The following is a 143,228-nucleotide window of genomic DNA, read 5'->3' on the forward strand; positions in this document are numbered from 1 at the left end:
CCACTTTGGAAAATAGTTTGGCAATTTCTGAAAACACAGAATTATCATATGACCTAGCAATTCCAGTTTAGGTATACACCCAGAAATGAAAGAGAAATCAAAATGTGTGTCCATAGAAAAACTTGTACACAAATGTTCATAGCAACTTTATAGCCCCAAACTGGAAACAACCCACATTTCCATCAACTGATGAATGGATAAATGAAATGTGGCATATCCATACAGTGGAATATTATTTGGTCATAAAAAGGAATGAAGTACTGATAAATTTTACAACATGGGTGAACCTTGAAAACATTGTGCTGGGACTTCCCTGTTGGAGTGGTTAAGAACCTGCCTTCCAATGCAGGGGACACGGGTTCGATCCCTGGTCGGGGAACTAGGATCCCACATGCCATGGGGCAGCTGAGCCCACGCACCACAACTAGAGAGAACCCCACGCACCGCAACTAGAGAAGGCTGTGTGCTGCAATGAGGATCCCGCGTGCCGCAGCAAAGATCCCACGTGCTGCAACTAAGACCCAACACAGCCAAATAAATAAATATTAAAAAACAAAACAAAACGAAACGTTATGCTTAGTGACAGAAGCCAGGCACAAAAAGCCACATATTATGTGACTCTGTTTATATGGAATTTGTCCAGAGACAGAATCTGTAGTGGTTGCCAGGTGCTGGGGGGAAGAAGGTGTGACTGCTAAAGGGTATGAGGTTTCTTTCAGAGTGATGAAAATGTTCTAAACTTATTGTGGTGCTGATTGCACAACTCCGTGAATAAACTAAAACCTTTTTTTTTTTTTTAAACTAGCTTCATTCACTTTATTTTTCTTATAGAAAACTATGTGGTGGCTACAGCTGGAGCCTGGGTCCTCTGCACGGAAACTCTGGTGTGGGTCTTTACAAGATGGTCAGTGAATTCCTGATACGGAGACTTGGTGAACACTGTCTCTTTCCAGAGATAAGGAGTGAGATAACTGTAGGTCTTGGAAATGGCATCAAAAGTGGCCTTGGCGAAGTTGCCCAGTGTGCCAGTGCAGCCCCTGGCAGAGGTGTAGCAGTCGTCAATTCCAGCCATCATCAGTAGCTTCTTGGGCACAGGGGCTGAGACAATGCCAGTGCCCCTGGGGGCAGGGATGAGGCGCACCAGCACAGAGCCACAGCGGCCAGTCACCTTGCAAGGGACAGTCTGGGGCTTGCCGATCTTGTTCCCCCAGTAGCCTCGTCGCACGGGGACGATGGAGAGCTTGGCCAGAATGATGGCCCCACGGATGGCAGTGGCTACCTCCTTAGAGCACTTCACACCCAAACCAACATGTCCGTTGTAATCCCCGATGGCGACAAACGCCTTGAACCTGGTGCGCTGGCCAGCACGGGTCTGCTTTTGCACAGGCATGATCTTCAAAACCTCGTCCTTGAGACATGCCCCCAAGAAAAAGTCAATGATCTCAGATTCCTTGATGGGCAAAGAAAAGAGATAGATCTCCTCCAGGGACTTGATCTTCATGTCCTTGACCAAGCGGCCCAGCTTGGTGACGGGGAGCCACTCCTTGTCCTCGGCCTTGCCTCCACGAGCTCCGCGGCCTCGGCCCCGGCCCGGACCGCGACCCCGGCGCCGGCGCCGGCCCCGGACGCCGCTGCCGAAGCCTCCGCGGAAGCCACCACGGCCTCCCATGCCAGGGCCCCCCCGCAGCATCGACGTCATCCGCCATTTGGTGTTTTTACGGAGAAAAAGAAGCAAACTAAAACCTTTGAACTGTACACTTCAAATGGGTGAATTGTATAGTAATTGAATTATGAAAAATTTTAAAGAGATTTTAAAATATATATTTTAGGTTGCACAACAATGTGAATGTACTTAATGTTACTGATTTGTACATTTTTAAACGATTAAAATGGTAAACTTTGTTATGTACATTTTACCACAATTTAAAAAATATGTGTAAAAATTAAACAAAAATTGTGTATCAGAACACACACACACTACAATATGGAGGAAAATATATCCAAGTGATATGTAAATACTATTTAAAAAAATTTTTTTAATTGAAATATAGTTGATTTACAATGTTCTGTTAGTTTCAGGTGATGTAAATACGTTTGTTTTCTTTCTTTTTTTTTTTTTGGCTGCGAGGCATGCGGGATCTTAGTTCCCTGACCAGCGATGAACCTGCGCCCCCTGCAGTGGAAGCGCCAAGGCTTAACCACTAGACCGCCAGGGAAGTCCCCAAGGTGATGTAAATACATTTTAATGGCATGTCACAACTCCTAAATAGAGAACCTAATAATCTGAAAAATACATTTGTTAACAATGGTTGCCTCTGGGTTTTTAGCTTATAAGTAACAATGCCTTAATTAATCTTTTTCTTTTTTGAATTTTTAATTGTATATAATGAATATATATTACATTTACTTTGAAAAATCAAATATATAAATTAACAATAAAAACATACCTTTCGGTTAAAGTTGAAAAAAGAATGCGTGTAGATAGAGAAGTCCAATCTTAAGAGGTCAGGGAAATGAGGGGAACTAGCAAAGGAGTCTGAGAAGGAATGGCTCAGGAAGTAGGAGGATAATTAGGCAAAGTGGTGTCTTGAAAGTAAAATGAAGAAAATGTTTCAAGGAGAGAGTGATCAACTGTCTCAACTGCTGCTGATAGGCGAATCAGATGAGAACTAGGCTTTACTTCTGGATGGAGCAACCTGGAGGTCATTGATCAACTTAACAAGGAAAGTTTTGTGGATTGGTGGGAGTGAAAGATGATTAGAGTGGGTTTGAGAACAGAGTTATTTGTCATAATTTTAAATGACTGTTTAACTAAAACTTACTTTGAGGGACTTCCTTGGCGGCCCACTGGTGAAGGCTCTGTGCTTCCACTGCAGGGGGTGCAGGTTTGATCCCTGGTTGGGGAACTAAGATGCTGCATGCCGTGAGGCATGGCCTAAAACAAACAAACAAACAAACAAAAAGAGTTACTTTGAAAATTGGTAATTAAAGGAAAATAAACAAGCATTTGTCTTGCCTTTCCAGTAGGAACTGTATTTTAGGATAATCAAATAGATTCAGTTGATAAAGAAGAACTTTCCTGAATAATCTAGAATTTCAACATCATCATTTTGCAAACCCTATGAAATTACTGATTCTGTCAAAGATTATTAATTGGTTTAAAACCATCAGGAGAAGGAGCAGATAGGGAATTGGATATCATGTAGCGCCAAAGTTGCAACACACAGATTACTTTCTAGTTACACAGGGGAAATACAATTTATGATAAAGGGATTAGGCTGTCCTCACCCTGAACCAGTGCCTAAGACTGCTGTCATAATTGGTGTCATCAGATATTGTGTTTTATGATGAGATACAATGTGAAGTATACATCATTTATCATATATTTACTCAAAGTCACTTACCTTGAAACCATTAAGCCTTTAGATCTAACTTTCAGTTTCTAAGAAATTCAGATGATAGAGGAACAGACTAAACAATACCATGAGGGAGCAACCAGACAAATCCAGATGGAAGGACATCTGAGCTAGTGCCTTCAATAAGTTAGGGTTTTGAGAAAGGGGATTGTGACCAGATCCAATGTATGGCCATAGGTTGAATAAGATATGAACATATCAGTTATAAAGGACATTTTGGGGATAATTGTGAAAATTTGATTATGGTTTAGGTATTAGATGAGATGAAAAATCTCCATTTTGGAAAGGCAGAGATGATTAATTGATAAAAAGAAATTACAAAATGCTATGTACAATGTGATCTCATGTTGATTAAAAGAAACCCATACATTGACCCATGAACTGTTGGTGGGAATGTAAATTGATGCAGCCACTGTGGAAAACAGTATGGAGATTCCTCTAAAAATTAAGCATACAACTACCATATGATCCAGAAATTCCACTTCTTGGTATTTATCCAAAGAATATGAAAACACTAATTCGAAAGGATAGATGCACCCCTATGTTTATCACAGCATTATTTACAATTGCCAAGATGTGGAAACAACCTAGGTGCCCATCAACAGATGAATGAATAAAGAAGATGTGTTTTATATATATATAACGGAATACTACCAGCCACAAAAAAAGATGAAATCTTGCCATTTGTGACAACATGGATGGACCTTGAGGGTATTATGCTAAGTGAAATAAATCAGATGGAGAAAGACAAATGCTGCATAATATCACTCATATGTGGAATATAAAAAGCAAACAAACAAAATAAATGAACAAACCAAACCAAACCAAATGAAAGTGAACACACAGATACAGAGAACAGAGTAGTGGTTACCAGAGGGGAAGGAGCAGGGGGGAGGGTGAAATGGGTAAAGGGGATCAACGGTATGGTGATGGATAGAAATTAAATTTTTGGTAGTGAGCATGCTGTAGTACAAACAGAAATACAAATATAATGTTGTACACAGGAAACATATAATATTATAAACCAATGTTACCTCAATAAAAAGTAAGTTTAAAAAACCCATACATTAAAAAAATACGTAAAAGATCCAGTTATTACTGGAGTACTAAGTTATTAACATTTGTACTCTCAACATGGTGAGAATATAATGTTTTCATTTTATTATTTTTGCTTATCTACATTTTCTAATTTTGTACAATGCTTGTGTATTTCTTCTAAAATGATAGGTTATTTTAAAACATAATAGAAAAAACTGAAAATGAGAAAAAATAAGAGAATGGGAGGAGAGGACTAAATATCATTCTTTTGAGGAATTTTGCTGTAAAGGAAAACAGAAATCAGGCTGTAGCTAGAGGAGGAAGTGGGATCAAGTGAATTTTTTTTAATCTTACTCTTTTTTTTTTTTGCCACACGGCACGTGGGAGCTTAGTTCCCCGACCAGGGATCGAACCCACATCCCTTGCACTGGAAGTGCGGAGTCTTAACCACTGGACCGCCAGACAAGTCCTGTGAGTTTTTTTTAAATAGAAAAAATAGTAACATAATTTTATGCTGATTGGAACAAACCAACAAAGATGGAAAAACTGATGATAAAAGAGAGAAAAGTGAGGACTTCTGAAGCAATGCTCTTAAGTAGCCAAAAGGAGCTGGCCTTGGATTACTGATGTCAGGCACAATATCCTTTAAAGCAAAATGCACTACTACAGAAAAGAGGATCATATGTACATTAATAAAGGGTTCAATTCATGAAGAGAACGTAATAATTCTAAAGTGTATGCATCTAGGGCTTCCCTGGTGGTGCAGTGGTTAAGAGTCCGCCTGCCAATGCAGGGGACACGGGTTCGAGCCCTGGTCCTCCGGGAAGATCCCACATGCCGTGGAGCACCTAAACCCGTGCGCCACAACTACTGAGACTGTGCTCTAGAGCTCGCGAGCCACAACTACTTAGCCCACGCGCCACAACTACTGAAGCCCGCGTGCCTAGAGCCTGTGCTCCTTAACAAGAGAAGCCACCACAGTGAGAAGCCTGCACAACACTTCTCAACAACAAAGAGTAGCTCCCACTTGCCGCAACCAGAGAAAGCCCACACACAGCAACGAAGACCCAACACAGCCAAAAATAAATAAATAAATAAAAAAAAAAAAGTGTATGCATCTAATAACATGCATATAAAGTGAACATTGACATAATTATTAGGGGAAATTCAGAAATTCAGCATCATGTTGGGAGATAGTGCATCTGTCAGTAATTGACAGATCTACAGACCAATAATGAACCAGGATATAGAAGATTTGAATGACACAATTAACTCCCTTCATTAAGTGAACTTATATAGAACTCTGCACTCAGCAATTAAAGAGTACACATTCTTTTCAAGCACACATGGAACACTTATTGACCACTTACTAAATAACAAAACAAGCTTCAATAAATACCAAAGAATCAATGTCACACAGACCACATTCTCTGACCACAATGTAATTAAATGAGAAATCAAAACATTACAAAACATGCATTTAGACATAAAGAAACCTTTCAAATGTGACTGTTGGAGTCCATATCAAGAATTGAAGGGCAGACCTTTCTGTCTCACCTTCTGAGATGGCCCACACTGTGGAGTGTGTTTCTCTCTAAAAAAATCCACTTCTTACCTATCACTTTGTCTCTCACTGAATTCTTTCTGAGATGAGACATCAAGAACCTGAGTTTCAGGCTTCCCTGGTGGCGCAGTGGTTAAGAATCCGCCTGCCAATGCAGGGGACACAGGTTCAAGCCCTGATCCGGGAAGATCCCACATGCTGCAGAGCAACTAAGCCCATGTGCCACAACTACTGAGCCTGTGCTTTACAGCCCACGAGCCACAACTACTGAAGCCCATGCACCTAGAGCCCGTGCTCAGCAACAAGAGAAGCCACCGCAATGAGAAGCCTGCACACCGCAACGAAGAGCAGCCCCCGCTCACCACAACTAGAGAAAGCCCGCACGCAGCAACGAAGACAAAACACAGCCAAAAATAAAAATAAAATAAATTTATTAAAAAAAAAAAAAGAACCTGAGCTTCATAAAAAAAAAAAAAAAAAGAATTGAAGGGCAGTAACTAGAGAAGAGGAAGTGAAGATCCCCATTAGCCAGGCAGATACCTTGAAAAGTCTCCACTACATTCTAAACCCCATCCCCCCACCACCTTTCTCCCAGTACAGCCTAAGATGAGCCCTCTAAGCATGACCCAACCACTTCAAGAATAACCACTACTCACCTTCTTCCCAAAGCTAAAATCGTCTGTGTCCAGCTAGTAGCCAGAGGCACCATAATGAGGCAGCTATTCCCCAAGTGTATTACCTCCCACTGATGTCTATCTAATCTTCTAGTTCAGGTTCGATCTTACCTTGGTGTGGCTCCACATCGTCCTGTTATTTATGGACTAAACAATAGATAGAGCCCCACCTTGTGCACACTTGAGCTTCCTTCCACGCAGCAGAGGTCTCAGATGGTGCAAGGATCAGGACAGATTCATGGACACTTGGTTCATTTATGCAGGTGCAGCGCCAAGACCTTTTTGAGCAGTAGGCTGATTGCATTCCATTTTGTCCATAACTTAGACCTTCAGTTTAAGGATCTCAGTCATTATCTTTGCACAAAATCCTTCCACTTTCCAGCCCAATGCCTCCCCCTCTCTTACGATTAAAAAAAGAAAAAGTCAAATGGTACAATTTATTTTTTAAATCAGTTTTGCATTTCCCAGCATTTTGCTGACCAAGACACGTTCATCTAAATTTACCGAATTTTTTCTAACACAAAGTATTCCTAGACATCCATGCTCACATTAGCATCAACGATAAGGTACATTTCCCTGCATATTACTGACCATACAAAATCCCAATTTTAATTCTGATTAGTAGTACCTACCAGTAACCACTACTCATATGCAATAGTGGGAAAGGAAAAAAAAAAAGGACAATCACATTAGTTATTCTTAAGAAAAGGGTTTAGTGGGAAGCCTCTATGAAAGCACCATACTTGGCCACTGGTCCAGGGGCTGTGCTGTATCTTGCTGGACAAGTCTGTATAGGTAAATGATGCAACAGCAAATCTCATGGGCTACATTGTATAACTCACTTCTCGAGCAGTGGAGTGACTTCCTTGGTCCCTATGATCTACCTGCTTGGAGGACTTCCTTTATATTGAGATAACCAACATCCTTCAGGACTGCTTCAAAGAGGACCAGTGGGTAGGGTCTCCTCTAGGGAGCCATCTACTTCCTACTATTGCTGGTATCCTTTTTATGAGGTTTGGGACCGAGTCTTCCTGTAACATTGGTTTAAGAAAATCTCAGGCCTCTGTTTGCCAGCATTACTTTTTTTTTTTTTTTTTTCTGGTACTACAATTCCCATAAAATTTTGGTGACCTGAGCATTTCCTTTGGGAGTTCTCTGCTAAAAACTCCAAACTAAGAATCTTGTCTTTCTTTGATAATATCCAGGCCGGGTGAAGATTCAGAGCTGGGCCTGCCTAGGGGGTTCTGCCCAGCTATACCAATTCTCCAATTCATGCTTTAGCTTCAGGGTATGGATGGTGAATAATGAGGGTGGAGGTGTCTGACTTGCTCCTCTAATCTGCCTTCGAAGGTCAGTCATCCCTGCAACCTCGCGTTCCACAACCATGAGGAAGGTCTTTTAAGATGGGAGGCAATTTCACATTTGTCCAGCAGAGGGGGCTCAATGAAAGATGGTTTGGAGAGATCTGAGGTTTGGTGGTGGATTTTTTTTTTTCAACAAAGCTGTTTTCTCTTACACCCTACATTCGATCCCAGGAAACTATGCTGGTTCTGCTTTCAAAATTCGTCCAGGAGCTGACCACTTAATCACACCTCCAATGGTACCGCTCTAGCCTGAACCGCCTTCATTCTCTCATCTGGGTTACTGCAGAGACCCCCTAACACTTGCCCTGCTTTTACTTGCTTCCTTATCATCTATCCTCATCCGACCCAGCAGCCAGAGAGATCCTTTAAGATATAAGTATACTGTGTCACTCCTCTGCTCAAAATCCTGCAATGGCTTTCTCATTTCTCTCAGAATAAAAGCCCAAACTCCATCCCACTTGGTCCCCCACTACCTGTCTGACCTGTCCTACAAGTCCCCCCACCCCATACCCCGCTCCAGCCCCCTTAGCCTTTTGGCTGTTGCTTGAGCCCCCAGGCTATTCTTGCTCTTCCCCTTTTATGTCCAGGTAACTCACTCCCTAGTTTCTTTCATGTCTTCGCTCGAATCTTGCCTTTTCAATGAGGCTTGCCCTGACCTCCCTATTTAAAATTGCAACCACCATTTCCCTATTCTCTCTACAAATTTCTTAGCCTGCTCTATTATTTCCTCCACAGTACTCAGCACCTTCTGACATACTGTTCTGTACTGACTGTTACAAACAAATGTAATTGTTATGTTTATTATTTATCATCTTTCTGCCTCTTACATGAGCTCGTTGAGGGCAGGGATGTTCATTCACTGTGCTTAGAATAGTACCTGGCCCAGAGTAGGTGCTCAACAAATATCTGTTAACTGAATGAATCGATCAATACCTTCATTCCAACAGCTAAGATCTTACAGTTTCTCTAATCAATGCTCTAACTTCATTCCTGGGTGTGGGGAGGTATAGAGAATCAGAAAATCTGACACAGCAATTCAGCAGGATTCAAGGCTAATTTGTTTGTTTGTTGTGTTTTGTTTTTAATTTTCTGTATTTATTTTCTTTAATTTATTTTTTTTGGCTGTGTTGGGTCTTCTCTTTGCTGCGCGCGGGCTTTCTCTAGTTGCGGCGAGCGGGGGTGGCTGCTCTTCATTGCAGTGTGCGGGCTTCTCATTGTGGTGGCTTCTCTTGTTGCAGAGCACGGACTCTAGACGTGCGGGCTTCAGTAGTTGCGGCGCACGGGCTCAGTAGTTGTGGCTCGCAGGCTCTAGAGCGCAGCCTCAGTAGTTGTGGCACACGGGCTTAGTTGCTCCTCGGCATGTGGGATCTTCCTGGACCAGGGCTCGAACCCGTGTCGCCTGCATTGGCAGGCGGATTCTTAACCATTGTGCCACCAGGGAAGCCCAAGGTTAATTTCTTAAAAAATTTTTATTGAAGTATAGTTGATTTACAAAGTTGTGTTAATTTCTTCTGTATAGCAAAGTGACTCAGTTATACATATATATATTCTTTTTCATATTCTTTTCCATTATGGTTTGTCACAGAATATTGAATATAGTTCCCTGTGTTATAGAGTATGACCTTGTTGTTTATCCATTCTATATATAATAGTTTGCCTCTGCTAATCCCAAACTCCCATTCCAAGGCTAATTCTTTTTTTTTTTTTTTTTTGGCCGTGCCATGGAGCTTGTGGGATCTTAGTTCCCTGACCAGGGATCAAACCAGGGCCCTCAGCAGTGAAAGCACAGAGTCCTAACTACTGTGCTGCCAGGGAATTCCCCCAAGGCTAATTCATTTTTTGGTTTTTTTTTAACATCTTGATTGGAGTGTAATTGCTTTACAATGTTGTGTTAGTTTCTGCTGTATAACAAAGTGAATCAGCTGTATGCATACATACATCCCCATATCCCCTCCCTCTTGCATCTCCCTCCCCGCCTCCCTATCCCACCCGTCTAGGTGGACACAAAGCACCTAGCTGATCTCCCTGTGCTAAGCGGCTGCTTCCCACTAGCTATCTATTTTATATTCCCCAAGGTTAATTCTTGATCATGACTGCAACAACATCAGGTCGCCTGGGGTTTTACCATCTTTGGTCAGCTGGGCCATTGCTGGATAACAGCTTGTCTCTGGCTGCACCTTACTGAAGTCCACAAACAATGGCCAACACACTCTGTTTTGCTGTAAGGTCATCTGAAGCCTTGGTCTTAGTGGACACATGGACTGAGCACCAAAAGACACCAGGGAAGGGGTGGGGGAGATAAATTAGGAGTTTGGGATTAACATATACACAGTACTATATATAAAATAGGTAACCAACAAGGACCTACTGTATAGCACAGGGAACTACTCAATATCTTGTAATAACCTATAATGGAAAAGAATCTGAAAAAGAATATATATATATATGTATTGAGATATATATATATCTAAATCACTTTGCTGTACACTTGAAATTAACACAGCATTGTAAATTAACTATACTTCAATAAAAAAAAGAGAAACTACCAAAAAAAAAAAAAAAAAAAAGACACCAGGGAAGAGCTTAACCAACCACTTCACTACCACATAGCAAGGGCTGCCAGCTTCCCTTTCTGTGGTCACATATTCTTTCTCGCACCCCTCTGCCCAACTCAGCCAAGTCCACAGTATCTCTCAAGGCTTGTGACATGAACCCTACTCTGGATGCTCCTTTCTATGTCACCTAGGACTCTTTGGTTGCAAGTTAGTTTGTTTTTAAAATAAGAGGACTTATTATAAAGATACAGAGGTGTTTCACAGGGGGTAAAAGCTTAAATTTCATAAAACCCCAAACTTTGCTCCTTATACAATGTGTAGCCCAGATGTAGTCAGATTACTTCCATTCTTTCCCAAGAGTTTTACTTGCTAGAGCGCCTCTGTTGGTTTGATTGCCTGATTAATAACCATGTCTTCCTCTTCTTCCTTCTGAAGGGCAGTTTGTGCTGGTGTTTTTTCTCCACGGTGTTATATGTGTCAGTGGAAGGGGACCCTATCCTAACTCCAGTGGCAGAACCTGAAGTGAATCATGGCAATTCCATTGCCCTTGTCGTTGACTGGTTTAGCAATGGTTGAGTGTCTTCTGTTGGGTTCACTAGGGCACAGCCTAAGACAGGGATGCTTGACTGTTAGATGGACTGCCCTCGGGAGAAGGGAAATGAGGGAATCTGGGAAGCAAGGACATGGTCTCATTTGGAGATTAGCTTCAATCTGAGTCCATGGGGAGTTCTAGAGTGTAAATTGCACCACAGAGTTCCTCCCATCTTGGAACCAGGGGCCAACATTTTGTACCCCCCGTCAGTTAATCACTGGCTACAGGCTCCCCTGAGGAGGGGCTGGGGTGGTGATGGTGTAACCTCCATAGCAAGGTGGCTCTGGTTCAGCTGAAGGCAATTCTTTGGAGTTGGAGACAATCTGTGGGTCATTAGTAGTCAACCCTCAGAGGAATTCCCAGCCCAGCAAAGGGAATTTGAGCGGGACACCAAAGGCATGTATTATAGCATGGAGCTAGGGTGATCAACTGTCCCAGTTTGCATGGGACTGTCTTGGTTTTTTTTCTTTTCCTTTTTTTTAATGTGGTTGACATACAATATTATGTTAGTTTCCAGGTGTAGTACATAGTGATTTGACATTATGGAACAATCACCATGGTTAGTCTAGTAACCATCTGTCCCCATACAAAGTTTTTGGAATATTATTGACTATATTCCTTATACTGCATATTACATTCCTGTGGCTTATTTATTTCATAACTGGGGGTTTGTACCTCTTAATCCCCTGCACCTATTTCACTCAACCCCCACCCCCTCCCCTCTGGCAACCACCCACTTGTTCTTTGTATCTATGAGTCTGTTTTCATTTTGTTTTTTAGATTGCACATATAAGTGAGATCGTACATTGTTTATCTTTCTCTGTCTGATTTATTTCACTTAGCATAATAGTCTCTAGATCCATCCATGTTGTCACAAATGGCAAGATTTCATTTTTTATGGCTGAATAATATTCCATTACATATATGTATATATGTATGTATATGTGTGTATATATATATATATATATATATATATATATATATATATTACATCTTCTTTATCCATTCATTTATCAATGGACACTTAGGTTGAACACAGGGGTGCATATATCTTTTCAAATTAGAGGTTTTGTTTTCTTCAGGTAAATGCCTGGAAGTGAAATTTCTGGATCATATGGCAATTCTATTTTTAATTTTTTGGAGAATCACCATATTGTTTTCCATAGTGATTGCACCAATTTACATTCTCATCAACAGTGCATGAGGGTTCCCTTTTCTCCCCGTCCTCACCAACTCTTTTTTGTTGTTTGTTTGGTTTTTTTTGAATTTTTGAATTTTATTTTATTTATTTTTTTATACAGCAGGTTCTTATTAGTCATCCATTTTATACACATCAGTGTATACATGTCAATCCCCATCTCCCAATTCATCACAACACCACCCCCTGCCGCTTTCCCCCCTTGGTATCCATACGTTTGTTCTCTACCTCACCAACTCTAGTTATTTGATGTCTTTTGAATGATGGCCATTCTGACAGGTGTGAGGTGATCTCTCATTGTGGTTTTAATTTGCATTTCCCTGATGATTAGCAATGTTGAACATCTTTTCATGTGTCTGTTGGTCATCTGTATGTCTTTTTTTGAAAAATATCTATTCAGGTCCTCTGCCCATTTTTTAATCATTTTTTTGTTTGTTTGTTTGTTTTTGTCTTTATGTTGAGGGCACTGTCTTGGTTTTAGCATGAAATACCCACATCCCAGAAAACCCTCAGTCCCAGGCAAACCAGGATGGTTGGTTCCTTTACATCAAACCCAAGTTTGGCCAATGATATATGAGGGGAAGTCTGCCAGGGGATTTCTAAGAAAGAGATACAAGAAGGATAAATAATCGTTTTTCTTACTCGGGACGTTGTCGTCTGGATTTATGCCTGGAACTGCTGTACTTGCCTGGCGGCCGTGACAGAAGAGTCTTTAGGCAAAGCGGACACCGTCAGGGGGTGACTAGCAGTTACTCCACCTAGAAATCTGGGCTAGCTCAACAGAAGACCCCTGTGAAGTGATGTCCTGTCTTCCCTTCATGAAACACACACCAGGCAACAATGACTAAAGGAGCTGAAAAGACCAGTAGAGTATGGGGAAAAAAAGCGGTAACTTTATGTTACATGTTCCCTCGTACCATAAAAGGGAAGGGTCTTCCCATCCTAGGCCTTAGAAAGGAGGGTGTTTAATGTGGACGGTCCCTCTCACTCAGCTTCCTCTGTCCCCTCAGTTCTCCCCCCTTTCCCCTCTTACAGGACGCACAGTACAGTTCATCCCAGCCCCTTCTCGAGAAGCTTCACCCCCGGCCAAAAGAAAAGCATGTTCCGTTTCTTTCAGTCCTGTGGCAGACAGCGTCAGTGTCCCTCCCATATCCCTTCCACGCCCGCTCTCCCCTCATGTACCTTCCCTTCCACACACATGGTTCTCGACATCACGCACCTGCAACTTCCCACTTGAGGCACACTCTGCTGTTGAAGTGAGGTGGCCTCCTTGGGGCAGGCCAGAAACGGGGCAGCTGGTGGGAGTTAACAGCTCTGGGGGTGGCCCTCACCCAGTGGTGGGTAGGAGTTGGTGGATAAATACCCCAGCTTTCTCACTCGTGGTTGGGACAGCTCTGAGGTGGGTTCTGTAAGGACTGAGCCCCAGCTGCCCATAGCAGTCATCTGCTGCGGAACACATCTTGTGTTGCATTCCTCCCCTCACTCCCCCACACCGCCCTCTGCCCATGCTTCCTGGGATCATCACCCAATAACACTATTTGTCCTCAAAAACAGACTCAGGGTCTGCTTCCGGGGGAACCCAAGTTAAGTCCTTTGTTCTGTTTTAAAAACCCAAACATCTCAGGATTTGGTCAGATAATTGCCAGTAATATTCCCCTGTGTGCAGTCTTTGCTGACATCAGAGGTATAGAAGGTGGTTTGACCAAATGAGAACAGAAGTGGGTTCCCCAGTTCCCTTCACGCTCTATTAGCTTTTACCGCTGGTAAGGGGTCTCCTGTTCTTAATTTTTCATTTATTTTTTTAAAAGTGAAAAACATGTTTTTAAAGTCAACATAATATATTTACACCATTTAAAAGCAAATGATACTAAAAGACTTATAATGGAAAATATCAATTCCCTGCCTGACCCTGCCCTACTTCCCAGTCCTACTCCTCAGAGGCCATTATTTTCATCTAACATTTCTAGCTGTTTCCTCTGGTATTACCACCATATTTCTAAGTAATACGCTTATACCGTTAACTCCTAATTTCTCAACGTTAGACATTACCCATTTTACTTATTATTATGGTAGATGAGCATAGAGCCCCCTTCAATTCCTGATTTCTCCTCTTTACACCTCCACACTTCACATACCATAATTTTTGGTTAATTCAACATTTAACATTTACATTTTATGACTAAGTAACTATGACTCCCAGCTAAACCAAATATTATACTATAATTACATTTCCTTTCTTATGCAGTTTTTTGGTTTGCCTGGAAATAATTGTCTCATTCTTTCATTTGTTTAGTTTTCTTTGTAGCTACTACTAATTCTTCCCTCCCCCTTCCTTAATCCCATTTGTGACTGGGAATATTTCTTTTATACGAAAGGTAGTCTTCTATAAATATACAGGTTTCCCTTGCTATCTAAAAGTAGAGTGTTCCTATGAAATCTTTCATAAAATAAAATGGCGTAAAGTGAAGAAACAATTACCTTCGGACACATCTTGCTAATGGGATGCACAGAATAAACTGAGATAAATCACAGATGCTCACAGGCACGTTTCAAAGCTACAGTGGCTTGATGCTGAGATGCTGAGTGTAGTTCCCAGGGAAGGAGCCTGGTGGCGCTGCTCCCGCTGCCCAGCTAGCTGCAAAGCTGAGCGCTTTTCTTTCTTTCTTTTTTTCTGGCCGCTCCAGGCGGCTTGAGGGATTTTATTTCCCTGACCAGGGATGAATCCAGACCCTTGGCAGTGAAAGCACTAACCACTGGATCGCCAGGGAATTCCCTTTCACCTTTTTTTTTTTTTTTTAAATATTTAGTTTTTAATTTATTTGGCTGCTTCGGGTCTTAGTTGCAGCATGTGGGATCTTCGTCACGGTGGGTGGGCTTCTCTCTAGTTGCAGCTCACGGGCTTAATTGCCCTGCGGCATGTGGGATCTTAGTTCCCAGACCAGGAATCGAACCCCCGTCCCCTGCATTGGAAGGTGGATTCTTAACCACTGGACCACTAGGGAAGTCCCCCCTTTCACCTTTTTTCTTAAAGCAAAAATCCTCTTCAGACTTCTTTTGGTTAGCAAAAACAGGTACTAATGTAGGTCTTCTGTAAAAGCAAAGTGGCGTAAAGTGAACTTTTGAGAAGCAGGGGATATCTGCAAACTCTTTTGTATCTTGCTTTTTCCACTTAATGATACATCCTGACCATGATTCTATATAAGTTCAAAGCAAACTTTCTTGTTCCTTTTTTATAGCTGCATAGTACTCCACTGCAGGGATGTACTAGAATTTCTTTAGCCAATCTCCTATGTTTGGGCATTTGTTTCTCATACTTTGCTATTACAAATAATGCTGAAAAACCTGTGTGTATTTTTTTTTTAAAATAGTGTTGGAGGGTTATATTCAGGGTAAATTCTAGACGTGGGATTGCCAGGTCAAAGGGTCAATGCCTATTTTGTTAGATATTGCCAGATCCTCCTCCATAGGGGTTGTACCATTTTGCACTCCCACCAGCTAAAGGAAAACTGTTTCCTCTAAACACCAACAATACTTCTGACACCAAATGTGTGGCTTTTTTTCCTACACCAACCAATTCTCCAATTCTCTGCAGACACCAACTGGGTGTCCTACAATTCAATTCACACACTAACTACCCAGAGTTAGAGCAGACCCCACAGGTTAAGAGCTCAGGCCCACAAAGCTGCTCCTCACTTCAGACACCAGTCGAAAGTCCAGGCCTCATATACTTCTGACCGACCAGCTGTAAATCAGGGCTTCCCACAACTTTGTCCTCAGGTTCAATAATGTCCTAGAATGGCTCGCAGAACTCAGGGAAACACTTTGCATACTCTTACTGGTGTATCATGAAGGACGTAACTCAGGAACAGCCAGATGGAAGAGGTTCACAGGGCAAGGTATGTGGGGAAGGGGTGCGAAGCTCCCCCACCCTCTCCAGGTGCACCACCCACACAGCACCTCTATGTGCAGCTCCCTGAACCCATTCATTTAGGATTTTAATGGAGGTTCCATTACACAGGCTTGATTAATTTAATCACTGGCCATTGGTGATTAATTTGATCCTCAGACCGTCTCCTCTCCCCAGAGGTGTGGGTGGGATGGAGCTGAAAGTTCCAACCCTCTGATCTTGTGGTTGATTCCTCTGGCAACCGGCCCCTATCCTCCAAGAGTCACCTCACTAGCATAAATTCAGGTAAAGTTGAAAGCGGCTTATCACCCCTACACTCAGGAAATTCCTAGGGTTTTAGGGGCTCAGTGTCAGGCAACAGTGGCAGAGACCAAATATATTTTTCTTATGTCACAGCAGCAAAATATGAAAGTGTGTGTTTCCCATACAGCCTCGCCAACAGAGTATGTGGTCAAGCCTTTGAATTTCTGTCAATCTGATAAATGAGAAATAGGGTTACGGTGTACTTTTAATTTGCATTTCTCTTCTTCATGAGTAAAATTGAGCATATTTTCATCTATTTAAAGGCCATTTTTAGATGTTTTTTTCTGATGTATGTGAGTAAACTATCTCTTTGTGCCTCTTGCCCACTATTCTAACAGGGAAGGATTACTTTAGAAAAAGATACTGCATTCATTAAAGGTACACACTAAACTGCTGTAACAAAGAGGCCCCTAATACAGTGGCTTACGTAAGACAGAAGATCAATTCTTTCTCATGTAGCAGTAAGAGGTGAGCAGCCTGGGGCTTTTGGAGTGCCTCTGCCATCTTCAACATGTGCTTCCATCTCTGTGTCTAAGCCGCTTCTCATCAGCAGGAAGGGGAGACGTGAAGGGCAAGCACCTTTTCTCCTTCTAAGGACGGGATCCAGAAGTTGGGCACACCTCAGTACTGCTTGCCTCCTATTGGCCAGAACTCGGTCACATGGCCACACCAGGCTGCAAGGAGGGTGATGAAATCTGGTCTCTGGCTGGACTACCACTTATCCTTGAAGGTGGGGTTTCCATTACCAACCAGAAGAAAGGGAGACTAGGTAGTGGAGAGTAGTACTTCAGGGGGTAATTAGGCCTCTCTGACCCAAGGCCTGCATGAATCATAATAGAGAATGTTTATTGAGTGTCTCCTATGTGGACACTCTATTTCAAACACAGGACATGTGTGAAACTTGTAATCTGCACAAAAATGTATGAAATGGGCACTAGTATAGAAAGGAAACTGAGGCAGAGAGCAGTCAATTAATTAATTTCCCCAGAATCTCATAGGTAATAAGTGATGCAGCCAGGCAGCCTGGTGCCAGGACCAATACTCTTAGTCACTATTTTATTCTGCTTCTGGACCATGTTTAGGTATTTTGAGATATTTTTTTGTTTTGCTCCCTGGGGCCAGGACTTTCTTTCCTCTAACACACGAATCTATTGTTCAGCTTTCAGACATATCGCTCTCATACACTTTTGTAGGAATGTGTCGTGCTTGCCAGTAAAGGACTGTCTCCCTCACAGCTGCACTGCCGCTTTCGGGATTGCTCAGTCGCCTTCCAGTCACTGCACAGCCTGGTTGTTTGGCGGCTGAGACTCCTGTCCTCCTGCCTTCCTCGTGTGGCCTCGTAATAAACCCCCATTATGTAAAGAAATTTCTTCTTGAAAGAGCCCCAAACTCACGCCCTTATATGTGAGGCTGGGAGTCTGGCCTTTGCCCTGTGCCTGTTGATGTGCCAATGGAGAGGTTTAAGCAGGCAGAAGTCAGGAGTAACCTGACTGTGATTTACAAGCATCCTTAGGTAGTGATGTGAGGGGCAGGGGAGAAACAAGGAGGCCAATGCAAGACCTTAACCAAACCCATGGGAATGGAGAGACATTCCTCCCTCTTGCTGGGCACAGGGTCCCGGCCAGAGTTGCACGTCCCTGTTTTTCAAACGGGAGCTGCGTCACCATCTGGCGCCACCTGCCTCTCTAGGCGGGTCTTGCACTGTTCCGTGCTATGCACACTCCAGCTGCACGGCACCTCTCACTGCCCCCCAACAAGCTCACACTTCTACAGTGCATTGCCTTTGCTCATGCGGTTCCCTCTGCCCAGAATGTCTTTCCTCTCTAGCGCTGCCTGGAAAATGCTTACTTATTCTTCGAAGTCCAAGTAAAATGTCACCTCCCCTGTGGTGACACTTCCCCTACTGTCCCAGACTTATTCACAATCCCCCTGTGCTCCCATGGAACTTGGTCCACACATATATTACAGCAGTCATTGCACTGAATTGTAATTGTGTGTTTGTGTTTGTAGTCACTGCTACAAAATGGTGACCTCCCAGATGACAGGGATGAACTTTATTCCTGTCTATTACCCTTTGTTCCCAAAGTGCGTACAGGACGCCTGGTATAGGTAGGCGCTCAATAAATGTCAGTGAGTGAATGGTGGGGTTGATCTCAGCCTGATGGCAGAGGGGGCTGCCCACCTGCACCTTCCTGGAGCAACCTCTAGAGGGCAGTCTCACACCACATGCGGCTTTTCTACCCTCTGTCCAGTTGCCTTTATTACTTTAGGCAGCCTACATGGATGATGATGGATAGATAGATAGGTAGGTAGATAGATGCTACATATATGATAGATAGGTGGGTGGATAGATATGGTCGGGTGGTCCAGATGGGCTCAGGAACTGACAAGCACTGGGATTTGGGATTCTAACCAGGCACGGCCAGCCCATACCTTAGACACAGGCTTAGGGCCTGGGGACTATGGTTGAAAGATGGAAAAAAGTTTTTGGTTTCAAAATGAACAAAGAAAATTCATATTTAAATAAATGGCTATAAGACAAAAACGTCAACCAATTTACCGCAGCTCCACTTGTACATAGTTTATGTATAAATGACATTTCATGTGGCATGTGAGTGCATCTTAGTTTTTGTCATTATGTGGGCAGTCCTAAAGCATCGAGTGCCCTTGGTGCCCTTGAAAAGGCCCTGGGAGGGAGGAAGCGGAATGGAATGTTACTTGGAAGCCCAGACTCCCCACCAGAGGGCTCAGGGCCCTGCTGTTTAGCTTAGCTACCCAATGAGTCTGAGGCTAAAGGCCTGCACACCCACATCTGCCTCCCCCCTTCCTGCTGGGGGCTCTGGAGCCGTGCCTACCCAGGCCTGGTCAGTAACAAAGGCTGACCTCAGCCACCATCTTTCTTGGTCTCAAGGTAAGATGGCAGAGGGGTGGTTTAAGCTTCTCCACTGGGAAGATATTGAATAGGAAGGGGTTCTGTCCCTTGGGGCTTCTGGCTCAGAGGGTAGAATGGGCAGGAGACAAGAACGGGACCAAGTGACTCTGAATTCAAGTCAGAACCAGTCAGGGGCTCTAAAGCACTAGGTAGGGACCCAGGAAGGCTTCTGGGAAGAGGCAGTATTTTGAGTTGGCTTTGACAGGTGAGTGAGTGTCACACAGGCAGTAGTTGGAACATCCTAAAAGAGCAGGAGAGAGTGGAGGGGAAACTAGATGACATGTCCTTCAGGCTTCACAGAATTCATAGGGCAGTGGTGTCTCCAAGTCACACATGAAGGGGCTGAAGTTCAGAGAGTTAATAATAATAGTAACAAGGGCCAATTATTGAGTGCTTACTTCCATCCAGACCCTGTGCTAAGCCCCTTACATATATTGTCTCATTTAATCCTCTCAACAATCCTAATGAGAGGTAGATGTTATTAGGTTCATTTTACAAATAGGGAAACCGAGGTTCAGAGAGGTTAAATAAGTTGTTGAAAGTTAGGATTCAAGGGCAAGGTTATCTGACTTCAAACCAAGTGCTCTTAATCACTACATCATGCCCTCTTTCAAAGTGGCCTGCCCAATTTTACAGGGCTATGAATTACATGGAAGAGTGGAACATTTATTGAGTGCTTCCAGTCAATGTGTCAGACCCTGTTCTAGATGCTTTGCACGTTTTAACTCATTTAGCTGAAGTAGAGGATGTAGTCATCATTGCCATTCATAAATGGGGAAACCAAGGCCAAGAGAGCCTAAGTAACTTGCTGAAGGTGGCTGCCAGGCTGTCTGGTTCCAGAGTCTGGGCTCTTTACCACAAGCCTGCCTACTCTATGGGGTCACAAGGTATGGGGCTGGGGCAGTGACAGGCCCAGTGGGGTAGAGAATAAGAGGGAGGGATGTAGTGGTCTATGTGATGTGTGAGGGAGAACCCAGCCGCAGGAGCTGATCACAGTGTTTCTCTCTGCTGTTTCCTCAGTTGGAATTCAATGCTGAGTTCCTACCAAAACTACTGAGAACATAATGCCTCCCCAGGTATCTTTTCCTTATGGCATTTTGTTGAAGTAATTTTTTTTTTTTTTTTTTTTAGATTTGTCTAATGATTGAGACCTCCAGAGCTGCACTGGGTTTTTTTTGTTGTTTTTTTTAAAATTTATTTATTTTTATGGCTGTGTTGGGTCTTCGTTTCTGTGCGAGGGCTTTCTCTAGTTGTGGCAAGGGGGGGCCCCTCTTCATCGCGGTGCGCAGGCCTCTCACTGTCGCGGCCTCTCTTGTTGCGGAGCACAGGCTCCAGACGCGCAAGCTCAGTAATTGTGGCTCACGGGCCCAGTTGCTCCGCGGCATGTGGGATCTTCCCAGACCCGGGCTCGAACCCGTGTCCCCTGCATTGGCAGGCAGATTCTCAACCACTGCGCCACCAGGGAAGCTCTGAAGTAATTTTTAATTAGCAAATACTTTGCAAAGAGGGGTTCATTTTCCCCTGGTGACCAGGGCTACTGGTCTGTCGGAGCTTTCCTGAAGGGCTCACACAGTCCTCCAGTTAGGCGCAGGAACCACTTTGTTGAGAAGGATATTAACAAGATGGGGCCATACAGGGGAAAGGCTGGTGTGGAGGTGGTCAGAGATTGAATTAGGAGATGGAATGGAAAGCTTCCATGGCCCTGGTCCCTAATATGACTCTATTCAGGGCCTTTGGGACCAGTTCTAGGTTGCCTGCCTCAAGGGGAAATATTGTGGTCAGGTATATGCAGGTGGAACGATCCCATTTGGGGAAAGGAAAATTGTAGGGAGACACAGAGCATTAATAATTAATTAAGCACATGGGCCCTGAAGTTGGGACTATCTGAATTCAAATCCCTACTCTGTTATTGTACGATGTTGGGTAATTTACTCAACCTAAGTCTTGGTGCCCCATCAGTAAAATGGGTATATTAATGATACCTTTACTCATTAACTGTTTATACAGTAATGATTAATGGCTTTTTGTGGGAATTAAAATGACCAAGTACAAAGTGCTTAATACAATGCTTGTCATACAAACATTCAATGCCTATTATTTTATTCAAATTAAATGGGGGACAACAACAAAAACAATTCTATTGTTCAGAATATATTAACAGGGACTGAAGTTGGCTATAGAAAGAATTTCCTAACAACAAAGGGTGTGAAGCCTAAGAAACTTGTAAAAGCTCCTCCTCAGTTTCTTTCCAAGAGTGGATTTCAACTCAGGGGTGGTCATTTCTGGAGGCAGGGCCTGGGGATGCCCTGGTGATGGGCAGGTCTGTCTTCCTGAATCCACGACAACTGATAAACAGACACTCTGTATGGCACTGCCTGGAGATGGAGATGGAGCGCCTGCATTGCCAAGATGCCCTTTATAGCTGTTTCCTGAACCTGAGTAAATTTCTGTTCAAAAAGTACCTCCTGGGCCCCTACCTAAGTCTCCTTACTGCTTAACATTAGCAGTTGCTTCCCTTTGGCTGAGTGAGAGCTGAGCTGCAAAAACTCCCTGAAGGAAGAAAGGAAGGAAGGGATAGTGGGTTGGGTGGGGTGGCAGGGATGGGTCCTCCATAATGGGGGATGGGCCTGAATCCGGGCCTGGATGTCACTAGGGCCTCTTTAAGAGAATTTGTCCTGACTTGAAGGTAGCTGGAAAGCCTGACTACTGGCAAAGGAAGAGTTACTAAGCGTCAGCTGAAGGGATGGCAAGTGGTGAGTGGGGCCCCGGCCAAGCAGTTTTTATCTTCAGGGAAGTTTCAGAGTCATTGTCACTTGCAGGGGATTTCCTGAACTATGAACTTTATTGCAGAGAGGGCAGAATGGGTGGGTGACAGAAAGTTGGCCTCAGGCGCCACACCCACTCCACCCATTCCCTCACAGCACGATTCTGTGTTACAAACCTAAACCCTGGTCCAGCTTGGCCTCCTGCAGCTGTGCCACCCTCGTCAAGTCCTCATCCTCACTAAGCCCTGGCTCCCTCCTCTATAAAAGGGGATAACAAGAGCACTTAACTGGTAGTAAACACTCAATGTATCTTGGATTTAAATAATATAATACGTGATGACTCCTGAGGTCAGAGATTTGCACTGAGGGGAAGGAACAGAGAAGAGAGTCTGTCCCTTTTCTTGGGAGCTGATTAGAGGAACAAGCCAGGCATAAATCAAAAGAAATGCAATTGGAAAATGCCTTTTCCAGCCAGTGGGGGGGAGCAAAACACAAATATTGGAAAGAATTTCTAGTTACTCTCTGCAGTATATTTTGTCGCACTTTTGCATTGGTTTTCTCATCCCTGTCTATTTTGAGATGCTGTTCAAATAAAAGTGTGTCCTCCGGGCTCCCACAGACTGAGAGCAGGAAGCAGCAGTCAGGAAGCACATGGTGGCAAGCTGGACATTTGGTCAGAATGTGTTCTGGGCCCCCTGGCAGATTCTGGGGAATTGACTTGGGGAATCGACCATTTCACTACAAAAGCATGGAGGGGATGGAAGGGACTAGATTGTGCTGGCTGAAGACTAGGCAGGGGTCACCAAATTCAACAGGAGGCAACAAGCATCTACCAGGCACCTGTGTGTTCAGTAATCAGAGAAGGCTTCCAGATGGAGGGGCCTTCTTCTAGTAATCGGCAGATTATTGGCTCAGGCAAAGGGTACAGGATTCAAAAAGGAGAGGAGGATCAACACCAAGAAGCAGTAAGGTGGAGAAAGCACCTCTGCCTCGGGGGCTTGTAGAGAGACCAGGTGGTATCAGAGGTAGCGGGGCAGAGAACAACATCCCAGGGAGCAGATGTTGAGGAAGGATTAGCCTCTGACAACGGATGTGAAATACTGACCCAGAGAAAAGTGCCTGGTGTTTGTCCAGGCCAAACCAGTGCAGCAGCTTCTGCGGGAGGAGGTGCAGGAAGATGGCCCAGGTTGGGAGGCTGAGGCTCCTGCAGCTCGCCCTGGGGGAGCCTCACCAAGGTCCAGAACTCAGTCTCCCTACCTGGAGACAGATCCTCCAGGAGGATTTAGAGAAGGATCCTCATGTTTGAAATCAAGGCAGGTGGCTATGCACACACATGAGCACACATGTATAAATAATAAAACGTTTTTTTTTTTTTAAGGTCACCTGTGCATAGGAAGAACTGGATCAAAATATTAATAGTGATTGCTTGATGGAACTATATTTATTTTATTTCTATTTCATGCATTTCAAATGTTCTTTAATGAGCAAATACTGGTTTTTAAAAAGAGAGAAAAGAAGCGCATCTGCCTGTCAACGTTTAGTTCCTGAAATCAAAGGTTTCTTTCCAGCGCTATTGATATAGCTAAAACTGACTAAATTAGTTAGGCCTCCATCACCTTATACTTCACTTGCACGTCTTCTTTCCATATGTTTTTCTTTTCCTTTGTTAATGATTCCTTTGCACCTAATTTACCTGCTAGTATTTGACACTATTGAACTCATTTTCTGAAGCTGTTTTACCGCTTGGCTTTCAGGTGGCAGCTTTCTTTTGCTTCTTGGATGGCTGCCTAGCCCCTAAAGTTGATGTTATTCAGGGCCTGTCCTCAACTGACCCTCGGGTTAGCACACTCATTCCCATGGCCGCAGCTACACCGCCCTGTGTCAGTAACAACTTGCAGCTCCAACCCATCTTCTTATTTATTTATTTGGCTGCATCAGGTCTTTTTTAAATTTTTTTTTAAATTTTATTTTTTTGGCTGTGTTGGGTCTTCGTTTCTGCGCGAGGACTTTCTCTAGTTGCGGCAAGCGAGGGCCACTGTTCATCGAGGTGCGCGGGCCTCTCACTATCGTGGCCTCTCTTGTTGCGGAGCACAGGCTCCAGACGCGCAGGCTCAGTTGTGGCTCACGGGCCCAGTTGCTCCGCGGCATGTGGGATCTTCCCAGACCAGGACTCGAACCCGTGTCCCCTGCATTGGCAGGCGGATTCTCAACCGCTGCACCACCAGGGAAGCCCCTGCATCAGGTCTTAATTGTGGCACACGGGCTTCTCTCCAGTTGTGGTGCACGGGCTTAGTTGCCCCGTGGCATGTGGGATCTTAGTTCCTCCACCAGGGATCGAACCCATGTCCCCTGCATTGGAAGGCGGATTCTTAACCACTGGACCACCAGGGAAGTCCCCCAACCCATCTTCTTGCAGAAACATTTCTCCAATCACCTACTGTCTATCCCTACAAGTCCCTCAGATTCAATATGCTTAAAACTTAAACTCTCTGCCTGAGAGCAACTCTTCCTTCTGTATCATCTGTCTTGGTGGTCTGGGTCAGAATCCTAGTTATCATCTATTCTTCCCTACCTCTCTGTAGCAGGTTGAAAAGAGATGTCCACGTCTTATAATTACTACCTTATATGGATAAAGTACACTGCCTCATAAGAAGAAAGATGTGATTAAGGATCCTGAGAGGAGCTTATCTTGGATTATCTAGGTGGGTACTAAATCCAATGAGGAGTGCCCTTAAGAGACACATGGAGGAGAAGGCACACTGAGAAGAGGAGGCATTGTGACCACGGAGGCAGAGACTGGCATGACGCTGCAAGCCAAGGGATGCCAACAGCCACTCAAAGAACAGACTGTCCCCTACAGCCTCGGGAGGGAGTGTGGTCCTGCCAACACCTTGAACTTCTAAGAGCCTCCAGAATCTGCCACTGTGAAAGAATAACTTTCTGTTGCTTTAAGGCACCCAGTTAGTGTTGTTATGGAAATTAATATAACCTCATTCTTTGGCACCTAATTGATCACCTGTTGACTTCAACTCCTAAATAGCTCTGGTTTTCCCTCCCTTCTGCATCACCACTGTCTGGTCCGGGCCCTCCTGCGCTCTCTTGAACCACTGTAGTGGTCTCCTAACTGGTCTCCCTTCCTCCAGGCTTTCCCTGATTATTATCCCTACACCCAATCCATTCTCCACAGTGCTTCCACAACCTAGAACCACAGGGATCATTCTAGAATATAAGTTTGACTACATCACTCCCCTATTAAGAGACCTCAAAAGCTCTCTACTGCCTTTAATAGGACCAAGTCCAGATTATTCCTCAGGATGGTATACAAGGCCTTTCCCAGGCTGGATTTAACCTTCTTTCCAGCCTCCTCTCTCACTCTGCCCCAATAGGAACGCTGTGCTCTCATCACACGGATCGTTGCAATTTCCTTGTCATGACCTGCTTTTTGAAGCTCCTGCTCTTTTTTAGAAAATAAACCTTTAATTTTGTGGTAATTGTAGATTCATGTACAATTGTAAGAAATTAAATAGAGAGATCACGTGCACCTTTTAATGCAGCTTCCCTCAGTGGTAACATCTTGCAAAACCTTAGTACCATATCACAACCAGGATATCAACATTGATGCAATTCACCTACCTTATTCAATTTCCCATTTTTCTGGTTCTCATTACATAGTTGGTTCAATGCATTTTTATCACATGTAGGTTTGTGGATCCACCACCAGAGTCAAGATACAGCACAAGGACCCCTTCCTCACATAGCCATCACACCCCCACCTCCCTTCTACCTAACCCCTAGCATCAGTAGCCTAGTCTCCATTTCTATAATTTTGAAATTTCAAGAGTGTTAAATGAACAGAATATATAGTATGTAATTTAAAATGCTTTCAAATTTAGCTTAATTCTGTGGAGATTTCAGTCAAGTTATTGCATGTGCCAGGTTTGTTCCTTTTTATTGATGGGTAGTATTCCATCCTTTGCCTTTTTAAAAAAAAAATATATATATTTATTTGGCTGTGCTGGGTCTTAGCTGTGGCACGCGGGATCTTCGTTGCCACGTGCGGGACCTTCGTTGTGGCATGCGGGATCTTTAGCTGTGGCATGCGGGCTCTTTTAGTTGCAGCATGCAGGATCTAGTTCCCTGACCAGGGATCGAACCTGGGCCCCCTGCATTGGGAGTGCAGAGTCTTAACCACTGGACCACCAGGGAAGTCCCCATCCTGTGCTTTATTATGGCATCCTCCCCGGTTTTCTCCACCTAAAGGCCACTCATCTTTTAATCAGATTCGAATCCCATCCTCCCACCCGCAGCATTTGTTATAAGTTATTGCAATTATCTGTTGTATGCTCAGCTCACACCATCTTCTCTGGTATCTTCCTCTCCCCATGCACCCCCCATCCCATCCTTGCAGTGACTCAGAGCAGCCAGGTTGGTGCAGGGTGACCGCACATTCTGGCCACAGTTGATTGAACAAGGAGTGAGTGCATTGGTTCACCCTAGCAGGGCCGAACAAGTCCCTCCCTCAGGGAATCTAGAGTTGGACTGAGATTCCCATCCTTTCCTTTCAAAACTTTTTTTTTTTTTTTTTTTTTTTAAAGCAGAGTAGCCTAAAAACTCAGATAAGCAGCAACCATTTTACATCAAGCAGTCTGGGAGGCAGAGAATCAGGATAACAAAAGGCAAGGGATGATGTCTGCGTGTCACCTAGCACTCTGGCCCTGAGGGCTGGGAATCTTAAGCCTGGGGCTCTGAGACACTCCTATATCCTTAAAACTGACACCCTTCCGCCACCCTCCCTCCTGTCCCTTTTGAACTCAAATGAGCTTGTTAGATGTGATTCAACTAGACTGTAGTGTCCTTCAGGACAGAAACTTGTTTCTTTTTATATGCTAGTACTTTTGCTTAAAAGTTCTTTGCATTCTGGAGCTGCTTCTCTCTCCGCCTTTGTAGAGACCCTCAGGATACCCTCCCCATTTTGGTCTGCCATTTTTGTCCCTCAACCTCTTCCAAAGCACACTCTTATAAGACATCATTAACTTGGGCTTTGCTCACATCTTAATTAACATTCAGGTCCCATAGCCCTCATGACTTCAGTTTGCGAGATGATGTCCCTTATCTTTGTGTCCTTAAATTGGACAGTTAATCTCATTTCCCCAACAGATTAGGAGACCCCTGAAACCTGAGAATCTCTCCCCCAGCAGTTCGAGGGCTCCCAGAGGGCAGACAGAATGTCTTCATTAATCTTGCAGATCCCTCGAGGGAAGAACTTTTCTATTAAAAAAAAAAATCCTGGCCCTGCATTAGCTCTGCACACTGTGGGTGCTCACTAAGTGCTGACTGACTGGGTAAAGGACAGACTTAGTTCCCCGGAGTGTCATATTCTTTCTTTCCACAGGGAGAAAGTAATAACACCAGGCAGAGCAGGCTGGATCCCTTAATATGATTACCTGGGATTTGTGGGCTGGTGACTCTTTCCCCCAACTTTATTGGGTCCATTCATCTCCACAAAACAGATATTCCCAGAGACCACTAATGCTGCTGGCCAGATGGTAGGCTACCATTAATTGGCCTGACCCTACTAATCACAACTGAAGCGCTGCCTCCAGCCCAAGATAGGGGGAGAACCCAACACTGCTGAGGCAGGGGTTGTACTGACAAGTGTGATTTAACCAAGGTCAACAGTGCTGAACCTGCTCTGTATCTGTATTTAAGACATCCTAGGGACTTCCCTGGCGGTCCGGTGGTGAAGACTGCACGCTCCCCATGCAGGGGGCACAGGTTTGATCCCTGGTTGGGGAATTAAGATCCCGCATGCCACATGGCATGGCCAAAAAAAAAGACATCCTTTTAACCTTTTAAAAACATACCAACTTGAGATATAACTCACATAGCATACAATTCACCTGTTAAGTGTATAATTCAGTGGTATTTAGTATATTCACAGTTGTGCAACCATCTCTATAATAAATTTTAGAACATTTTCTTTACCCTAGAATCTCCATACCCATTAGCAGTCATTCTCCATTTCCCCCGACACCCAGCCCTACGAAAACACTAATCTATTTTATTTCCATAGAATATTTTCTTATTTTGGACATTTCATATAAATGGAAACATACAATATGTGATCTTTTGTGACTAGCTTCTTTCACAGCCTGTTTTCAAGGTTCGTCCATGTTGTGACATCTCAGTACTTCGTTCCTTTTTATTGCCAAATAATATCCTGTTGTATGGCTATACCATATTTACCCAGTCATCAATTGATGGACATTTGGGTTGTTTTCACTTTTAGCAGGTTATTTCTCCACGTTTCATCTTATTCATCTATAAAAATGGGAGTTAATAGCTGTCTGTTTCAGGGACTTCCCTGGTGGCGCAGTGGTTAAGAATTTGCCCGCCAATGCAGGGGATACGGGTTTGATTCCTGGTCTGGGAAGATCCCACATGTTGTGGAGCAACTAAGCCTGCGAGCCACAGCTACTGAGCCCGCGTGCCACAACTACTGAAGCCCACGTGCCTAGAGCCCGTGCTCCACAACGAGAGAAGCCACCGCAATGAGAAGCCCGCGCATCGCAACGAAGAGCAGCCCCCGCTCACCACAACTGAAGCCTGCCCGCGTAGCAAAGAAGACCCAATGCAGCCAAAAATAAATAAATTTAAAAAAAAAATAGCTCTCAGTTTCAAAGGATTACTGAAAGTATACATGGATTATATGAAATGCATTTTAAACTATAAAGCACTACATGCTTATAAAGCCATTATTTTAATATTTATATGAGATCAATTAAGGAGATCTCTGTAATTTCCCCGAGCTTGTGGCCTATTGTTGGTTAACTCAGGGGAATTAGGTGCTATCTCTTCCGATTTGATCTCTGTGTTATGCTGAGTCCATTTTGCTGTTTTCCCTAGGTAATGGATGGCATCTTTTAGCCACAGCCTACCATCTCATTAGCATTTGTTGCTAGGAGACCAGGTTAGAGAGTGCTTAGCTCAGTGCAATCCACAGCCACTGTAGAAAATCACTCGAATCACAGGATCATATTTAAGCATCAAGGCAGTTCCATTTCATCCCAATTTTTAGCAAGACAAGGCAAAAGGGCTAAAGCTACAGGTGTTCTTAGGGGCCTAAGTTTACCAAATATCTTGCCAACTCTCCCTTCTCTGATTTTAGGTTAGCTTTCCTTCACCACTCACACTCACGGGTGACTTTTTTTCCCACTGCTTAGTAAGTGTGCTAAGGTAATGCAAAAACATTTTAATATTAGAAAAAAGAAAATGAACTAGGAAGGAAAACTTGTTGCCATAATGAGTACAAAGATCCTAAAATCCAATTTAGATGTAGATACCATTTTGCTCCCGCAAGCTGTTACTTCTTGCAGGAATTTTACAGCTTTAAAATCTGTGGGTGTAAGAGGTATAGAGGGGAAAGGCTGGGGTGATGACTGGATTATATAAGAATGACTGTTTCCTTTACCACTAGTAGATGCCTGGAGCATAATTCCCCCTTCAAAGCCTTGGTAAGAGCAGCTGGGGATAATGAACAGTGGTTAAAGATGCTTTGTTTTACATCCAGCAAAAAGGATCATTAACAAACACCTCAACTGTTTTTTTTTTTACCAAGCCTGTGGAAGGGCTCCTGCTGCTGTTGATAATCACGGTAACCCTCGGGGTAGCAGGGGCAAAGGGGTGGGTAATTCACCAGAAAATGGTATTCACTGATTTGGGTTATGTGCACCACTGCTCCTCTCCATTCATGTGCTTAATTAAGAGCTGACTAGTATAAAATAAATGAAACTGCAGTTCTTCACTGGAATCATCTCGGGAGCAACAGAAATTTTGCAGGAAGGATATCTGCCAGAAAAACTGTTACTGTCTCCCCATTATATTTCTATTCATTCATTCATTTATTTTTTGGCTGCGCTGGGTCTTCGTTGCTGCGCGTGGGCTTTCTCTAGTTGCGGTGAGCGGGGGCTACTCTTCGTTGCGGTGCACGGGCTTCTCATTGCCGTGGCTTCTCTTGTTGCAAAGCACGGGCTCTAGGCACGCAGGCTTCAGTAGTTGCGGCATGTGGGCTCAGTAGTTGTGGCACACGGGCTTAGTTGCTCCGGGGCATGTGGGAACTCCCCGGACCAGGGATCCAACCCTTGTCCCCTGGCAGGCGGATTCTTAACCACTGCGCCACCAGGGAAGTCCTATATTTCTATTCTAGACTTTGTCTTAATGTCACATCTGATTCTTATGGGGCAAAGGCTTATGAGTCCAAGAGACATCATATCGAAATGGTGATATGGGAGAAGGAGGGGGAGTATAGTTTCATCTTCATTTTATCAAAGGAGAAATAAAGGTGAGGAGCTGTGACCAGGACAATACAGTTAGTCGAAGGCCTAACTTCAGTCACGTCAGGGAAAACCCCAGAAGGAACGCAGAGCTATAGTTGGCTCAACCTGATGCACAACATCATGTTTCACATCATTCAAAAGTTTCTGTAAAAGTCTCTACAGTGACCAGCTGGCTGACTGCCTGGAGCCATTTCCATTTGTTCAGTCCCTGGGGTGGAGAAAACGGAATTGCTGTCTTATAGTTCAGTTAGGCAGATCTGGATGGAGGGAACTGAAGTTAGTTCACAAAAGGTGCCCAAATCCACACCCTTTCAAAAATGCACAGAAAGTTAGAACAAGAAAGTCAGGGCTCCAGATTTCTCAAACTAATGCTTCGTCACCTCCCTCTCCACCTCAAGATAATGGCCAGGACACTCTTTTGTTGACTAGTTAAGACAGGTGAAGAGAAATCCTTGATGGGGTCTATAATTCCGACAATCCTTTTGATTATACTTTCCCCACAAGCTTAAAAATAAAAAAACATGAACTCAAGGTTTATTTTAAATTACCAAAGTCCCTGAAGTAGAGGACTAGTTTATTTTTAGTATTAAAGCGATTAACAATAGTTCTCATTCTAACTTATCCATATTCAAACTCACCTGCTCAGAAAGTTGCAAACCCATACAGTTTCTAACAAGTCCCACTAACCATTAAGAAAGGACTTACAACAATAATAGTTATGTGCACGGGAAAAAACCAGAGTAGAAAATGCCAGTCAGAGGTATCCAGAGAGAAAGACTTTCTGTGAGTGAAATAATATTTCATGTCCATAGTTCAAGGAATGCTTCTGTTGGGAGCTGGGAAATCAAGATGAGAAACCTTTGGTATCCAAACTGGATGTCTGGGTTCTCTGCCATGCCATTTTTGACTATTCTAAATCAGTTGGAGAAGGAGGCCTGAGGAGGAGGAAGAAATTCTCAACCTCTGATCAGTCGCCAGTCCCAGGGTTAGGACTGAGGACTGAGTACAAACACACTCAAGGCCTGACCTTGAATGGCAGTGGGACAACCTGGAAAACTACTCACTTAGTACTCGAGTCAGGCCTGCTGTGAATAGCCAGGTCAGCTCCATCCCAGGGCCTTTATGCTGGAGACCCTCAGAAGAATGGGCGTTTTAGTTGAGAGGCTAACACAGCTGGAGTTATGTGACTTAAAAGGTACTAACCCACAAGGATGGAAGTAACAGCCCTTAACACTATGCTTCAGATAATCGACATGACTCCACCTATAGGGCAGCAGGACTAAGTAAATCCCTAATAATTCAGGTTAGGCAGGATCTTGGGTCATAACTCATAGTAGAAGCTATAGGTTCTACTCTATAAAATCCACGTACAGTATAGATCCAAGAGGCTGGGACACTTAGAGAGTGTGGCAGAACACATGGTCTTCAAAGATCTGCTTCTCTTTTGCTGGGAAGGCCTTGTCACAAATTGGACAATTCAAACTAAGGGTCTGCATGTGCTGCTCCAAGGTGTGATCAAACAAGTCATCAGGAAAGTCTGATTTGCAGGTGGGGCATTTCTTGATGGAGAGCTGGGAGGAAGAGCAAAGAGGTCAGTCCGAATCTAAGCTATATGTGGCAGAGACTGTGTCTCACTTTCTACTATATCCTCAGCACCTAGCATAATGCTTGGCAGATGGTAGGTGATCAAGAAATAGAGGATGAATGAACAAATTCACATTTGGAGATACTCACTGGGGCATTTCTCTAACCCTAGGATTGAAAGGATGTAATATTGCCTGGAAGGGGCACTGGACATACCTTGTTTGGCTACCTGCCTGGTCCATATCTCCTCCCCAGTCCTGCTACCAAACTCAATTCACAGGTGAAAGTCTTCAGCGGAACACTGATGGATGAACTGTGTTTTCTTCTCCCCGCCCTAAGAGGCTCTCTCAGCTTTCGGCACTGACCAAATTGACCCTGCTGACTTCTGGAGTTATCACAGTGAACCCGTCTCCCTGTGGTTCTCCCATGAACTGGATGGAGTGGGAAGGGAAATTTTCTCAACGGTCTGATGTGGGCAATCTCATGAATCCAATACTTACCAGGCTGGGGGCAGAACTTTCTTGGATACCTGAAGGTAATAAAAAAGATTTCATTCAATGAAATGCATCCCTAGAATGCATTCTCCAGCTGTGTTCTAGCTGCTGTTTTTTGTAGCCCTCATTGTTCCCCTTCTGATTCTTTAGCTCTCATATATACCATCTACTTTGATAGAGGGGATCTAGGTCAAGGATAGCGGGAAAAGAGGAAAAAATAATGAAGTGGCATTTTCAGTAGCCATTATATAATCAGAAAAAACAATAAACCTATTTCCAGTGTGGAGAAAATGAGATTTTAATGAAAACAGTAACAATTTAACACAGAAATAGTCTGAGAATAGATTTTAAGACCAAATCCACACAGTCATTTTTTAAATGAAATGTTTAAAAATATTTTTAAGGAAAAATAAACTTGTACCCCTGCCTGTTGCAAAGATCAGATTGTGACTGTTAAGAGAACAGGACTGCTTTAAACTGCATAAAAGCAAATGAGGTCTCATGTCGCTTTTGGAGACAAAAAAGGAGGAAAGTTCCGTGTTTGGCAAAGACATCTGAGCCCGGGTCCTTCAATGACAAGACGGGTTGTCACCCCATTTCCACTCAGGAGTCTCTGCTGAGCACGTCCCTGCTACCCTTGGTCAGGCCACGGGGGTGGCTGCCTAACAGCCTGTCCTGGCGGCACGGTCCGCCTCTCGTGCTTCCAGTTCCAAATCTTAATTAGCTTCCTCAGCTTTAGATGTATGTATCTTCTACACAGAGACATTTCTCTGATTTATGTATTTGGAATATAGCCACGGGACTCAATTTGTGTCTGCTGCCTCTAGGCGAATGATCTGATTTGTGTCTTCTAGATTCAGATTTATTTCTCAATTAACACTTCTTGCCTGGCAGTCTTTCTGTTGGGTACTCAGCTTCTGCCCAACAAGTCTTAACAATGAGGCTGGTCTTAATTAGCATTTCAGATAAAAAAATTTATTGGAGGAAAGGGATGCAAGCAGGGGCCTCCAGCTCGAATGGCAAAGTTGCCTTACCAGAATATGGGTTTCCATAGACAAGTCCTGGGTTTTGTCTTGCAGCTCCTTGATTCGAAGTAGGCGCTTGATAAGGCAAAGAGTCATAATTCAGACCCATGTAACTCAGCAGTGTGCTGTTCTCCATCTTCAAAAGCTAAGGATAGAGTATTTACAGAGACATGTTAAAAGACAACAACAGATGGCCACAAGGAACTGGCCAGGGATGCCCATTACAGGTAGTTCTCAATTAACAATGTGGCACTGGAGAAGCCCAAGAAATGATAAACCATCATTCTTCAAAAGGGGAAGCAGCAGCCTCAGTATTCCAAAGATCTGAGTTCTTAATATCTGAATTTAAATATGTATTGAATTTTGTTTAGAATGAATGCAAAAAGGAATTTAAAATCTTTAAATACACACCAACTGAAGGGGGTACAGAAGTTGTATGGATATGTGAGGGTGGTGGGAGCTATATTAAGATTGAAACTGTTACACATTATTGAGAGCAGAATGGTTCTTTCAGTCTCCTCCCTAGAACAATTTTCTTACATAGTGTGAATATTCATCTGATATAATTTTCCCTCTTCATGTTTTATCCCATCAAATGGATATGCCAACAGAGAGTGAGAGGGAGGAAAAAAGAGAGGGAGGGAATGCGAGAGAGAAAGAATGTAAGAGATCAAGCCACAAGGGGGATAGGCAACATTTAAAGTTCTTAGAAAAAAGAAAATCAGTAAATTTCCTCTTAACATCTTAAGAGGGTTTTACTCTAGTTCTTAACAAAGCTTCCAAATATCAGATCTTTTTCTTCTTGCTGCAAGTTGTGTGCATTCTTCCTTCCCCATCTTCTGCACACCCTTCCCCCACCCCCAGCCCACACCATCGACTATTTCAAAGTCAAGGTACAGCTAACTAAATCAAGAGGATGAGAATGACAGGACCAGAAACAGACCCCAAAGTCTTTCTGCAAAATTGAAACACATTGGCATAAACGATATAATCAAAGGTAGAAATGATCACTTGAAGGCACAGCCCAGAAGGGTTATGGAGAGGGTAGAGATGGAGAATGGCTGGAGGTGTAGATCGGAGGAGCAGCCAGAATGCATGGACACCTGCTCTTTGATGCCAGCAAGAATGTGAGAATGACTTCAAGCTCAACCTTTTTATTTGCTGCCATCATCCTCAATCAATCAATAATAATGTGTTTAGCATACAGCAGAAAATAAATACTGGTTGGATGAAAGAATGAACTGATGAATGAATGAATGCATAGTATTTATTTGGGGCCTACCATGGGTCCAGCACTGGTACAGACCACCACTTCTGCTCCTGGTTTGGCAGCAGAGAAAAAGAAAAAAGTTGTGCTGAAGGAAAAGGGTCCCTCAGCTAGCATAAAAATGATGTAGGATATTACTCCCCAAAGACAATACTTACAATAGCTGTGGAGTTAAAAGCAAAAATAATAAGTTAGATCTTCATCAAGGCTGTTCCTTTCAAGGTCGCTACTGCCACGCCAAACAAGCTTCAGTTACAGAACAAAGAATGGGTTTTGCAGTAGATTAGGAAACCAGATGAAATGTACTCTTTGTTTGGGAGCAACTGTCCCATCCAATGTCCCAGAGAGGGCTCTTTTGTTTAACTTTTTATGTTATCACCACATCTCTGGGTCACCCTTTAAAACTCTCCTTCCTTCCCTTTAAAACTCTTTTACACACTTACATCATTTTCTTCTTCCATTCTCTCTTTCTCTTTCTGCAGAACATTATACATAATCTTGTTCTCACTCAGTCTTTTTGACAAGTCAAAGTTCTGGTCCTGTCAAAAAAAAAAAAAAATTAGGATTAGGACCACCTATTGCAGTCTGGATCCAAGGTGGGGTAAAACAAGGAGATCATAGAGCATCTGGCTTTCCAAAGTGGTGGGACTGAGGTGGTGGAGAAGGAAATGGGGGTAGGGAGGAGTGGTACCATGGAGGTGATGCTGACTTACAGAAAAATGACTTAACAAAATGCCTGAAGGCTTGGGCTGGCATCAAGATGCCAGTTTCTTTTGGTTTAGCTGGGAGTAAGTGACCAAAGAGAGAAAGAGTTAGCTTGGGGGAAACCTCAAGACTGGCTTAACAGAATTAGGGATAAATTGAGCTTTTTTTAACCCCACGCAACCATGGAAACAATCATCTTCTTTGTCTTGAATAAACATCTCACTCAACCCAGCGTGAAGCACTGAGTTAGGCTGGTGTGACTCCCTCCCAGTGTGAAGACAGGCATGTGGACTCAAGTTACACTGAGGAAGAAGGAACCCTGGAAGGCATTTATCCAAGGCTACAAGGAATCCAGACTGGGGTCCTGGGCTTCCCAGTATGATGGGTTCACCTGACTAGTTTCATGGAGCCAAAACTCATAGGCATGGCTTCAGCGCTTCCCGACACCTGCCTATATATATACACATGCGAATACCTCACAAAAACACTTTAAGCTAATCCTACTAGTTGTGGGGTTTTTTTCAAGATTTTTTATTTGAATGCTGGTGCCCAAACTGCTGTGCGCTTCTAGCTGACCCTGAGATAGTAACGCGAAAGGGGCTACCCGACGACAGTGCTGACTGCAGGCTCCTGGCTCCCCATCCCCACTGGCTCCTGCTGGCTCTTCTGGTCCTGCTTCACTTCCTCAAAAGGCAGAAGTAAGAGAGCACTATCTGAGTCTGTACAGAAACTGTCAGTCTGTCTGCTCAGTGGTTATAAAAACCTTCCCTGAGACCCACGGCTGAGCTGGGGCCTCTATTTCTGGGGATCTCCAGGCTGGTTTCTGGCCCCATACTTCATCCCTCTTTTTAGCAGAGGGTGTATTCTCCTTAACGAGGGTGCACAATCCTCTGGGCTTGGTCCAGGAACCACAAACCTTCACACCCTTTGCTTCCTGGGCCCCTCATCTCTGTCGCCTACCCATGCGGCAGCCCTGAGTTGCCTGATCTGTTTGTGGAGCCGTTGACACTCTGTACTTCTCTAAGAAACAGGCTTTCCCGGCCTCTACCTTTGCCTTTAGGCGTTCCACCTCTTGTACTAACTGCTCCTCCACTGCTGTTTTCTTGTTCCTAGGCTCCTGAAGCCTAAGATACATAGTCCTCAGTTAGGGGCCTTTTGGATGCATGAGGAATAAAGAATTGCTATCAGACAGCTGGGGAGCCCCTGGATCTTGAAAAGTATTCCATGAAAACCAAGGAGGTTCAAACCTTTGAATGGCTATAGATTATTTAAAGCAGATTTCTTTGTTACATCAGAGGTCACAAACTGAAAAGTGCCAACAGGGGCCTGGCAAGTAATGGAACTGAATGAAGGAGTGGGATGCAACGAAACAATGAGGACTGCAGCCACATGGGGAACGCGTGACCCATCTAAAGGGTCAGCAGCTACTCAGCTCCAGATACCGCTACTGGGCGGGAGTGTCGGCTCATATGTTGCCAGAGCCTCTGATTTTTCAAAAAGCTGGAAATACAAATTTCTTTTAACGGGAAATGTTCCCATTTTTAAGTGTTGGTCACCAAATCAGTTTTTTAAAAAACACCATCTAGAACAAATAAAACATTCCTGTGGGCTATACTTAACCTGTGAGTTGATGATTTTCAAACTTTGTTGCATCTATTCTTTATTATATCAAGCTAAAATACACAGTATCTTATATACAGTAGGTACTCAATAATCGATCGGATAAAGATTGAATAAATGAATGATGCATAGAGGATATGAGTTACATTCCCAGTAACTGGATATTCTCCACACATCAGGATTTCTCATGTCCTTACAACAGTTCAGAAAATGGAGCTACTAGGCACTTGTTATCACCATGAGGCCTCGTTTCCAACAATATATTATAGGAAATTATTAATTAGGTTTTCATTACTATATTACATAGCTCAGAATAATTTATAATGATGATAATTGCTAACATTATATTAATTATAACAAAATTTGTTTGACTACTATAATATCTTCTAATTGTAGAGCTCATTTTACAATCATTAATTTGTCTGCCCCGACAAAAACTCTTTAAGAAGGGGGTAGGGGTTATTCTGTGTGATTCCTAGCCCAAGGCTCTATTTACTACAACCTCTCATGAAGTTTAACTTCCAATATTCCTGTTCACTCGTCACATATTAGAAATGCCCACTTCTCCTAAACAGTCTGTAAATGGCAGATTCTGTCCCTTTGGGTAGAGAGAAGAAAGTCCAGAGGTAAATGCTGTTCTAATCTGTGTCATTTATCCTGTCCATCCCTTGAAAATAGGCCCTATCCCTTCTTTAGGCTCCCTCCCACATAGCCATCCAAAGACAGACATGCCGTTAACTCCTGTTGTTTCTTCGCTGCAGTAGTTTCTTTCTGCTTCATCTCCTCCACTGTCCATTCGAGCTCCTTCTGATGTTCCCTCTGCACAAAAACAGATTTCAGTACCACTGCTGGGAAAACACACACACACGCACACGCACAAGCACATGTGCGCACACACTGGGGAAAGGCCTGCTGAGCTAATGAGCGAGCAGGGTGCAGAGAGAAAAGCAAGTCTTCTCTTATTAGTTTCTAAGAAAAGCTGTTAGATATCTCATTTCAGATGGCTTCCCCTGAGACCTTTCCCGCAGCCAGTGACACCCAGGTATATGATAGAGCCAAGAAAGAACAATGTATGTATTTTTTCACAAATGCCTAAAAATATTTTGTTCCATGACTCTACCTGTTCAGTTAAACTGAGAAAGAGCTGGCCATTTTCCTTTTTCAGGTGCTCCAACTGCTCTGTTTTACCTTGAACTCCCTGAACAAGCTTCTCCATTTCTTTCTCTTGAGTTGACAGCTGGGCCTAAAGCAAAAATGGTGAATATAACCAAAATAAAAAAGAAGGAAAACTAAACAGGCACAATGCTTTTAAATGTACAGTAACATAAAGAGATGTGTGTTCCCCAGCAACTCCCAACTGCCAAATATCCCTAAGAACTTCTTCACTCTTCTGCTCTACCTTACACCTAAGAATCTAAGACTCAACTGAGTAAAATTTGACAAACCACCCTTTAAAGCCCCTCTTTAAGGCACAGCTTCCTAAAAAAGAGAGCAGTTCTGCTGCTACCTGCTTTACATTCCAGGCTCTTTAGTAAGATTTTGCTTGAAAGGATTTTGTAGCTAAAAGAAAAGTTAAAAAGGGTGTGGAGGGCCAAGAACGGAAAACACACACCCTGAAACTGTAGTGTGATGCTCTGAGAGGTCCACCACTAGGCACTCAGTACGATGAGCTGCATCTTCCTGGGCCACCACAGTGGAGTGGTGGCAAGGCTAAGAAAATATACTTTGGCAAAGGTTTGGCATTACCTACCTGAAGCTGATCCACTCTGACTCCCATCTTCTCATTTTCTGAGGACATCTTCTGGTTTTGTTCTTTCAGCCTGTGGAAGTGGAGATGACTAAGTGAAAAAAAATACTGATTCTAGGTCAGCTCCCCCAGACCTTAAACGATTTAAGGCTGCCTTGGCCCTAAGCCTGCAGAGTTATTTTTAAATCCACTAGTCTCTTCTTCAGTCCTATTTTGGCTTCCTGACCTCAAACTGCAAGTGTTCAATACTTAACGTTAATACTTGAATTCAGGTCATTTGTCCTTAAATTCTGATACTAATTCTCTAACCTAGAATCAAAGAGCTCCTGAATCAAAGAGGGAGAATCATACCTATCACTGTCATAACAGGAAGACTGTTCTAAAATCTAATCGGACCCTGCCTAAGGGTGTCTATGATACAGCAGCTCCTCCCATTCAAGAGTCGCACTCACTGAAGAAGCTCTGTCTCCCAACAGTCCTTCTGCTCTTTCATCGTCTGTTCCAATTTCTTATTGATGCTCTTTAGGGTTTCTAGCTCCTCCTGTAGATTGAAACATCAAAGGGACTTAACATTTCTCTAAGACAGTGTTTAGTATCTCAGGCAGCCAACAAATATTTATTGAGCACTTATTATACTTCAGGCATATAGCATGACACAGCAGTGAATGAAATATCCAAGTAAAAGGATTTCTATATTAAAATGTTCTTAATATGTTCTTTCCATATTAAAAATACATCTACCTTAGGAGTTTGGGATTAACATATACACACTATTATATATAAAATAAATAGCCAACATGAACCTACTGTATAGCACAGGGAACTATACTCAATATTTTGTAATAACCTATAAGGGAAAAGTATCTAATATATATATATATCTATAACTGAATCACTTTGCTGTACACCTGAAACTAACACAACATTGTAAATCAACTACAACTCAATTTAAAAAAGGAAGAAAAAATACATCTACCGAATTTCTCTTCTAGTAGAGCTTATATTTGTCCATTAATTCATTAAACAAATATTTAATGAGTGCCTATTACACACCAGACACTGTTCTGGCACTGCAGACACAGCAGTGGGCAAATAAAGGTGCTTTTCTCCTAGAAACGTGCTGTCCAATTAATTCATGAAAGCCACATACATAATTTAAAAATTTTAGTAGCAACATTAAAAAAAGTAAAAAGAAATAGATGAAATTATTTTACTAATAGTATATAATCCATTAAATGAAAATATCATTTCAATATGTAAACAATAAAAAGGAAATATCTAATATACTAAAATCTGTGCCAGGTATTAGTATCAGGGCGTGAGATCACAAGAAAAACAGAAAATGATTCTGATCTCCATCCTCCCAGTTCACCTTTAACCAGCAGCCGTACCTGCTTCCTTTGGAGCTCGGCCTGCGTGTCTGAGTTCTGCTTCTGGAGGCCGACACAGCTGTCCTTCAGCTGCTTGTTTTCTTTGCAGAGCTCCTTGTTGTGCTGCTCAATCTCTTCCACCTCGCCCTACGAAAGAACGTTCCATAAACTCAGATTTGGCCCTTTATAGCTCAATGGATATTCAAGTCCCTCTTAACAGAAAATTCCCATAGGCTGGGATGGTTAGGGTCTAGCTGATTCCCACTCACTGTATTGACATCTGTGTACCCCAAGTGGAAGCAGCCCCTCAGTATGTACGGAAGGGGGTAAGAGAGGTGTGCCTGTATAATTGCAGCACTGAGGCTGCCATTACCAAGAAAGAAAGATAAACAAAATTAAGGCCACAAAAAGTTAAAAGGGGAAATGACAAAAGAACATAGTTTTTTCTTGCAAACACTTAATATTGTTTGTCTCTCCTCTCAGACTTAGCTCCTTGAGACTGGGACAGGGTTTTAATTGATTCTTCACTACATCCCTAGTGCCTACCAGAATGTTGGATGGAAGTAGGTGTCCTGTTAAATAACTGAGTAAGCAAAGAATCTGAGAGATACAAAGAAGACTATTTGGTGTGTCTCTCCTCAAAGGAGCTTATAAAATTTACTATGGTGATAAGATGTGCAGATGACAAAAATTAAGTAACTGGGAAAGTTAAATAACTGAATGTCAACTGAGTTACAGAAGTTTTAGAGAAAGGAGAAATCACTTATTGTTATGATTCTTGTTAACATTCCTAAGTCATTCCCTTAGGAATGGTGGGTTTGAATGGGTACTGTATAACATTTTCCCAACAGTTATCTGTTAGCCATTCAATAAAGGCTTACTGACTGAAGTTCTACCCTATCCTGGAATTGCTCCTCTTAATGGCAGGAAGGGATTGCGATGAGACGCTTACAGACCTGAGTGGTAACAACCAGGATGTCCTCCTCATTTTCTGGACGGAACTGGAAAGGGATACTTGCCCCCCGGACCACACCATCCTGATCCACATAGCAGAACTGGTAATACTCATCATCCTTGGGCAGGTAATAAGCTGAAAACAGAACATGATTTTTAATCCAAAATAAGGTCTATTCAGAAAACTAAAAATCTGGAAGTCTTTTATCTACCCCAGAAAGCTCAAGCTCAAGGGAATTAATTAGTCTTGGCTGCTAGCTGTCTTCTACCTTTGATCCAGTATTTTTCTCACCTTTGAACTGGACCTCCTGCTGTTTGGCAGGTTTGCTGTTTAGGTCAACGGGCAAAGTAACCCACATGAAGGTGTAGTACTCACGGGTTGTCTTCCATCCCACCTGCAATGACAAGAGGCTCTTGTTCAGCATCTGAAAGTGCTCAGATTTGGGCCATGTCTTCTTAAAATGCACTTTTTGTTATGTGGATTTTACAATAGAGTAAGTTCATTATGATAAGATCTACCCACAATGGATCAAATCTTGTTTTTTGACTTATGATAACTATATATACAATTAAAAACTGGTATGCACACACACAGTCTAAATTACTTGTCTTAGAAGGAAACAAAAACTGGCCATTCAACACCCAGGACAAGAGTTCCAAATATTGTATCTCCAAGTCAGACATAGAACTGAGAGTGATTGGGAAAAAAGTTGTGGGATTGTGAACCTTGATACTGCTATTTTCCTACAACAGTGTTCTTGGAATTTCTTAATCAGAAAGCACTTTTGATCTGCCCTCTCCACTGGTTCGTCCTCTCCTGTGTCCAATTCAGTCTTGTCACCTATACCAACCCGGTTATATCACTGCGTTTAAAAGTGCATTTTAGGGCTTCCCTGGTGGCGCAGTGGTTGGGAGTCTGCCTGCTAATGCAGGGGACACGGGTTCAAGCCCTGGTCTGGGAAGATCCCACATGCCGCAGAGCAGCTGGACCCCTTGAGCCACAATTACTGAGCCTGCGCGTCTGGAGCCTGTGCTCCGCAACAAGAGAGGCCACGATAGTGAGAGGCCCGCGCACCGCGATGAAGAGTGGCCCCCGCTTGCCACAACTAGAGAAAGCCCTTGCACAGAAACGAAGACCCAACACAGCCATAAATAAATAAATAAATAAATAAATTAAAAAAAAAAAAAAAGTGCATTTTAAAAATAATGTGTGTGAGGACTTCCCTGGTGGCACAGTGGTTAAGAATCCGCCTGCCAATGCAGGGGACATGGGTTCGAGCCCTGGTCTGGGAAGACCCCACATGCCGCGGAGCAACTAAGCCCGTGCGCCACAACTACTGAGCCTGCGCTCTAGAGCCCGCGAGCCACAACTACTGAGCCTGCGCGCCTAGAGCCCGTGCTCCGCAACAAGAGAAGTCACCGCAATGCGAAGCCCGCGCACCACGACGAAGAGTAGCCCCTGCTCGCCCCAACTAGAGAAAGCCCACGTGCAGCAACAAAGACCCAACGCAGCCAAAAATGAATAAATAAATAAATAAATTTATTTTTAAAAAATAAATAAATAAAATAAAAATAAAAATAATGTGTGTGTTGGGGTTGGATGGACAAGAGAGTTCTTAGACTATGAGGTACCAGATAACTCAGTCCAACCTGTAGAGTTTTCTTTCTTCAGTGTTTTTCTTAATGCATGTTTAATGAAGGCTTTTTGGTGATAAAGATAACAACAATCTGGTAGTCATAAAGGCCCCTTCTAGGTATGGAATGCAGTAAGTCATAAGATATAAAGATACTGTAAAATATGCCTCAGAGCAGAAAGCTGGCTAAGTGGAAAATATTCTCACTAAATGTGAAGAGGGGTAAAAGACGGCTCAAATCCTATCTGGAAGATAAGAGTATACCGGAGAATAGAAAAGGAGCCATTGTGTCTTTAAGGGGAGAATACTTAGCAAATAAGCAAAATTACATTTATTGCCGTATTGTGACCCTGCCTGAGCCCAGTGGGAAGAAAAAGAACTAAAAATAAATTCCATGTTCATATACTAAGGAATCAGAGCAGGGTTGAAAAGGCTGTAAGTGCATCACACATACTAGGGCATGTTTTAGTGTCTCATTAACACCCACCCCGTTGCTGTAAGCACCTCTGAGCCACTGACACCTGCGGAGGTACAGGAAGCAGGAATTTTATGGAGTCTTCATTCACATCCTGGAGTTTCTTAATGCACTGTGACCAAAATATCATCTAGGAAGGCCTAAGAATTACTGCTGCCTTGGAACAAGGAAGCAACTTCTAGTCACCTGCAATTTCTGTCCTTGGCTCCTCCATCTGAGCAGTCCTAGTCCCAGCCTGCCTCTTGTGGTATGACATTTCCCCTCCCTGAAACCTTGGAACATCGCATAAATGCCCGGGTAAAGGAGAGTATGGAGCACAGGGCTCTACACTGAAGGAAGAAAAGCTAACTCCCATCCACTTTCGGCTTTATCACTGGTGGTAGCTTTCACTCTATGGAGAAGATGTAGCATATTGCACGTGCAGAAACATTTGTGAATGCCTACTTGCTGCTGGGAACCAGTGGTGTTAGGGCAGATGAGGGGTTGAGGGGTATGAGTAAGACTACACTGCAAGAACACCAGGAGCACTTTAGAAGTGAGCTAGGAAGCACACAACTTTACAGTCAGCCCTTAATTCTCTAACTGACCATCTGTTGTTCAAAGGAATTCAGCAGAAAAGAGGAAGAAAAGCAGAGGTTTGGGAATCAAACAAACTTGCTTCACCGCTAGGAGACCTTGGGAAGGTCACCATCTTAAGTACATTCACTTTATTCATCTGTGCACAAGCAATACTACTACTTACCTCAGGGGGCTGCTGTGCTGTAAGGATTAAATTAGAAAACACACACACACACACACACACACACACACACCCTCATCAAAGACCTAGCACATCATATGTTCTCAAAAAGTTTGTGTTCTCTCTTTATTAGTCTTAAACTTTTCTTGCACACTTTAGGGTAGGTGTTCAAATCAATAGCTTTGTGGACAATGAACCTCTGGGTTAACCACAATTTCCTTATTGTGGTATGCAATACCTCTGAAATGAATGAAGTATAGATGCATTTAAAAACAATGCTTTTAAACATTTGTTTTTAAAAAGAATAAGACTTTCGGGACTTCCCTGGTGGGGCAGTGGTTAAGAATACACCTGCCAATGCAGGGGACAGGGGTTCGAGCCCTGGTCCGGGAAGGTCCCACATGCCGCGGGGCAACTAAGCCTGTGCACCACAACTACTGAGCCTGCGCTCTAGAGCCGAGGAGCCACAACTACTGAGTCTGCGTGCCACAACTACTGAAGCCCGCGTGCCTAGAGCCCGTGCTCCGCAACAAGAGAAGCCACTGCAATGAGAAGCCCACACACCGCAACAAAAAGTAGCACCCGCTCGCCGCAACTAGAGAAAAACCTCGCGCAGCAACGAAGACCCAACGCAGCCAAATAAATAAATAAAAATTTATAAAAACAAAATAAATAAATAAAAAGCATAAGACTCTCATTTGGTTTAGAGTGAAGTCCTCACTGGAAGTTGTTCCGGCTGTCCCTCCGGTTGTCCACTACCCCCACCTCTAAACACCAGCCTTGTTACCTCCAGCTTCCATCGTTCTATCACTTAGCTTGGAATTCCAAACAATTAAGGAAAAGGAATTCGATGAGGAAATGTGAATTAGCATCAGCTCCTACACAGTGCACTCAAGAACGATGTCTGATTTTAGGATGAACAGCATTGGTAAACAAGCACATGACATACTGAGGTGTCAAAACAAAGGTCACTTATGTTGGGACTCAGCAGTGTAAGTTACTTACGTTTGACCTTTATCTCTGTCTCTGTAAATAGGACGATTTGTCATTATGGTGTGTGAGTGAGTGAACGAGAGTGTGCATGTATGTGTGTGTTTGTGTGTGAGGGGATGTCAGAGACAGAGGTACAGAGGAGGAAAGAAGAGGAGCTAGAGAGTAAGTTGACTATAATAAAAAGTACCATTTCTGTACGTGAACTGACAGGGTGATTAGACACTGGAAGAGGAAACCGAGGGAGCTCATAAACTTTCCGTTCTTGGAAATCTTCACAAAGAAGCAAGACACGCTTATTCAGGAACAAACTTCTTGGGTGCAAGATATAGGACAAGGTAAATTTTCAACATCCTTTCCAGATTTGTAATACTTATATTAAAACAAATTAAACACTGTACTAAGTAAGCAAGTGACGTTTAAATTCACAGAAATTATGTAAGGGGCCACCTACCACAGTCAAGTCACAGGTGAATATTTCAAAATAGGATAATTTAAAAAACATTTACATTTGGTTTTTGAAAGTATAATAAAACTTGTGGATTGTATGATTTGCTATCTTATTTTAGCTTAAGACTGAAATTAAAATTTGAGTCCTACAGCACATGCTGGTGTGTGTAGGGAGAAGTGCTAGGGAGCTTAGTTTAGGATTTTAACATTGGCCACACATATATGCAAAATGCTTATAATACAGAGACAGACACACACTCAGGTAACTAAGATTCACCTCTAGTTCCCAGTCACTTGGTACTAAATTAACCACTTACTCTAAAGATGCCAATCCAATCCTTTCGACGGGGAATGAAATGCTGGGTGAGGGTGTAATAGCATGTGATGTCCCCTCCAGGGACGTAGAACTTCTCCACACTGTTAAAGATGACCTGAGAGAAATGACAATGGTCCAGCAAGACAGCTGATGTGGGGGGATCTTCTATTGTCTCTTCCATGGTAGGGGTCCTGTTATGAGATATGGGATAGAATAAGGCTCAAAAAGGGTTGTCAAATGCTGGAAATTTCTGGGCTCTCACCCAGGGAACATTCAGTTCGGGGCAAGTCAGGAAAAGCAAAAGCCTGACAAGTATTGAGATCACACAACTTGCTTTCGGTTTCACTATGAGCCACTTTGCATTCATAACTTCCTGTGCTGTAAGAATTTTCTGAGTCTCTGTGACCTCTTCACCACAGGCACCATCACCCTCACATACCCTTGTTCTCTGCTCACAGCTAGTTTGCTCCCCTTCTTCTAAATGCCTTAGTAAGACAGCCTAGAGGTTCCTGAGCTGGGAACTGTTAAGACTTAGATTCTAGATTTTTCATTCCAACAAGCCCTGTGACTTTTGGAATGTCAATTTCTCTAGATTTCAGCTTCTCTACTCAATTTCATTTATCCTGGAATTATCGGGTCCTTCTATATATTAAGGCACTCTGCTAGGAGCTGGGGATGGGGGCAGAAAGAAAGATAGGGATGAGAGAAGATTATTTGACATGCAGTGGTGACGAGCGTGGGTTCAGAAATCAAACTGTTGGAGTTCAAATTCCAGCTTCATCACCTATTAAACGCATGCCCTTGGGTAATTTACTTAACTGGACTCTGCGCATGGTTCCTCATCTGTAAAATGGGGCCAATAACATCTACCTCATTCTTTTTTTTGTGAGCATTAATTGAAACACAGGCATACCTCGGAGACATTGCAAGTTCAGTTCCAGACCATCTCAATAAAGCACATACCTCAATAAAGCGAGTCACACAATTTTTTTGGTTTCCCAGTGCATATGAAAGTTATGTTTACACTATACTGTAGTCTATTAAGTGTGCAGTAGCATTATGTCTAAAAAAAATGTACATACGTTAATTAAAAAATACTTTATTGCTAAAAAATGCCAAAAATTTCCAAAAGTAACATCAAAGACCACTGATCACAGAGCACCATAACAAATATAATAATAATGAAAAAGTCTGAAATATTGTGAGAACTATCAAAATGTGACACAGAGACATGAAGTGAGCAAATGCAGTTAGAAAAATGGCGCCAACAGACTTGCTCAAGGTAGGGTTGCCACAAACTTTCAATTTTGTAAAAAAAAAAATAGTATCTGTGAAGCAGATAGGTATGCCTGCAATGTACAGTGTCTAGTCCTTAAATCAGTACCTGCCATAGAGTAGGCAATTCACACAAAGTAAAGGCTGAGTGACAGAATAAAGCACTTGCACAAAGTCTGGATAAAGAGAGGGTTTAACAGATGTTAGTGACTATTACGTTTGTGGTTTTTTTCTTTTCTGTCAGTCTTTGCTCTCAAAAGAGTCCCAATCCGATATGGAGGTTAGATGAGAATTTAAGTGACTGCCAAATAAGAGTAAGTGCAAAATGCTCTTGGGTTCAAAAGAGAGAGAGATGAAACTGGTTAGGAAAATGAAAAAAAGCTTCGAGGAGTGAGTAGAATCCTAGATAAGCCCTCAAGGAAGATTAGAATTCTGACAAATGTGTTTGGGGGGTGAGGAAATTCCAGATGAATGAAGCAGCATGCATAAAAGCAAAGAAACGGAAAAATGCAGCCCATGTTTGGAGGACAGCAAGCAAGTTTGGATCCCTATCTATAAAATGGGGATATTAAGCTGTATTTCACCTTTCTAGGTCATAGTACAGATAAAATGTGATCAAGGATGGGAACTACTGGGGAGATAAAAACAATACACAAAAGAAACAAAGTCTTTTGAATTGTCGGGACCTGATACTTCCTGCCCCTCAAAAGCCACATGCCCTGTCTTCTAAATGCATTTAGTGAGTCTATGTTTCTCAATCCAGAGTTCTACTGGGAAATGAAAACAATACTGCAGCTCTACACAGCAGATGAAGAAACAGCTGTACATTTGCAAATACTACTACCTGGTATCTTACAAATTCAGCTGTTAGAACATGTTGGAAGACTGTACACACATACACCCCTTAAAAAAATAGTAAGTACAATAACCAAAAAAACACAGTAGCTCTTCTAGCTCTGCCCCACCCCACTAATTTCCTGGTTTTATTTTGAACTCTAAGCAAACAGGCCTCCTCTTCCAGCTACCCCAGAAGTCAATTTTTTCACAGAGAAGGTAAGAGTACTTTGAGGCACTGAACTGCCTGTTCTCGAGACTGAGCTAAGGAACTAAGAAAGGTACTAGCTTTCTGGTTTGTGACACAGTTTGGCCACATCCTCAACCTCAAACCTCAGATCAGTTTTTCTAAGGAAGAAAGAGGTCACATTCCAGTCTAGGCCAGTACTTGTTCCTCATGATAAGCCGTTGACTACTGATCTGTTGGATGCTGTGGGAGGTTGGGCAGGGAGGTTTCTCAGCTCGCAGACCCCTGTCTTTCCTAGTGGTCTTCAGTCACACTGAGGCCAGCATAGCCCCTCTGTCCTAAGCCTGGAGCACCTTTTATCTGAGCATGTGACTTAATCTGTCCTTTACTGTGGATCATGAGAACACTCAGGTAAGAGTGAATTCAGGGCCTGTCTCTCAATTAACCTAAATACCATCATACTCCCTGTTCTCTTCCTTCATAACACTATCACCACTATATACACAACAAAACAACTAGCCCATAGCAATCACTTATTGCTATGTACTCATAGTACTTACTCATTGAATAAATGAATGAATAAGATATGTATGCAATTCATCAAAAAGTGAAAGGAAGGGGCTTTGTAGGTAAACAATGGTGTGAATGATGGTGGGGCTAATTCTTATCTTTAACCCTGCTCTTAATTTGTTGGGTACCTTTGGAGAAGCTGCTGTTTCTCAGCTTTCTCTTTTCTAAAATAGGATGAGGAGGGAGTTCCCTGGTGGCCCAGTGGTTAGGATTCTGGGCTTTCACTGCTGTGGTTCGGGTTCAACCTCTGGTTGGGGAACTGAGATCCTGAAAGAATCTCACTGAAGAAAGGACAGCATACATACACAAAATGACATGAAAGAGCTCATATTCTGAGGCTTGAGTGTACAGCCAATGGAAACTTTATCTCTTGTCATTCATCTGAAAACCTAACATCTGTATGGAAAAGTCAACAGCCTTGGTTCCTTGCTTATCAAAAATGTAACAGACTCCATGAAGTTTCCCATTTCAGAGATCTCATCACACTCCCAGAAGGACTCAGGGGGCACCCAATGGCACTCTGGGTGTTCGGAACTCAATCATTCTTGAAATAAAAAACTCTTCTGCCAAGACTGCAGAAGGGTTTGAGGAGGTAGAGCGAAGAACAATAGTGGCTTTTCTGCTTCTTACCAAAGCCAACGACTTTTAGAAAAGGCCATGGGTAAACCTAGAGCATAACCATGTCAATCTGAACTGGGTCAGTGAGGAGGTATCTCATTCAACTTTTCCTGGAAGGAAGCTATCTACTGATTTTTAAGGTCAGTGACCCTTAAAGCTTATACTTCCTCCCAGCGATAAAATTCCCTGGGAGAAATGGGCTCCAACAACGGCTTGGGAAATTGCCTTTCTGACAAAGCAGTCTAGAAATGACTGTTCATGGCGGGGGCGGGCAGGAAGGATGCGGAAGGAAAATAAGAATGATTTAAGCATCAGCTCCCCTCCTTTAACCACTCTTCCCACTATAGAACCTGTCCACCATCCACTTCTAATTCTGGCAATATCCACAGAGACAAGGAAGAGAGAAGAAATACAAAAAGAGCAAATGTTAAATTTAGAAACCTAGAGTCATTAAAAGGCAGTGGGATGAATTAGGCTCCCTAGAAGTCATGGAATGGTATCCCACTTAATTCCTTACTCCTACCCTCAAATCAAAGACTGGCCATATAAAGAGTGACCAGGGAAAACAAATAGAAAATTTTAAAAACAAACCATCAAACATGGGAAAATAATGCAGAGATTCCACAAACTGTCAGAGGCACTTTACTTGGACTCTGACACAGTTGTTACTTTTTCTTTTTTTTTTCAGCTCAGTTTCCAAAATGATTAGGGTCCTCAGAGGAGGAAGGCAATAACAGGCAATATATTTTAAAATGAGTCTCCTGAACTGGCTCCTGGCTTCTAAGAAAACCTGACACATTTTCATCTAATGAGCTTCTCAAGTCTAATACAGTACTCCCAGGACTGTTCCATGAGGGCACAGATTCTCTTATATTCTCCTGAAGGAACAAACAGCCAGTCCTACTCCTGCTCTTTCTGAATGAATCTGTAAACTACGCTGATATGCTTTTTAGCAGAAAAATTGAAAAATGTTAAGCTTTTTTTTTTTTTTTAAGCTTTCTGGTTTAGGTTCTAACAGTGCAAATATTCAACCAAATCAACTCACCAATTTTCCTAAAGATTTTTCCTCATGTATGCTGAACCACAAAGAATAACCTTATAAAACGACAGCAACAGAAACTAAAATTCTAGCACAAAGAATGCCCAACATTTTTGCATTAGCCTTTTATACCAGTGGGCACATTTTTCAAGAGAAGTGAAGACTATAGATAAGTTTCTCTGGATCAATTCACAGAAGGAAACCAAATGAATCCACAGCCAAGAGAGAAATGCCAATCAGTTCTTCATTTGGGAATAGTAAAAACAAAAATAAGTAAAAACTAAACACACATTCAACCTAATTCCTTCATCCTTCTGCTTACTTAAGTTTCTAAACTACTAGCAATTAGCAAAATGAATGAATTGATTTGAGTTCCACTCCCCCTGGCCCTGGAATAGATGCTTCCACAAAACTACCCTTTAGAGAACACTGACAATAGATATTATGGATGTGTAGATGGCCCTGAGATGCGGAGCAAAAGCAAAGACACATAGTCACTGGTCCTCAAATTATGAGAGCCACTTGCTCTAATCCAAATTTTCCAAGTTCATTCCAGTTCCTTACCTAAAATCTTTCTAGTGCCTTAAGTAAATTTTGTACCCCCAGGAGACTTTTAATACCTAATTCATTAACAACTGTTTGGATTAGTTGCCCGGCTTATTCTAAGCAGCCTTCATCCCACATACCACAACACCACAGTGCCAAAAGTACTAGGGAAGAACAGAAAAACTGTTCTGGGCAACCAGGAGAAACTGCGAAAAGCTCAAAGCTGTGGATTAAATCTCCATTTTATTCCATTTTACTTTACTGAGATTTTATACTTTTTCTGTGAAAAGCGTGATTCTGCTAACCCTTGAAGTGACATGGGTAGTGACAGTGTTTGAAGTGTAGTAGAAAGGGGACTAAGCTAGGAGCCAAGGGACCTGGGTTCCTGTCTTAGTTCTGCCACTAACTAGCTCTGAGATCTTGGCCAAGTCACACTACCTCTTTTTAGGCCTCAGTTTCCTCATCCGTAAAACACATGGATCAGGCAAGAAAATCTCTAAGAAACTTTCCAGCTATAATGATGATCCCAGGTGAAGGAAAAAGGAGATGAAAGAGTTTAACTGTCTTTTCATCTAAGAAAATGAGGAAGCATGGTATTATATTAATAAGCACAGTCAAAAATTTTAAAGAGCCCTATTTGTACTATCTGACTCCAAAGACCACATGACTTGTTAGTGTTACGTAACTCTTACTACCTTTCTTAGGGTCCTTTCCACTCCACAGTTGTCATTTCTGCAAAAGGGTAGAGTTTCAAATAGAGGTCCTCTGAAAGTATCTGCGAAAGTGAGTCACCTGGATATTCCTTAATCATGCGCTCTACATAATCTACAAAGACCTATTGTATTGAAAGTCTTTTGCTTTTAACAGTTTTTGTAATAGTGGAGATGTTATAATACATAGCTTTTGTATTATTCTACTCAGCTCCAACCATGGCCACTTGTTGGCTTACATCAGAAGCAAAGAATCCAAGTGATAGAAAAAAGTTTAAATGTCCAGGAGGGGTTGAAATCATAATAAATTAGAGTGGGAACATTAGCCCCAAACTAAATTGGGGTGGGGGAGATGGGGAGGGATGGTGGGGAGGGAGGGGCTACCGGAGATCAACGGTAAAGAAGCAGGTCACCACACCCCAAGTGCTCTTTCTTCTCGGTCTTCTAGAACATCTCCTCCAATTACAAACGGCCTCAACTGAAGGAAGGGGGCTTGAGGGATCAAGACTGGGAAATTGAGGCCCAAAGAGAAAGTAACTTGCCTAGGGTGACTGGGCAAGGTCCGCCCTCGGCCACAGCCACCAATGACGTCAAGCACGGGGATTAAGGAACCAGCACGACCTCGGCCGGCGAGGGGGGGGCGGGGCATGACGCCATGACTTAAAGACCCTCACTCGGGTCAGAGGGTTCCTTCTGCCCCAGGAGCCGCCCACCCGGCTCCGGGCACTGAAGCCCTGCCCTCCTCGGGGAAAAAACTGCCCTCAACCCTCCAAGGCCGCGGAGGGGCTCCAGGGGCCCCATGACGCCACTTTCACTTACGGTCACCCTAGAAAGAATGGAAGGAGGTGAAAACCGAAACCAGCCGCCCCACTGCCCGCCCATGGCCCTTTCTCAGGACTGGATGTGTGAAGTCGGGGAACCCGAGGGCCCAACTGTCCCTAATTGCCTACCTTCACTCCAGGGACTCACCAGGGGCTGCAGCCAGCGGCGGCGCCACAGCAACAGGGCGGGGAAAGGGACAGGGGCGGGGCTGAAAACCCAGGGCAGAGCTGTCCCGTCTGACCCCGCCCACTACGTCATAACGGTCAGCAAGCCCCGCCCTCACCGCGGTGCTTTTGGGGACTTGTAGTGTTTAGGTGACTGGGCCCCAGGGTTGCTCCGCAGCCCTGTATGGTTTTCCCCTGTCCGGAGCAAAGATCACATCCCAAGGAGCCTACTTCTTCCCCTAGAAAGAGCCATTTACCTTACTTTAAAAAAAAAATTTTTTTTTTCTTTTAGTCCTGAGTGAAAGCTCCATACATTTGAAGGGCCATTGAGAGGTCATCTTCATTTTTCTCCTGCCTCCACGTAATACTTCACTAAGAGTCTTATAGATGAGAATCCCTTTGGCATTTAATCATGCGTCCCACTTGCCCCTAAAGGAGACCCAGCAACCTCCCTGGGTAGCCCAGTTTGTGTTTCATCATTACCCCTCTAGAAAGAAATTATTCTTTAGTGTTAACTCTGTTAAGGTAGTGCTCTTCCTAATCGGAGTAAGAATAAACTCAGCAAGAATCCTGCTAAGTCAGTTTAGAGAAAAATTCCCCACCCTTGATATCTGATCAAACCCTGGCCTGCCTTCAGCAAGAATCCTGTAAGTAGGTTTAGCAACAGTTCCCCCACCCTTGACGTCTCCTCTTAGTAATTTTCTATCCACTTGTCCTCATTGTATTTGGAGTTGAGTGCAATCTCTCTCCCCTATTGTAATGTCCCTATTGCAGTAGTCCTGGTTAAAGTCTCTGTTACTGTTTTATCAAGTGTCAGGATAATTATTTCTTTTTTAAAAAATTTATTTATTTTATTTATTTTTATTTTTGGCTGCATTGGGTCTTCTTTGCTGCGCATGGACTTTCTCTAGTTGCAGCGAGTGGGGGCTACTCTTTGTTGCGGTGCGCCGGCTTCTCATTGTGGTGGCTTCCCTTGTTGTGGAGCACAGGCTCTAGGCGCAGGATTCAGTAGTTGTGGCTCGCGGGCTCAGTAGTTGTGGCTCGCGGGATCTAGAGCGCAGGCTCAGTAGTTGTGGTGCATGGGCTTAGTTGTTCCGTGGCATGTGGGATCTTCCCGGACCAGGGCTCGAAGCCGTGTCCTCTGCATTGGCAGGCGTATTCTTTTTTCTTTTTTTATAAATTTATTTTACTTATTTATTTATTGGCTGTGTCAGGTCTTCGTTGCTGTGCGCGGGCTTCATCACGGTGTGAAGGCTTCTCATTGCGGTGGCCTCTCCCATTGCGGAGCATGGGCTCTAGGCGCGCAGGCTTTAGTAGTTGTGGTGCACGGGCTCAGTAGTTGTGGCACGCGGGCTCTAGAGCGCAGGCTTAGTAGCTGTGGCACACGGGCTTAGCTGCTCTGAGGCATGTGGGATATTCCCAGACCAGGGCCTGAACCCATGTCCCCCGCATTGGCAGGCGTATTCTTAACCACTGCGCCACCAGGGAAGCCCAGGATAATTATTTCTTAACACTGAACACGCTGTCTGTGGAAGGTTAAATTCAGAAGTGCCCCTTCTCCAAGGAGTAGCATCTGTCTAAATCTGGAAAGAAAGTTTTCCATGTCAGCTAACCAGGGATTTATGCCCCTGAAGCCACTTGAGGTTTCAGGCAGGAGAATGAGCATTCTTAATCCTGCCTTCTCACAAGACTGGTGGCACTCAACTGAGGTGAAAGGATGGTGGGAAATGATGAGTAAACCTGGGAGTGGGGTTTCTACTGAAAGTTCAGATCACCTTCTTTTTTTTTTTTTTAATTAATAGCTACTTTATTTATTTATTTTATTTCTTTTTTGGCTGTGTTGGGTCGTTGTTTCATGCGAAGGCTCTCTCTAGTTGCGGCAAGCGGGGGCCACTCTTCATCGTGGTGCGCGGGCCTCTCACTATCGCGGCCTCTCTTGTTGCGGAGCACAGGCTCCAGACGCGCAGGCTCAGTAGTTGTGGCTCACGGGCCTAGTTGCTCCGTGGCATGTGGGATCTTCCCAGACCAGGGCTCGAACCCGTGTCCCCTGCATTAGCAGGCAGATTCCAAACCACTGCGCCACCAGGGAAGCCCCAGATCACCTTCTGAGTTACCAAAATAATACTCTTCCATTTAAAACTCTATCTACAGGGGTGACTTTAGAATCTTGGATATATTTCCATTAATTTTACTTATTAGCTTTCTTAAAGGCACTGAGAACTGACTCCTCCTACACACACACAGCTTACTGTCTATGTTAATATGACAACTATTAACACTCTTGCCTGGAAGTTAAAAATGCAAATAAATCCATTGTTCATTTTAAGAACTTCCTAAAAGAACCATCAGCTTTTCAATAGGAAGTATCACTTGACAATTCTGTACACTCCAAGACTCTTAGAACCGCTGGCCTCAAAATCCTTGCTGTGTCCTCCAATCCTAAACTATTTTATCATGACCCTTGCCCAATTCTAATCAACTCATGCGCCCCCGCACCTGCATTGAAAGATTCCCGCCCCCCCGCCCCGCCTCCAACCAATCTTCAAATTCTCAATAAATACTACTACTTTGTCCTGCCTCCTGTTGGCCACTACTACAACTCTGTCAAGATACTAGTCTTCCTTACTGCAGTAAGAATAAACACACTTTTGTCTTATCAATAGGTTGTTTTGTTGATAGCTTGGGGAGCTAAATTTGACAGCACAGAATGAAAAAAAAAAAAAAGGTTAATTAGTCTGATTTATTTATTTCCAGTAGAAGTGTCAAGGGAAGCCTGCAAGTACAACCCTTTATAACTGAATATTGAAGAAATGGGAATTTATATTCAGACCTACAGAGAAAATCTTCCACTTTTATCTTCAACTTCCAGGTATGGAGTTGAATGAAGACTGGGGATTAGGGTAATTACTCTGTGCCTGACACAGTGTGTTATCTCATTTAATTCTTACAAGAGAAGCACTTTTATTATCCCCATTTTACAGATGATAAAATTGAGGCTTAGAGAAATAAAGTCACTTGCCCAAGCTCACACAGCTAGTAAGTGCCATTAGAAGACTTTGAACCCAGCATTCTGACTCAAGTGTACTCTTAATCACTATACTCTTCATGAGAGTTCAGTAATCCATAAGGGAAGACAAACACATAAATGAGTTTAATACCACGATATTGGCTTTAGAAGAGGAATTGACGTGGTGCTAAGATAGAAGAGAATTAATTTTTCCTAGGGGCAAGAAGGAAGGTTTCATAGAAGAGGTGTTAAAGAAAAAATTATTCTGAAGCCTGTTAAATGGTAAGGAAGACTTTATTCAGAACTGTTGCAATAGGAACATTAAAACAGGGGAGAGAAATTGTGCTCAGCTCCAAATACAATAAGGACAAGTAGGAATTTATAGCCATTAAGCAGAGTGAGGGGGTCAGTAGATGAAAAATTACCAAGAGGACACACCAAGGGTAGTGGGGATTCTTGCTAAACTGACTAAATAGGATTTTTGCTGAGGGCAAGCTAGGGATGGATCAGATATCAGGGGTGGAGGATTCCCTCTAAATTGACTTAAGATTTTTGCTAAAACTGGACTTGGCAAGGATTAGACACAGAAGCCGAAGGTTGAGACCTAGTTGAGAAAAGTGCTCAGAGGCGCCTAACTGGAGTTTGGTCAAAGAGAGAGTCTTTGTCAGACGCTTGATTTATTTGAATAACAAACGTGACAGGCAGAAAAAGTGATGGGAGAGAAATCTGAGATGGAGGGAGGGAGTGGTCATCTGCAGTGGTGCTGTCCTGTAGAATTCTCTGCAATGATGGAAATGTTCGCTACTTGCACTATCTGATCCAGTAGCCACTCGCCACATGTGGGTACTGAACACTTGAAATATGGCTATTACAACTGGAAACTGGATTTTTTTTTAATGTAAATTTAACTAGGTCTATGTGGTCATTGTCCTGGCTAGTGCAGATCTGCAGCATCTGGGTGGCTGGGGTGTGGACTTTGGGAAGGAGAAGCAGGGGCAACCTTGGAGAAGGTGCCCAAGTAGCTGCTGCTACTTTGACCTTTGCCCTCAGCTCCAGCCCTGCCCAGTCCTTTACAGTAGCAATGGCTCCTCTGGCCTTTGGACTCTCGACTCCATGGAAAAGGAAGGTGAGAGGAATTTTTATCCCTGAAGATTGCTGTCTCTGTAACCATTTAGAGACTCTGCAATTTGATGACTTACAAAGCAGAGATAGCTTGTATGCCCAGGTTTGAGAAAGAGAAGGAATGAGTAATCAATGGGAAGAAGGAGACTATTAATTAGGTCAAGTATGGTATTTTATAAACCTCAGGAGAAAGAGGAACCAGGGACTTCCCTGGTGGTGCAGTGGATAAGACTCCGTGCTCCCAATGCAGGGGGCCTGGGTTTGATCCCTGGTCAGGGAACTAGATCCCACACTCATGCTGCAACTAAGAGTTTGCATGCCACAACTAAGGAGCCCACATGCCGCAACTAAGACCCAGCGCAAACAGATAAACAAATAAAATTTAAAAAAAAGAGAGAGAAGCAGGAACCAGGTATGCCTTAAATTAACTATCTGTTTCTAAAATGTTCTGGCAAATCAAATCACCTACTAAGCACTTCAGGGGGTGTTAATATTTAAAGGTGCTTTGGAATGTCCTGTTAAAAATTTGGCAGTAAAGATGTTAAAAAAAAAATTGGGGAGGGATATATTTGTTTTTTTAAATTACATTAAATAAACTAAAAAAAAATTTCCATAATCCCACCCATGTTTTTAAGACTGCCATCTGTAGAGAAAAATGTGTGTGTTGCACACCCTTCCTTTAATTAGCTGATTCAAATTGATTTTACGGGAATTATTTCACAATTCTGTAAATTTTAAGTAATTTGTGGACAAGTAATTTCTGACTTGTCTGACAGAGGCTTGATTGTTTTCCCTCCTTTCCTTGTGGAAAAAAATCAGTTTTACCTCTGCTTGCAATTCCTTGCAATATATATTTTTTAAAGTATTTACTTATTTATTTGGCTGCATTGGGTCTTAGTTGCGGCGCATGGGCTCTTCGTTGCGGCGTGTGGGCTTCTCTCTAGTTGTGGCATGCAGGCTTAGTTGCCCAGCGCGTGTGGGATCTTAGTTCCCCGACCAGGGATCGAACCTGCATCCCCTGCGGTGGAAGGCGGATTCTTAACCACTGGACCACCAGGGAAGTCACTCCTTTCAATATTCTAATGGAAGAAATTTTCACATATTGTGGTATGGGGAAATCATTCTGGCTTGTAGATGATTGAACTTGAATTTTATGCTAACTAAAACAGCCTGTTTGTGACCTATTGAACATATATTATACATCTGTTTTACTCATCAAAGAAAAGGTTATATTGACCAGAAGTAAAAAATATCCATGTTAAAAATAAAAATTAAACGCCTCCCTTCCTGGGACACCAATGCTGGTACTCCTTTGATGATAAGACTCCCTTCCCAGGTGTCAAGGCCATACTGCTTGCTGTGTACATGCTGATCTGGTTTTTTTTTTTTTAAAACCTTGAAGGAATGTATCCCTGACTTGTTTGATGTTCTTTGTTCTGACAAGATATAAAACTGTGCTGAAAACCATGCTTCTCCAGAGCAGTTCCTCAGAGATATCTGAGGGGCTGTGTCCTATGCTATAGTCCTCCGTTTGGCTGAACTACAACTCCTTTCTATTCCTATTATAGTTTGGTTATTAATTATTTACATCGACAATGCTTGGAGTCGTTGGCAGGATATCAGATAAACTGGCCTGAGGTCACGTGGATGCTACTTTGTGCTGGTGCTTGGTACCAAGCTCCCTGAGGAGACTCCCACCCTCCACCCCTGCTTCACAGCACTCTTCAGATGCTTTGGTGAGTTTTTCCTGATATCTGGATATCCTTTTACTAAGTAATGGTCTGCGACTTTTATTTGAGCTGTTATCTTAAGATTTGTAGTCTTAAGGGGGTAACAGTTCATTTTCTAGGTGAAAGTAACCTAGGGAGAATTCCTAGACAAAAGGACCTAGGGGGAAATTCCTAGGCAGGTACCTAGGGAGAATTTCTAAGCAAGGGACCTAGAAGGAACTTTGGAGTGAACTAGGTCGGCTGACCTTTTTTTAAAAATGTAGCTTAAAATTGGAAAGATGTGTACTTTATAGTAAAACTAAACTTTAAAAAAAAAAAAGTGGGAAACTATGCTTCTAAAACCTATCAGCTCCCAGACAGACAGCAACCCACTGGAACTGTTGGCTTCATGTACAGTTACGGAGCCAATACTTGCAAGTACTTATCTAACCCTAAAATGGCCAGGATGGAGCTCTTTTGACATTCCAGGACTGGTTTTTGCATGTGCAGTTAAAGAAATTTGGCTTGATAAAACATCTTTTCAAAATTCTTACCCTGAGAGAACAAAAGTACTTCTAGGAGAAAACTTGAAGTTATAACTCTTGTCATGTCCTTGAAATGCAAACACAGCCCACATTGCCTGAGACTACAGCCTTGGCTCAATTACTGGAAACTAAAATGGAAAACAAAAGGGCAGGTGGGGGGAAAGGGAGGGGAGAGGCCTTTTAAACTCAAGCAAGAAAACTATGAGATCTCTGTGTGTGTCTATGTGGATATACGTGTGTCTTGTGTGTGTGTTATAAATATGATGTTTCTACCTCCAGATGATATTATCAAAATTAATTTGTAAAAGAGCTCTATTTAATTGACTTAAAAGTAAGCACTTACAAATCAAATATTTCTACATGTAGCAAAAAACTAACCCCAATTTTTAAGGGATCACATGATCTAAGATTAATCTTTAATGAATGAAAACGAGTTTAAGTTGTTGGTTTTATTAATACAGGCATGTCTTTGGAGTCATCAACATTAAATATAATACTTTTAATGTGCCTGGGTTTACTGAAAGTCAATAAACTTATGTTATCTCTGTTATAAAACTTGTCAACAAGAAAATTAACTTGGTATGATGATATTTTCGTAAGTAATAAAATAGAGACAAATAGGATAAGAGTTTTTAGGTGATTAAGAATAATTAAATTTTCTTTTTTTAATGAATTAATTCATTTTTAATTTTTATTTATTTATTTTTGGCTGCGTTGGCTCTTTGTTGCTGCTCGTGGGGTTTCTCTAGTTGTGCCGAGCGGGGGCTACTCTTTGTTCCAGTGGACGGGCTTCTCATTGCAGTGGCTTCTCTTGTTGCAGAGATCAGGCTCTAGGCACACAGGCTTCAGTAGTTGTGGCAAAAGGGCTTAGTTGCTCCATGGCATGTGGGGCCTTCCTGGATCAGGGCTCAAACCCGTGTCCCTTGCATTGGCAAGCGGATTCTTTTTTTTTTTAATTAATTAATTAATTTATTTATTTATTTATTTTTGGCTGTGTTGGGTCTCCGTTTCTGTGCAAGGGCTTTCTCTAGTTGCGGCAAGCGGGGGCCACTCTTCATCGCAGTGCGCGGGCCTCTTACTATCACGGCCTCTCTTGTTGCGGAGCACAGGCTCCAGACGTGCAGGCTCAGCAATTGTGGCTCACGGGCCCAGTTGCTCCGCGGCATGTGGGATCCTCCCAGACCAGGGCTCGAACCCGTGTCCCCTGCATTGGCAGGCAGATTCTCAACCACTGCGCCACCAGGGAAGCTCCTGGCAAGCGGATTCTTAACCACTGTGCCACCAGGGAAGTCCCGAGAATAATTACATTTTATGGTATGTCTTTTTTTTTTTTTTTTTTTTTTTGGCCACACCATGCTGTTTGTAGGATCTCAGTTCCCTGATCAGGTCACAGCAGTGAAAGCCCAGAATCCTAACCACTAGACCACCAGGGATCTCCCTGGTATGTCTACTTAAAAATAGGTTCTCCAGATTTTTGGGTTTTGCTAAATTAATTTAAATAATGGAACTCATTGAATATCCAGATCATTTCCAATTAAGATAAAATACTAAAACATTAATTGCTAAGCAAGTCTAAGTTTACCTACTTTGTCTTCTTAGATGTTTGGGTTTATTGGAAGAGAAAATGTATGTTTCTAGAAGTTTGGGAATATATTCATAAGTTTGCCAATCAGGAAATGTTGGTATGACAAACAGTTTACAGTTGCTTGCTTCTTGGTTTCTTAATCTAGCAACTAAGGTTTTTTAAGGGCTAAAAATTATAATACATATGTAATTAAAGCTACTAGAAATAATATGGGAAACATTTCAGTATACAAGGAAAATAGGTGTGTGTTTTTAGTAAAAGAAGGTATGAGGAGAGACTTCCCTGCTTGCACAGTGGTTAAGAATCCAGCTGCAAATGCAGGGGACATGGGTTCGATCCCCGGTCTGGGAAGATCCCGCATGCCACGGAGCCACCAAGCCCGTGTGCCACAATTACTGAGACCACGTGCTGCAGCTACTGATGCCCGCATGCGTAGAGCCCATGCTCTGCAACAAGAGAAGCCACCACAATGAGAAGCCCACGCACTGCAATGAAGAGTAGCCCCTGCTCGCCGCAACTAGAGAAAGCCTGCGTGCAGCAACGAAGACCCAATGCAGCCAAAAAAAAATGGTATGAGGAATGGAAATGAATTTTGTTAAGGGAAAAGAAAGTAATTTTGTCCTAAAGTGTCTCAAAGAGAGTCATTAAACTAATTGGGTTTATTTGGTATGTTAAATTACATGGGAAGCATTGTCAAATAAAAGGTAACATTAAGCCTTCTTTATGTTATGCCTATATAAATATATATTATAAACATTCCAGAAATTATGTGAAATTCCTGGAAGTCTTTTTTTTTTTTTTTTTTTTTTGGCTGCTTCAGGTCTTAGTTGTGGCATGTGGGGTCTTCGTTGTGGTGCGGGGGCTTCTCTCTAGTTGTGGTGTGTGGGTTTTCTCTCTCTAGTTGTGGCATGCGGGCTCCAGGGAGCGTTGGCTTTGTAGTTTGCAGCACACGGGCTCTCTTGTTGAGGCGCACAAGCTCAGTAGTTGTGGCTGGCGGGCTTAGTTGCCCTGTGGCATGTGGGATCTTTGTACTCTGACCAGGGATCGAACCTGTGTCCCCTGCATTGGAAGGTGGATTCTTTACCACTGGACCACCAGGGAAGTCCCTCCTGGAAGTCTTATATGTCCTCATATAAAAATGTCATTTGTCATCAAAATTGAGGCTCACACTAAAGGGACTGAACCGGAGTATTAGGGAAATGCTCTAGCTGACTTTCATACAAAGGCAAGAACAACAGAATCTGTAAAGGTTATGGCACGTGTAGATAAAGTCCATTCTGCTTTTACAAAAATGAACCCCTTGCTGTCAGACTTTTGCCATCTTGATGTCTTTGTAACATGACAACAGTCTGCTCCCAAATCAGAGGAATTAAGATGGGTAAACAATAGCTGTAAATTAAACAGTTGGGGCTACGGGAAACCCAATACAGCTGCGTGGCTCTTCCTGGCTCCCTGGCAACCCCCTTTTTGTTTGATGGGTTAAAGCCTTCCCTTGCTGCAAAGCTGACATCCTCCCAAGGACAAAGAAACTGTTAGAAAATGTATTTCCCATGTGGGGTATGCTTTCCACAATCTCCAGTGATCAAGGCACCCACTTCCCTGGGCAAATCATAGGAGTCTTCTTTTAATCTTTTATTTTTAAAAATAAAAATTTTTTTGTTTTTTATTTTTTAATTGTTTGACCGTGCTGCACAGCATGCGGGATCTTAGTTCCCTGACTGGGCATCGAACCCGTGCCCCCTGCAGTGGAAGCACAGAGCCCTAACCACTGGACCTCGAGGGAATTCCCAATCATAGGAATCTTAAAAAAAACCTTACAAACTTCTTAAAATTATTACTGTCACTATCATCCTCAATCACCAGGCATGGTCAACAAAACTAAAGGAAAAACTAAACTCAAGCAGAACAGAAATCAGCTACATGGGATTTGACTAATTGGTAAATATGATTATGATTTTTGTGACTTTTTATCTGGAATACTACTGGCTTTTAATCTTTGTTTTCCAGATATAAGGGAACTTTTCCCCTTAAGCTAAGTATGGCTTGTAGCAGTTTGGTAAATTATACCTTTATAAGCAGAATTGAAGCATTTATCTTTTCTTTCTACCTGATCCCTCCAGAATTTGGAAACTCTTAGGTTCTCAGCAGCCTTTCCAAGTGAATAAGGAAGGCCACTTCCTGGCAGATGCAAGAACGTCAAGATATTTTGGACCCTGAGAAGGGAGGAATCCACTTAAACCTGTAGGTATTGCAGGTGGAATCTGATGGCCAAGTGCTTGGCATGGATTTCCTGGCCTTGAGATGCCTTTAAAAAGTTCCAGCAAAGACAAGTTTAAAAGAGGCTATATGATCAATTACACTTATGTAAATAATCATGCCAAGTTTATTGAAACCAGACTTATTTTGCAAACAAATTAATCTTAACTTGACTACATTTGGTATAAATGAGGATAATTTAGAAAGAAAAATTATGTTTCAATAATATACCTTTGTGGATATTGAGGTTTTGTATATACTTCCTACATCTTAGATAACCTCTTTGTTGCTATGTTACATTATTGTAAAGTTTAATTAAATTATTAAAAGGATATTCTAAGATTGTTTCTTTTTATTTTTTGTAAATTTATTTATTTATTTATTTATTTATTTATTTATTTATGGCTGCATCGGGTCTTAGTTGCAGTATGTGGGATCTTTCATTGCGGCGTGAGGGGCTTCTCTCTAGTTGTGGCATAGGCTCCATAGTGTTGGGGCTCAGTAGTTGCAGCGCATGGGCTCTCTAGTTGTGGCATTTGGGCTCCAGAGCATGCAGGCTCAGTAGTTGCAGTGCGCAGGCTCTCTAGTTGTGGCATTCGGACTCCAGAGTGCATGGGCTCAGTTGTTGTGGTGCACAGGCTCTCTGGTTGCGGTGCGTGGGGTCCAGAGTGCGTGGGCTCAGTAGTTGCAGCATGAGGGCTTATTTGGCCCACAGCATGTGGGATCTTAGTTCCCTGACCATGGATCGAACCCGTGTCCCCTGCATTGGAAGGCGGATTCTTAACACTGGACCACCAGGGAAGCCCCTAAGATTGTTTCTGAAGCTGATCATAGTAAACTTTTTTTGGATGAAGACCAGATGCTCCATGTCCTGCAACCAGGGGATTATGCATACTGGAAAAGACATCATTTAAAGGTCTCCCTCCAACTTATTTGGAAGGACCCTTATCAGGTATACTTAAGTAGTTCACACGCAGTGAAAGTGAAGGGAATTTACTCTTAAATTCATATTTCCCACTTAAGAAGGGCTTCTGTACTGGAATGGTCTATAAAAAGGATTGCTGACCTCAAACAACACCCACACCAGGACAAGAAGACAACATCGGTGGTAGACTGCTGACACAAGAATCCGAACCAGGCTTGTGAGACTCATCCTACTAATTCAATTGTACTGTTTACTAAATGTTTGTCTCCCTATCAAAATTGAAAATTATTGTTTTACTTCTAGCTATACTTTTGCCCCAATATTCAGGATGGAAAGAAAATTCTTTAGTAAAGTTGTCACAGAGTATAGCTACTGGGGTAATCTAACCAATTGTTGGATCTGTCATCAAATTCCCCAGTCAATACAAGATCAATATAGGTCCCTCATAATTCCTGTCACCAACTTTTAATATGTTCCTAACATTACCATTTACCTAGACCTACCTCCCTCTGGCCTAACCTCTCAGGTTCAAATTCTTCAACATATTAACGTGTCCATCCCTTGTCTGATACTGTCCTCAATCCTTAGAGACTGGACACAACTTGCCCTAGGATCCCTTCACTCCATCCCTTACTTAATAAACAAATGTCTTAAAGAGAAAAAAATAAGTAAATTATGCCCATAACTCCCTTATGTCAAATACCATATTGATGGCTTTTGGAAAGCCTGCAAGAGAAATGACCCATGGTTTAATACCCTGTTAACAAAAACTTCCAGTTAATGAGGTTATCAATGAGAGCACTCTGGGAGGGATCACTTGTGCCCCTCCAGGTTTTGTCTCATATGTGGTATTGGAAATGACCCACCTTCCCAAGGATGGGCACATAAATGTCTTAATAGCTGGCAGATAGGAGGTTTTTGCTTACTGGGATATTATGTTACCCCATTGTCTATACACAAGGAAACAGATGAACTTCCTTTCTCTTCCCATTACAGAGTCAAGAGATCCACGTTAGCAGGATACCAAGATACCACGTGGCAAAATCTTTTGGGAATCTTAATTCCTAGTGCAGGACTATATGTAATCAGAAATCTATCAGCCACCATTGATCAAATAGCCAGAGACTGCAAAAAGCACTGCTGCACAAAAGACATCCCTAATCTCCTTAGCCCACGTAGCATTAGATAACAGAGTTGCCTTAGATTTTCTACTGGCTGACCAAGGAGGTATTTGTGTTATTGCTCATACCACTTGTTGCACTTATACTGATACCTCTGGAGAAGTAGAGACATACCTAGAAAAGATTTCCCAAAAGGCAAAATGGTTATAAGATGTAAGAAAAACTGACCTTTTAAATGATCTATCTAGTTGGTTCCCCTTAGGAACAGATAATTTTTCCACTTTGCTTTATAGACAATTATCTGAATCATTGTCATAGTATGTATTATTATTCTTTTCCTAGCTATCAAGCTATTCATGACATGTATCACTGCTTTCTTTAAGCCTACTGCTAAAAGCACATGAACAATGTCTGTATGACAATTTGATATAATTGATAAAATGGATAGCCTATAAAATGTTTCCCCATCAGCATTTACCTCTATTCTGTTCACTATGTCTGTTTAGTTTCTCCCCAATGTAGATAACTAGGGAAATCTCTATACATATATAAACAAACAAACAAAAAAGGAGGCCTAGCACCGAGGGACACGATGGACCCAGGGCAGGCAGCAACCGCCCCGGAATTGAGGGACAAATATTTTGATCATCAGTGCTTTCTATCAAAAGATTTACAATCAAAAGGGGGAAATAATGGAAGAAATTTTCACATATAGAGGTATGGGGAAGTCATTCTGGCTTATAGATGATTTAAGTTGAATTTTATGCTAACTAATACAGACTGTTTGTGGCCTATCAAACATACATTATGCATCTGCTTTACTCATTAAAGAAAAGGGGACATTGACCAGAAATAAAGTATATCCATGTTAAAAATAAAGTTCCTGGGACACCAATGCTGGTACTCTTCTGATGATAAGACTCCCTTCCCAGGTGCCAAGGCCATACTGACTTGCTGTGTACATGTTGATCTGTTTTTTTTTTCCCTGGAAACCTTGAAGGAATGTATCCCTGACTTGTTTGATGTTCTTTGTTCTGACAAGATATAAAACTGTGCTGAAAACCATGCTTCTCCAGAGCAGTTCCTCAGAGTTATCTGAGAGGTTGTCTCCTGGTTGGCTCAAATACAACTCTTTTATATTCCTATTATAGTTTGGTTATTGATTATTTGTGTTGGCAATTCTTTTTATCAAATTGTGCTGCTTTTTTTGAACCAGCTGGACGATCTGACTATCTGACTATCTTCAGTGAATAAGTTAAATAACATCTTTAATATGCATTCACTTTTATACCAGTATAAGTCATGCTTTTACCATTTTTGTTTGTTTGTTTGTTTTTTAATTAATTTATTTCATTTTGTTTATTTTGGGCTGCATTGGATCTTTGTTGCTATGCGCGGTCTTTCTCTAGTTGCGGTGAGCGGGGGCTGCTCTTCGTTGCAGTGTGCAGGCTTCTCATTGCGGTGGCTTCTCTTGTTGCAGAGCACTGGCTCTAGGCGCCCGGGCTTCAGGAGTTGCGGCTCGCGGGCTCTAGAGCGCAGGCTCAGTAGTTGTGGCACACGGGCTTAGTTGCTCCGTGGCATGTGGGATCTTCCCGGACCAGGGCTCGAACCTGTGTCCCCTGCATTGGCAGGCGGATTCTTAACCACTGTGCCACCAGGGAAGCCCCGGTTTTACTGTTTTTGGTGAACATTCTCTTAGTATTTCAAAATTTTAATGCATACAAATACATGTTTGACATAATTATAGTCATAGCCTTTATAAAATTACTTTTCACTTACTACTATTAGGTTAAAAACTCTTTTATACTGCTGTAAAACTTCATAATGATTGGTTTTTGTTTTTGTTTTTGTTTTTGGTTGTTGTTACATAAGTGGTTCTACCACAGTTTACTTCCCCATTCTCTAACCATTGAATATTTAGGTTATGCATTAAACAACTTTGATTTATTTATTTATATTCTTTTTTGGCTGTGCTGTGCAGCATGCGGAATCTTAGTTCCCTGACCAGGGGTTGAACCCATGCCCCTGCAAGTGGAAGCACAGAGTCCTAGCCACTGGAATGCCAGGGAATTCCCTAAACAGTTTTTAAAAAGCAAAGATTCTGCATCTATTTAACTGCTTTGTAATTCTTGAATTTGACTATCATTACTATTTTTACCCTATAAAATGATACCAATGTGTAAGTGAGAGGACTCCATACTATATACCTATGTCACACACACAAATATTGTTTGGCCCACCAAAAAGAAGTGTTGGTGGGAAATGAGTGTTCCAAGCACTCTGAAGAAAAATAAAAAGGCAACTTTGCAGAGGATCCTTTGCTACATGCAGTGAACTTATAAGTGCATGTGTCTGGGTGTCTCCCATGGCACCCAGCAAACTGCCTTGCACATAGAAATTGTTCAAGTAATGTGCCTGTTATTTCAGCTGCAGTCAGGGCACTTTCTATGGAACTTATTTCTAAGAGCATCTATGCCAAGAAAAGGGTGCCCTAAAAACAACCATGAATAGCTCCTTTCAAGGAAAGCTGTTTTCCCCAGAAGGCAGAGGGAAGATGAAGAAGGACAAGATAAAAACAGAAGCCTGGAGAGCTTCCCTGGTGGTGCAGTGGTTAAGAATCCGCCTGCCAATGCAGGGGACATGGTTCAAGCCCTGGTCCAGGAAGATCCCACATGCTGCGGAGCAAGCCGGAGCACCACAACTACTGAGCCTGCGCTCTAGAGCCCACGAGCCACGACTACTGAAGCCCACACAACTAGAGCCCGTGCTCTGCAACAGGAGAAGCCAGCACGATGAGAAGCCTGCACACCGCAACAAAGAGCAGCTCCTGCTCGCGGCAACTAGAGAAAGCCCGTGCAGCAACAAAGGCCCAATACAGCCAAAAATAAATAAAATAAATAAATTTAAAAACAAAACAAAAAAACCAAAGAAAACCCAGAAGCCTGGAAGCTCCATTGCCCTCGTCAAGTAGCCCCATTCCCAGGGGCTCTCTCAGTTCCACCAGATACATACCAAAATGGGAGACGTTAAAAGAGGTGCTGGACAGCAATTTCTGTTTCTATTTCACCAATAACAGTACTAAGAATGTGTGAAGGAAGGAGCAGTTCTCTATGAAACCCTGCAAGGCCTTGGCCAAGCCACCATATTTTTCTGGGCCTCACTTTCCTCATCTGAAAACAAGAGAAATACCAGGGTGTTTAAGATCTCTTCTGATTTAACAAGACTTCTGATTCTGTGACTGGACACAGCTCTATAACATTCCCTAATACACTGCAGCATTTCAACTCCCTACTTCATCCCTGGTACATATACCAAGACTTTCTTTTGACTGGCACAGGAAGAGAGGGCTCCTAGGCGGGACCTTGGTTCAGGGGAGTAAAGGCAGGACTCTCTCTTTTTTCATTAATTACTTAAAGGAAGCATCTCAAACTGAGAAACAGAGTGTGTGTCAACTGTAGAGTAAACAACCTTCTGAGGGTTTTGTTATTGTCTTACTATTTATTTAGTCAGGTGGGTGCCTTAGGAACAAAAAGTGAAAACAGAAGTTTCAGACCTGTATTTTTTCACACACTCTTTCCTCTGAGTAGGAGCTAAGAGGAGGGGACATAGTTCACATTTTGCAACGACTGGAAGGACCCTCCAATACACTGCTTCAACCTTCACACCCAGGCTCAGAAAACCCCTCAGTATTTGTCATGCGGATTTTTCTGTTTCTGGTTTGTCTGCTACAAATCGTTGATGCGCTCTGATTTCCTGGCTGTCACTCTCTGGCCCTGGAGAGGTTGCCCAATGGGGTCGAAGCCTGCTTTGTTCTACAGTGGGGGCAGCTCTACTATTCACCCTGTGTTTGTTCTTGTCATCACCCCTGAAAGGACAGCAGTGCCAGGCTCTGGCCTATTAGCTCCCACTGCAGCCAACCCTCTCATAAATAACCCGTTGTCAGGGATTTTAATGGAAGCCCTCTGGAAGCTGTAAATCTTTGCAGCTCCCTCCTGCATCCTCTCCCTCATTTCCATCACAATATCACTCCAGAGGAACCAGAGACCAAAGTGTGAGCTTGCCAGAGCAGATTGGTAGGACACTGGGGAAAGAAAGAGGCAGGATGGGGGAGGGGAACCAAGCTGGGACAGTTGGTCTTAGGGAAGCATCTGCTGAGTGACCAGTCGATGACGGTCACCTGGGTACCCAAGGCCCTGGAGAGGGGGAAGGGCAAGATGGCCTAGGGCCACCTGGAGGGAAGAGGGAAAAGGGAAGAGGGAAGAGGACAGGATGGCAGAGAGTTTTCTGGAAGAGCAGCAGATGGGCTGCTGCTTCCACCTCGGGCCCTCCAGTGTGAATTTAAGTACCACGTAGCAGGATTTCAGTGTCTGCTTCGGGTTAAGCTATGCCTTTGCCTCTATCCTCCTGCCTGGTCAGATCAGCAGGTAAAGGGGCGGTGTCCTGTGTTGGCAGGAAATCTTTTCTCTACCAATTTAGGTCTGAAAGGTAACAGTTTATATGCATACGAGAGCAGTCAAGAGTGAGTAACTCCCCCAATAGCTAGGAATTAAGGTTTGTACATCAGTTTAATAAGGGGGGGGGGTGTTTAAGGCTTCAAAGGATGGAAGGCTCTGATGAGACTTATTTAGACAGTTTTTTTGGAATATCCGTGTATCCCAGGATGGTGCCTCCCTGACTGGAGGTCTCCCTGGAGGGGTGGGGGTGTTGCTGGGTTGTAACTGCTGGCTCTTGTAAACCTCTGCATTTTTCAGATAAGCGAAGTTCAGATAAGATTTCTTTCTGCATCTGCTGTAGCTCAAATGTTTCCACCTTAAAGTAAAAACCATCCTGAAGGGTTTTTTTAGTCCCTTCACCTGCTGTTTCTCCAATATCCTATCACAGCGTAGCATGAAGTCCTGGGCATAGTCACTGACCAGAATGTTCCCAATGAATCTGCTAAAAGCTTACATGCTCTAAGAAACACTCCTGGACTAACTCCAACATGCTTCACGTCAGAGATGTGGATTTTGCCTCTTTCCTTAGTTGTTTCGACTACAGGTTTTCTGAGATGGCCTTGTTTCTCCTTTTTACATGTCTCCCCTCAACTGCTGGAAAAGAGCTCTACCCTCAGTAGAGAGTAATGATCAAATCTTACATAAATCTTACTCCTTGGGACTAAATGATCTTTTTTTACAGGAGCAGTTACATTTCAGTGGCATAAAGTTAAGCATCTGGAAAAATTTCAAGAATGAAGAGGGGGCTTCCCTGGTGGCGCAGTGGTTGAGAATCTGCCTGCCAGTGCAGGGGACACGGGTTCAAGCCCTGGTCTGGGAAGATTCCACATGCCGCGGAGCGACTAGGCCCGTGAGCCACAACTACTGAGCCTGTGCGTCTGGAGCCTGTGCTCCGCAACAAGAGAGGCCACGATAGTGAGAGGCCCGCGCACCGCGATGAAGAGTGGCGCCTGCTTGCCGCAACTGGAGAAAGCCCTCGCACAGAAACGAAGACCCAACACAGCCAAAAATAAATAAATAATTAATTGATTGATTAAAAATGAATATCTGCTTAAAAAAAATTAACTTTAAAAAAAAAAAAAAAAGAATGAAGAGGGATGGACACAGGCAACAAGACTCCTCGGCTCAATCCATAAGGGAGTTTCTCCAAATCACTATGGTTCAAGACCTTAAAATCTATCCTTTGTTCAATCTTTCACCAATCCTGAATCAACCCAGGCAGAAACAGCCCTACTGGCTGCCAATCCTTTGCAGGCAGGACTCTGAGTTTAGACAGGTGGAAACGTTAGGAAACCACAATTATTTGAATCCAGTCACTACTCTGATTCTCCACCTGAGGACAGTCAAGGTGTTACTTCGAGAAGCCAAGACCCCTGAGCCCTCGGCGGCTCTCTCTTACTGGGCAGTTCAGTGCAAGGGCCAAGACCCCCCACACTCTGAGGAGAAGTCATGATTCAATAAGACTGAGCTGTTCATCACAGGCTTGTGATACCCATTTTACTGCTAAAGAAGCGAGGCCTCAGGTCACGTCAGCTGCCTGAGGTTACACAAGCAATCTGACATCTTGACTTAGGTCTCAATCCAGTGCTCTCCGCACGGCGCCTCCTGCTCCCGGTTTTGGCTTTTTATCCTCCGCAGAGGCCCGAAGGGCAAGGCGCCCCTAGCTCGGCGCCACCCGCGCCGCCGGAGCTCCGGAGCTAGACTTGCTGATGTGCGTCAGCCCGGACGTTCCAGCCGCGCCTGCGCACGACGCCCCGACGGCGCGGGCCCAGACGGACGCGGACGCGGGGGCGGGAGAGACCGGGGAGGGCGGGGACCTGAGTTGGGTGAGCGGTAGTCGAGCTTCGCGCGCCGGGAGCGCGGCCCGGTGTCCCCGCGTCCTTGGCGTCTCCCGGGACGACCTCGGGCGCTTCCTTCTCCGAGCGGTTAACTGGGGAACGGGAGGAGGGGCATGTCAGCCTACCGCAGGGGCCGGTCGAAGGCCTGGAAAGCCCTATATGCAAATAGGAGGGCTGGGCGGACCCCAAGTTAGGAGGGGCGCGGGTTGGGGTTACGGGTTGTCTGGCAGCCAATGGGAGCGTGTCTCCTTAATCCTTCGAGCAGGGGACCCACCAGTGTGGTTGCGAGCGGTACGGGCGGCAGAGCGGGGGCGAGACGGGAGAGTAAAAGTCGCGGGTAAGAGCGCCCCAAAGCTCGGTGCTGTCCCCAGGCCGCGGCTTCCTAGTGCCTCCCCACTGAAAACCAGGTTCTACATGTCCCCCTTGTCCCCCACGGTGCCCAGTTCCCCAGGGCTACCCCCTCTGCCCTCCGTGGTGGCGTTCTACCAGGTGGCAAAAGCCACCCGCACCGCACCCGCTTCCTCTCGGCTCCATAGCCCACCGCTTCTCAGCAGGTCTAGGTATCGCTCACCCTCTTCCACGCCCCATACTGAGTTCACTGCTAAAATATTCTCACACCCTTTTCTCATCCTCAAGACCCCCCATGCCAGGACCTTTCTCACACTGACCCTTCTTTTCCCAGCTCCTTACTCCCCTCCTGTCCTAGCTTTTCTCCCGAACCCGGGTCGCCCTTTGTGTGCACCCTCACTTCCTGACCTCCCTCGATTTCCCAAACCCGGTGCCCCCAGGGAACTGTCCCTTAGATACAAGAGATCCCTGGGAATCGCACAACTCTCTCCACCTCCCCCTTCCCCATCTTTGGATCCTTCTCTTGATAACCTTTCTTCCTTTGTCTGGAGAATCCTTACAGAAAGACACTGCTGTTTTTCTTGGCAGCACAGCCCTCTGCAAATAACCTACCCCCTTTCCAGCCTCTTTTTCTTTCATTTCCAGATGTTAGTTCTCACCCTCCTGAAGGAAAACTCTTCTAGGCTTGAGAAAAGTTCTTTGGGATATGAGCCCTAGGGAAAAATGTAACTTCCATTTGGGGATGACGCGGGAAGGGAGCTAACAGTTTACTAAGCACTGGTATGTGCCAGGCACTTAAATAAGTTATTTATTGTATACACCAATGCCACCATTATATTTTCATTTTACAATATAGCCCTTATTTTGAACCAAACACTACTTTAAGAACTTTAGAAATATTAACTCATTTAATCTTTAAAGCAACCCCATGAGATGAATATTATTATCTTCACTTTACTTATGAGGGAACTGAGGTACAAAGAAACTCAGTTAATCACCCACAGTCGCCCTTCTAGTAAGTGATAGAGGTGGGATTTAGATCCAGAACCATCGGCCTTTGTTAGTTATGCACTGCGTTTTGTGGAGAAAAAGGCTGGGCATGAGCCTGCCCTGAAAATTGCATCTTCCAGTCTTGCAGAATTCCTCAGTTTCTAGCAGAATAAAAGGTGGCATCTGAGTCAGCAAGATTCTTATTGTTCCCAGGGAATGTGGCCAGTCATTCTCAGCACTTACTGGCAAAGCCCTTGAGTACTTGAGTGCCTCCTCCCCTCCCTTGTTAGTCCATGTTTTGCTAAGGATCCCTTCAGGCCCTGTGCTGAAATTCAAAGGGTGGCTAGAATGAAAAGCCAAAGACCATAGAAGGCATCTTATTTTATCCTGCCTGCTTCAAAGCTCAACGCACTTTTCTGGATATGAAGCTTTTGTCTTCCTGGTGATTCTGTAATGATGGAGAAGACAGGGAATGAGGGAGGAGATAAGTACTGGCTTCTTATGACATACTATGTCAAAGAGGCAAAGCTGAAAGCAAGATCCAGAGGTCCTACCTCCACATCTTTTTTTTCCCCCTATCTACTTCGACCTTTTCCAAGGGCTAGCCACTGAAAGCCTTCAGAGGATGCTTCTAGGAGGGGAATGAGGACCAAAAGATAAAAAGGGGAGGGGAGTGCAGGAAAGCCTATTATTTGGGAGAAGAGAAGGAAAGTCACAGGCAGACACAGTAGGAAAACTCTTCAGTGCCGTATGCATTCCTACAGACTGAAAGAAAAGTCTAGGCTGTGAAGGTCAGGGTAAAAAAACTTGGCTAAAACTTGAAACACAACTACCAAATGATTCTTTCCTCCCATTTACAGGACACCCATATTCATTCAGCCTTGCAAAGGAAAGCACTAAACGTTTCCCACCCTTCTGCAATACCTTTAGAGCCAAGAAGAGTAGTCAACATGAATAGTCCTTCAGAAGTGGAAACGAGTCCCTCCAAGTAACCTGCAAAGTGTTTGTTTGCATGAAGCCATCCCAGTGCTCATCCCCTCCCCCTGGTGGCCAATGAAGGTCATTTTCATGCTGCCTAACCCGGCTTTGGTTGGCAGCCTATGCCTTGGAAGATCCCAAGATCAAATCCCGTACCAAAGTGGAAGGAAAATCAGAGTTTTTTCACTGTCTTAACTCTCCTACTTGGGAAGGTGAATTGAATGTGTCTCGTGTCATGAAGAAAAATTGAAGATGGTATTTTCTATGTTTGCTACATATATTTGTACAACATAGTGTTCTTTTTTTAACTCCCCAAATCCCTTGGTCCACATTGCCTGCCCACCTACCTGGCATAATGGAAAGCTATGTAGAAGGGCAGGAAGCTGGGGCTTTGATCCTGGCTCTGCAGACTTCTCTCCGGCTTTGTGCATGTCCCCTCCAGTAGCTGGGAGGGGAGATTTCAAAACCTCTAAAAAGCAAACAGATTGAACTAGACACTCTCCAAGGTCCCTCCCAGCCATAATATTCAGGACTTCCACTAGAAAATGTTCTAATTACACTCCAGCTGTCCACAGCATGGACACAGGTGAAAAGAAAGGAAAGAAACAGAGTGAAAATAAATACGAAGTAGGAACAATAGGGCTGGTCCCAGATTATGTCAAACCTGAGGCGACCTAGGCCCCTTGTTGGAAGTGGGAATTTAGAAGCACTTGGCTTTAAGGAAAACAATGTGGGACCAGCTGATTCTTAAGGGACTAAAGTCACCAAGACTGCTTCTGGGAGCTAAGAAGTCAGTTGCTTCTCTTTATGGTCACAATCATTTATAGGTGATCAACAGAGAGGAAAAGGCAGTGCGTGGAGTATAGAGGAGAGACAGGTGGTGGGGTCAGACAGACATGGCTTCTAATCCCAGCTCTGCCTCTTAACCTCTCCATGTTTCAGCCTTCTCATCTGTAATAGAGGGGAGAGAGTATCTGTGATATGATATTATGAGGATGAGATGAGACAGTATGTATATAAAGTGCTTTAGTATAGTTAATACCTGTTACTTGGTAAGTAGGTTGTAAATTGTATTTACTATTATAAGTGAATGAAACTAAGTGTTTTTTTTTTTGCAACGTGTTTTTTTACTTTTTGTTTGTTTGCTTATTTATTTATGGCTGTGTTGGGTCTTCGTTTCTGTGCGAGGGCTTTCTCTAGTTGCGGCAAGCGGGGGCCACTCTTCATCGCGGTGCGCGGGCCTCTCATTATCGCGGCCTCTCTCGTTGCGGAGCACAGGCTCCAGACGCGCAGGCTCAGCAATTGTGGCTCACGGGCCCAGCTGCTCCGCGGCACGTGGGATCTTCCCAGACCAGGGCTCGAACCCGTGTCCCCTGCATTGGCAGGCAGATTCTCAACCACTGCGCCACCAGGGAAGCCTGAAACTAAGTGTTTTAAGTGCCTGCTATATGAAAGGATGCAAGGTCGATGCTTTAAAAAGTGTTTTTAAATTTTTTTTTTTTTAATGCTCACAGCAACATTTCTATTATATAAATGGGGACAAAGAACCTTAGTCAGGTGAAACTAGTTCATGCATTTATTCATCCTTCCAGCCCATTCATTCAAGAAGCATAGAAACCTCTGCTATGCGCCAGACACTGTGGTAGGAGCTGAGAATTTAGACATAGCCTCTTCCATCAGGGAGTTCACAGTCCAGGGCCACACAGCTGAGAATGATAGGTAGCAATTAGTGAGCACCTACTATGTGCCAGGGACTGTTCTAAGCACATTGTATTAACTCAAATGAATTACCTCATTTAATTCCCATGGCTGGGGCAGGCCATTTTACAGATGAGGAAACTCAGGCAGAGTGCTGTTATGATAAGTAAATTGCCTGAGGTCACACAACTAGGAAGTGGCAGAGCAGGGATTTAAGTCCAGGCAGATAGATTCCAGAATCTTGAGTTCTTAGCCACTTCACTACAGCTGCCTCTTAGCAAGTGATTTAAAGCCACATCCCTGACTGCAGAGGCCCTTAAACTGGGATATAGATATAGTATCTCAGGATGCCAGCAGCAGCCCCCTTCCCTCTTTTGTATTCTCCTTAGCCTTGTCCTTTGAATCTGTGGCCCCACCTCTTTTGATTCCTCAAGGCTGCAAGACTGCTTTTGAACAAATTTTAAGGCAGGAGAGGAACCCCCCAGGTTAGCAGGGAGTAGTTGCTGGGACTGGGAAAGAGAGGTAGAGATGCGCAGGTGGAGGATGGGTAAATTCAGATGTCTGGGGTCAGGCGTGTAGCCTAAATGAGAGAGAAGTGATCTGAGACATATGAAAATGTTCCCTCTCTCTTAATGCTACTATATGGAAGATAATAGCACAGGGGCAGCTGTCACTTGGCTCCTGAATCAGGGAGACAATAGGGAAAGATAGGGTATGGGACAGGCTGGAAAATGGCTAAAGAGGGAGCCATTGCTCGGCTCTAGTTGATAGCTGGCGTGAAGGAATGGGGACCTGCTTTTCCAAAAAGGAATGGAGATCTAGATTTTTATGAGAAATATACATTTCCTAGTTATTGGCAGCTGTTTTTATGAGAAATCTACATTTCCTAGTTATTGGCAGCTGTTTTATGAGAAATCTATATTTCCTAGTTATTGGCAGCTGTTTTTATGAGAAATCTACATTTCCTAGTTATTGGCAGCTACTTCTATTTTACAGCTATAACAACTACCACCACCACCACCGTGGCCCAGTAAACATTTCTGTAGGCTAGATTCAGGACGCAAGCCCTGGTAGGCAACTTCTGAGTGAGCTGTTCTCTTTCAGGGGTTGGAGAGAAGCCAGAAGGATTTAGCCTTGGGGATGAAACAGGAAGGAAAGGGCTGGGAGAAGAGAAAGCCCCCAAAGAGAAAGCAAAAATAGTTACACGTGGCACTGACTGTTGTCTGCTGTCTTGCACCTGTCTTGGGTGCCCAAGAGGCTCTCGTATCATAGCTAGCCTAGTTTACAGGGGAAGGTGGGCAAGACTGCCATAATGAACCAGCTCCTGCAGAAGTATCAATACATGGGCTCCATCCCTTCCTTGCTTATGTGCCTGAGGCCCTCTCGTGCGAGAGTAAACGGAATTTGACTGTTTCTTTGTTCTTCTCTTTGAGGCAGACAAATATAAGCAGCCACGACTTGTTTTTACCACTTGGGCAAGGATTCGAAAAAGGGCAAAGACAACTCACAACTCCAGAGGCCGAATTCAGGGTCAGTTTTCTCTCCTCAAGTTAACATTAACCTTTAGGTAAACGGAGCCACTCCTCCTCGAGGGCTTGGTAAACAGGAGCTGTTGTGGAGGCCACCGGAGGGGAGCTGGCCGTTTACCTGGCAGGAAGGGAGCAGCCCAAGGTCAAGATTTCATGTACTGTAGTCCTCTTGAACTTTGCCAAGAATGTGCCTGTTCACTAAGAAAAACTGACTCACAAGGCCCAGGTTTCATCGTTAATTGTGCTGAGCACAACCCTTTCTCCCCCTGTTCCGGTGTCACCACAGAGGGCTTGGGTGTTAAGGGACAGCCCTCTTCAGCAAGAGAGAGAAACAAGTGGCAATCCCTGGCCATTTAATAACTCTGCTCTCCCTCTGAGAAGGGGCTACAAGCACTCAGTGAGATGGTATATGTGACAAGTCTTTGGAAAGCCTAAAGAATGATGCCCATGTAAGGGCTTATTATGAAATTATTCATAGGTAGCCTCTGAGTTAGAGCCCCCGCCCCCATTTTGGTTTGAGAAAGAAGCAGAGAGAGGTGGCAGGGTGTATTAATGTTAAAAAAAACCTGGCTGTAAGGTATAAAAGTTGTCTGGAATTAGCATGGTTGGGTACAGAGGGGAGGTGATTCCCAAGAGGTCGTGTGACTCTGGTGAGCCTGCTATAATTGCACGTGCTGGTGGTAGTCGAAATTGTTGGAATCCCTCTGGGAAATAACATGGTGATATAAATAAATAAATAAAAATATCAGAGGTTACATAATTTTCATATTCATTAACTTAGTAATTCTAGTTCTGGATAAATATCTTAAGAATATAATGCTAAAGAAATACAAGCTCTTCTGTACATGAAAGTGTGCATTTTAGAGCTATTTATATAATAGCAAGGTTGAAAGCAACTTACATTGCCAATAATAGGGCAATGGTTGGTTAAATTCAGACACATTCCTTCAATGGGATATTATTACACAACCATTAAAAATTAAAACTATGTAAACTTTGCCACAACCAAAAGGATGGTTATGTTATGATAGTAAGTGGGCAAAAAGCAGATACAAAATTGTTTATCTATTATGGTTACAATTATATAAGAATAATTATGCTTAGAAATTTAGAATAAAAAAGAATACACAAAAGGGCCAAAGTTGCTATGTTAGCTATGGGTGATTTCCCACACTGCCCTTTTTTGAACTTCCTTTAATGTTACAGTATTTCAATGATAATACATTAGAATAAATTATAATAAAGATATTATTAATATCTTTTTTAAAAGCCGAAGAGTTTGTGAGGAAAGAACAGGGTAAGTAGCAAGAGGAGAGAGGGACTGAAATAGTGAGGTGGTTGGCGGGCTTTGGGGAGGTGAGGAGAGGAGGGGAAAGCACCAGAAATTTGGCTTTATGGTCATAGAAGCCTCAGATGTGAAGAGGATATGAATCAGTTAATTGGGCCTGGGCAGTTCTGGGTACCCAAAGGCAGACTAAGCACATTCCTAAGGATTAGTGAAGCAGGGGCATTAAAAACCATGTCAAAAAATTTGATATTTGAAATTTCAAGCAAACATCACAGAAGTCATCATGGGGGCGGCAGGGGTGGGGGTGGAATGGGACCTTTGCCGGACTTCCTTGTAGGCATTTTACAATTTGGTCTTGCTTTTATTTTGAATTGGATGGTGAGGGAGACACTGTAGCCTCTTCTGTGGTTGAGGTCTCCGAAGGGCTGCATCTGGCCCCGGGCTTGAATCTTGTTCAACCAGCTACGAGTCAGTCCTGCACTCATGAGCGCCAGTTGTGTTCACTCTCAGGCCAGCGGATTGTGGGAGGGAGGTTTGGTGTGGAGCCCAAATAGTTAACAGACCTCCTCAGAGCACCTCATCTGCACCCACGGGGACTAACTCCCTCAGCTAGGGAGACTTAGGGCTTGGTTCTGAGGCTGTCTCCAGACACTCCCTCACTTTAATAATAAGATTGTTTATGGTGTGGTGCCATGCATAGCATCTCAGCTTACTTCTGAAAACCCCAGGAGGGAAAAACCAAGGCCAGTGTTGGCTGAATGAGTCCCCAAGGTCATAGTCATGGCAAAAGGTGGAATCAGCTCCCTGCTGGAGCACCAACTGTGGAGGTGCGGTGGCATTTTATAAACTGCCACCTGTTGTCTGGTCTCTGAGCGCTGGTCCACCGCCCACAAGAGCAAGGGAGGGGGTCCCCCTGCAGGTGGATCCGAGTAACTGCCACTCCATTTGCCCTCTCTCCAGGGGAGGACCAGTGTTTCCCCAGAGCTTCCTCCAGGCAGGGGAGATGCTCCAGTGCCTGCTTTTGGAAGGAGAGGAAGGGACAGACTCAGAAGAGAGAGAGGACAGTTCCATAGAAGATTCAAAAGAAATCGTCACCCTGGCTTTTGTGAGAGAGAACACTGGGACTCAAAATGGGCTTCAGAATGCCCAGCATCAAGGCAAGAAGAAGAGGAAGAAAAAGAGGTTAGGACTGAAAGATGAGGAATGGGGATCCATGTTGGTAAGAGCAGGAGGGACCTGGAGGGGGGCGGGCCTCGGCTGCTAAGGAGTGGGTAAAGGAGAAACTGTGCGGAGTAAAAATCACACCACTTTTGGTTCATATAAAAAGAACCCACTTTTGATAATCTGTTTTATAGAATCAAATAATGGTGTGTAATATAAAACCACTCCTGTCCTAATCTTCATTCTATTTGTGTTTAGAATCCCTTTAAAAAATTGTGTGGGGAGAGACGATTGATTTCCTTGTTTTAAGAAAGTACTTATTGTCCTGGGGATTTAGTACACTTTAAATGTAACAGAATCAAGCTGACTTCTTAGGATCTGACTGCAGCTTCCGCATTCTAGTTCTTATTTAATATTTTGCCATACCTTGCTCCATTCTGTAGGGGAATGAATTACTCCTCAGACTGATTAATGTCTGAAAGTTTGTCTGCTTTCTAACTCACAGCTTCCCTTAATGGGGGGGCAAGAGGAGGGAGACCATGAAGTATTTTGGCCAAAAAGATGTTCACTTCCTGTTCCCGATGGGCCACTGGAGTAAAAGGATTGAGGAAGCGATGATGTTAATATGAAGCTTCAAGCAAAATCAGCTATAATCACAATACAGGATTTCTAGCTCGTGGGCAGAGTAACAGTACTCTGAACCCATGTTTTCTGTCACTCTGCAACCCTCGGGATTTGTGTCCTCAGTAACAGGGATGGTCAAACCGGGCTTAGTGTGGCCACTTAGGTATCAGGCAGCTCCATGTGGGACACGATGTTTCTACGTGCAGTCACTTGTTCTGGCATGTGTGCCTGTCTCTGTCTTGGTGCTTTCCCCTTTCTCTTTTCCAGATGATTGGTGATCAATCTATCCAGCTGCCGATATGAGAGTGGTGAGCATCTGCATTCAAGGCACCCACCATGGGGACCCACTGGATTCCCCCAAAGAGTTGGGAAGGCTCACTCATATATTCTTTTTTTTTTTTTAGAAGTGTGATTTTTTTAAAAAAATTATTTATTTTATTTTTATTATTTAATTTTTGACTGCGTTGGGTCTTTGTTGCTGCCCAGGCTTTCTCTAGTTGCGGCGAGCGGGGGCTACTCTTTGTTGCAGTGCGCGGGCTTCTTACTGCGGTGGCTTCTCTTGTTGTAGAGCACGGCCTCTACGCTCATGGGTTCTAGAGCGCAGGCTCAGTAGTTGTGGTGCACGGGCTTAGTTGCTCCGCAGCATGTGGGATCTTCCCGGACCAGGGCTTGAACCCATGTCCCCTGCATTGGTAGGCTGATTCTTAACCACTGCACCACCAGGGAATTCCACTATTTTCATTTCGAATTTGGGTGCTTTAGTTTGGTCCTGACTCTCCTGGTCACTGCAGGCACTTCTTCCTTTCCAGGCTCTTGAAGGCATTTGAGTTTGTGTTGGAGTCAGCTCCCAGTTATTAAAATTAATAGGGACCGGGGAAGAAGGACGTGATAGCATATATATGGTTTTGAAATACACTGCATAGTTTTTTCTGTCAATTTACCTTGCTAATTAAGCTTGGCTCTGGCCGACATTAAGGATCAGTTTATATCCCCTGAACATTCAGTGCTAGTGCTTGGAGGAAAGCCAGAGGCCTACTTCCTGGCAAGGGTGGGTGAAACATTCAACCCAGAAAACCTTCTGTGGAGATCACTGGGCACAAGCTGTGTTCTCCAGGAGCTTTCCACTCTCCGTGTTCCTTTCTCGGCAACGGTGTGTCCAGATGGGGCAAGATGGCTTCCAGTCCCAAGGAGCCCAGTTGTCTGGCTTCAGTGTACGGTCTGGGAGCACCTAGAAACATAACCTCCCCACCACGTGCTCCTCCCCCACTTCCTGGCTGACGGGCCTTTCTTTCTCCACCTGCCATGGCAGTGCGTAGGGCTGCCCAACAGTATGGCCTTCGAGAGGGAGGGGAAAACGACGACTGGACTCTCTACTGGACTGACTACTCGGTGTCACTGGAGCGGGTGATGGAAATCAAAAGTTACCAGGTATCTGGGTCAGAGCTGGTCCTCTGTGTAAGCGTGGCATCTACCCCGTGGTGCCCCAGTCTTATGACTGTCCCCAAGGGGAGCTCATGGGTACTCCCATGGGCCCCCTTGTTCACGACTTCCGGCTTCCTTTGCAGAAAATCAATCACTTCCCAGGGATGACTGAAATCTGCCGCAAGGACTTGCTGGCCAGGAATATGAGCCGCATGTTAAAGATATTCCCAAAAGATTTCCACTTTTTCCCTAGGACCTGGTGTCTTCCTGCTGAGTGAGTGCCCACCTGCGCCCCTTTCTCCACTCCCCACCCCCAGTTTACATTTTCCTCTTGCCCCCGATTCCCTGGTTGCTACTTTCCCTTCGCATAGGGTCTCCCATCTCTCTCTCCTCTTCAGGAAGAGAAGGAATAAAGGGTGTGTCCAAGGTTGAGAAAACACAAGGCTCTGCCTATAAAATTAGATGACATTTAGGGGCTGGGTGCCTTGGAGCCTGTGCCTGCAGTTGGGATGAGAATTTGTTCTGACCTTGAAAGCTGTTGATTTTGAACTTGTTCCAGCCTTTTCACTGTGCAGTTTCTGAATTTTTAAGGCCCTCGAGCATTTCTGGAGGGAGTGAGGTAATGGTTAGCACCCAGGTTAGGAGCAGGGAGGGACGCCTGACCTCTGACCCATGGCAGTGCCGTGGATGGCAGTCAGCTTTTTCCCATCTCTGGTCTCACTATATCCATCTGGAAAATGGACATCCATTCCTGGTACATAAAATACTCTGGACCACACCACGAGAAGCAGGAGGAATGTGAGATGACATGAGCATGACCTGGGTACAGTCTGGTGTTTGGGATGAGGTGGGGGAGTAGAGAAGCATTACCATCAGAATTATATTTACTCACAAAGGCCCCCCAGGAATCTCACTCTCCCATCTCCGCCCCCCCCTCCCCGGTGCTTTCCCAAACCAAGAGCCCCAGGGTTCCCAGCCTTTCCTAGCTTGTCTAGAACAATTTGCAGAGCTCAGCAGCAACTTCAAAGAAAATGTGTTTGCCATCGGGTTGACCGGCGCCTCCAGATTTCATGGCCACTAAGGGACATTGCAGTCATGTGACTTCTCCAGTGGTAACAATGCTCCTTTGAGTTAAAATGCAAAACAAGAAGTATAGCAAGACGGAGATTTATGATCCTTTAAGTTGGTTTCTTTCTTCTGAATATACTTTCTTCAAACTACGTTCAAGATAGTATTTGCCCTCTCACACTCTAGCTGGAGTGGAGGTGTTACAGAGGAAAAGTTGAAGCCCAGAGCAGGGGAAGAGACTGATGGATCCAAGGTCACATCATTTGTCAGGGCCTGAGTCAGATTCAGAGCTTCACACCTCTTATCTGCAAACTCAGAAAGCGAACCGCTTGGATCACGGTTACCTTTGTCGGGTGTGCGGCATGGACCAGCCCCTTGCCTGCATCATGTCATGTGTGAGATAGCTGTCATTGTCCTCATTGTGTAGATGACGGAATTGAGGCTTAGAGAGGTCAAGTCCTGGTAAAGGGCTACACCGCTGGTGAGTGCTGTTGCCGGGGTTTAAATCCAGGTGTGAATTCCCTCCAGAGCCCATCCTCCCTCTGCTGTGTGTGCTCGACTGTCTCTCCTGTAACCAGATCTCTGGGCATCTGTCTGTCAACTCCAGGGCTTTTGTCACTTTTTTCTTTTTTTCAAATAAAGAGCTAGCCTTCATTTTCACTGATCCCCCTGCTAAAGGTGTATCTCATTCTCTTCCTGCTCTGGTAGCTGGGGAGATTTGCAGAACTACAGCAGGTCAAGAAAAAATAAGACGTACATCTGTAAGCCGGATTCGGGCTGCCAGGGGAGAGGTATATTCATCACCCGGAGAGTGAAAGAAATCAAACCAGGGGAGGATATGATCTGTCAACTCTATATCTCAAAGGTACTTCCTCATCGTGATTATTTATGTATCATCCATGGCAACCTCAGGCTGTAGCTCCACTGAACCGGTTGTGAAAAGAGGGAAGGGAGGGTGGGGTGGGGGTGGAGCCAAGTCCTGCCTTGGACTTGGTGGGACCAAGCCTTTTGACCAGAGACGTGACATGTGCCTGGGCCAGAGCGCCCTTGCCCTTGCACTCTTGTCGATTGGTCTGGCGCTGCCAGGCTGGCCCCTTGCCTCTAACAGACGGCAGCTGGGAGAGCCCCTTGGGTCTGTGGAGGCCCCACCTCCTTTGGGAGAGGGGAGTAGCCCTGGAGAGATCATGGTAACCAGCTGTCCATGACTGGAGGTATAGCCCTTTACAGGGAGGGAGCTTTCTAGAAGGTACATAGGAGACCTAGCTGGCATTGCAGTCAATACTGCAACTGCAGGGAGAACTCTGGCAGAAGTGCGACAGTAGCAAGCCCTGAGTGGTGACAACATGTCCGTCATCACAGGACTTTTTCATGTTATTTTGTCTTGTTGCCAGGAAAGCTCTTGGAGGTGGTTACTCATGCCATTTGACAGATGAGGAAACTGAGGCCTGGTGTGGTTAGTGACTTCCACAAGGTCACATGGCCTAAATCCCCTTGTCCCCCTCCCCAGCCCTAGCCCAGCCTGGCCTCTGTAACGCAGGTTACACTGGAGCTGAAGCCACGAAAACAAGACAGGGTGCTAATGGGCTTCAAGTCTGGGTTCCCCCTCTGACGCCGTGTGGCTTCTGTTCTCTCCTCCCAGCCCTTTATCATCGACGGGTTCAAGTTTGACCTGCGGATTTACGTGCTCATGACATCCTGTGACCCTCTCAGGATTTTTGTGTACAATGAAGGACTGGCACGCTTTGCCACCACCTCCTACTCCCACCCCTGCCCAGACAACCTGGTGAGTTCGGGGACACGCTGCCTCCCCCTCCTCTCTTAGCTGGTAAAAAATCCTAGTTACACCTACCTTCTCAAGGCATGGTGGACGTGGCTGTCACTTGCTGAACTGTGGTTTACTATGTGCCAGGCTGTATCTCTGCTTTCGTTTAACCCTCCCAAGAGCCCTCAGAGATAGGGATTATCATCTCCAGTTTACAGATAAGGAAATTAAAATCCAGTTATAAGGGACTTGTCCAAGGTCACAGAACTAGGAAGAGGTGAGGTGGGGACTCGTGGCCTGACTGCAAAGCCACAGTTCCGTGGTGCTCAAGGAAAGAAGGATGTGGGCAAGCCCCCAGCCCTCCCCCAACATCCCCAGGCCCTCAGGGCTCCTGAAGTCCCCCCTCAGCAGAGCGCCACCCAACCTCAGGAGGAGCCGGAGTTTATTATGCTCCAGGCTGTAGGATACCCCTTCTTACTTCCTCTGTTTTGCCAGTGTAAGTAAGCCCTAAGACGCCCCCTTTCTCTTCCATCTCTTTAAGCCCCAGGGGCCATGGAAGGGCACAGAGAAGAAGTGGAAGGCTGCCCTTCCTCCTGACCCCACAGACTTGTGTCTCTTTCCCCAGGACGATATCTGCATGCACCTGACTAATTATTCCATTAATAAGCACAGTTCCAATTTCCTTCGAGATGCTCACTCTGGCAGCAAGAGGTAAGGAAGCGGCTTCCCTTCTCTTTTCTTTCCCTACTGGGCTCTGAGCTGCTCTCTGAGATTCTATCCAAACCCTGTCAGTCGCCATCAGTGTTTCCATCTTGGGTCACATGGTGTCAGAAGAGACTCCTTAGTCTCTGCCCTCTGGCTGTTAATCATTAAAAGAAGGCCACACCATAAACCCTAGGAGGTTGGGAGGAGGAGAGATAAACACGAACTGTTTCCTCAGCAGGATACACACACACACACCAAAACATACTCTTATTACAGTTGGCCCTTCTGACATTTCTAGACCAACAGATATTTCTCGACTGCTGGTCTGACACCGGAGAAGGACCTGCCAGGCCTGTGGTTCCTGGGGTGTTGCTCCAACAGAGGTTCTCAAGTGATGTGTCACGACGCCCCTGCTCTTTCTCTTGCATCAGACTTAAAGGACTGATAAACAGGCAGTCTGTTTGGCTTCAGAGCATCAGAGAAGCACAGGAAATGTCATGACTCCCTTGGTAGCAGAGTTCCAAAAAGCAAATGGAAAATCACTAGGTTAAGCCTGCTGGAAGGGGACGTGTTGGGCTGGCAGGAGGCGATCTCCCCCTTGTCGGAGGGCGCTGGCCACCCGACTTTGCCCACGGCTCCCCCACTTCCTCTTTGCCCACCTGGTCTGTGGGCACCCTCTGGCCTCCTGCACGGTTGCGTGTTGAACATCGGGGCTCGGTGAGGCCCGGCTTCCAGCCCCGCTCTGACCCTCGCCAGCTGAGTCTGCTGGAGCAAGTCCCTTCACCTCTCTGAGCTTCCATTTCTTGGTCTGTAGGATAGGGCAATGAGACGCCCTGCCCTGCCCACCTCGTAGGGTCACTCTGAGACTCAAGTGACCCGTGACAGAGCACGGATATTGCTCGTAGTTACTGTGATTTCGCCTTCGTCTAAAGGCATGTCATCAAAGGGCCCTCAGCAGTCCAAGCTTCCCCCTCTCTCACTTCTAACCCGCAGGACTGGAGAGTTTGGTGTCATCTTAGATGTTTCCTTTTCCAGCACGTCATTGAATTCTGAAGTTTCCTCCTTCAAAGGTCCCTCCGTCCCTTCCTTCCCACCAGACTTAGCTTCAGCCTCATCCTCGACAGCTGCGTGGCCTCCTCACTCTTCTTAGCTCCAGCCACCTCTGCTTAACCTTTCTGTACCTCCGATTTCTCCTCTCTAAAATGACGCAATGAGGAATTCCCAGGCAGTCCAGTGGTTAGGACTCTGCACTTCCACTGCAGGGGGCCCGGGTTTGATCCCTGGTCGGGGAACTAAGATCCCGCAAGCCGCACGGCGCAGCCCAAAAATAAATAAATAAATAAAATGACGCAATAAACGTGAATCCCGGCTGGCCAGCCTCACAAATACGCCGTAAGGACCTATTGAGATGATGTGTATGAATAGGCCTCAAAAACAATACCCCCTATGCAAGTGGGTGCTGTTATTATTACACATTCCGTATACTCATTACTTCTGCTCTCAGGTAACCAGTGTGGCTCCCAGGTGCCTAGAGCAATCCAATTCAAACTCCTCTGCTTGCTGTATGCTTTGACCAGACCCCATTTCCAACTATTATTATTACTACATTAATAGTTGCCATTTTATTTGTTGAGCACTTCCTGTCTGCCAGGCACTGCTCTAAGACATTTACATTCCTCAACCTATTTAATCCTCACAACAACACTATAAAGTTGGCGTGATTATTATCACCCCGATTTTGCATATTGAGGAACAGGTGTAAAAAGGTTAAGAAACTTGCCCAAGTTCGCACAGCTGGGAAGTGACAGAGCTGGAATTAACTCTGGAGTCTGTGCCCTTAACCACTAGCAGTACTGCCAGTGCCATCCTCTCCACGGTGTTCTCCCAGGATACTCTTTTGCTCATTTTTGATACACAGGCCTTGCTCATTCCCACCTCTCTGCCTTTGCTCAGCTCCAACTGAAAACATGGGAGAACATCCTTGAAGGCCCTTTGGTCAAACTAAGCTTCCATGTTGCCTTCTCTGACCTGGTTCTAGGTGCTGGTTCAGCCATATAACCACTGCAGTGTGGGTGAAACCCATCTTCTCTGTGGGCCTCTGATTCCTCACCTGTCAGATGAGAGGACTGGCTTCCATCTCTAAGGATAAGCCTATGGAATCCGTGTCTAACCACCCCCAGTAACCTCTCTATCTCTGGACTCCCACCACCCTCACAGTCAGCATCAGCTGTAGCCCGTAACTTCTCTGTGCTTGGGGCACATGTTTTCCTTGTGTCCCCAATGGTACTTAAGTTCCTTGATGGTTAGAATGGTGCCCTGGCCTTCTAGGTGCCTCCCATGTTGCGGGGCAGAGTCCTTTCCTTTTCTCCCTCCTGTTTGCTTTCGCCTTTCCTCATCTTCCTCTTCCCCACCTTTTGAGACAATCTGCTTCTCCTACGAGTCCCTCCCTACCCCAAATTCCCCCCTCCCTAGCCTGAGACCAGCTGTACCGGCAGTAAATCCCTGCCAGGCTGCAAACTCAGTAGGAGCAATGAAGAAGAAGAAAAACTGGAAACCTGGCAGGTCTCTGGGGCAGATACCGGGTCTTCTTCGTCTTTCAGGGTGCCTGGCACATAGCTGGTGTGTTAAATTGAATGGACTAGCCACTGGACGTTATGAAATTGCACAATTATGTGTATTCATTGTGATGTGCCTGAGTCATCAAGAAGAGGGTTATGTTATGATTCATAACATCTGTTATAAGAAGGTAGAGGAGTGTATAATCTACTTTGGGAAAATTTATTTCCCAGTTAGGCAAATTAAACAGTTTTGTTTTTTTTTTTGCACTTGAAAGGGGTGGTTTCAAGCGATCTGGAAAATTCATGTACGTGCAACACTCCATCCTTCACAATGGCAGGTAGAAAATGTGTGCCTCTATATTGAGTGGCCTCTGTTTATCTGTCGTGATATAAATGCATCTTTGGTTGTCTCGTGTGTGCTGACTCCTCAAGTGGTCCTTAGGCTTCCCACAAGAGAGGTGCTGGTTTCTTGGGATCCCCTCATTGCATGAGTTTTGCACACCCAGCAGGCCCTTAGCAAACGTGCATTGGCTCCATTGACGGGAGTCCATCTAGCTCTTTGGATGGCCTGGGTGAGCCGTGTTTCCTGTCTTCTCATTCTTCTCTTTGTTCTTCATTCCCCAGCATCGCCCGTATTTCCTCCTCCAATATTTCCACTTGCCACTTTGGCTCTCTGTGCACACATGCATGCATGTGAGGGGGTGAGTGTCTGTCCCCACCATTGCCTTTTGGATCTGTCAGATTCACCCTGTCTCTGTACTGCCCAGCTCGGAGCTGACTGGAGCATTTCCTCAGATGTTTCCTCACAAACCTCTCCGCATGGGGTAGATATCCTCTGATTTCTGTGATAGGGTGACCAGCCATCTAGGTTTGCCTGTGACTGAGGGGTTTCCTGGGATGTGGGACTTTCAGCTCTAAAATCAGACTGTCTGGTTTGCCCTGGGACAGTTGGTAACCCTATCTGTGGAGATGCCCTGGGGTTTCCTTTTCCCTCTGGTCAGCCCTTTAGGGGGTTAACAATGAACAAAATTAACAAAATTTCTGTCTTTAGTGTCCCCAGAATATCCCCTCAGATAGCTGAGGAACCCAGGTATGGGTGGCCTTTAAAGGCTCCTTAAGTGCTTCTAATGAACACCACAGGCTGAGAAACCATTACCACCAAAGCAAAACCATGATGTAGGGTGTTTTTTTAAAAAATTTTTTATTCATCCATTCCCCCTTTCCACCTGGGATACTGAATCCCTGCCCCAGCCCACAGGTGCTTTCTATGTTACAGTGAAAGTGCCCAGGCCAGGGCTTACATGTCAGTATACCTTTGCCCACTCCAGGACTGTGGAGGCTTGAGGAGTATGGCCCTGTGGCTCCTGCAAGGTCCTCCTGAGCCGACACAGCCCTGGTATCACCCTGGCTCCTGGGTGTCCCTCCCCACTGGCTCTGGGGCCTTATCTTCTCCAGACGTTTCTGGTTTCCAGCGTGCCATGGCCTTAGATGACCAGAGGTGGGCTGCCCTGCCTCATGGCCCGTGGTTCCCTTCCAGGAAGCTCTCCACCTTCAACGTGTACATGGAGAGCCACGGCTACAACGTGGGGCAGATCTGGAGAGATATCGAGGACATCATCATCAAGACGCTCATCTCGGCTCACCCCATCATCAAGCATAACTACCACACCTGCTTCCCCAATCACACACTCAACAGCGCCTGCTTTGAAATCCTGGGCTTCGACATTTTGCTGGATCACAAACTCAAGCCCTGGCTGCTGGAGGTGCGGGCTTGGGGCGAGGGGTGAAACTGGCGCCTGTTACCAGGGTCAACCAGCCGGACCCATCCTTCCGCCCTCCTGCTCAGCCAGGAGGTTGTAATCCACTTCCCAAGCCACTGTCCCCCGAGGCGCTTGCTGCCTGGGGCTTCTCCCTTTGCTGAAAAGTGGCCACCAGAGGGAGGTAGACGGCCGGGAATTAGAGAATTCCCTGTGCCTCCTTGAGGTCCACCCAGCCTTAGAAGCTCTGATCTCAGGCCCAGAGTGATTCTAAAGACAGCTCTACCTTTCATAACAGAGTCATCTCCCAGAAAGGGGTGGTTCTTCGCCAAAGCTGGGTGGAGGATGTTGAAGATCAGATGGGAGCCGCCAGGCTTGGTTCTCAGGGGCCTGGACCACTCAGTTCCAAGCACCAACGGAGAGCGGCCCGGTGTCTCTGTGGGCATGGGAATGGGTGGGGAGCCACTCAGTGAGTTTCTTGCCTCCCCCAGACCCATGGGGTGGTGGGAAGAGGAGGAAGAGAAGCTCCTGGGTGGCCTCCTCTCTTCCCGATTGGACCTGTGCAAGCAGCCCTCTCCCGTGGCCATTCAGGGCACACGCCGGGAGTGGGGCTGCGGTACAAGTCAGAGGTGATGGTGACAGCCGCCAGTGACACAGATTCAGCCCTCAGAGCGCAAGACCCAGATTTACAGATCAGATTCCTGGGGCCTTGCCTTTCCTCCATTCCCAGCCCTTATTCCCAAGTGTGGATGGGAAGGAGAATATGGCTGTTTGGAGCTCTCACCCAAAGAGCAGAATAAGCCACCAGGAGCAGGCCTTCAGAAACTGCTGGAAACCTTCAAATGTCACACAGTGCCTCTGAACAACATAGACTCTTCTGTGGGCAGAAATGAGTCCTCTCCGTCCTCCCACCAGTCTCCCCGTCAACCCCGGTCAGGATCCCGAATGCATCACTCCTTTCCCCTCCCCACCTCCCAGCCTGGCCCTTTGGACTGTCCCCTTCCATCTGCTCTCTGGGATGCACAGTGCACGGGACGGGGCACACGCACACCCGGTGGAGGGGAAACCAAAGGCAGGCCCCCCGCCACCTGCCATGCTTCTCAGGAAGACAGGACTAAAATGAAAGCTAGTTAAACTGGAGGGGGTTCTGCTTTCTCCTTTCTTCACTGTGACTCCAGTCTAGACCCTCTCTCCCTCTCCTTTCCACTCATCTTGGTAGCCAGGGCCCCGACCCAGGTGGGCTCGGGTGGTTCCCTGGAGGGGCCGTTTCGCCTCACGCCCTGCTTGCACCCTGCCCAGCCCCCCCAGCTGCTGTCTTGCCCTCACAGGTCAACCACTCTCCGAGCTTCTCCACTGACTCCTGGTTGGATAAAGAGGTAAAGGACAGTCTGCTGTATGACACTTTGGTCCTGATCAACCTGAGAAGCTGTGACAAAAAGAAAGTCTTGGAGGAGGAGAGACAACGGGCGCGGTTCCTGCAGCAGTGTCGTTCTCGGGAGACCAGGTACAGTAATGGGTCAATTCTAACAAATGATAATCCTATTTGGAAAATTAATATATATTGGCAGGATGTGGCAGTTTGAACAGTTTTACTGTGGCTATTCCTTTGTTCCTAAAAATAGGAGATTAAGTTATAGACATAAATACATGTGATGGATATGAGTTTATTAATATCATATGAACATCCAGGGATTACCAATTCAAAAGTAAAACCATTTATCTATACAAAAAGGAATATTTGTCCATCCTCCCCTTGCCACTGTGTTGGCGGGAGCCTGTGTCGCCCTGCTCCCTGCTGGGTAACATTTGCCTTTTAACAGAGGCCTTCCTCTGTAGAGCGAGAAGGAAGACCCGGAGCCTGGTCAAGGAGACGGCTTTGTTGCTTTTCAGATCCCTCGGTGGCCCGCTGTCCTCCTCATGAGCGGAGCCAGCCTGATCCTTTGGGACTGAGCTTCTGGAACCGGGGCATGGCATCTCTGTTTGGATGGCACTATGTTTCTCAGAGCGTGTTCATGTGCACTGTCTTCCCTGGAAGGGGGATGGGTAGGTGGTAGCGTGGGGTGTTGTATGGTCCTGTTTTTGGAGCTAAGAAGACCAAGACTCTGGAAGGGGAACTGCCTTGTACAGGTCACCTCGCTGGTAAGTGGCAGGTCTGGACACAGAGCCTGGTGGGTGGGCTGACTGGCATTCCGGGCTGCCTTCCATTAAACTCCTGGAGAAGGAGGCCGCGTCGGCTAAGGGGCGGCCAGGGCCCTCCTCTGGATCAGTCTCCTCGTCATGACTTGGCCCTGGGTGGCTCAGGGGCTCCTGGTTTCCCTGCTGTAAAAGGGGCTTATCGTTCCTCATTCCCTGACCTCCACCTCCCCGGGGGGCTGTGAGGAAGAATGAGATCATCACAGCTCATAAAAGCTCATCAAGCTCATCCATGAAGCCCTCAAATTTAGCAAAACACAAGCTGCCAGTTCGCCAGAGTAGGGTAGCAGGGGCTGTGATTGGGAAGATGGCGACAGTCTGCCTCGTCAGAACAAAGCCAAGAGGGAAATAGGCTCTACTTGTAATGGGAGAGAATTTGGTGAGCTGTCAGGAAGACCATTCCAACCAGCTCTCAGTGCATTATGACACTTGCTGTCCCGGGAGGGCTAGAATCTCCTTTCAGGGAAACGTTCATGCGTTCATTTATTTAGGAAATGCTGACTGACCACTGTTGGCATGCGAGGCCTCCGTCTGGCCCTAGATGACATCCATGTCCTTGGAAAGGCCATGTCCTCTCCGAGCTTGGTCCCAGGAAACCCCAACTGCAGCCCTGTGTTCTGCTTCCCAACAGGAAGGAGGAAGTCAAGGGCTTTCAGGCCATGCTTCTAGAGAAAACTGAGAAGTATGAAAAGGAAAACTGTGGAGGCTTCCGCCTGATTTATCCCAGTGTGAATTCAGAGAAGTATGAGAAGTTTTTCCAGGACAACAACTCCCTCTTCCAGAATACAGTTGCCTCCAGGGCTCGGGAGGTGTATGCCCGGTAGGAAGGCTCCTGGGCCTAGGGGAGCAGGGTGTTGGGGGAAGAGGGGTTTGCTTGACCTGCGGGGTAACCTTGGAGCAGCCTTGAAGTTGCTTTGGTCTCGCAAGGACCAAGAATCGTAATATTCTTTGGTGTGGGATGTTGTTAAGTGGATATGAGGCTGTTTCTAGAAACTCACCCATGAGACAGGCACCCCCACCCCACTCCAGAATGCCCAGCCCCTCAGGGCTGCCTCCTGGATTCATGCAGGTGTCAAATCTAAGAACCGGAAGGGGCTCAGCCCATCCGGTCCATTCCCCGCCCTCCACCTCATTTCATGGAGCAGAAAAAGGATCGTACAGCAGATAACCACAGAAGAGGCTCTAGAACCCCTGTCTCCTGAGTCATGTGACTGAGTTATTTCCGTCACATCATTGGCCAGAGAGGCCCAGCATATGAAGGGGTCCAAAGTTAGGAGCCCCTAACTTTAGCCTCCTACCCACACCTTCTTCCCAGCACCTGCCAGTTGTGGGATCTGGCCTACTGGGAAGTGAGGAGAGAGGTGGGGTGTGGTGAGTGGGGTGCAGCCCGCCACTCCACCCTATGAGGTGGGCAGGGCAGGGTGTCCCATTGCCCTCAAGGAGAGTGTCCACATTCCCAGCCCATCCCTAACCTACATGACTGTTCCTCACTGGGCAGGCAGCTGATCCAGGAGCTGAGACTGAAACAGGAGAAAATATCCTTCCAAACTAAAGACAAGAGGGTAGAAATGCAGGGGGAATCAGCAGGCGAGCGAGCGAGAGGCAAGAGCATGCAGAGCTGGCGACAGAAACAAAGGCAGAAGTGCAAGACCGCCACCAACCCGGCCTCCAAACAAGTAAACCTGGACGGGAGGGGAGCGCGCATGCCCAGCACCCTTCCCTGGCTGGGGCCAGTCCGGGGGGGATGCTGAGGAGACCACTCCTGAGAGCTCAGGCACACTGAAGGAATGGGGCCGCGTGGAGGGCTGGGCCCCGGCAGGGGAGCCCGGAAGTCACAAGGAGCCCGGAGGCCTTCAGAGGATCCCTCCATCCAGGCAGAGAGGACTCTCGCTGGTCTGCCCTTCTTCCTTCAGTTGGAGTAAAAGCAGCTGGGAGGCTGACCACCATCCCCACGTAGGGAGTAGGCTCTAAGACTACCTGTGGCCATGGTCCCCAACTCTAGTCTGGGTTGGAATGCTCCCCTCCAGCAGGCCAGGGGCACAGCTGAGAGAGGAGGCCCCAGGGCAGAGCTTCTGGGAGGCAGGACCTCAGAACACTACACGGGGTGACTGAACACAGCTGGTGCTTCCAGCCTGCTCTCTGCTCAAAGCGTGGACCAGCCTCTAGGCTGCGGCCAGCTATCCAGTTGTCATATCATCTGAATCTCTGGATCCCCCCCTTCTCTGCCTAGCTCTCTCTTCTGGCTCACTGGAAAGATGCAGTTGACTTTTCAGTCTATCTCCTTCTCAAAGACTTACCTGAAGGGACAGGTTTAGAGCAGGTTTTTATTTTTATTTTTTATTTTTTAAAAAAATAACTTTGTTAGGGTCATAGACCCTTCGAGAATCTGATAAAAGCTATGGAATCTCTTGCCATAACATATACAAAGATACAATTTTAAAACTGCAGTTTTAAGTGGCTCAAAGGCCCCGTGAAACCATCCATGAGCCCTTTAGGGGTCCTTGAACCCCAGGTTAAGAGCCCCCGATTAGAGAGACTTTGATTCTGATTGCTTTCCTCTCCTCCTCATCTCCTTTGCACCTACCCTTGGGTGCAGATGATCCGGAAGTGGACAGAGCTGGGTTCCCATGGACTGTATGTTTGGTTTCCTCCTTCCCAGTACCTCCAGCCATTGACATTAGTGTCCTGCACACCCGACTTGCTGTCGAGCATCAGAGACACAAAGAAAAATGAGACAGACAGCAGCCTTGAGCAGGAGGCCCCCAGGGAGGAGGCTGGCCCTGCTCCCCATAAGCCTACATCTGTGAGGCCTTACAGCTCTATTACTGACTTGAGGAATTCAAGCCTTCTTAGCTGCTCCAGGCCAGAGCTCAGTAAACCCATCTCCAGAATCAGGGAAGCCAAGTCCACCTCTGCAGTGAACACAGTCACCAGCAGTGTGGTAAGTAGAGCAGTCTGCCTTCCCTGAGGGCCGAACTGGTGGGGGGGTGGGTTGGGGGGGTGAGATAGGAGTCTGGCTTTCTGGTCCCTTCTCTGCACCTGACTTACTATGGCCCTTTGAGTAAGCCACTTACCCTCTCTGGGCCTCGATTTCCCCACTTGTGAAGCCCAAGTTGTGGAATGGCATACTGTTAGGAGTCTAGACCTATACCTTTAGGGCTTTTAGAAAGGCCGTCTTATGCATCCCCTCTTTTGGGCAGGTTACCACCTGTTGTGTTAGTTTCTGTAGGGCTGCTGTAACAAATTACCATAAACTTGGTGGCTTGAAACACGAATCTATCCTCTCACAGTTCTGGAGGCTAGAGATCTGAAAACAAGGTGTTGCCATGCTCCATGTGAGGGCTCTCTAGGGAGGATCCTTCCTTGCTTCTTGCTAGATTCTAGTGGTTGCTGGCAATCCTTGGCATTCCTTGGCTTGTGGCAGCATAACTCCAATCTCTGCCCCTGTCATCACATGGACTTCTTCCGGTGCTTCTCCTCTGTGTTTCTTCACATGGCTTTACAAGGACACCAGTCATTGGATTTAGGGCTCACCCTAATCCAATATGAGCTTATTTTAACTTGAGATCTGCAAAGATCCTATTTCCAAATAAGGTCACGTTCTGAGGCTGTGGGTGTACATGAATTTTGGGGAGGATATTGTTTTTTTTTTTTTAAAGAGCATATTCTTTTTATTTTATTTTATTGTATTTATTTATTTATTTATGGCTGTGTTGGGTCTTCGTTTCTATGCGACGGCTTTCTCTAGTTGCGGCAAGCGGGGGCCACTCTTCATCGCAATGCGCGGGCCTCTCACTATCGCGGCCTCTCTTGTTGCGGAGCACAGGCTCCAGATGCGCAGGCTCAGCAATTGTGGCTCACGGGCCTAGTCGCTCCGTGGCATGTGGGGTCTTCCCAGACCAGGGCTCGAACCCGTGTCCCCTGCATTGGCAGGCAGATTCTCAACCACTGCGCCACCAGGGAAGCCCTGGGGGGGATATTGTTGAACCCAGTCCACGACCTAAACAGTGTTTTTCAAACTCCATTGTTGTACGGACACCTTTTGAAAGAAAGAAAGCTCTTTTAGATTCCAATTGTAAACTTAAATTATTTGTATAAATATATACAAGCATAAAACCAGATATAAAGTCTTTACACCGATATAGCTCTTATGCAACTGCAAAACAAAACAAGTAGCACCAATAAAATTTGCATAAAATATTAATTTACTATGACAGTTGATTTTCTATTTTTCTAGAAACTAAGTTGCCACATGAATGTAGTACCAGCAATGCTAACACAGGTTCTTTTGTGTTCATCATACTTAGGCCCACCAAGAGCTATGTGATGACTCTACTATAACTACTGGAAAATCTTCCGCGTTGTTGGGTCTTTGCTTGGTCCGAGTGCAGTGTAGAGTAGTGCAATGTTTTTCAAATTTCTAACCATAGCCCATAGTAGAAATTCATTTTATTTCATAGTCCGTCACATACACACACATACAACTGGAGAAAAGTTTCTAAAACAGTGCTTAGCCACACTGCATATAGTGACTCATTCTATTCTTTTAAAAATACCCATTACAGTCCACTAAATTAATTTCCTGACCTACTGGTAGGTTTGCAACCACGGTTTGATAAACACCTTTACGAGAGTATGCTTTGGAGCTTCATCACGTTGGATTTGGCAATGATTTCTTGGATATGACACCAACCCCACAGGCAAGAGAAGCAAAAGTAGATAAGTGGGACTACATCAGACTTAAACAGTCAACAAAATGAAAAAGCAACCTGTGGAATGGGAGAAAACATTTGCCAACCATATATCTGATAAGGGGTTAATATCCAGAATATATAAAGAACTCTTACAACTCACAATGACAACAACAACAAAACAACCCGATTAAAAAATGGGTAGAGGCTTAAATAGACATTTCTCCAAAGTGAAATCAGCCAGTCACGAAAAGACAAATACTGCATGATTCCACCTATATGAGGTATCTAGAGTAGTCAAACTCTTAGAAACAAAAGGTAGAAGGGTGGTTGCCAGGGGCTGTGGAGAGGCAGAAACAAAAGGATGTTTAATGGGTATAAGTTTCAGTTTTGCAAGTTAAAAAGGTTCTAGAGATGTGTTGCACAACAGTGTGCACATAGTTAACACTACTATACTGTACGCTTAAAAATGGTTATGATGGTAAGTTTTACATTATGTGGGTTTATGTGAGCCACAAGTACTGAAGCCTGCATGCCTAGAGCCTGTGCTCCGCAGCAAGAGAAGCCACTGCAAGGAGAAGCCCACACACCTCAACAAAGAGTAGCCCCCGCTTGCCACAACTAGGGAAAGCCCGCGTGCAGCACCGAAGACCCAACGCAGCCAAAAATAAATAAAATTTTAAAATAATAATAATGAGTAAAGAGTATACTTTGGGGAATCTGGCTGCCAATGTTTAGATCCTGGGGTCTCCTTTTATTATATATTATGACTCCCATCTAGTCACTCTAATCTCCCTAAGCCTCAATTTCCCCATCTAAAAAATGGTGTTTTCATAATAGTACCTACCAGCGGATCATTGTGAGGATTAAATGAAAGGATCCACGAAAGTGGATCCACGAGTGGTGTTTATCACACAGGAGTCAGTACGCATTAGCTATTATTTTAATATAACAACTTCTTAAGACTGCCCTTGTTCTTTTTGCGTTAACCTAAGGCTTAAAGCAGTACTACTTAACACTAAAGAGATTAAAAAAATAGGGCAGCTAACAACAATTCATTATTTTTTTTTCTTTTTTGGATTTCATGTTGATTTAATCAAAATCATTGGTTCGGGATGTTGTATCATACTTGGTTCATTCAAAGCCTTTGACTGTTTTGTTTATTTACTTGTCCCTTTATCCCTGTGCTCACCTCTTATTCATCTATCCACCATCTTTTGTTAGTTTGTTTCCTTGTAAAGAAGGGATTTCTAAATTTTTTTGTAATTTTTATTTAAAAAAAATTTTTGGTCACGCTGTGTGGCATGCAGGATCTTAGTTCCCCGAGCAGGGATCTAACCCGCGCCCCCTGCAGTGGAAACACGGGAGTCTTAACCACTGGACTGCCAGGGAAGTCCCAAGAAGGGATTTTTTTAAATACATGCATTTAAAATCTGTTTGAATGTGATTGGGTTATTTATCTCATTCTATGTCCTATTTTTTGTCTTACTGAGCCCCACTTTTTCTTTTTTTAAGATTAAAGTTACATGCATTCAAATGCTAAAATCTTAACTGTACAATTCTGACAAATAAATGCACCAGTGTAATCCATATCCCTATCACAATATAGAGCTTTCTGATATTTCCCCAAAGTTCCCTCCTGCCCATTCCTAGGCAATTACCCTCCTGCTCCCTGCCTCCCTCCCCAAGGCATCCACTATCCTGACTCTGACTTTTTCCATCTTAGAGCAGTTTTGCCTATTCTAGAATTTTGTGCAAATGGAATATTATAGTATATACTCTTTTGAGTTTGACTTCTTTAGTTCAGTATTGTATCTGTGAGATTCATTCATGTTGTTGGGTATATCAGTTGTTTGTTCTTCTTTATTGCTGAATTGTGTTCCATTGTACAAATACACTGCAAGGTTTTTTTATCATTCTCCTGTTGATGGATATTTGGGTTGTTCCCAGTTTTTATTTTTTATTGCTATTGTGATTAAAGCTCTTATGAACATTCCTGTACAAGTCTTTTTGCAGACATAGTTTTCATTTCTCTTGGATAATTACCTAGAAGGATTACTAGGTCAAAGGGTAGATCTATGTATAACTTTATAAGAAACTCCAAAGTCTTTATTTAAAGTGATTGTATCTTTTGTACATTTCAGCCAACAATGAATGAAAGTACCAATTGCTCCACGTTTGTCAACATTTGGTGCTATCTGTCTTTTAAATTTTAGCCACTCTAATGACTATGTTGTGATTTCTTATTGCGGTTTTAATTTGCATTTCTCTGATGATTAAGCATGTCAAGCACTTTGTCAAATGCTTATTGGTCATTCTTGTATGTTTCTTTATGGAGAGTCTGTTCAAGTTTTTGCCTTCCTCCCTTTTAAGAAATGGGATTATTTATGTTTTTACTATTGTGTTGTAGGAATGCTTTATATAGTCTGGAAACTTGCCTATTCTTTTTCTTGATAGTGTTTTTTGATTAGTGAAAAAACTTAATTTTGATGAAGCTTATCAATTTTTCTTTTATGGTTTTTGCTTTCTGTGTTCTATATAAGAAATTTTCATGCACTCTCAGGTCACAAAGATATTCTCCTAGGTTTTTTCTAAAAGCTTTATAGCTTTAGCTTTGTGTATAGTTCCATGATCTGTTTCAGATTAACTTTTGACTGTGCTAGGTGATGGGCACTAGGTTTTTTTCCCCATATGCACATCTAGTTACTACACTATTTATTGAAAGACTTTCCTTTCTCATTGAATTGCTTGGGTGCCTTATAAATTCTAGTAAGGATTTTTGTTGTTGATTCTGTAGGATTTTCATCAAACAAGTATGTCATCTTCAAATAAAGATGGTTTTTACTTCCTTCTTTCCAATCTTTATGCCTTTTATTTCTTTTTCTTACCTTATGGCCTGGCTAGGATTTCTAGTACAGTGTTGAACAGGAGTGGAGAGAATAGATATCCTTGCCCTGTTTCCAGTCTTAAAGGGGAAACATTCCAGTCTTTTATCATTAAGTATGGTGTTAGCTGTAGGGTTTTTGTAGATATTCTTTACTAGGTTGAAGATGTTCACTTCTATTCCTAGTTTGCTGAGAGTTGTTTTTAATCATGAATGGATGTTGAACTTTGTCAAGTGCTTTTTTGGTATCAGTTGATAGTATCATATAGTTTTTCCACTTTAGACTGTTAATATGGTGGATTACATTGATTATTTTTCTTTTTCTTTTTCTTTTTTGGCCACACCTCACGACGTGCAGGATCTTAGTTCCTGGACCGGGGATCAAACCCATGCCCCCTGCAGTGAAAGTGCAGAGGACTGCCAGGGAAGTCCCAACATTGATTAATTTTTTATCTTGAGCCAGTCTTACATTCCTGGAATAAGCCCCACTTAGCCATGATGCATTGTTCTTTTTATGCATTGCTGGATTCAACTTGCTAATGTTTTGTTGAGGATTTTTATGTCTGTGTTCATAAGAGATGTTAGTTTATAGGGTTTTTTTTTCTTCTTTTACTTTTTTTTTTTTTTTTGGTCTGTTAGCTCCATAAAATAAATTGGGAAGTGTTCCCTCCTCTTCTGTTTTCTGGAAGAGATTGTGTAGAATTGTCATTATTTCTTAATTAAATATTCAGTTAGAGTTCTCCAGTAAAATTATCTTGGCCTGGAGATTTCTTTTCTGGAATATTTTAAACTACAGTTCAATTTCTTCAATGTTATGTATTTTATTTTGAGTGCGTTTTGGTGGTTTGTGGTTTTTGAGGTATCGGTCCATTTTATCTAAGTTGTTGGATTTATATGTGAAGAGTCGTTTATAGTAGCTCCCTATTATCCTTGTAATGTCTGCAGAGTTTGTAGTGATACCCTCTCTTTCATTCCTGATATGGGTAATTTGTTTGTTCTTTCACTCTCTTTTTTTTCTTGGTAAGTGTTGCTAGGAGTTTATCAGTTAATTCTTTTTGAAGAACTGGGTTTTTGTTTCATTTTTTTTCTATTATTTTCCAATTTTTTATTTCACTGATTTCTGCCCTTATTAATACTTATGTTCTGCTTGCTTTGGATTATTTTTCTTTTCTTTTTTCTAATTTCTTACGGTGGAAGCTTAGAATGTTGATTAAGACCTTCTTCCCTAATATAAACATTTAATGCTATAAATTTCTAAGAACAACTTTAGCTAGATACCACAAATTTTGATATGTTTTCATTTTCATTTAGTCCAAAATATTTTATAATTTCACTTGAGATTTTCTTTATGACCCATGGGTTATTTAGAAATGTAGGGTTTTTTTTAATTTAAAAAACTTTATTTTTATTTAAGTATAGTTGCTGTACAATGTTATATAAATTACAGGTATACAATATAGTGATTCACAGTTTTTAAAGGTTATACTCCATTTATTGGTATTGTAAAATATTGGCTATATTCCCCATGTTGTGCAATATATCCTTGTAGCTTATTTTGTAACTAATAGTTTGTACTTCTTAATCCCCTACCCCTATATTGCCCCTCACCCCTCCCTCTCCCCACTGGTAACCACTAGTTTATTCTCTATATCTGTGAATCTGCTTCTTTTTTTTTTTTTTTAATATCCACTAGTTTGTTGTATTTTTTAGAGTCTACATATAAGTGATATCGTACAGTATTTGTCTTTCCCTGTCTGACTTATTTCACTTAGCCGAGTGTCCTCTAAGTCCATCCATGTTACTGCAAATGGCAAAATTTCATTTTTTTTATAGCTAAGTAATATTCCATTTTAAATATAGACCGCATCTTCTTTATCCATTCGTCTGTTGATGGATACTTAGGTTGCTTCCATATCTTGGCAATTGAGTAATGTGTTGTTTAATTTTCAGTTGTTGGGAGATTTTCCTGGTGTTTTTCTGTTACTGATTTCTACTTTAATTCCATATCGTCAGAGAACATACTTTATATGATTTCAGTTCTTTTAAATTCGTTAAAGTTTATGTTATGACTCATAATATGGTCTCTTTTGGAGAATGTTTCACGTGCACTTCAAAAGAATGTCTATTTTGCTGCTGTTGGGTAGTGAGTCAGTTAGATCTATTTGGTTGCTGATGTTGTTCAGTTCTTCTATATTCTTATTAATTTTCTGTACACTAGTTCTGTTAATCACTGAGTTCTATTAATTACCAAAACCCACCTCAGGATTTCATCATGGACATGGGGGTACAGAGAGCGGAGAAAAGAAAAGAAGAAGAAAAGGTCTTTGAGCCACAGCTATAGGGCTTCTCGTAGAGCTTTCTCTTTCTACTCCCCAGTAGCCATTTTTGAGTTTTGAATTGCCTTGAGTTCAGGTCAGGGGATACTGGAGGAAAAACAGTAGACTCACTGCTCACTTGCTGGTACTTTGAATTCTCATCTTCCTCAATCTGCCTGCTACTGTTTACTTTTCAGAATTGTCGGATAGCTACTCTGTGCATGCATTCTGTGCAGGTTTTATAGGAACAGTCAGTGGGAGAGACAGATGCAGTATGCTTAATCCATCTCAGCTAGAACCAAGACTACTGTCCCTTCTCATTGTTTTAAATTTCCTTATCCCTTTGATGTCTGCATGATCCGTAGTGATATCCCCTCTTTCATGGATGATAAAAGCAATTTCTATTTCCTCTTTTTTTTATCTTGATCTTACTATGGGCTTATCCATTTTATTAACTAAAGAACCAGCTTTAGGCTTTGTTAATTTTCCCTATGGTTTATTTTCTATTTCATTGCTTTCCAGTATTAACTTTATTATTTCCTTTTTTTCTACTAGCTTTTAGTTTAATTCGATCACCATTTTCCAGCCTTTTAAAGTAGAAAGTTGGATTATTTATTGTAAGCCTTTCTTTCTTTCTAATATGTGTTTAGCACTATAAATTTCCCTGTAAACACTAGTTTATCTGCATACCACAAATTTTGATATGCTGCATTTTTATTATCATTGTTTGAAATATTTCCTAATTTCCTTGTGATTTCATTTTTGTTCCGTGGGTGATCTAGAAGTATATTGTTTAATTTTTTAATATTTAGGGATTTTCTATATATCTTATGGTTATTAATTTCTAATTTAATTCCTTTGCGATTAGTAGAAATGCTTTGTTAAAATTTATCAAGACTTCTTTTACGGCCCAGCAAATGATTTATCTTGATGAATGTTTCATGTGCACTTGGAAAGAATGTGTGTTCTGCAGTTGCTGAGTATAGTGTTCTATGAATCAATTAGATCACTTTGGTTGACAACGTCACTCCGATTTTCCATATCTAGACTGATTTGGTTTCTACTTTTTATATCAGTTGCTGAGAGATGGATGTTAAAATCTCAACCCCAATTGTGGATTTGTTTATTTCTACCTTTTGTTCTGTCAGTTTTTGTTTCATGTGTTTTGAAGCTCTTTTATTAGGTACACATTTATAATTATTTTGTCTTTTTGATGTAGTGACCCTTTTATCATCATGAAATGATAAAATCTTCTTTATCCCAGGTAATACTCCTTGTCCTAGAATTTATTTTGTTTGATATTAATATAACCACTCCAGCTGGTTATGGTTAGTGTTTGCATGGTATATCTTTTTTAAAAAATTCTTTTAATTTCAACTCACTTTTCTCATTATATTTAAAGGATTTCTCAAAAAAAAAAAAAAAAAAGGATTTCTCTTATACACAGACATAAGTGGGTCTTGCTTTCTTATCCAGTGTGACAACATCTGCCTTATAATTGGAGTGTTTACTCCATTTTCATTTAATGTAGTTATTAATACGATTTAGGGCTGAAATTCTGTTTGTTTTCTATACATCTTTTCTATTTCTGCTTTTTCCCCGTGTTCCTCCTTTTCTGCCTTCTTTTGGATTAATCAAAAAGTGAATATTTGTTAGTTTTAATTTCTCCGTCATCTTTTTACTTATAACTTTTTGCCTTTTTTGGGAAGTGTTACTCTATGGATTGCAATATTCATCTTCAGCTTGTCAGAATCTACTTAGAGGTAACGTTGTACTTAATTTTAAATATGGGAAACTTATTCTCTCTTTTGTACTAACATACATTACTAGTATTTATTGTAGTGCACATCTGTATATTGGTGATGAATTTTCTGTTTTTGTTTATCTGAAAATGTCTTTATTTAAAAGCCTTCATTTTGAAGGAGATTTTTGTTGGACCTAGAATTCTGGGTTAACATTATTCTTGAAGCACTTTAAAAATGCTGTTCCAGTTCTTCTGATATTCTTCTTCTTTTTCTTTTTTAATGAGAAATTAACTGTATTCATATCATTGTCCCATGTATGTAATGTGTCATTTTTCTCTGGCTGCTCTCTTTATCTCTGAATTTCAGCAATTTGAAATGCAATATGATGTAGTTTTATTTGTATTTATCCTATTTAGAATTCTTGAGCTTATTGGTTTTGTAACTTGATGTCTTCCACCAAATTTGGGAAGTTTCTCTCCATTATTTCTTCAGATATCTTTCCTGCCTTATTTTGTTCCTCTCTGTTGTACTTTCTGTATCAGGACTCTAGGTAGCTCATATAAATAGAATCATACAATATTTGTACTTCTGTGTCTGGTTTATTTCACTTAGCATAATGTGTTCAAAGTTCATTTATGTTGTAGTGTGTATCAGAATTTCCTTCCTTTTTAAGGCTAAATAATATTCCATTGTGTGTATATACCACATTTTTTTTATCCATTCATTTGTTGATGGACATTTGGGTTGTGTCCACTTTTGGCTATTGTGAATAATGTTGCTGGGAACCTTGATGTACTTGATTAAAAGGAGCAATCTAATAACTTATTTAGCATATATAGCTAGGAGCAGAATTGCTGGGTCACAGGGTATTTGCAGTCTTATCTAACCAAGTATTTCTAGATGGTTCACCAGAATGGCTGGACCAGCCCACATTCTCATCAGCAGTGCATGAGACACCCATCCCACCCGCCTTCCCACCAACACTGATATCCAGCTTTCCAATTTTTGCCAGTCTAATAGCTGTGAAATAACACCTATTTCTCTGATTACCAGTCTCCAGGGTTTAAAATCTATCTCATGTTTAAAGACCTCCAGAGGAAGCTCTGTGGACACTCCCCACCATCTTCTGCCCTAGTGTTTAACCAGTTCATGGTTAAGAAACTGTTCTAACCAAAATCTTTCTTGCTGCTCATGAACTCAGCTCTTCATCTGTTTGTTTTAATTAAAAATGGCCTTTTCTCAAGTTCACGTGGCCGTGGGGTCGGACTGCGGATCTCTCCTTTGTGGCGGCGGCGGCCAGAGGGCAAGAGTACGAAGTGCGGCAACCCGAGTCATGGCAGGACAGGCATTTAGAAAATTTCTTCCCCTTTTGACCGAGTATTAGTTGAAAGAAGTGCAGCCGAAGTTGTAACCAAAGGAGGCATTATGCTTCCAGAAAAATCACAAGGAAAAGTATTGCAAGCAACGGTAGTAGCTGTTGGATCAGGCTCTAAAGGAAAGGGTGGAGAGATTCAACCAGTTAGTGTGAAAGTTGGAGATAAAGTTCTTCTCCCAGAATATGGAGGCACCAAAGTAGTTCTAGATGACAAGGATTATTTCTTATTTAGAGATGGTGACATTCTTGGAAAATATGCCGACTAAAATAAGTCACTATTGAAATGGCATCACGTGAAGCTGCCCGTTCCCCCAATGGCATCACGTGAAGCTGCCACTGAAGTTCTGAAATCTTTCATCCTGTAAATAATTTCCGTGTTTCTTTTATAATAAAGTAATGATATCCAAACTAAAAAAAAAAAAAAAAAAATGGCATAGGAGGGAGCCCTTTGCTTTCCACAATCTCATTTTGGACCATTTTCTTTTTCAGCCTCTAACCTCAGTAGAAACCTTCCCAGAATCCACCACCCAGGTCTCAGACACCCCCCAGTCTCTGCTAGGGGTGACCATGGGAACCAGCTCTGAGTGCAGTAGCTCAGAGATGGACAGGATGGCCTCCTTTAAATGCAAGCAGCAGCAGATGCCTCGGCACCTCATCCAGGAAAAATTATCAAACAATTCTCTGCCTACAAAATCCCAGAGCTTCTCAAGGAGTCTGAACCCAAGCTGGACTTTTCTAAAGAATGGCATGAAGAAGCAGCATCCCGTGTCAGAGCTGTTCGCCAAGGTTCCACTGAGGGAGAAGCTGTCCTTGTTTCCAGCTCACTACAACCCAGAGCTGGTGCTGAGTGACAAGTCACGTGAGTGCCAGTGTACAGGGATGTGCGAAGAGCTTAGGGGATGGAGAAACCAACAGAACCTGTCCTAATCTTGGGGAGTGCCCTGTCTGAGGGGGACTGTAGCCCCTGCCTTCAGGGAGACCCCAGTCTGATGGCGGAGACATAGTTTTTGTTCTTAGGGGGTCTCTAGTCTTATTGGGAAAGCAAAAAAATGATAAAAGTAGAGCTGTGTCTAAGTACCCTCTTCAATCTTTCCTGTTCTCATTCAGATGAGGCCCATTCAGCTGAGCCTGTACAAGTTGGGGGTGGTAAGTTTGAAAAAAAAAAAAACAGGGAAGAGAAACTGTTTGGAGGAAAGGCACAGTGGCTGATTCTGATTCAGCAGCTTCTGCCAGTTTTCAGTGGGAGACCCTAGTGGGGAGTGGCCTTCGCCAGGAATTTGTGCTGAGTCCAGCAGCACAGACTGATGATGCCAATGCCTTTGCCTTTCCAGAAAACCCCTCCCTGCCCCAGGAGTGCTACTTCTGCAGCCGAAGCTCTGGCGAGAAGAGGCAGCTGGATGTGCCCTCCCTCCTCCTCTTGCAGAATTCTCACAGCCATGCTGTTTCCCTGAATGACCTGCTGGTGGTTGCCACTGCAGCCCGACTGGATCCGAGGCCTGGCAGAAGCCATACAGGTGCTGTGCGAGACCGGTGTATACAGGATCAGGAAGCATACAGCCACTGCCTGACCTCTGGCCAAAGAGGATGTGAGAGGAACTAGGTAGGCCCATCCATATTCCCTTCATGTGTCTGATGCATTGGCAGGCACTATACATATACTTCTAGAATGTTGGGTAGGTAGGTGGACTGATGGATTCATAAATACATACAGGTAAGTAGACAATTAAGACTTAACCTCAGTCAAAATGTGACCCCCTTGCAATGTATATTTCTGCTATGACTGATCTGGCCCCACTGCTTAGGTACACTTAGCCTTGTCTTCCACTCATGGCTGAAATTGAGACAGTCGCTAATGCCGGTCCCGTAAGTAGAACCATGCCAACCGTGAGGGGTTGATTTCCACACCTTTCGTGCTCTGCCAGCCTGGCCTAGGTCCAGGTCACTTGCCCTGAGAGCTGGCCCTGTGATGGAGTGTACTGAGGGCACGGAACAACAGGATAGTGGCGCCTGAGAAGATCTGGAAACAAAGACCCTTAAGCTTTGATTCCACTGTGTAAAAGGACCAAAAGGATAGCAAGGGAGCCCTTTGTCAGAAAGTTAGTGCTTCTAAAAGAAGGTGATATGTAAAAACTTAGGAGAACTCTACAACGTAGTATTGCCTGTGGTGGAGGGATCTGTGCTGCTTGGCTGCTTATGGAAGGAGATACATTTTAATCATCTCCCTCACTCCTGCCACCTAAAGCAGACTGTGACCAGACAGTCTGACCTGGCCCCCTCGTGACCTGTAGCTCACACTGCAGAAGGGCTGACGAGTGAACATCAGCCCATAGGGATCACTTTGGGTGCTCATAAAAATGCATATTCCAAGGCCTGCTCCTGGAAATTCTGATTCAGTAGGTCCTACTGGGGGCCCAGGAATCTGCATTTTAAGGAACTCCTCTAGGTGATTCTGTTGGTCCTCTTACCACCATCAGAGAAAAACTGGGCCTGGTGTTTCCCAAACTTCCCAGATGATATGAATCATATGGGGCTCCTTATTAAGCCTGTAGTTTCCAAGGCCACACCTCTGGAAATCCTGACACAAGAGATTTGGGACAGGCCACAGAGAATTTGCCTTTCAAGGAAGTATCTCAGGTGTGGTAGTGAAGACTGTCCTGTGTTTAGACCCAGGTCTGGGCAGAGGAACCTGTGACGGCCAGGCCTGACTTGTGGGCCTGTTATAGGAACAAAACTCCCCAATCCTGATGGGGCTCAAACGTACCCCCACTATCTTCGGTTCATAATTTTCCAGAATTTTAAGTTATTTATGCTCCTACTTTTAAAAAGAGGGATCATGTAGCAGATTACAATAAAAACTTGTATTTAATATGACTGTTAAAATGAAGTTTTAATGATCAGAAGCCACACAGGGAAAGGGAAGAGATAATTATATTGAAAGGATGTGATAAAGTGCTTCCTGTAATGACCATTGAATTTGGCTCTGGACAGAAAAAGCCAAACATAGCATTCTGTTTTGGACTTTGTTGTCTCCCCAGTCAGAATAGAGACTCCTTAAGGACATGAACTATGCCTCCACCATCACACTGGGGTCTCTCTAAAGGCAGGGGCTCATCCTCCCACCCCCACCCCACACTGAGCTCTTGGACATCCCTGTACACACTGGCACTCACATGACCGGTCACTCAGCACCAGCTTTGGGTTGTAGTGAGCTGGGAACAAGGACAGCTTCCCCCTCAGTGGAACCTTGGCAAACAGCTCTGACACGGGATGCTGCTTCTTCATGCCATTCTTTAGCAAAGTCAGCTTGGGTTCAGATTCCATGCAAAGCTCTGGGATTTTGTAGGCAGAGAAGGTTTCGATATTTTCTCCTAAATGAGTAAAGATAAGTTTACTCATCTAGTAAATAGGTGATTCTTTAGGGGAGACTTCTTTCCCTGCCTCTAATTTCTAAGAGCAGTTTGTCATGTGGTCACTTGCTATCATAGACTTACTACCATCCATGGTGGTTAATGGCTGAAGGTATTGACATGTTTTCTAATGAATATTAATGATGGTAAAATTTACCCTTTTTTTGGTAGCTTACTCTCTAGGCGCCAGCACTCCTCTAAATATATATATTTTTTATCTAATTTAATTCTAATCATAACTGTGCACTTTAGAAAAGAAAAAACTGGGGCTCAAAGAGCATAAGGCTTAACATTCAGGAGGTTCCACAGCTTTAAGTGGTGGAGAAAGGATTTGAGTCAGATGTTGCTGATTCCCAGCCCTCAAGCTCTTAAAGCTACACTATTGTTCTTTCAAATGGCATTTTTAATATTAGGCTTCAGTTAGAGCTGAGGGAATAATAAATGGCTCTTTAGTGAAGGTATTTCTGTAGGAAGCAGTGATGGCCAAGGCCAAGCAGGGCTTCCTAGAATACCATGTGGAGTCACCAGATCTCAGAGCTGGTCCTCTGCTTTTAGATCAAATAATGGCTTCTAAAAATTCCCAACTAGCCAGGCCGCGAAGGACTGACACATACAAGTCTGATTATGTACAGCAGAATGCCTATCAACACATTGATTTACAAATGGAGCAGGATGTGGTGTGAGAATAGGGCTTCTGCATAATAAATAATGGTTGAATGAAAGAGGGAAAGAGCAGAGCAGAAGTCCAAATTATGGATCATGGGCTTTCTTGGTAGATGTAATAATAAAACCTTCCACACATCAAGTTTATGTACCGTATCTCATATAATCCTCAGGTCAGTGCTGTGAGTTTGGCAAGGCAGACATTATTACTTTATCCTCAAATTGCAGATGAAGAGAATCAAGCTTCGGGGACATTCAATGATTTGCCCAAATTCACACGAGTGGTGGGCTCTGGACAACATAGCCTGATATTTCTTCCTCTTTACCACTCTGCCATGAACTTAGATCCCATCCTGACCCATGTGAGGAATGGAGCCCTGACAATTTCCTCCATTTTTCTGCTTAAATCTCTATAATCTCATCATCCTTCCTTGGGATCCACTTTCATAGTGAGTGGGCCACTTATTTAGGGGATAAATAGGCCATTTTGTAGGATTTTAAGGATGAGTTAAAGCTTGCTAAAGCAGGGTGCCTGGCACCCTACTGAATAACTGGTAGCTGCAATGATGATGACGATGATGTTGATGGTGATGATGATACTGTGCTGATGGTATTGAGCCCAGCACTCTGGACACTTGCTTTTGGTGCACTAAAAGCTTTGCATACAGTATCTCAATCCTCAAAGCAACACTTTGTGGTAAGTACTGTTGTTATTCTCTTTTTTCAAATGAGGAAACCAAGGTTTAGAGAAGTTAAGTAACGTGCCCAAGGGCACATAGATACCAAGAGCTAAGTTTGTACTCTTAACTGCTACCACTTGTTATCTGTGGCCAGCTTTTAAATGATCCATATCAAATGTTTGGGGCTGTAAGGATGCAGGAAGATGAATGTTGTATAGGAGATCAGCTCGGTGCTTTGTGACCACCTAGAGGGGTGGGATAGGGAGGGTGGGAGGGAGACGCAAGAGGGAGGTGATATGGGGATATATGTATACATATAGCTGATTCACTTTGTTATACATCAGAAACTAACACAACATTGTAAAACAATTATACTCCAATAAAGATGTTAAAAAAAAATAGTTTCTGGTTACTGTGGATTGAATCACCTGAGTGCCTCCTGACCCATTAGATAGGAAAGGTGATGATGAGTTAATTGGCTTGAATATTCTAGAAGCCATTTTAAAGGAAAATCTAAGAAAAATCTTTTTTTTTCTTTCTTTCCAGAATCAGACTGGATCTCTGCCATTGTGTCCCTTTCTTCCTCTTACTCCCAGGAAATGATTTGTTTCTTCCTACAGTGTCTACAATGCCCATAGAAGCAACTGAGTTTTATTTCCTCGTCTAGACATCCTGGTCTTATGACTACCTCCCATTAGCACCCTGAGGCTAATAGCCTTGCCTTTTGTGCCCGCCCCCCCCCTCCCCAGTTAGCTTACAGTGCTGGAGGACCATGACTTCTGGGAGTTACTGGTGCTGCCCAGGACACACCCCAGTTGCCCCACTAGTGACATTCCTATGGGTCCCTCACATAGCACTGTCATCCAGAACACTCCCAAGGATAGAGCAACACGAAGGGAGGAGTGCTGCAGAGAAGGACTCACAATTTCCAGGAGTCCAAAGCCCTCAGGGCACCAACAGGCCAGTGTCAGTTTGTCTTCAACTCCAGAGAGAAAAGACAAAGGGCTAAGCTTGATGGAGAACTCTGACCCCTGAGTAAGGGAGTTGAGGCGGTTGTAGCTTCATCAGGTAAAGACCAGATCTCCTCCCATGCCAGGACCTCAGTGCGCAAACATCTTCTGGCTATCTCCCTTACCAGCCTAACTCAAATTGCTGATGAAGACAGAGGTGAGGTGAGAGTACCCTGTCTGCAGGTGTTTCTTCCATTGACCTGCAGAAATGATGCCTCTTCCCCTCAAGTGTGCGTTAATCAAATAAACTGCCATGCTCCATGCCAGGATGAGGAGCCTGATCCGGAGTGAGAATGGGAAGGGGCGGGTGGGAGAGAGAGTTCTGAGCACCTTTCATTAAGAGAGCTCCAAATGTGTCAGGAGGCTTTGAAGAATTTTTTTGGATGTGTGGTCTTCCATAAGCCTTGTCCACCTTGCTGGGAGCCTGCAGCCTGAGGTGGCCCTTTTGCTTTTGGTGCACTAAAAGCTTTGCATACAGTATCTCAATCCTCAAAGCAACACTTTGTGGTAAGTACTGTTGTTATTCTCTTTTTTCAAATGAGGAAACCATGTCTCTGGCCAGCATAGGGCCTGGCTAGACTCCAGGTGTAACATCTCAGTTTGTCTGCCAGTTCATTCTCTACCCTCTCCAGGAATGTGAGCCAAGATTTTTGCCTCACTTGCTCTTCCTGAGTTAGATCTCTGGGATGAGCTTTAGAGGAGGAGTATGGAGCAGGAGAGGAGGAAGAAGGGTGAGGTCTGAAGTCAAGCATCTGCTTTGCAGTGTTGACTCACTTTGCTTGATGTATTCCCAATGGGATGAATTTCTGGCCTCAAGGATATCAGGGGATTCTGAGATACTTGAAGCCTACAGTACCCTTCAGGCAAAAGACTTTAATTATCCAAGATACTGAATGGAGAAGTTAGGCTCTAGCCATTTGTGCCCAGCTGTGAAACACACACAAAGACACACCACCTTTATCCCGACCTAAACCTGATTATCAAGGACTCCTGGTAGAGGGTTCTTTTTAGTAGTAATTCAAGGCCCACCTGAATACCAGAAGAAGGAAGCCCTGGTTACCACTGGGCAGGCTAGTAAAAGCTTAATTGTCACCTCACCCCCTTTCACCAGCCCTTTCCTGATGCCATTGTCACTATCAGATTGCCATAGGTCGTAGTCTGGCCCAGACAAAAGATGTAAGACTTGCTGAAATGGGGCTTCCTGGAAGCTCTGTATCTTTCCCCTTTTCTCCCTAGTCACCAGCCCCAGCCAGTCAAGGTTCCTGAGCTGATAAAAAGGAAGTCTCTTAATAAGGTGAAGTCAGAATTATTTGCCTTTCTAAGGGACAATTTTGATCCTAGAGACAGGGTCAGCTTCCTGGGCATGCAGTGTGTGCAGTCACACAGGGCTCCACACTAGGAAGGGCCTTGCGTTTGGTTTAATGCTCTGCTGTTACCATCTTGAAATTCTGAATAAGTTTTCAATGAGGAGTCCTGTATTTTCATTTTGCACTGGGCCCACCAAATTAGGTAGCTGGTCCTGCCTATAGGGACTGTAACGGCTCTGGGTTGTCCAATGAGAAGGCAAAATAGTAGGCTGCCTTTCTAGCCCCACCCGCCTCCTGCCTATTCGGCTGTGGGGCTATGCAGAGCAGCTGTCTGCTGAATGCTCATGGGGGACAAAAAATGCTTGTGGTGGTCCTTCGTGGAGTGTGCAGTGGGGTAAGACAGGTCCACGGACCACTAGCCTGAGTTAAGTGCCACTGAAAAAGAGCATCGGTGGATGAGAAGGAAACGCTCTCACACCCAGCTGCGAGGATCAAGTCTGCTTCAATAGAAGAGGTGATATTTGAGGTGACAGAAAAAGATAAATGGACTTTTTTTATTAAAAAGATTTTTAACGTAAAAAAGTTTCCCATTTCAGTGATGATTTATTTGCCGTTGCAAGAAATTTTGTATAAAAATTCAGGTTCAAAAAAATTTAGGTTCAAATCCCTTTCTTCTACAAAAATTTTTTTTAGGACTTAGGGGGCATGGGTTCAACCCCTGGTTGGGGAAGTTCTGCATGTCGTGCATGTGTGGCAAAAAACAAAGCAAAACATTTTTTAAAAAATGATGTATATAGTTGACATACAATATTATATCAGTTTCAGGTGTACAACATAGTGGTTCAATGTTTACACACATTATGAATTGATCACCACCATAAATGTAGTAACCATCTGTCACCAGACAAAGTTATTACAATATTATTAACTACACACCCTATGCTGTACATTACATCCCTGTGATTTATTTATTTTATAACTGGAAGTTTGTGTCTCTTAATCCCCTTCACCTATTTAGCCCAACTTCCTCCCCTCTGGTGAACACCAGTATGAGTCTGTTTCTGTTTTATTTTGTTTGTTCATTTGTTTTGTTTTTTAGTCTACATATAAGCAAAAAAATTTGGTATTTGTCTTTGTCTGACTTATTTCGCTTAGCATAATACTCTCTAGAACTATCCATGTTGCCACAAATGGCAAGATTTCATTCCTTTTTATGCCTAGGTAATATTCCATTGTGTATGTATACCACATCTTCTTCATCCATTGTCTATCGATGGACACTTAGGTTGCTTCCATAACTGTTCTATTGTAAATAATGCTGCAATGAACATAGGGGTGCATATATCTTTTCTAATTAGTGTTTTCATTTTCTTTGTATAAATACCCAGAAGTGGAATTTCTGGATCATATGGTAGTTCTACTTTTAATTTTTTGAGTGACCTCTGCACTGTTCTCCATAGTTGCTGCACCAATTTATGTTCCCATCAACAGTGCACGAGGATTCCCTTTTCTCCACATCCTCACCAACACTTGTTATTTGTCATCTTTTTTGATAGTAGGGATTCCGACAGGTGTGAGGTGATCTCTCACTGTGGTTTTTATTTGCATTTCCCTGATGATTAGTGATGTTGAGCATCTTTTCATTTGTCGGCCATCTGTATGTCTTTTTTGGAAAAATGGCTATTCAGGTCCTCTGCTCATTTTTTAAATTGGATTGTTTGGCTTTTAAAAAAATATTTCCTATTGAGTTGTGTGCTATTTCTTTATATATTTTGGATATTAACCACTTACTGTATATATCATCTACATATATCTTCTCCCTATAAATAGGATTTTTAAAAGTGTATATGAGGTGTGGGACTGAGGTATAAAGCCCTGGAAGAAAATAAAAACAACCCTGAACATGATTAAGAAGTAAGGTCTAGGGGCTTCCCTGGTGGCGCAGTGGTTGAGAGTCTGCCTGCTAATGCAGGGGACACGGGTTCGCGCCCTGGTCTGGGAAGATCCCACATGCCACGGAGCAACTAGGCCCGTGAGCCACAACTACTGAGCCTGCGCGTCTGGAGCCTGTGCTCCGCAACAAAAAGAGGCCGCAATAGTGAGAGGCCCGCGCACCGCGATGAAGAGTGGCCCCCACTTGCCGCAACGACAGGAGGCCCTAGCACAGAAACGAAGACCCAACATAGTAATCAATCAATCAATCAATCAATCTTTAAAAAAAAAAAAAAAAAAAAAAAAAAAGATGTAAGGTCTAGTCCAATTTGGCTGGATCAGAAAGGAAAATTGGGAAATGATGATAGAAATATAGTTTAAAAGAAGACATTGGAGACCCAGGTGCTCTTTGTTTATGTTGTCGTTATTGTACCCTTCATGATGGTGAACTTGTTTGTGTGGCTATCTCTCCACTGCACTGTACCATGTCTTTACTTCTTTGTATCCCCTGCTTTCAGCCTGGTGCTTAGGACATAATTGGATTCGGTTAATACTTGCGGAATGAACTGATATCGTGAAGAGTCTAAAATGTTATCCTGCGAGGTGTTGACCTAATTCAGTGGGCAGTGGGAAATCACTGAAGGTTTTTGAATGGAAGAGAGACTTTATTAAGTGTTAGAAAGGTGAATCTCGTAGTAGATGGTAGAATGGATGATTGGCAAGGGAAGAGAACGAAGGTGGGAGAGAGATTAGGAGGCTCATACGATGACCCAGATTTCAAGCCCTTGCAGCCCCTATCAGGATGGCTGACTGTGGGAAAGAAAGGGAGACAGGTGAGAAAAACACTGTGGAGCTTGGACATAGCAGCTGAATGAATGGAGGGGAAAAGGAAAAGAGAACAAGAAAGATGGCTTCAAAAGAACTGAGTCCCTTGAAAGAAAATAGGAATTTTGGGAGAAGGAGCTTTGGGGGATGGAGATCAGGATAATTGTTTCATAAAGCAGGTGGATGAGTTTCTGTCTCCAGGTGGATTTAAAAGAGCAGCACTGAAGGAAACATTTCCAAATACAAAAGTGATTTCCTAAAGACAAAGTTGTTAAATGTAGCCATGTTGGACTGGGTAGGTTCTCCAGGCTCAGAACTGGGTAGGTTCTCCAGGCAGCTTAAAAGATCTTTGTGCCCCCACCCATCACACGAAATTAGTGAGTCTGGCTGGGGTGAGGGGGGTTGTTGATCTGGATTTAGAAAGCTCCCTCAGAGGGTCCAGAGGCACAGCCAAGTTTGGGAACCACTTACCTGGCTCATCCCACTGGACAGCCCCAGCCCACCTCAGACAGGCTGGGTAGCGCTCCCTAGCCTTAAAAGAACCACTTCAGATTCCAGTTTTCCCCTCCACCCTGGCAGGGAGTGTGAGGCAGGCAGATTGGCAGCTGTTCCAGCGTCCTCCCCCACCCATACTGACTGATTACATGAGCCGAATGTAATCATTCACAACCCTTGTATTTACAGCTGGCATATCACTTAGCTTAATTACAGCACACAGTGGCATTTCAACTCAAGGAATCTAAAAAAGCAATAAAACGGGTTTTGCAAATTGTTAGGAAGGCAATGAAGACCTTGAAACTGCAATTTACTAAGCATTGCTTTCAATTATTTTGCATTCTCCAGCCATGACTCTTGTTATTAACCAGCAGCCTGGGAAAGCCGATCAGGCCATGTGTCCTGTGGAGGGTATTTCACGTCTCCTGAGAACATGCTGTGTGCTGGAGAGGTGGTGAGAAGCTCCAGGAGCTGCCTTGAGGTGGGAGGGGATTGTTCTGAACATGTGTTTTTCCCGCCAGGCACCTACTAATCATGCTTCCGCCATGACTCTCCCGAACCATGGGCCCTGACTGGTCTGGGGTGGCCTTCATCAAGCCCCCTCTTCTTCTTTACTCCTGAACATCTACTGTCCCCAAAAAGCATGAGGAAAGAAAGCAAAATCTAGGATTTAATTTTAAAAATCTAGATTTGGTGCTTGGTGTCTTCAGCTCTCTGTCTGATTTCTTTTGCTGGCTTATTTCCTGGCTCCTCTTAATTCTTGAGTATGTACTACTTGGGCAGCCATTTTATTTTATTTTTTGAATTTTTGAATTTTATTTTTTTATACAGTAGGTTCTTATTAGTTATCCGTTTTATACATATTAGTGTATACATGTCAATCCTAATCTCCCAGTTCATCCCACCACCACCACCCCCCCTCCACTTTCCCCCCTTGGTGTCCATATGTTTGTTCTCTACATCTGTGTCTATATTTCTGCCCTGCAAACCGGTTCATCTGTACCATTTTTCTAGGTTCCACATATATGCGTTAATATACAATATTTGTTTTTCTCTTTCTGACTTACTTCACTCTGTATGACAGTCTCTAGATCCATCCACGTCTCTACAAATGACCCAATTTCATTCCTTGTTATGGCTGAGTAATATTCCATTGTATATATGTACCACATCTTCTTTATCCATTCATCAGCCATTTTAAAGGGAAAGACTATGGTGTCTCTCTAACACCCTGCTTCCCCAAGCCTAGAAGTCTTAGGAATGATAATAAAAAGGGACCCTGCCCATCTGAGAAAGGGGTGGAAGCAGCAGGAAGTCCAAGCAGGCACTGAGGTTCCCTTGCTGTGAGCGACATTGGTCAGCATGATAATTGGGAGCAGAATGCCCGCTGCCTCCTCAGTCATGCCAGGCGGGAGAGCAAACACCCAAATCCTGCTGGCAAACCAAGCAGGGCCATCACAACGTGGCCAAAGCAAACAGGAGTTGAGGCAGCCCACTGTGATGGACTCTCACTTCCCCTTGGATCTGGTAGAGGGTGAGACTGAGCCAGCCAAACCCAGGTGTCAGGGCATCAAGTAGCCATGGGGACACTCATATCCATCCCCAGGCTGGGGCACAAGGTGGACCCTTGCTCTCCTTGCTATGATCCCCTTTGAATTTGGCACAGGCCAAGGAAAGTCTGATAATGATCAAGCATGTTCACATGTATTACTTTGTTTATTCTTCACAGCAATCTTGTAGATCAGTATTATCCCCATCTTGCAGATGAGAAAACGGAGGCTAGGGGACATCAAAGACAAAGAGCCTGGACTTTGTCTCAGGGCCTCTGACTCAGTGTCTGCTGCACTTCTCATCCCCTCTGCCTTTCCACCCCAAACTCTCCCATGTCAGTTCCCAGTTCCATCACTGGCAGAGCTCCCACACTCTAAACGGAACTTGAGTTCTTTCTTTCCATTTCTGAGAAAATGAGCAGCCGCTCAAAGGAGGGAGAGGGGATTCTTTTTGTTTTTATACCAGGAAACAGCTAGCTGACCTCCCTGATTCTGTCTGCCACACCCACCAACACAAACGGAGGCCCAGTGAGATGAAGTTGTTTACAGATATTTCAGTTATTTGGTTATTTCAATAGTGTTTCTGACCCCCACCCCTTATTTAAACAGGAAAGATCTGAATCAAGATCTCTGGTTTTCATGTTAAAATTTGGTTGTGTTTGGACATCGTCTGAATAGACCCTCTTCTGACTTGCAGCCTCTTGGTGTCTCTAGGGCCCAATGAAAATTCATATCCCTTGCCACCTGGTTGGGAAATTTATATTTCACGGAGAGTTGCACAGTAGCTATATTCATATCTAATGGAGGGACTGGGCTCCTATTGAGAAAAGAAAAGCCAGCTGTTGGGTTGGCTGTTCCCTTCTGGGTCCCCATTCCTCAGCAGATTTCCTGGTTATTTGAAATTTCCTGATTATTTTTCCAACATGACTGTTTGAGGGGAAGGAGGGACAGGAGGAAGAAAGAGAAATCGTTCATTGGACTCGGACCCTATAACCAGTCCTTTCCCCCCTAACATTTTCATTTGCTCTTCTTCTGGGGACCCTGCAGGGAAAAGCCATTGTCAGAAGGGGCCCGGGAAAGTGGAGGTGGAGGGCGTGATTGGAGCAAGTCCTCCATCCCCTTCTCTGGAGAGAAGACTTAGAAGGCAGAGTGAGGCTGGCGGTCCCCAGGAGAGAGCGAGGTCTGTGCGGAGCTGGTTTGGAGCTTCTGTTGGAGAAGGTGCGGCCCCCGGAAAGGCGCATCAGGGCGAATTTGCCGGTAACTGGAGATTAGGACACGCGGAGTAAAAACCTCGCTCCCCACCACCCAGACCCGAAGCGCGGTTCCAAGCAACCCAAGCAGTACGGCTGACTCGGGGCGCTGAGCCCCGCACTCCCCAGCGGGGAAAAATCGCGGGTGGACCATTACTCCCAGCCTGCTTCCGCGACACCGCGCCTCACGCGCGCTGTCCGGCCGAGCGCATCCCGTCCCCGGCGCCGGACCGGGCGGGCAAAAGCGCTCCCCGCAGAGAAGCCAGGCCTTCGCCCCAGCGGGGTCGGAGGAGGATCTGTCGGGGCTGGAAGTAGGACAGAGGTTGGGGGAGCTGTGCCTGAGCTCCCGCTGAAAAAGCTCATGGCAGGGCCGGAAAGCCGGTTACCAAGCGCTGCCCTCTCGCTCCTCTCCCGGCTTCGCCCCACAATCCGGAGAAGTAAAGTCGACTCCCCAGGGGCGTGAAATTGGCTTCCTCCGGTATGCACTTGAGAATCCGAATCAGTACGCATCGCTGCTGTTTATTTAACAAATATTATGTTCCAGACCGTGGGGCAAAGCACATAACGAGCTTTATTATCCCCCAAACCACCTGATAAGGGGGCTACTATCCTCATTTACAGATGAGAAAACTGAGCCTGAGAAGCGGAGTAAACCAATATGTGTCAGATTCAAGATTGAACAGTCCATGTCTCCAAAGCCAGGGGATACCTTGGACTCCTGGACCACCATTGCTTGAACTTACACTTCATGCTTGGAATTAGTTTCTAGTGTTTAGATCTAGTGTTCCCACGCAGGGAACAGAGCTGGGCATTCCAGCGTGGTCACCTCCGTTCCGTTGCTGCTCCCATAAGGACTCCAATGAAGACAGGGTGGGAATGGGCAACCTCAGCCTTACAGAACTGGGCTTAGTTACATCCAAGTTATAGATACTCTAGAGAAGTTTCAAGGAAGGTCTTCTGATGTCTTAAACCCAAGAAGAGCTTTCAGCCTGGCTGTTCTCCTGACTTATTTTCATCCTCGGAGTAAAACACAGGCTCTTAGGGGTGTCTCTGCCCATGGTAGCTGTGATTTACTAGCATCTGTCTCTTCCCAGAGCCATTGGTTCTCTTGGTGTGGTGGGCTACAGCCTGGACGCCAGAAGAAAGGGAGCTGAGCTCTCTCCCTTTCCCTCCCTCCCTCTTTTCCTTCCTTCCTTGCTTTCTTCCTTCCTCCCTCCCTCCCTCCTCCCTTTTTCTTTCCTTCCTTCCTTCCTCTCTGGGGGCTGTGGGGAAGAGTGGAGTTGGATGTTACTTTTCCTTTAATTCACTTCTCAGTCATTCTAGTCCCTCGGCTGGGACTGGACGGAGGGCAAGTGGCTGAGGGTTTTTCTGGGACTCATGTAATTGGGGCCTTAGCAAGGCCTGAGAGGAAGCTGAGGCTGGTGGGACATTTTTGCCGACACAAAGTCCTGGGCTACACCGAGTTGATATGATTCCAGCATCAACACTGTAGCTGTTAGTATCATCCCTCTTTTACAGCCGAGAAGGCTATGCTCAGGGGGATGAAGACTCTTGCTGAGGCTGGTGGGGAGAGGGATCCGGGTCTACGCCGGATCTGTTTGACCTCACAGCTTCTCCCTACTCCGCCCATGGCCCAAGAATGACTTTGAATTGAGAGTCAAAACAGGCTCCCTCCACATCATCTTCAACATTAAAAATGATAGTCATAGTAACTGTGTTCTTAAAGTTTAGTGACTAAGTCCCTCCCCAAAGAGTGAGGATTTCCTCTTGTTGTGTATGTGCCCTAAACCTTTCACAGATGCCCAGTGTCCCTTCAGAAGGATGTCCTTTGAGGGATGGGAATCCAGCTGGTACCTGCCAGCCCTTTCCTACTCCCCCCATCCCCCAAGGCTGGAACCATTTTCAAAGTCCCGTTTCTGAGGCCCTAGAGAACCAATTCTTTATCTAGCTGGAGAGAAACAATGCCCCATGGGATGCTCCTTCTTCAGCCTCGAGCAGGCAGCAAGGCTACCCTCCAGAAAGGCCGCCACTGGATTCTTGGCAGGAGAAAGAGAGAGAGGATTTCAGAACCTTCCCTCCTCTCAGTCTCTCTCCTTTCCTCCCTCCCTCTCCCAGCCACCCCCTCTCTTTCTTGTCCCACCAGTTTTCAAAGTGGAGAGGATGTTTACCCTCTGGAGTGTGGCCGGGATGGCGCTGAGGTCAGAAGCCTGATTCACCGCAGGGAGGCACACGAGCCCGGCCCCCAGCCAACGGCCCCGAGCACGGCAGAGGGTGAGGAAATCCAGCCTTGGAAACCCCACACAGCCCTGCCAATAACTTGCCTCTGTGACTCCCCAGCCTCCCAGGAATCCCTCTAGCGAGCCGGCCCTTCCTCCCAAGCCCGCCCGCTAGGCCCGGATGCTCGCTCAAGCGTGGGAGGACTCCGAGGGGCGCTCCCCAGCCCCAGTCGCTGTCAGAATTGAGGGCTCTGGAGAGGGGGTTCTCATAATCCGCCCCACCTCACCCCCAGTTTACTTTAAGACTTTCCTGGCTTGTCTGGTGCATCCCTGTCCAATGGCTAGAGATTTTTGCTCACCTCCCCCCACCCACCCACCCCCAACCTAGCTGAGCGACTCTTCTGTACCCTTGGGGAGAAGGAGCCAGGAGGCGGAGTAAACTCACAGACTTGCACAGTCCCAAAGGCCAGGGGTTGGGGATTCAAAGGGTTTGGAAGTGAACCTCAGGATGCGGGGAGGAAGGGGTAGCGGCCCCCAGCTCTTCTAGGCCATGACCTCCGAGGAATGGCTTCCCCCCTTCAGAACCCAGAAGGGGTTGATATTTCACCAGCTACCCCGTTCCTCCCACCTGGAGGCTCCGGGGCGGACTGTCCCCTAGCCCAGCCAGCCGCCACGTCCCGGGTGGGGTCAGCCTCCTCACCTGTGCAGCTCCAACCCGGGCCCTGTCTGCCCGAGCATGTCGCCTCGGCCCCCGCCTGACCCCGACCCACTGATAAGTCCCCAGACGGCGTTAACTTCTTTGCCTTTCTAAACTTCTCTGCCTGTCCTTTCCACGAGCCCAGCCCGGCTGAGGGGTCAGCCGGTGAGTCTGCACTTCCCCCAGGGGCTCGACTCCGGTGCACCATGCTTTTGGCCTTTCCCCCCACATCCCCTCCCCCATCCTCATGCTTCAGGACCTGGAGCCAGCTTTCTGTGAAACACGGTTGGTCTAAAATAGGGTTCCTTCACCCTCTGTCTCGCCACAACTCCCCTTGGCTGTGTAGATTCTGTCTCAGAAGAGCTCCAGGAAACAATAAAAATTAAGACAAAGAAAGGAGAAATTGATGTCAGAGAGTGTCAGTAATGATTTCAGAAACTGAAGCTTAAAACCCCTCTCAGCTCCACCTTGAATTTGGGGGTGGGGAGTGAAAAGGATTGGACTGTCCACTGGGACTACATAACCACCAAATAATGTTCTTGCTTTCTCAGTTTCCTTTGCTTTTTGAAATTTTGCTCACACACACACAAAAAGGGAATTACGCTAATAGGAGACCGTCTGCATCAAAACAACCAGTTGCTGGGAAACATCAGGATGCTGGTGGTCTCCCCCTGGTATCACAGGAGCATGGACAAAGCCCGTGTGGGTCATGGCCCCAGGTTCACAGACCCTCTGTCCAGGGTGGAGGGAGTCACCGTTAGAAAGCTGGTTCTTCTCGCCGCAGCTGCGTGCTTCAAGCACCCCGACTGCCACCAGCGACACCGGTTCTGCCCTCAAATCCTTCCCTAGATCTCTTCTCTTCACTCCTCCAGAGGAAGAGACGGCTACTGGAAAAAGACCCCAGGAAGACAGGCTCTGGCCAAAGAGGAAGTGTGGGGTTGTGGGGAAGTGGCTTCCACAGGGAGGGGCAGAAGGGTCCCGTGGGTGGGGATGGGGAGCTCTTCTTTCTGGAGCTGAGCACTTAAACCCAAGTATGTGGCTTACACTAATTCAAGCAAATATATGGATAATTGGAACATTTCCTCACCTGAAATAATGCAATAAGGGGACCAAGAAGTTAAACGTCCTTTGATCAGAAATCAGGTAAGAAAGCCCCTCAGGCCTCTCCTGGGAAAGAGGTCTTTTGACGGAAAAAGAAATAGATAATGTCATTATCTAATTAAAAAAAAAACCTTTAAAATTCGATTTACCAAATCCATACCTCAATTCTGACAGGATAAAACTTTATAACAAAATCTTGGGGAAGGCATATCTTGTTTTCAAATCTGAAGCACTGCCCCGAGGCATTTGACTACCTTGAAATTCCCCCAAATTCCAAGTTGTTAGTCTGGGTCACAAAGTGCTCAGTAAGTGTCAGCGCGCGTCCTCTCCTCCTTGGGTAGATCTGACTCCTGACGATGGAACTCTGCAGGGCCCGAATTCTCTCTTGACCTTTTCTCTAAAGATCTGCCTAACGCTTTTTGCCCAGTTTATTTACATTGCCCAGGTAGGATAAAGACGCAAAGCATTCTGCCTTCCAAAGAGTTCCTGAAAGTGGTGGGAATGCGCTGCTGAAGGTCCCCCCACCCCGCCCAGCAAAGCGCTGGCAAAGGCTCGTTGGTCCACCAGAGGAATATCCGGTGCGGTTGAAAGAGGCTCTGTTTGCGACCTGGGATCGCGGAGCCCCGCCTGGAGTTTTGGGAGGCAGGATGCGGGGAGGTCGGCTCGTTGCCGGGACCCCGCGGTTGATGGGCGCCTCTGCGGAGAGCGAGACGCGGCCTCTGCAGCCCCTCCGATGCCTCCGACTCCTCTCTTGCCTCCCTCGTTCCCCAACTTCATCCCCGCCGACCCTCCCGACCCCAGGCAGTCCTGGCCGTCCCAGATGTCCTCTGGGGATAACTAAGCGCGTGGTGATCACTAAGTTCCGAGAGGGAGCAGCTTTCTCTCAGTTTCCCGAGAACTAGAGGCCAAGTCGACAGACAGTCCCCCCCACCCCGTCCAGAGTGGAAGGGCCAAATCTCCAAAGGCCCATCTGCCAGGTGTCTGGAGGAGCCGTATCTTAGAGCCTACCCCAATTTTCTAGTGCTTTGTCAGTTCTTGGGTGAGAGTCTGTGACCTGTCGAGGGGGTTGACCTGGGCTGAGGCTTCGAGGGAAGGAGACGGAGGGGGAGCCAGGCCTGAGGTCTTCGTTCTGTAGCGCTGAAGCCGTTTCCATCAGAGTCCAACCTGGGACTTTTCTGTGTCTTCTAATCTTAAGGAGAGTCAGAGAAGGTGAGGAAATGATTAAGAAAAAACAAATCTATCCCCACTTTCCAATAAAAATGGAATTCTGCAAGAGAAAATCCAAATGGGCAATAGTCTGAAATCTACACTCGATTCCCCCCAGAAAAAAAAAAAATTGTCAGGAAAACTCTAACACATATAAACTCCAAATCCTCAGTCACAAGTATAATCATAGGGACAAAAACCACAACCTCACATTTTAGTAAAATATCATAAAAAACAAATTAGTAAGAAACTAGATTAACAAAAAACAATAGAAAAATGGGAGGACAAGAAAAGACAGTTCTCTGAAAAAGGACATACAAATTGCTTTAACACTGTGAAGCAAGGTTCAACCTCTATGAATATTAAAAATTCACAAAGCCTCAAAGGTATCAAATACCTCCCATTTCTAAGAATATATCATACCGATACACTTGCATATATACACAGAGTAGTGTATTTTGGCGCAATAGCAGAAAAAAGAGAAAAGGAAGAGAAAATTGGGAACAATCTAAATATTTATCAGTAGTAGCCTGGTTAAATAAATAGTGGCACATTCATACAATAAAATGGAACCATTAAAAAGACATTAGTAAAGACAGAAAGCCATCATTAACACTTAAAAAAAAAAAGACAAAATGCAAAGCTGTGTGTATGGTATGCTGCCTTTTGTGTTGAAGGTATTTGTAAGGATACAGAGGACTCTGAGAACAGTGGTTGCTTCTGGGAGGAACGGAGGTCAGAAGAGACAGAGAACTACTTTTCAATCTATGTCCTTTTGTAACCTTGGAATTCTACTTTTAGCATACATTACCTAATTTTTAAAAAGATAGATTAAAATCTGGTATTTATTATGTTAATAGTATTCATTTTTAATTTTATAGATAATAAAAATTATTATGGAAAAATTGAAAACAGAAAAATTAAAAACGAATTACATTTCTGCTTATGAGGTCTGATCTACACAATCTTTGTAACAACTAAAATGTAGACTTCTCTCAGGATTAGAATAAAAATCAGGCCGTTGACTTATTCGTTTTAAAAAATAAAAACAAAGGGTTTTTTTTGGTTGTTTTTGTCTTTTTTTTTTTTTTCTGAAGCAAGTTTTCAGAGTTTAACTCGACGAGAACGATGCTAAAGCAGGCACTTAGCTGGTAGTCCGAGTAAAAAAATTTATTCGGCGGAGTGGGGGCGGGGGGAGTAGGAGTTAACTTTTAGCTCCCAGATCAGGTCTATACATCTGAGATCTCCGACCGAAGAGTGAAAAGGGGACATTATTTGCACCACTCAGAGCAAAAATTAAGCCAAACTCTAGCCGTTCATTTTCAAGTTGAAACATATGTACTGTTGCGGGACTTCCCGCCTTCTCCCTGTCGGCTCGGCTCTGTAGATCTTCCGACCATTTCGCCCAGGGACCGGCCGAGGCGCTCTTGGAGATGCTGTTTCGGCGGCCACTTGGCGGGGAGTCGGCGGGCGACTTGAGCTGGGGCTGCCCTGGGGCATCTGGGGATGGAGACCGAGCAGAGGTAGAGGCACCCTCCCCTGATGGGAGTAAATGCTCCTGGAGGGAAATGCCTCCCTCTGCGCCCCTCGCGGCCTCCCCAGCCCCTGGCTTCCCAACCCACCTTGACCGCCGGACAGCTTCGGGCAATCTCACCGGGTTGGGCCGGCTACCGCGCGTCGTTCAAAAGAAAGTCGGCCCTTTAGGCCAGGTATCCTAGGATACGGTGAGGAAGCCAGCGGGCCTGAAGTTCTCCCGATCCCTGCATTGAGCTGGGGGCGGGGGGTGAGGTGGGGGACATGGGGCGAGAGCCAGGCGGCTTCTGGGGCGCCTATGGGTCCGCTGCTCCCACCCGCTTCGGTTGGGGTGGCTCTGGGCACTTGCTCTCCGTGTCACTGGAGCGACCAGCGACCGACTCCAATCCGTGCAGGAGAAACATGAGTCTGTGGCCCAAATCCTCCCCTGCCTAGACCAGTGCCTCAGCTCTCTTCCCTGCCTCCCTCACTAAAAACATAGGGAAACTGAGGCACAGAAAGATTCAAGACATTTGCTGGAATTGGGTCAAGAAGGAGATCTTGGGGACGGTTTCTTGGCCAGCAGGATATCTGGCAAACCCAGAGGATGAATTGTGTGAGGCGGAACAGACAAGTAAGAGAGGTCCGAGTTGGGGGTCAGGAGAGGGGTTGCTGGAGGACATTGAGATCCCACACTCCCGGAGCCCCTCACTAAGAGCCCTGGGGAGGGACATTTTGATTTAAAAGACAGCAAGGCAACTCTGCAACCCACCCCCACCCACCCCGTGTCTCCTCAAAGAGCAGCTGCTTAGAGGCTGAAATGGTCCAAACATCATGGGAATTATAAACTGACTGGATTTACCCCCAAACCATTAATTTCCTCCATTTCCTCCCTTCCTGGGGATTCTGCTACCCATTTTCAGCCCTCTCCAAAGAAACTTCTAAATGAAGGAAAGATCAGCGTCAGCCCAGCAGGGCCCTTGGAATCTTGTTCCTCTGTCACATCCTCCCCCATCTGACTGGCATGGCTAAAATGGGGGGGGGGGGATGGCTTGGAATCTGAGTATTTGCCTAAATGCTCCAGCCTTCTTTATGTAAATATGGCTGTGGCTCTGTCACACCAGGCAAGAGGAGATGATCAAGAATAAGAATAATAATAAAAATAAAATAAAAACTCATTGGCTTTTTGGGACTTGAAAATTATGGTTGGGCCTCTGGTCCTGCTTCTGGCCTATAACCTGATCAAGGAAATAAAATTGAAGTTGATAAAACTTCAAGATCATTCAAGGTGGTTTTGTTTATATGCAACAAACCAAAGCACTTCCTCTCCAATATTGAATCAGTAAAGGTGAGAGGTTTTCCCACATGGGAGTTGTGGGGGAGAGTCCAATCCTAGATTGGAGCAGAAGGGGCCTGACCACCTCCCTTCAGGAGTTAACAGCTCAGGGAAAGCTGTTTGGTTGAAGAAAAGACAAACAATGGCTCTGGCTGATTTCTCCTGGAATTGGCTGAGCTGCCTGGGCATTTTGGCATCTTAGAAGGCCAACCTAGCGGGTGCTGAACTAGGATATCTGTATCTGTGTCAACACAGGTTATGGAAGATCCCAGCCGCCGCTGCTTTCCTGTCCAGCTCACTAGGATTTCCCCTCTGTTCTGCATGCACTGAAATTTCCTAATTTTTTTGCTCCAATTTCGATCCCTATTCTTTTTTCTATATATGCTCCCATCCGGCTCTCTATCCGTCTCTCTGCCATAGACTGCATCCATTTTTCTAGGGGGCTTCCACTGAATTCATTCACTCCTGGTGAAAAAATTAACAGGTCACTGGTTAATCGGCTCACATGTTCGGTCAGAGCATCTGTGTGATGGTGCAACTGCTGTCTGTGGTTCTGTCAGTCTGTCTTTTTGCAGGCGGAGCTTGTGGGTACTGTTTTGGATGTATTATGGACTGGACAAGTTGTCTTCGTGGGGAGGGTGACCCACCTACCTATGGTTATTAAATTCCCACACACTTTGAAATGATATCAAAATTTCTTTCCTCCTGAAACTGAAAATATGAGTAAGCCAGAGAGGGAAGGCAATTTTATTTTGTTTCAGTTTGGAGGCTCCTTGTCTTGGCTATGTCTGGAAAAAAAATTCCAGGCTGAGATTCCAGCTGAGACAGACTTTCCTCTCCATTTGGAAAGACCCCACTTCAGGGATCAGCCAGGACAGATTTCTGGGGTCCGGAGGGAGCTGAGGGGTGTTTGAAATCCAGCCTCCCTTTTCCTAAAAAAAAATAAATTCTGGCGTCCAAATCAAGGAAGGAAATTAAAGGAGGCAAAAGGGAAAAGAAAACAAGCTGGGGGAGGCCTCTCTTGGCTCCGATCTGGCTCAGTACAGGTCCCCCGGCAGAGCCTCCAAGCTCAACTCAGGGGCCAGACCAAGACTAAGAGAAAACACATCACCCTGCTCTTCTTTTTAAATCTCCCCCTCCTTTCTTCCCCCCCCTAAAGACCCCCACTCTTCCCTAGGGCAGGAACCCAGACACAGTGCCAGAATCTCCCACCTCTTCTTGGTTGAACTCTGGGTGGGGGGGCTTTAAATCGACCTTGGACCCCCGTCCCTCTACTCCCCTCCCTGCCTCCCACTAGCACTGCCTTGATCTGGGGAAGGAGCCTAGCAAACACGTATCACTGCTCAGAGTAGCCAGACTGCTCCCCACACCCACTATACCTCCAGACTCTCTTTAAATGAACACGTTCAGCTCCCCAACCCCACTCAAAAAAGTCTAAAAAATGTAGCCTCCCTGATGCTATGGACCAGCCCTGCAGTGCTAATGGCTCTATGGGGATCCCACACTCGTTCTGGGAAGGAGCCTGTTTTGTAGGTGTGGGGCCTGGGGTAAAGGGCTTTTAAGTTAAACAGAAAGGAGTGTAAATCCTAGACAAGAGCAATTCCGTGCTTGCACAGCAGAGATCTCATGATAGGCGGCAAACATGAATCTTGGATGATAAACACTGAATTTCAGAGGCCCCGGCAGTAGGAGGACCAGCAGATGCCAGGTTAGTTGAAGCAAAATTCAGCATACATTTCTATTCTGCAATGAGATGGCTTCCCGTGTCCTTTGCAGACATTGCAAAACAAGTGGCTAATATACATAAATGTGCATGTGTGCACGTGTACACAAAACACCAGATTTTCTAAGAAAGAAACCCTGTCAAATCAGCAGTTGGGAAAACAAGACTCAATCTCTTAGTACCGCTGTCCGGCTGAGGAAGCTCTCTTTAAGCTAAAGTCACACTTTTATTTCACCCCAAGACCTTCGAAGGATAAATATGAGTTTTGTGTAAGTCTCTGGAGAGGATCACAAGCAGCCTGTTACTCTGAATGGATTATGTGAGATTCAGTTTACGAGGGCAAATTGCATTTCACACATGAGTCACCTTGAATAACCCAATAATTAATTAAAACCATGTTCTGCAGGGGATAATTTATTACGTTCACCAGCTTTTTATGAGCTAAGTGTAGTTTGGAAATGAAAAATGTGAGGGCTCTTCAATGATGTTTGCACTGCATTCTGCACTGGCTCATGGAGATTCCCTCTCACCAGGTCCCAGAGAGCAAAGTCAGGGGGTGGGGGACTTCAGCTTGGAAGCCTTGGAAGCGTAGAGCCCATTTATTGCAGCTGAGTTGGGCCCTCTTCAGCTCCTGTAACCAGGGCCCGGTCAGTGTTTCCTGGACTTCCTCTTGGAGATGAGTTGGGGCTTTGGGGTGGTTGAGGCACCAAAGCTGGGAGCTCTGGAAAGAGGGAAGTGGTGTGGGCAGTGGGGAAGGGGTTCAGGGATGAAACAAAATCCTAGCTCCAGGCTCCTTGGCAGTTCCTGGGAAAGAGAAGTCGGCATCATGGTACTCTTCTCCATGCCAGGAGGTCACAGCTTCTCTGGCTGGGCACCACCAAGCCCAGATCTCTTCTTAGTTTGGAGGTGGGGGGGGCATTGCTGTATGTGTATGGAGGTGCTTCTCCATAGACGTGGGACCAGAACAAGCTTGTAGGTTGGTTCCTCTTCCCCTAGTAGAAATCCTCACATTCTCCTCGGACACCACCAAATATGAGAGAAACAACCTGTTGATTATATGTATGTTGTAATCTTTATACAGAATCTCCACTTCCCTCATCTTTATTGTCTCCAAGAAGCCCTGTGTGGAAGGCTGGGCAGAGACAATCACTCCCACTTTACAGATGAGGAGACTGAGGGTTGGAGAGAGATGGCCAGCCCAAGGACACACAGCTGGCAACATGTGCCAGAGCAGGGAGTGAAGTTCAAGCTCCCCATGTCAATAATGCCCTAGGGGCAGGGAAGTCTGGCAAAGCAAGTCTGGCCACTGCACCTTGGAAACAGACCATGCTCTTTGGCTCCCTTGGGAAGCATGGAGGCTTCTGGGGGCACCCCCAAGGAAGGGACTGGACAGTCCTGCCACAGTGACAGTAATCTTGCCTCTAGATCTGAAGCTGTGTATCAGTCTTTGACACTCCTCAAAACCTGGATAATCCAAAGACTCATCAGAGGATCCCATTCTTGGCTGCCTGGGAATGGGAGAGGGAGGGAGGTCCCCCATTCCAAGGACAATAAGGGAACCAAAGGGGTGCAGAATATGGCCTGTGGGGGAGGGGCATTGCCTGGCCCAGCTCCATTTTCTTTGGGAGGGGGTACAGGAAACTGTGCAGCTCTCCTGTCCGCAGCCAGTTGCCCTAGACAGTGGAGCAGAAACCTGTAAGAATAAGTTGTTTGGTCTAACATAGAACAGTAATGTTTTTTGAAGATGACCAGTACCTTTGGGAATATGGTTGACCCGGGTTTTTTTTAAAAATTTATTTATTTTAATTTATTTATTTTTGCCTGCGTTGCGTCTTCGCTGCTGAGCTCTGGCTTTCTCTAGTTGCGGCGAACAAGGGCTACTCTTCATTGCGGTGTGCGGGCTTCTCATTGTGGTGGCTTCTCTTGTTGCAGAGCACGGGCTCTAGGCGCTTGGGCTTCAGTAGTTGTGGTACTCGGGCACAGTAGTTGTGGCGCACGGGCTTAGTTGCTCTGCGGCATGTGGGATCTTCCCGGACCAGGGCTTGAACCCGTGTCCCCTGCATTGGCAGGCGGATTCTTAACCACTGCACCGCCAGGGAAGTCCCTGACCTAGGTTTTTAAATAAATAAATGGTATGAAAAAAAGGAGACCAGGAGACTGCCATAAGAAAGTTGAGACATATCAACCAAATGTAATGTGTGACTTTATTTAGATTATGATTTGAGTAAACTAATTGTAAATAGACAAATTTTGAGACAACTGAGGAAACTGAAACATGGATTGTATTAAGAGATTATTGTTAATTTTGTTATGTGTGATAATCGCATGAAGGTTCTGTTAAAAAAAGAAAGAAAAGAAAAAGAAAGAAAGAAGTCCTTGTCTGTTAAGGATTCAAACCAAAGTATTTTTGGATGAAATGATGTCTGGGACATGCTTTAAAATACTCCAGAAAAAAACTGAAATAAGATTCGTTTTGAGTTGTTAATTGTTGACACTGAATGATGAGTTTAAGCGGTTATTATACTCTTCTGTATGTGTGAAATTTACTTTTTATTTTTACTGTTTACTTTTCTGTATATGTGAAATTTGCCACTAGAAAACAAATCAATAAGGCTGTGGATCCACATCCCAGAAAAACCACACACACACAAACACACACACCAACTTTCACCCTCAATATCAAGGGGTGAGCCTTTGAGAACCCTCATGGAATCAAGTTCAGAATCTTCAGGCTCACCAAACACCCATTTTTCCCCAGGGAGAGAGCAGGATTGGAAAGCATTTTAGCACCAGACTGGTCCCATCGTTTTTCTTCTCTGCAGTGTTATGGGTGTGGGCAATGGGGCCAACAGACCCTGAGGAGTTTGAGTCTCAGGGGATTTAGCTATAGGTGAATACTCCAGGCATAGCTCCCTCCTTGGTCTTATGGACTGAGCTCCGAAGTGAAACAGGGTGGTAGGAGAGGGGTAGGCATAAGCGGGCTGAGCTTAGTCCCTAACTTTGTAGTTTTAGAAGTCACGGGGAATACATAGAAAAATTACTGCGTGTTCCTGAAATTTGTATAATATTGTACATCAACTATGCCTCAATTTAAAAAAATGCGTGTGTGTTAAAGGATTCCTTTATTTTGGAGTCAGTATTTTATTTTTCCGCAATCCATTTATTTCCTCCTTTTTCCTTTAATAACTTCTCAAATATCTCAAGTCTACTTGTATCAGTTTGTACTTTTAAATGGGATTTATTTCCATTTTAAAAATTGGAAACGACTTGGTGCTTGAATAGGGAAGAGAAAGTGAAATGGTCAAAGCCTGGATTTGGTGCCATAAAGACCCATGTTGGAGTCCAGGCTTCATTATTTATTAGCCTCTTGAAGTTGGACAAATTAATCTCCTAAACCTCAGTTCTCTTATCTACAAAACGAGAGTAACAATTGCCCTCTACCCAGTTCTATTGCTGTGAGGATTAAATGAAAGGTACATACAGAGCGCTTACACTCCCTGGCACACCCGCACATGAGTGACGACGATGATGAGGATTCTGAAGGAGACGCCCCAAGAAGCCCGAGGGGCAACGCGCAGGGAGGTAGGGGCGCGAGGTGCCGGCCAAAGCGGCGTCCAGGGAGGCTGCGTCGCAAACCCGGGTCGGGCAGGCGGCCGCGCTTTTCTCTCCGACGCTCTAAGCGGGTTTTGGTCCAGCGAGAACTTCCATCTTGAGGTAGAACCTCTGCCTGAGGGTGAGGGATCCCTGGAGGGCAAGGTGCACCTAAGTCTCTGGGTGGAAGGGCGGTCTGGCTCCCATGCTCTCCAGCTGTGCCTTTGAGGTTAGAGACCTCAGCCGCCAACGGGGCCGCTTTGCCAGGCGCGGGCGGGCGGACAAACCTCAGCTGGGTCCGCCGTATTACTGAAAAATCTGCCCGACCAAGTGTTTACACACAGGCACGGAAGGGAATTAAGGCTCTTGGGCAAAAGCGGGAAAGTCCTTAGGCTGCCCCTCGTCTTGGTAGAGAGTTGTTGGGTTCCCTTGGGAGCCGCCTAGCCCGCCTAACACGCTCGGGTCTCAGGCCATGAAGGGACCCCCAGGGACGAGGTCCACGGTCCATCTGCACCTCCCCTGGTCCAAGGCTTGGCCTGCATCCCTGGGACTGGTGATTCCTGAGCTAGAAAAACCATGCAGATGGGGCGGGCGAGCAGGGGATAAATGCGGCAGAACCCAAAGGTAGGCTAGTGGGGGGGATTCCAATCCAAGGACGGAGAGCACCCCCAATCCCTGTCTGCATCACCTCCATACACACAATACACACAGGCAGCTGCAGATCTGGGTTGGGCCTGTGCTAGATCCTGGGGGATATTGAGGGACTGGAGGGGATGGAAAGATATGGTCTGCTTCCCATGGCTCTTCCTCAGGCCCCCATCTGGGCCTCTGGGGCTGAGCCTTGTTGCTCTGGAAAGTTTCCAGACTGACCTCAGGAATAAGAAACTGGAGCCCTGGCCTTGCCTAGAGGAGATGGAACAGCCAGACCAGCAGTCCCTCAGCCTGGGACAGGCTGCCCTTGTGACCAAGCTTTGGCCCTGTAGGACCTGCTAGACAGGGAGCTGAGACTTGAAAACCACCCTGAACTTGTGAAGCTTCTACATACTCAAAAGTCCCCTGTCTGCCTGGGGGAGGCATGAGAGGGATAGTCAGGGCATCACTGGAAGTTCCAACATCACATCCAGCTGCCATAACCATCTAATTTCAGTGTTCATCCCTCCTCTTGCTCCCACTGTGGCAGCACAGAGCTGCCTGGACCCACAGAACTGGCTATCAGTTTCCTGAGGTCAAGTCATTCTGACTTAGGCAAGACAGCTTCTTTTCCTCAGCATCTGTCACCCTGCTACTTGAGCACATAGCTGGCTAGAACTGAATGATCTCTAAGGATCCTCCAATTCCAAATGCCAACTGACTAGTTTGGGTAACTAGGGGATTTGAGGCTTCCTATTCTAAACTTCTAGATCCTTAGCTCCTGATTTGCCTTCTACACCTGGAGCTTCTATGATTGGAATCTCCTCTCAAGCCCTACCGTGGCCATATAAGCAATGTGAGGGGAGAGCAAAGATTTTCATGTCTCTGGGGGAAAATTTCTGGCATCTGGGGACAATAGCAGCCACAGTCCCTTCCAATCATGGATAAAGCTATAGACTCTATGGAGGCCAAATATTAAAAAAAAACTTTTAGTGGGTGATTTTCCCATTTAAAGTGAAAGACACTTTGTCTACCCTCTCAGAACTCTTAGAAAACCTCTGAAGGAGGCTAGAGGGGAAGAAGCACTAGTTTAAGCCCAAGTGACCTAGAGCTGAGCAGATTATGAGCCCAGAGCTCTGCACCAATCCCAAATCTCACTTTGATGGAGTTCCCTATGTGTGGCCCAATATCAGCTCTGGACGTTTAGGGTAACACTGTAGACAATTGGACGGATTCCTCCGGCCTCATAAGGAGTCAGGGTCTGGGATAAATGGCCAGTCCAGAACCTTGGGGGCGTGAATGAGATGGGCTTTCCTCCAGGTCAGAGTCCTCAGGTGGTAACAAGGAACTACCCAATGTTCATCTCAGGCTGAGGGTGGGATTCAGAAGGGCAGATGGCGTGTGTGTGTGTGTGTGTGTGTGTGTGTGTGTGTGTGTGTGTGTGTGTGTGTGTGTGTGTGTGTACAGCCAGACGCTCTTGGATGCAGAAGAGTTATTTTCAAGGCTTTCTTGAATCCTAAGAAGGTAGTTTTTTGTGGCATCTTTCCCTCCCATCTTGGTTATGGTAACCCATGAGCACCATGGACAGGACATGCCTTAGAAGGCATGGATTATGGGCCATTTTCCTCTGCTCCATTGTGTGTGCGTGTGTGTGAAATGCTTGCCTTTCTCTTCTCCCAATTTTGTTTCTTGGAACAGATAACTCAGTGAGAGGAAAAGGGAAAAGCTTTTGCTATGGTGGTGGTGGAGGGAAGAGGGCCACAGGATGGTCTAGTCCTGGGCCATTGGAAGGGTCTCAGATCTCTCAGCAAGGGGAATGAGGGAATCAGAGCAAGAAATCAAATCTCTCAAACTGTACTTTCCCCTAAGCCTCAAAACTACAGCTCCAGTTCAGGCCAAATAGGCAGGTTTGGGACTGGAGGGGCCAGGGCCTCGTTGCTGACATTCCTCTTGATTTCAGGAGTGAAAACTTAGCAGAGTCTATACATGAGTAGCCAGAATTTATCCTGATAATTATCACCTACATCCACATTCCCTGAGAGAAAAAACAAGGTGGAGATGGGGGATGGGGGCGGGTTGTGACTCAGATTGCTTTCTTGAATTTGCAGGTAGGTTTGTTGATATATTCCCCATTCCTGAGCCCCATGCAGGATCCCAGGGGCTGGAACAAAGGAAGCTGAGTCTCCCAGGACCCTGGAAGCTGCTGCAAACCCCAAAGACGTTGGCCGTGGGCTCTCACTTGAGGATCCCACCTTTATGAGTGGGATTTGAGGATCCGCTCCCAAGTGTGTGTAGGGGGTGAGGAGGCTGGAGGGCTCCGGGGAACTACAGTGTGAGGGTGGAGGAGGTGATCTCCTGCACCAATTTTGTCCCATTTAATGGGCTACTGCGGAGTTTACACCCTAGGGCTGATCGTCCCATAACGGTTGCCTCTCAGAGGCCGGGTCGAGGGGCTGGGTTCGTTCCCTCAAGGACCTAAAAACTGCGCCCCGCCCTCTAGACCTGCGCGGGATACTCAAGCAGCAAGCCTAGAGGCCTCTTCCTGGCTCTCTCCACGGTTTTCCTCCACACTGAGGCCTTCAACCTCCAGGAGCGCTCCCTTCCCTGCTCCCGCCTGCCCTGCGCCACTCTTGTGCCCAAAGTGAACACTGATGCGGACTTAAAGAGCAGCTGGTCCAACGCTTCCCTTCTTACACACGGCAGATAGGAAAACGGAGGCGCAGAGAGGGGAGATGACTTTTGCCCACCACTCCGAGCTAGATCAAAACCTTGCCTGAACCTTGCAGCCCCTCAGTGCGGCCCTCTAGGCCCAACATTCCTAACGGCTGGGGCCGGATGCGCCTGGTCTTCTCTGGACTGGGGCTGCAGGCGCGTGATCGAGGTCGCCCTCCCAGTAAAGTGCACGGTCTGAAGGGGGGCTGGGGTCTCTGGGCCAGCGGACCTTCCAACCCGGCATGCACACACGTGGCAGGCCAGGAGCAGCCGGCTGTTCAGCGCCCACAGATTTACTCCCATCCCTTCGCACTCCCCGCCTCCCTCCCTCGGCTCTGGACCCCGCTCACGTTCCCCGGCTCACCGCTTCTCCGGTTTCTCGGCGCCATCAGGACGGTGGCGGCGGCCATGTGGCTGGCACTAGCTTCTCCCCTTAGCAGACCCTCTTCCATTGCTCCTCAGATCCACTTGCTGGGTGGTGGAGGCCACGATCGGCTCTAATTTATGGACTAATAGCTGGATCCCTCAGCCTCCGCCTCCGAAGCACTTAGGTTCGTCCTGAGAGGGTCCTAAGCCCAAGGATGTCGCAGGGCTGCCCGGGCAAGAGGGACGCGGAGGTGAGAGTGGCCTCCTCCTGACCAGTCAGGCCTCCACTCTCTGGTTCTCGTAGCTCCCAGACTCCGCCGGTCATTTTGTCCAAAAGGTTTTCCTCTGAGGCCCGTCCAGGCCCCACCTGACTTCTTTTCAGGAAGAAGGGCCCGGGTCGCCTGTCATCCCCAGTCGGGCCTGGTCGTTCTCGCCGCTGGCGGGCTCGGGCTGGCGATGCCGCTCTAGGAGCGCCCTGCAAGGCCGCCCCGCCAAGGGCAGGCTCCGGCCGCGGGGAGCTGTGGGCAGGCCCCGTGCAGACTTTGGAGAAGAACAATGGAAAATTGAGAGGGCCGCGAAAGGGGGTAGAGAAAAGTAAGAAGGGAAATAAGAGAGAAAAAACAGGAAAAAAATAAAGAACTAGATAAGAGGGAAAGACAGAAAAGGAGGAGGGAAGGAAAAAGGAGAAAACGAAAGAAAAGTGAGAGGATGAAGAAGCAAACAAAAGGAAAACAGTGTAAGTGACAGAGACGGAGAAAGGAACCAAGGGGAAAATAAAGGTAAACGGGGGTGGGGGGGTGGGGAGAAAGTAAGCAGTAAAGACGAGAAGAAAGAAAGAAAACAAAACGGCCCCAAAGGCAAGATAATCAAAATTAAAGGAAAGAAAGGCAGAAAGAAAAACACAAATATAAAAAGAAAAGAAAGATTCCAAAAGACAAAAGACAGATGAGAGAACATACAGCCAGAAAGAAAAGGAAGGGAAGAAAAGCCCAAAGAAAGGAGCGCACCGCATTAGGCCATTTTCCTGAAACCGCGAGAAGTATGCGACCTCCTCAAGCAGTTCGGCCAGGCCCGCGCACTCTGGCAGGCCAGCGGAGCCCCAACCTTTCCAGAAAAAGAAGCGTTGCCGCTGCAAATAAATTCTCATTTTTCATCACGACCTCCCTGAAGGCCGCGGTCGTCGCGACCACGTACATTCTTCCAGGTGGGAGGACGAAGGCACCGGGCGCTCGCTTTGCTTTACAAAAAATAAACCATAATTTAACAAATGCCCCAAGTGGGGCTGGTGGGCTTCTCTCGCCCCCTCCCCCTCGTCGGCGGTCCCGAGCCCGGGAGGGGCGGGAGCTGACAAGGAGGTGCCAAGTCCCCGTGGCCGGAACCCCCGGGGGCGAGGCGGCCGCGCTCAAAGGCCTGGCTGTAAAGGTCACAGGCGGTCTGTGGGGCCGCGCTGAATGGGCTCCCGGAGGTAAACAGACTCTTAACTTTCAACTTGGCCTTGACCTTCCTGGAGGTGTCTGGCCGGTATGTAAAGGAGCAGCTGAGGCTTTCAACGCGTTTGGCTGGATCAGTAAAGGGGGTTGGGATTCGAGGGAGGCTCAGGGGTCCTGAGGGTCTGCCTGGAGGCTCCCAGCAGGACACAAAGGAGTCTGTGGGGCTGGGGGAAGGGCTGGCTCAGCCCAGGCCGGCGGGGAGGTCAGGACGCCTGGGTTGTCCTAAACTTCAGCACTGAACTCTTGTAGAGCCCAGGGAGGATATGGAGGCACTGAGCCCCAGGTTCTCTATGTGGGAACCGCAGGCTTACTCGAGGCTGAAAGAGGCAAGTGAGAAGTGACCAATACTCTTTAGAGAAACTGCCCTTTTCTTTTCAAATAAAAACAGGTGCCTTGTAGTTCATTAGAAACAGATACACATACAGAAACAGAAATAGAACTCATTTATTCAGTTTAGAAAATGTTTTCATGTGCAAAATCTCATTTAATCGTCACAGCATTCCCGTGAGGTAGAAATTATTGTGCCTTTGAGGAGACAGATAATTTTTACAGATAAGTAGGCAACCTTACCTTAGCTGACTCCAGTTGAGGTCTATGATAGGTCATAGATTGTTGCAAATACATAAACATGTACAGAAAATGGTAGCACATGCTCATATGTTAATAATATGATATCCAGAACTGTTCCCTGGTATCTACTAGATGCTAAATAAATTGGGGAGGAGGGCTCCCCCAGTGGCACAGTGGTTAAGTATCCGCCTGCCAATGCAGGGGTCACGGGTTCAAGCCCTGGTCCGGGAAGATCCCACATGCTGCAGAACAACTAAGCCCGAGCGCCACAACTACTGAGCCTGTGCTCTAGAGCCCGCGCCACAACTACTGAGCCCACGTGCCTAGAGCCGGTGCTCTGCAACAAGAGAAGCCACCTCGATAAGACCGCGCACCGCAACGAAGAGTAGCCCCCAGCTCACTGCAACTAGAGGAAAGCCCGTGCGCAGCAACGAAGACCCAACGCAGCCAAAAATAAATAAATAAATAAATTTATTTTAAAAAGTGCCTTAAAGATATTTTAAAAATAAATAAATTGTGGAGTAAAACATAAACAACACCCCCATAGTATTTGCTTGTATTGAAATATATCTTTTTACATAGGGGTCTCCAGCACAGCTGGTGAGCTTCTCCAGGGCAAAGCTTGAGTTGGTCATCTCTGCATTCCACAATGATGCAGAGTTACATGCATTTAGCTGCTTATTTCCATGGACACAGATAAGAACACTAATATCCAAAAAGAACAGTTGCAGACAGTGTTGCTATGAATCTTTAATTTTTAAAAAAAATTTATTTATTTATTTATTTATTTTTGGCTGTGCTGGGTCTTTGTTGCTGCACGCAGGCTTTCTTCATTGCAGTGCGCAGGCTTCTCACTGCGGTGGCTTCTCTTGTTGTGGAGCACGGGCTCTAGGCACGTGGGCTTCAGTAGTTGTGGCTCGTGGGCTCCAGAGCACAGGCTCAATAGCTGTGGCGCACGGGCTTAGTTGCTCCGCGGCATGTGGGATCTTCCCGGACCAGGGATCGAACCCGTGTCCCCTGCATTGGCAAGCAGATTCTTAACCACTGCGCCACCAGGGAAGCCCTCTTTAAATTTTTGTATTCAATTATTTTTCCTTCTAAAAAATAGATAGGCTGATGTAAAGTGAAGAAATAGCCAGTGTACATCTTGAATTTTTTCACAGTGAACACACCCATGTAAGTGGCATATAGATTGAGATTGAGAACATTTCCAGCCCCCAAGAAGGCTTCCTTACATCACCTCCCTGTCAGGAGCTCCCCTCCGCAGGGTAATCTCTTCTGACCTCTATCACCATAGATTGATTTTGGCTATTCTTGAACTGCATAGAAATAGAATCATACAAAAGTTACTCTTTTGTGTCTGGCTTCTTTCACCCACCTATCTGTGCAATTTATGTTGTGTGTAGCAGTCTTTTTTTTTTAAATTGATGTTTAGTACTCCATTCTTTAATTATAGTACAAGTTATTTGCCCATTCTACTATTGACGGACATTTGGGTTGTTTCTATTTTTGAGCTATAATAAATAAAGCTGTTTTGGACACTTTAGTACATGCCTATTGATGAACATAAACATTCATTTCTGTTGGGTATATTCCCAGAAATGGAATTGATTGGTCTATTTTTTAAATTTAGGGATCTATTCATGCCTGTGCTGTCATCTACCAAGCAAAAACCAGTAAAAAAAATTCTTAGTCTTTAGGTAAAAATCCTGGTATTTCTGCCTTTCATAATCAGACAAACAAGAGGCTGTAATAAGAAACCGGAAAGCATCAAAGAGACATCTCCCTTTTCTCTCACGTTGTTTTCAAATACAACAAAATCCATTGAGGATTTCATGCTTGGCGTCTTCATTTATTAGCAGTGTTCATTGAGGGTGATCTATCATCTTCACTACAGCCCTACAACGTGGGGCAACTCCAGTTTGCATGGGCCCTTTCCCAAAAAATGGCTCAAGTTCAGACTCAGGTTGGTGAGGGGGCACGGCTGAGCCCACCTAGAGTGCAGGGTGGTCTGTTCTATATAATTGCCTTGACCCTGGTGTAGAATGCAAAAGTTCCTGTCTTCTCCAGAAAAACTGTGAGTTCTAGAAAAAGTGAACCCAGAAGGATTTGATTTGGGAGGGGTAGTGGTGGAAACAGAAAACCTCTGAAGACAGATCTGTGAAACAAATTGGTTTGGGTCTTCTGCCTTGCACTGCACAATAGGCCCCAACAGAGAGGCCTCAGGCAATTCCTCCAGTGGTTGGGGCTCCCTCTCCCATCTCCTTTTCCTTCTAAGAAAATGTAAAGCCTGGAGGAAGCAGATAGGGGAAATGGAAATCCAGACCCCCGTTTACAGCCAGGTCCAGAAGCTCCATTTCCACTTTAGGTCTGAACGTTTAGCGTCTCCAGTTCTCAAGTCTCCTTCTTTGGAGCACGTGTCCCGCTCCCTCTCCCTCCCACCCCTCTCCGAATCCGGAGCTTTCTGGGCAGAAACTGGAGTCCCTGGGGAAGAGAAGTCCCAGGCACTTCCCCGGGCCCAGGAGCAGCTTATTACTGCGCATCCAGGATGGAAGGGGCACCTGGAGTGAACTGGGATGCTAGTACCTAGGACTCAAAGCAAAGGGCTTCCAGAAATACCCCTTAATCCCCATTTTCCAGCCTCCTCTGACTCAGGCACATTCCCGGGTTCCCCTTTCAGGCCCAGAGCGGCCTCCCGGCCCCACCCCCGACTCCCCTTCCCCCCACGAGATGGACACTTTATAGGGAGAGCTTTTTATTCTCTCGTTAAACCTGCCAAAGCACAGGAGACAGAGAGCCAGGGAGGGAGAGGAGGCGACCGAGGTGGGGCGGGCTCCGCGTCCCCTCTCCCGCCTTCCACTACTCCCGCCCCCCCGGCCCCCGCCCCCGACGTAGCTGGGTTTCTCCAAACTGGAAAGCAGCGAAAGGACACCTCCTCTCTTTTCTCTCGTTTTCAAATGCAATAAAAAACCGAGAGAGGGAGGGAGGGAGGGAGAGAAGGAGAAAGGGGGGGAGGGAGGAAGAGAGAGAGAGGGAGAGGAAGAGAGAGAGGGAGAGAGGGAGGGAGAGAGAGAGGGAGGGAGGGAGGGAGAGAGGGAGAGAGAGAGAGAGGGAGAGAGAGAGGGAGAGAGGGAGAAAGAGAGAGAGAGAGAGAGAGAGAGAGAGAAAGAGAAAGCGGGGGTAAAGTATTTTCGCAATTTCTGCCATGAAGATTTTATTAGCTTCTCTCCGCCAGGCCGCAGCCAATCAGCGCGCGTGCCCGGGCACCTGCGTCTCCTGCGTCAAGACGGCCGGGCTGAGCGAATGCAGGCGCCGAGCGAGCTGGGAGCGATTTAAAACGCTTTGGATTCCCGGGGCCTGGGTGGGGAGAGCGAGCTGGGTGCCCCCTGTATCCCCCACCCCCAGCACCCCATGAGCCGACCCTCGGCCCCATGGAGCCCGGCAATTATGCCACCTTGGACGGGGCCAAGGAAATCGAAGGCTTGCTGGGAGCCGGAGGGAGTCGGAATCTGGTCGCCCACTCCCCACTGACCAGCCACCCAGCGGCGGCGCCTACGCTTATGCCCGCTGTCAACTACGCCCCCCTGGATCTGCCAGGCTCTGCGGAACCACCAAAGCAGTGCCACCCATGCCCCGGGGTGCCCCAGGGGGCGTCCCCAGCTCCGGTGCCTTACGGCTACTTTGGAGGCGGGTACTACTCCTGCCGAGTGTCCCGGAGCTCGCTGAAACCCTGTGCCCAGGCGGCCACCCTGGCCGCCTACCCTGCGGAGACTCCCGCGGCCGGGGAGGAGTACCCCAGCCGCCCCACCGAGTTTGCCTTCTACCCGGGGTACCCGGGACCCTACCAGCCTATGGCCAGTTACCTGGATGTGTCGGTGGTGCAGACCTTGGGCGCCCCTGGGGAGCCTCGCCATGACTCCCTGCTGCCTGTGGACAGTTACCAGCCCTGGGCCCTCACCGGTGGCTGGAACAGCCAGATGTGTTGCCAGGGAGAACAAAACCCACCGGGTCCCTTCTGGAAGGCGGCATTTGCAGGTAAACTGCCCACTACTCTGGATCCCCTTGGCGCTGAGTGTGGGGTTGTAGGCCCTGCTGGCACTTGCCTGGGAGGAGGTGGAGGGAGACTTGGGGCTGGTGAGGAGGAGCTTGGTTCTCCTTGGTTGGCTATTAGGACTCTGAAGGAGGGTCCAGGCAGTTAGAGAGCCTGGGTAGAGGCCCCAGAGGGTCTGTGTGAGGGCCTGAGCTGCGGGCTATCTGAAGCCTGAGGACCACCAAGCCCCTGACCTCCCCAGGAGGCCTTGGGACCAGCCTTTCAATATGTTGGTGTGTTTGGCTCTCTTTGCTGTTGTTTGGGGCTCAGGGTATCCCTGCCCAGCAGGATCCCAGTTTAATTCTTCAAAAGGACCAAATAACTCTCAATTCATTGAGTATCGGGGTACAGTGGGGTGAGTGGGAACAGAGAAATTGGATGTTCTGTAAAGAATACAACCCCTCACTTTCTCTCAGATGAGTTTTTCAGTTTCCAAAGGGAAGTTTAGATTTCCTGCAGCCATGGCTTAGGTGTGTGCATTAGTGCGTGTGTGTGTGTTGGGAGTGGGGGTAGAAATGTGTTCCCCCCGTACAGAAGTTGCTTGTAGTATCTATAAGGATGGCCAAGAGTTGGAAAATGCATGTGAGGGTGGACATATGTAGACGGTGGGCAAAGGTCTGGCCGTGTGTGATGGGTGTGTTTGCAGACTTGCAGGTGTGAGGGCAGTGAAGAGTGAGGGTGGCCTGCAGAAACCGCTTTCCAAGGCTGGGCGGTGATCAGAGCTGGAAGCCGAGGTGTCCTCTTGTGCTTTGGGGGAACAGGAGTGCACGAATGCCTGTAGGGTTACCTGAGTGCTCCTGCAGGATGACTTAGCTTGTGGGGCCTGGGTCTGCGCCTGAGCTTGCGCCAGGCGGTGGTGTGAGCATGTCTTTCTCTCCCTCCCTCTCCTGCCGCGCAGACTCGAGCGCGCAGCACCCTCCAGACGGCTGCGCCTTCCGCCGTGGCCGCAAGAAACGCATTCCCTACAGCAAGGGGCAGCTGCGGGAGCTGGAGCGCGAGTATTCGGCAAACAAGTTCATCACAAAAGACAAGAGGCGCAAGATCTCGGCGGCCACCAGCCTCTCAGAGCGCCAGATCACCATCTGGTTTCAGAATCGCCGGGTCAAGGAGAAGAAGGTCCTCGCCAAGGTCAAAACCAGCGCTATTCCTTGAGGGAGCTCCCTGGCTGTGCTTGGGGAGGGGGGGAGGAGGAAGTCGGAGTATCCTGGGGAGACCAGGAGCCTGCCACAGCCAGGCTGGGGCCCAGGACTCTGCTGAGAGGCCCCCAGAGGTGACACTCTTCCCAGACCAATGCTCCTGGGCTGTTCCTCAGGGACAGCTTGGGTACCCCATTGGTCCCAGAGAGCCAGCGAGGCCCAGAGTTACAGCCCAGTCCACCAGGTAACACCACCCAAAGGACCTTGTCCCAGTCATAATCATTCATCCTGGCACTGGCAATAATCACCATAACCAGTACTAGTTGCCATGATAATTAGTATCATATTTTCTATCTAGAGCTCTGTAGAGCACTTTAGAAACTGCTTTCATGGATTGAGCTGATTACAAATAAACTTGGAAGGAGACCGGTGGCAGGAGAGCTTCCTCTGGAACCCCTTCCATTTCCAAAGCCCATCCCCATCCTAGTGAAGGCAGAGGAGACAAAAAATGGCAGATTCACCCCTGTGACTATGTTGCCCCTTTAGCATTTTTCTAAGATGACAGCTAGGCAGGATGGGCAACACTGGAGGGTGCATCTCCCTCCCTCCGTGCCCATCCCCTAGGTTGTACCCACTGGTCTCAGAAGTCCGCATCCCCAACTCTTCAATTTTGTCCGTGTGTGAAAAACAAGCCAGCGAGCTGCCCTCCCGGGTCTGTTCTCCTTCCTTCCAGAGAAATGGGGTTTGAGAAAGTGCCTGGATAATTCCTCTCCAAAACTTTCCAAACCCTCCCTTAATGTTCCTGGTGGTTCTGACCCAAGGAGGTCATGGTTCATTGGGCATTTGGGAGCCGCATGAAATAGATATTTGTGGCCTTGTAGACGGAGCCCCTCCCAGGCACAAACGGTTACAGAATGAGGGAATAGTAGCCTATCCATGGTAGGCACGTCCCAAACACACTGGTATAGCCCAGCAGGAGAAAAACAAAACAACAAAAAACAGAAAATGGCTCCTTCGCTACCCATTCCTCCTCTGCTTGCCTGCCGGTGACACCGAGGAGCTTGCGGGGCTCAGGCCTGGGAGTCGCGGAAGGCTCTTTTTCGAGTGAAAGAACCACGGGCGGCGGAAGCCCAAAGACCCAGTCTCAGAGTGGGGAACGGCAGGCAGCCGGGACAACAATGGGCACAGACTCGTTTCCTTTTCACTTTGCGCTGGTTCAGTCCACATACCCTGAATTCTGGGTGGGTGGAGGGCAGGTTGGC

The 143,228-nt window shown here is 45.2% G+C and overlaps 4 protein-coding genes, 1 non-coding gene and 1 pseudogene across 6 annotated transcripts; 3 read left to right on the plus strand and 3 right to left on the minus strand.

Moving 5' to 3' along the window:
• Positions 1-784: 784 nt before the first annotated feature.
• On the minus strand, positions 785-1,676 carry LOC132354965 (small ribosomal subunit protein uS5-like). Its single transcript, XM_059907118.1, has one exon. The coding sequence runs from the start codon at positions 1,667-1,669 to the stop codon at positions 836-838; it is 834 nt and encodes a 277-aa protein (XP_059763101.1). The 5' UTR covers positions 1,670-1,676; the 3' UTR covers positions 785-835.
• Positions 1,677-26,441: 24,765 nt separating this feature from the next.
• On the minus strand, positions 26,442-26,514 carry TRNAG-CCC (transfer RNA glycine (anticodon CCC)). The gene has a single exon. It is a non-coding gene; the product is annotated as a tRNA-Gly (tRNA).
• Positions 26,515-31,177: 4,663 nt separating this feature from the next.
• CALCOCO2 (calcium binding and coiled-coil domain 2) lies at positions 31,178-52,847 on the minus strand. 2 transcript variants are annotated; one of them, XM_059907470.1, is made up of 13 exons: positions 52,744-52,847; positions 46,016-46,205; positions 41,703-41,805; positions 41,413-41,546; positions 40,478-40,603; positions 39,539-39,627; positions 39,090-39,159; positions 38,460-38,582; positions 38,072-38,158; positions 35,458-35,553; positions 33,757-33,892; positions 32,729-32,757; positions 31,178-32,215 (listed from the first exon to the last, which is right to left on the minus strand). In XM_059907470.1, the coding sequence occupies exons 2-13, from the start codon at positions 46,193-46,195 to the stop codon at positions 32,042-32,044; spliced, it is 1,347 nt and encodes a 448-aa protein (XP_059763453.1). In that variant the 5' UTR covers positions 46,196-46,205; positions 52,744-52,847; the 3' UTR covers positions 31,178-32,041. The 2 variants fall into 2 exon arrangements, with proteins under 2 accessions (XP_059763453.1, XP_059763454.1); XM_059907471.1 differs by having other exon boundaries at positions 52,763-52,823.
• Positions 52,848-71,613: 18,766 nt separating this feature from the next.
• TTLL6 (tubulin tyrosine ligase like 6) lies at positions 71,614-106,071 on the plus strand. The gene is given in 15 exon segments (XM_059906417.1): positions 71,614-71,717; positions 79,172-79,393; positions 80,264-80,304; positions 81,306-81,424; positions 81,562-81,692; positions 83,195-83,351; positions 84,126-84,269; positions 84,874-84,959; positions 89,049-89,274; positions 90,597-90,772; positions 92,093-92,281; positions 92,960-93,137; positions 94,121-94,402; positions 104,961-105,330; positions 105,803-106,071. Coding segments are annotated over 15 exon segments (2,694 nt in total).
• LOC132355525 (10 kDa heat shock protein, mitochondrial-like) lies at positions 104,430-104,751 on the plus strand (annotated as a pseudogene).
• A 34,100-nt stretch (positions 106,072-140,171) lies between the features above and the next one.
• HOXB13 (homeobox B13) lies at positions 140,172-141,982 on the plus strand. The gene is made up of 2 exons (XM_059908016.1): positions 140,172-140,775; positions 141,729-141,982. Exons 1-2 carry the CDS (start codon positions 140,172-140,174, stop codon positions 141,980-141,982), a joined length of 858 nt encoding a protein of 285 aa, XP_059763999.1.
• The last annotated feature ends 1,246 nt before the right edge of the window (positions 141,983-143,228 follow it).

Source organism: Balaenoptera ricei, chromosome 20, assembly GCF_028023285.1.
Source record: "Balaenoptera ricei isolate mBalRic1 chromosome 20, mBalRic1.hap2, whole genome shotgun sequence".
Lineage (NCBI taxonomy): Eukaryota > Metazoa > Chordata > Mammalia > Artiodactyla > Balaenopteridae > Balaenoptera > Balaenoptera ricei.

Bases quoted from the DNA above. Each gene is read 5' to 3' on its own strand.
- LOC132354965 (XM_059907118.1), bottom strand. From the start codon at position 1,669: ATGGGAGGCCGTGGTGGCTTCCGCGGAGGCTTCGGCAGCGGCGTCCGG.
- CALCOCO2 (XM_059907470.1), bottom strand. From the start codon at position 46,195: ATGGAAGAGACAATAGAAGATCCCCCCACATCAGCTGTCTTGCTGGAC. The intron at 38,583-39,089 runs GTAGGTAATGCC...TTTTTGCTTTAG, and splicing joins TCAGAGTGGATCAGCTTCAG to GCCCAGCTGTCAACTCAAGA. The intron at 33,893-35,457 runs GTAAGTGTGTAA...CTCTATCCTTAG, and splicing joins GAATGGAAGAAGAAAATGAT to CTTTTGAAGATGGAGAACAG.
- HOXB13 (XM_059908016.1), top strand. From the start codon at position 140,172: ATGGAGCCCGGCAATTATGCCACCTTGGACGGGGCCAAGGAAATCGAA. The intron at 140,776-141,728 runs GTAAACTGCCCA...CCTGCCGCGCAG, and splicing joins CTGGAAGGCGGCATTTGCAG to ACTCGAGCGCGCAGCACCCT.